Below are 144,179 nucleotides of genomic sequence, written 5' to 3' on the forward strand. Positions count from 1 at the left end.
AACCGAATAACATCGGTTCCTAAGATTCCTGAAGCGCTGGATGTATTCTGTCACAATTTCTCCACGCTTCTGACGTAATTGTGCTAGATCGGCAATGCCGGACTCGGAAGCTTCTGAATGGTACTGCATATGGAACTGCTCTTCCAACTGCTTCCAAGTCCGGATGGAGTCTGGTGGCAACGAGGTGTACCACCCGAAAGCCGATCCCGTGAGGGACTGTGAGAAGAGCCTCACGCGTAGTTGATCCGACACTGAGGCCGGTCCTAGTTGTGCCAAATATCGGCCTACGTGCTCGATGGAGCTGGAACCATCTGATCCACTGAATTTGGAGAAATCAGGGAGCCGATATTTAGGTGGTAGCGGGATCATCTCGTAGTCGTCGGGGTACGGCTTGGAATAGCCGATTGCCCTCCTTTTCGGCACCATGCCGAACTGATCTCTCGATATGGTGCGATCTGATCCCGTCTTTGGCTGCAGGAGTTGAACTCTGAAGATTCGCCGGAGTGGCGTACTTAGCCAGCCATGTTTGCTTTTCCAGCTCTGAGCCAACTGCAGGAGCTGAGCTCTGGAGGTTCGTCGGGGTGGCGTACTTAGTTAGCCACGTCTGCTTCTCAAGATCTGTTGCTGACGTCCCTCCTGTTTTCCCAGAAGTCCCTGATGTCGTGGCCTGGTTTGTGAGCGCCCAGTTACCGCAATCTGGCACATACGTGCACGTGTACCCGTGAGGGATCTCCTTAGGCGCCTCAAGCAAGAACTGGTAGTAACTAGGGTCACCACCGATCTTGTAGACGACGAATGCCGGTGAAGTCGGCACCTCTGGTGCTGCCAACGCAAATGGCAGCGGTGGACGGGACTGGAGTGGCAACTCTCCTTGATGCGTCCCGAGAGCTGGTCCTGACGGCGAGTACTGGTGCCTCATGATCTCCTGGATCACGCGAAGAGCGACACGCTCCAACGTGTTTACCAGGTTCTCAGAGTGGCGGTGTAGCGAGTGAGCCACTAAGTAGTTGATCTCCTGCCGCAGGGACCTGGTGCGTTCTTCCGACGGGGCGGAGAGGTCTATCCCATCGAGTGCACCATTAGGCGAGAACCCCTTCCACCTGATGCCATGTGAACGGGTTCTGTGGAAAGAGCCGATGAGGTCGGCTTCGAGGATGACTTTGATCTCGTCATACTTCTTCTTGAGCTCGTCGGTCAGATCCTCGTACGTGACTGGCGTGCCGTCCGCCATCTCAGATGTAGATGGCGATGTGGTTGATGTAGAAGCTTGTCCCACCGAGCGTGCCAGAATGTGTTGCTGTCAAAACCCACCGGCGGGCAGTGACGGGCAACACCGTAGAGCCAGGAACAACCTAGGGCTGCGGCTGGCCGAGGTCCCTCCGAGCGACGGCCCGCAAAGCCTTCTGGTCACACGTCCGATGCTGATTGCAAGGGCGTGCCACCTGACCTATACCTGGTCAGGAAGGTGATGGAGATGCCTCGCTTAGTTTCCTGCATGGCATACACGTAAACATTAAATACGAGCCTCGATCGGCTCTCAGGTTATCCTGTGAATCGGCTCAAGGAGCCGATCCACCCATGATTCGTACGAGGTGCACGAATATATGGTGGTCCTGCTTGATCAAGATAAAGTTAATGAGATCTACGACGATTTAGGGTTTTCACCGCATAATCGGATCATCCTACTCAGGATTGGGCCTCGCGGCCACGCACGGTGATCGTAAGCCGATCCTAGACAAGGCCTAAAAACCAACACGAGGTTGATCCCCGGAACATCCTGTCTAGGGCTAGCAAACGACACCCTACGTGCCGCTGGATCCTCCCGCCCTTTGTAAGGCCTAACTATTGCAGATATTAAACTAATCCTCGATGAACAAGGAGCAATCGTAACGGATCAGATCTACTACATAATGATCAAGCGGGGTGCCGCCCCTACACCTAAGATAGGTGTAAGGGCGGCTAGATATGCAAGGGTTGCACTACGATAGCATGTTACGCGAAGAACTATGCTAACCCTAACACATCTATGATAACTACGTTGCTCGCCATCAAAAAGGCTTCAGTACGAGCAACGCATGAACAACATAAAGCTTGTGCTGCCTAGATCGCAAGATGCGATCTAGGCAGCATGTTGCTTACCGGTAGAAACCCTCGAGACGAAGGAGTTGGCGATGCGCCGAGATTGATTTGGTTGGTTGAACGTTGGTTGTTGTTTTTTCCATAAACTCTAGATACATATTTATAGTCCAGGGGACTTTCTAACTTAGGCGTGCACCTAACCGTGCACGGGTAAAACTCTATCCAAGATACGATCTACTATAATTAAAGATACACGGGCAATCTAGCCCAAACTCTTCGTGCAAGGCCGCTTCAGAGGTCCTCCCCGCGTAATCTTCCAAGCCCATCTCCCTTACGGCCCACCTCCTGATTTGGCCAAAATCTGGTGATAACACCTCCCACTTCTCCTCACCGTCGGCTGAACGACTGGAGGAGGGACCGTGGGTGAAGGTTGCTGCAAGGAGGCTGGCGATGGTGTGGGCGAGCGCGGCGGAGAACCATCTGGTGAAGTAGGAGCCGATACAGGGGTAGCGCGTGAAGAAGCCCCCTGTATCTCTCCCGCCTTGGCCGGCGGCGAGGCGGTAGATGGCGATGTAGACGGTGGCGACGAAGAAGCCGGTGTAGCCGCAAGCTCGGAAGACATGCCCGTCAAAGGGGGCGGGGTCGTCGGAGTCCGGTGCTCGCAAACCCGCATCTCCTCCCCCACTGCGACACTCGGACGTGGCAGAGGCGAAGCAGGCTCGGGCATCAGCTCCAGCCGGTCCCCCTGAGTGGCGCCCTCCGAGACCGCCTGTCCCGGCATAGATGACGTCGAGGTGACCTGCTGCACCGGTGGCGCAGGGTCCCCAGCAGGCGGCAATGGCGACGCCGTGGCCGGCTGCGTCACCGCCTGGCGGGGCAGCGAAGCCAGGCTCTCCATGGCCGCCCCTGGCGCGCGCGGCGTGGAACCACCCACCGGCTGCAGCAGCGGCGCCGTGGCTGGCTGCGGCGCAGCCAAGGGGGTGAGCGGAGTCGGCTGCGCATGCAGCGAGGACACAGCGGCCCGCTGCGCCATCGAAGTCGGCGACACCACTGACCCCGTCTGAGTCGAAGAAGGAGACGGAGTCGGTGGTTGTTGCCCCCGCGGTGGAGCGGAGACCGGACGAGTACGACCCTGCATAAAAATCCGAACTCTGGAGGGTGAGGGCTCCCGTGGAGCTACAGGGGGTGAGGCGACCAAGTGAGGCGCCTCGACTCTGGCCCGCGCCACAATCTGCCGCCCTCTATCCGTCATCGGCGAGTGGTTGAAAGGAGTCAACGCCACCTGCGTAGACTGCACCGCCGACGTGCCAGACTGCGTCGGGGGATGTCCATCAACATCCATACGAGCAGCCTCAGGTGCCGCCTCGGCAGGTGCATCATCAGGCCTGTCCTCCTCTGAACCATGTGAACCATCATCATTCTCTCCCTCCTTCCAGAAAAAAGGTCGAAACCGAGGGTCAGGCTGGAACCCCTCCGCCTCACGAGCGAACCGAAAACGATAACCACTAAGCTGTAAAAGAGCAACCACCTCCAGGCAACCATTTTTCTTCTCCAGAACCGAAGGGTCACACATAGCCATAAGAACACGAATAATCCCCTGACTCTGAAAGGAGAACAAATCAACATCAAGAGTGGTGCCAATAAGAGAACCCATAGCCCAGATACCTAAGAAATGTCGCACAGAATCTGGTACTCCACTGACGTGCACCCAAACCGGCTGCATAACGAAAAGAGGCTGAACATCCTGATGCACCCAAGAAGAAACTAGAACCTGAGCATTAACCTTGGGTACACTCATCTGCATACCATCAATCCGAGATAAGTCATCAGCTGTAGGAATACCAATAAGAAAAGCATTAGCCCCATGGGGCACCGCCTCCCATCTCCACGCTGGGTTCCCTGGACACATGCGGGCCATCAGACTCTGAACATCAGCTGCAGATAAGATGAAAGCTGTGTTGGGTACACGTTTCCACATAGATAGGCAAACAAGAGCGCAGGTGGCAATTTGGCTCATAGAAGCAAATGCTCTCATTATATAAAATAATTAAAAAACAATTTTAAAAATGTTAAAAAATTCTGATATAAATTTGTTGGTGTACATCGTGACATTCTATGTTTGCACAAATTTTTGTGGAGAAACAACATTTTATATGGCGTGTACAAAAAAGACAAAAAAATATCATGTACGTAGTCGTGTTATAGCATAAAAAACTTGTCTTTTTTACAGGAGCCACAATTGTTTTTAGTTTTTTTTTGAAAACTTGTGTACCAACACAAAATGTCTAGATATACATGTAAAAATTTAGTTAGAATTTTTTGACACTTTGAAATATGGATTCACATAATGGAAGCATATGCTCCTATGAGCAAAGTGCATTTCTCCTTGCGGAGTCGGGTACGATGCATTTTTTTGATAAAGGGAATATATTAATATCGAGAGATACTAATTACACCCAGCCTCTGCAACAACGCACCACTCTAATGGCACTACGGATGCACACAGCCAAAAAAACGAAAAGAAAACTAAGAAACAAAAGTCCCGCTACAGTATCACAGACCTAATGATGTCTACTCACGCTTCTTTTCCTGTAGACAGTGTTGGGCCTCCAATAGCAGAGGTTTGTAGAACAGCAGCAAATTTTCCCTTAAGTGGATCACCCAAGGTTTATCGAACTCAGAGAGGAAGAGGTCAAAGATATCCCTCTCAAGCAACCCTGCAATCAAGATACAAGAAGTCTCTTGTGTCCCCAACACACCTAATACACTTGTCAGATGTATAGGTGCACTAGTTCGACGAAGAGATAGTGAAATACAGGTGGTATGAATGTATATGAGTGGTACTAGCAATCTGAATAAAATATGGCAGCGAGTAAACATGCAGTGGAACAGTAAATAAACAGTGACCTTCCCTGCAATGGCACCAGAAAATAGCTTGCTGGCGTGCAGTTGATGTGGGAGATAGGAATCTTTGTGGTGTAGCTTTTCTATTTGGAAACAAAGCCTAGGGATCATACTTTCACTAGTGGACACTCTCAACATTGATCACATAATAAAACCACTCTGCACTCTCTTGTTGGATGATGAACACCATTAATTGTGTAGGGCTACAAGAACACCTCAATACCGGAGTTAACAAGCTCCACAACATTCGATGTTCATATTTAAATAACCTTAGAGTGCATGATAGACCAACGCAATTATATCGAGTACTAACATAGCATGCACACTGTCACCAACAGACTATGAAAGGAGGAATAGATCACATCAATACTATCATAGTAATAGTTAACTTCATAATCTACAAGAGATCACAATCATAAACTACGCCAAATACTACATGATGTACACACTGTCACCATTACATCATAAAGGAGGAATAGAGTACTTTAATAACATCACTAGAGTAGCACATAGATTAATAGTGATACAAAGCACATTGCAATCATAAAGGGATATAAATAAGAACTTCACTATGCTATTCTGAATTACTCTCTGGCAAGATAACATCCAACTCAAATCATAACTCAGTGAATAAGTATTCTGTGAAATATAGCCTAAGAGACCCACACGGTGCACACACTGTCACCTTTACACACGTGGGACAAGGAGTCTCCGGAGATCACATAAGTAAAATCCACTTGAATAGCATAACGACATCTAGATTACAAAGCTCATCATATGGATCTCAATCATGTAAGACAGCTCATGAGATCATTGTATTGAAGTACATGGAGAGAGAGATGAACCACATAGCTACTGGTACAGCCCATAGCCTCGATGGGGAACTACTCCCTCCTCATGGGAGACAGCAGCGGTGATGAAGATGGCGGTGGTGTCGATGGAGATGCCTTCCGGGGGCACTTCCCCGTCCCGGCAGCGTGCCGGAACAGAGACTCCTGTCCCCCAGATCTTGGCTTCACGATGGCGGCGGCTCTGGAAGGTTTTTTGTACCGTGGCTTATTCCCCCGAAGTTTTTAGGTTAGAAAGGCTTAAATAGGCAAAGAATCAGAGTCGGAGGGGGTCTGGGGCCGCCAGACAACAGGGGGCGCCCCCCCTTGGGCCACGCCGCCCACACGTGTGGGCCCCCCCAGGGCTCGCCTCTGGTGCCTCTCCGGTGTTCTGGAAGCTTCGTGGAATTATAATATGCTGGGCGTTGATTTCGTCCAATTCCGAGAATATTTCCTGTGTAAGATTTCTGAAATCAAAAACAGCAGAAAACAGGAACTGGCACTTCGGTATCTCGTCAATAGGTTAGTTCCGGAAAACGCATAAAATCATCATAAAGTGTGAACAAAACATGTAGGTATTGTCATAAAACAAGCATGGAACATCAGAAATTATAGATACGTTGGAGACGTATCACCTAACAACAGCAATACATCCACCACCATGACAACACCTGAATTGCAGACTCTCCAAAAAACGACGCCTCCAAGAAGGGAACAGTGCTCCAACACCGTCGTCGCCCGATCAAAGATCTTAGGTTTTCACCCTGAAGAAAGTCCCCACTCTCAAAACAATGCCTCCACCAAGGTCACTGCCAGGCACAACCAGTTAAGGCCAGACCTTGGATTTTTCACCCTGAAAGGTAGGACTCTGCACTTCACATGTGTTGTCGCCGCCACTTTCATACCGCTGCTGTGAAGCCCGGACACCAAGCAAGCCCCTTAACAGCACGGAGACTTGAACCTCCCTTAGCTAGTCCTCCCCTCCGGCCTTCATGAAATTCTCTTCTTCCGACTTTCATCATGGATCCATAGTCACTTAATGTCAACACAGAAAAAGAGCTTCGCGTCGCTCCCTCCAGACCAAACGGTCGGAATAAACGCATGGGTGCGCACGACCGAATACCTCTGATCCAGCAAACTCCAGGCAAAGCACTGTTACATTCGCCGGCGGAGCCTTCCGGAACTCAACCCTCCGGCCAGATCACGAGTCCAGGCCTCCGGTAGGTCCTCCTCTTCACGCAAGAGAGGCCCTAGGACCGCCGCCTTTATTCAGGCCGGACCCCCACGTCGGCGACCATCCCGGGCTGGCCAACCCAACCCTCCACCGGCGACACCATCGCCGGCTTCCATGCACCTCCATCTCACCGCCGGCTGGCGATGATAGATCAAAAATGCACCACCACCAACCGCAGGCCGACCCTCTCCGGCGAAGAAGAGGCCACCTCCTCCGTCAAACCCAAGGCTGCTGCCCCGGGCGCCCTCGTGTCGCGGAAGATGCCCGAGATCACCTCCACGCACCAACGAGAGGCAAGGGTGGATGGCATGGCGCAGACCGAGGGTCTGGCCGCCGCCCACCACCAACCCCTGCCGGAGTGCTGCGGGAAGCCGACGAGAAGAGGGAGACCGCAGCGCCGCCCATCCCACCCGCGCCGACCGGTCCGCCAGGGGACAGCCGACGGGAGGAGGGCCGCCGCCGCCGTCGCCCATCCCACGCGCGTCTGCTCCGCCAAGCATCGATGAGGTGGGGATCTTGCCGCCGATCTGCACGCGGTGACGAGGAAGGGCCCCCGCCGCCACCACGCCCCGAGGGACTTTGCCCCCGGCGGCGCTACCGGCGCCGGCGGCGGAGGGCGGGGTGCGGGAGGGTTAGGGTTGGGGGCGGAGGGTTGGGTGCGGGAGGGTTAGGGTTGGGGGGCGGGGTACGATGCATATAGTATGTGCCGCCGTAGCACACACACCCCGTTTTGTTCCTAGCGTCGGAAGCTTAGCGCACCACGTGAGCTTTAACCAGTACGTATCAGTTCAGATGATCTCCTATCTCCAGCACCTATATATGTACACCACCGACGCAGGTATACATCGATGATCCGATCCATATGAATTTCCGGAGGCATACCTGGGCGATCCCTTTGGTGATGAAGAGGTGGAGCTCCTCAACGATCTTGGCGGGAGAAAACGAAGTCGCCACGTCCAACTTTACTACAACTTCGGCGGGTGCCTGCCGAGAAACCGCGGCGGCGCGACCATTTCATCCGGCAACGTCCTTCATGCCGGGCCAGCTATATGAGGGACACCAGCAGCTCCAGCGCAAAGGAGGGCCAGCGTGTGGAGCGTCCTCGTCGGCTTAAGCGAAGGCTGGTACATGGGAGGCAAAGGCGAGGGGGAAGTTGTTGTTCGGAGCGCCGGCCAAGGCGGCGTCCGGCATGGTCCGGCGCATCTACTCGTCGTCGTATATATAGGATAGAAGTGTCGGCATAATTTTTTCATCTGCGCCGAGAGCTCCCTACCGGCGAGTCGGAGGGATGATGCACGCCTCCATCTTCAGCTATGTCCGCCGCGTATGAATCCTTCATCGTCAATCCAGCCCAATCTCTGCATTGTCTCCTCCGGATCTGGCTGCTGATTGAGGTGGATTTATCCGTGTTTCTGGCTGAATCACCTCGCCTGGAAATTGATGGGAGAAGGTGCAGTGCACTGCGGGTTAGCCGACCGTACTTGACAAGTTCAGTTCGCATCGACGCAAGATTGATAGTTTTTCCAAGGAGCAACTTAGCTTCACCGCCTTATTTCTGACAAATGTACGTACATTAGCTTCATCCTTTTTTTCTCTGCAAGAAAAGCTGCCCAGATCATTGTTTGCTTAATCATGACCCTACATCTGGTGGCAGTACAAGCATCAAATATTTATCTCATCCCTCTATGTCATCTGTGGATGTAACCAGACATATTTTACTCCATTGAAAGTTACCGCTTTAGAGATATCATGAAGGATCCATAACCCCGATGGTGTCTTTTGTCCAGTGCCTGATACATTCTTATGAAGGCGACCCCAAAAACATGTGCAAGATCGCGCTTAAAAAAATGATGTCCAACATATTGCTTGGGCCTAGGTGCATGCTCCGAGTCAACATTGGTGCATTCATGTTCTCAAATAATTTGGTGATTCATGTCTCCACATGGTTGCTTTACTGCTATAAGGTACTTAATTATAGATTTAAAGTCATGTTTATATAGTATTTCCAAACATGAATGGCCGTTAATAGGATTTTTTTCAGTAAAATGAAAACATGAGATACTATGAAATGATAAAATCAATCTTGCTCTACTCAATGGACTAGAACTTTTGGATGCAATTAATCATATTCAACTAAATTGACATGCCACATTTTTGGAGGATTTTTCCGTGCTTATTTGATATCCACAATTTAATTTGGCACTACCTGTTTAAAAAAACCTCACTTTGCAACTAGATAAATTGCCCCATATTGAATTGCAATCGACCCAATGCCCTCTTTTCAATGTAATGAATCTAAGTGAATAATGTGACCGACAGACGATGAAAATTAATTGGCTTTTACTTATTATTGGTTTTTTTTTATTATGAGGATAAAGATATAAATTAATTTTCTCTCCTGGTGGGTTTTGGCCCCCAGTTTGGCCCATAAGCTTGGTACTCCCAGTCCAGTTGCTACCCGGCCGAAATTCTGGCCCAAACCCCGGCAGTGATACGGTGGCACGGTGCTAGTAAAAGAGATGGTGGAGTCAGCAATAAAAACAAGCTTCAGGCTTCGTGAGTGTCTGACTGATTTAGCAGCGCTCCGGTTGTGATGTTATTTGGCATAAGCTTCTCTAGCTATCTATTTTTAAAGGAACAGTGAGCTTTATCGATTTGGCAACAACGTTTATACAATTTTTTTGCAAGTAACACCGCTATAGACGCCTGTATTGAGTCACGCAGTGTACCGCTCACAATAGTACTTTTTTTTACCGGTGCTACGGCGGGCTTACGTCAGCCTGAACAACTTTATAGAAACAAAGAACCAGGGACCATTACAACTGTTTTAGAGGGGAGAGAGAAACAGGGGACTTAGAGAGATTCAAGGTGGGTCGAACTCATTACACCAATTATTTAGAGGGAGGGAGAGGGGGTGTTACAGCGGTGAGCCCAAAGTCTGATGTCCTCAAGACACCTACGGGAGACGAGAGAAATATCTTCAACGATATCATTGAAGGTCCGGGCGTTCCTTCTCTTCCAGATGTTCTAGGCGATGGCAGTGTTGACAGTGGTTTCCTCGTAGCTTCGGCACCTTGTCAGCTAGAGGTCGGTGAGGTTGGAGGGGCCCCTAGTATCAAATTCTGTAAAGAAAAAACCCCAGACTTCCCGAGCTTGGGGGAAAGTCAGCAGGAGGTGGTCTGTGTCTTCATCTTGGGGGCAGGAGAGGCAGGCAGCAGTGCTGCTGAGTTGGTGTCGAAAACGCCGCTCATTGGTGCGGAGACGCTTCTTCCACGCGAGCCAGCAGAAGATCTTGCACTTGAGGGGGGCAGCACTCCTCCAAACTTTTCCGGCGGCCTCCTCTATTCTCATGTGACTGAAAGAGTTGGTGTAGACACATTTGTTCGAGAGTTTTTTTGTTAGCGAGGCGGTCCCAACGGGCGTCCAAGGTATCATGTCGCAGGGCCACGGAACTCAGTTCGTTGGCAAGGGTACGAAGGTCGGTCTCCGCAGCCAGCGAGAGGCGCGGTCCAAGGGTGTCGTGGAAGTCGGGTGCAAGAGCAGCATGAACATTGATGTTAGGACGGGTGGAGTGAGAGAAAAGGTCCGGGAAGCGGTCCTGAAGAGGGGCAGCCCCAATCCAAAGGTCAGTCCAGAAGGCGGTCGAGGCCCCGCTGGCAACAGAGACTTTGGTGATGGCACGAAAGGTACCGAGACCGGCCACAATATCTTTCCAAACGGGGGTGTCAAGGCGATGGGGGTCACCAAGATATCTGGTGCCGTTCCAGCCGTACCTGCGTCGAAACCAGGAAGCCCAGGGAGCATTGGTGTCACAGTGGAGTTTAGAGAGGAATTTTATCAGGAGGGCAGAGTTTTGGGTGTGGATGCAGAGAACGCCCAGCCCCCCACGGTCCTTTGGGACACAGACGTCATCCCAGGCAACTTTGCAGTTCCCACCGTGGCAAGTTTCTTCACCAGTCCACAAGAAAGCACGCCGACGCTTGTCGATAGCCTCGATAACCCCAGTGGGGAGGAGACCAGCGGCCATGGCATGAGCAAGCATGGCAGTGAGAACATAATTCACAAGGACCAGGCGACCCCCAATGGGCATGCATCGGCCACGCCACCCCGAGAGGCGCATGTCGCTTTTCTGAATGATGGGGGCGAAATCAGAGGGTCTAAGTTTGTAGGTAGACAGGGGGAGCCCAAGGTAGGTCTGGGGAAAGGAGGAGACAGCACACCCGAAGGCATGGGCCATGCTGAGGGCCGTGGCATGGTCAGTCTTGATGTGAATGAAGATGCTTTTGTGGAAATTGATGACGAGACCGGTGGCCGCCGAGAAGCTATCCAGGACAGCCTTGAGATTTGCAACATGCTCAGGGATGGCCCGGATGATAATGAGGGTATCATCGGCATATTGAAGGATAGGGCAGGGGAGGTCGTCGACAAGAGGGTGTAGGAGGAGGCCGTTTCGCGAGGCGTGTAGAATCATCTGTTGAAGGACGTCAACAATGATATTGAACAAAAAGGGGGAGAGGGGTCGCCTTGCCGAAGCCCGCGACGGCACTGGATCCATTTACCGGGCACTCCGTTAAGGAGAACGGCCGTCTAACTTGTTTGGTTAAACATTTTGACCCACGCCCTCCAGAGCTCAGGGAACACCTTGGCAAGGAGGATGCGGTCTAAAGCTTCCTAGCTGATGGAATCAAAAGCTTTCCGGAAGTCAAGTTTAAAGACGGCGGCTGGGGCAGTCCGTTTGTGGCAACTTTGAACAATGCCAGCTGCATAGACGAAGTTTTCAGCGATGGAGCGTCCTGAGATGAACCCAGTTTGGTCAGGGTGGACAAGGTAAGGAATGAGATCGCGGAGCCTGAGGGTAAGGCATTTAGTGTGAACTTTGAGGCAGCAGTTCTGGATCGAGATGGGTCGGAAGTTTTCTGGTTTGTTGGCACCTTCTTTTTTGGGAAGAAGGACAATGTGCGCTTTGTTTATAGGCCTCAGGTCAGAGGAGAGGCTGTGGAAGCTAGAGAGGGAATCAAGTAGATTTTGTTTAACAAGGTCCCAATTCTTTTTGAAAAAGGCAGGCCCGAAGCCGTCCGGTCCAGGGCTGGAGTTGTCGTTCATGGTGAAGAGGGCAGCTCGAATTTCTTCGAGGGAGAAAGGGCGAACAAGGCTAGTTGCCTGAGAAGGCGAGAGAGAAGTGGAGGAAACAAGGGTAGACAGGTCAAGGTGGTCAGCAGCTGACATGAGTGCCAAGAAGGTCTTTGAAGAAGCTGTGGAGGATGGCAGCCTTAGCCTGATGGGGGAAGACCACATTACCATCCTGATCTTCAAGGTTTTTGATTTGATTCTTTTGAAGGCGGCCCGGAGCGCAGAGGTGGAAATACCGGGTGTTTTCGTCGCCAAGGACGCAGTTTTTGATCTTGGCCCGTTCCCGCCAGTACGTGGCCTTGTTGGAGTTTTTTTGGCTGAGGATGGTTTTGGCAAGGGAACGGAGGCGCCTTTCCAGAGCAGAGAGGTGATGATGCTCTTCCAGGCGGTCAAAGAGGGAGATGACAGCGCGACAATTAAGAAGGTAGATAGTAGGGAGCTTGCGATCCCTAGCCCAACTCGAGCAGCCGCACAGACACGCTTGTGCCTGAGGCATAAGCTGCTAACAGGGGAGAGGTGGAAGTGCGTGGGGCCAACACTGTTCCAGTTTGCGTTTGCCAGGTCAGCGAAGGAGGGGTGCGTGAGCCACGAGTTTTCCAAACGGAAAACTTTACTGCGGGGGGGGGGGGGGGGGGCGGGAGGAAGCGGTGAGGTGGAGAGGGACGTGATCAGAGGTGGGGCGAGCAGAGGAGGTAAGGGTGGAATCAGGCAGCGAAAGGCTCCAGTCCTGGTTGACTAGGACTCTGTCCAGGCGTGCCAAGATGGGGGGTCTTGTTGGTTGGACCAGGTGAATTGGCGGCCGAGGAGCGGGATTTCGATGAGGCTGAGGTTATTGATAAACCCGTTGAATAGACTTGCCTCCACCGCATTGAAATTGCCAGAGGACTTGTCGCACGGGTCCTGATAAGGTTGAAATCTCCCAGGATCCCAGCAGGCCCAGAGATCAGGGCAAAGTTTTGCTTAAGAGAGTCGAGGAAATCTTGTTTGAGATCATGGTGACAGGGGCCATAAACATTTACGATGGTTCGCCAGGAGAAGGTGGTGGTGATAGAGAAGTCGTCAACGGAGTGTCGAACAAGCCGAAGATGTCTGTCGTCCCAGGCAGTGAGGATGCCCCCAGAAGCTCCGACAGTACTCATGCGATCCACCTTAGTAACACTAATAAACTGATACATTTTCAAAATCTTCTCTGATGTTAGGCTTCCCGAGACACGCATAAGACGGGTGTAGGACAACAATACCAACGTTGAAGGTAAACAAGAACGTACGCTTCAGTAACACCTCAAATTATAAGGTCTATCAAACGCAAACAGCAACGCTTGAGAAACACCTGCATTTATCCTGGGAGATTTCTTCTAACACATCATATGATGGTCTGGTCGAGTAGAATTTAAGCATTACATCATGTGTTCATAATGTAGTAGTAAATGTCTTAGCAAACCAATTTAGTTGGCTGTGCTCCGGTGTCCCCCCCTGGCGAACGACGTTCACGTGGTAAACATGCGTTTGGTTCGTGACCAGAAAATATGGATGATCCCATCCCAAAAGCCGAATATTTCTGAGAAAGGCTGGACCATATGATCCGTGAATTTTATGACTAATCTCACTAGCCGCCTGAGAATCCATGGCCGTCGACGCGACTCCGACACCTGCCACCGTCGTATGTGTGGCTCCCCAGCTCAGCGGCGGCCACCATGTCACGGCGAGCGGTGAGCTTGCTTTTCCGCGTGGCTCCCCAGCTCGACATCGGCGGCCTCCAGGGCGCGGTAAGCGGCGGGCTTGATTTTCAACGTGGCTCCCTAGCTCGACGGCGGCGGACTCCATGGCGTGGCAAGCAACGAGCTTGCTACGTATGCGCCACACCCAGTCGAAGAAACGGCCTCGCTAAATATGTGCGGATAGTGACCTTGCTAGGCACGGGTAGGCGGCCGCCCGCTAGGTCCGGCCTCCACCACAAAGGGAAAAGGACCCGTTAATTACATATTATTAACCGGTGTGTTATGGGCATATTTATATTTTTCTATTAATCGTTAATTAAACGTATTTTATCCCATCTCATCCCGTACATGTTTGTCCTTGAACCAAACACACATGTTAAGTCAACCCACGAAGAGGCATCAGCAGATCCTAGCCATCTAAATAGAAGAAAGTTTAGGGGGGGGGGGGGACACCGGAGCAATAGCCTAGTCTGATAGTACTCTGAACTGTTCCACGTGCACATGCGAGCATTTCGATCGCTTGCCATTTTGGCCATGTACTGTGTACCTATGGCTGTGACGGCGTCAGGGTGTTATGTCAGCTTATAACTTTCCGTTTGCTACTTATACTAACTGGAGGCGGTGCTGCCTTCCCTTGCCGGTAGACCGATGACCGGACCAAAGTCTTTGACTTCTCGATAAGCCGTTTGAGAAATACCACCAAGTTTGCAGCCCGCAAGTAACTCGTGGGCTGGGATCTCTAGCTGATGACATACTGTAGCGCGAGCACCATCGATCGGTGCTGCCGGAACTTTTGCAGCTTGGGATGGCGAAGAAGAGAGTGAAGCCTAATCAAGCACTGGCTAATCGAACCAATGCACTCACGATGAGCCGAAAATTAGTTAGTATCATCACCTGGAGCATTATTTTGTGAACCACAATGCACTCACGATGAGCCACGGTTCGTGAGTGGTTGTGAGGTGAGGTGCATGCGAGATGCGTCCTTATTCGATCGCCTTGGTCGTCGAGTCGCAGGGCATGTAGACGAGTCGCCGGTGCAGTGTGTATGCGTGCTGACTAGCGCCGCACAGTCTCCTCAGCTCTTCTCGTGCAGCACTCGTAGTATAAAACAGTGGTCAATGTTTTCGACTCCGATAAAAACCTCTGCTAGCTCTCTACCCACCTCAGGTCAGACGAAATGCTAGATCGAGTCAAACACCGCATCTTATCTGATCTATTCATAATCACATAACTATAGACCACGCCTGACCGTATCTTATTATCAAGATTAAGAGCTCAATCCTCACACAAAGCACAAGGGTAGCTTTTCTTCTGAAGAATTTGAAAACAATATTATCCCGCAGAGCAATGATCTCACTCTACTTTGCTTCTACGCTTCCGTAGTACCGTTCCCCCTTCCTTCATGTACCACAACATGGAGAACCGAGTCATGGAGGGTACAGTAACAGTGGCATGTGCTTGCGTGCGAAGCCAATGGCTTGTGTGTCGATGCAGTAAAAGGTCGGCCGCAGCAAATCATGTCAAACTGTCGAACCGGACATATTTTAGCCGTTTGCTTACTTGCCCGACAAGACTGGACCCGACCACAGTTCTCTCTAGCCTCCTATGTAGGTGCACTCCCCAACACAAGTTGATGTTGATGATGACGGGGGATCCAGATTTGATTCTCTGTTTACCTTTTTAGGTCTCTCCTAGGTTGCCAAAAGCTCAGTTTCAAATAGGAAACTGCAAAATGTGTCTGTACTTTCTGCCGTTTCGTAAGTTCAAACTTCTTCAGACCAACAGATTGGGTTCGAAGAAACAGTGGACGAAAGCCTCACGAGAATAGGGATATTTGTTAATCCGTTTAGTTCACAATGAAAACAGAGAAAGCTTCCAGTTTATTTCTGCCTTAAAGGACAGACACGGGAATTTATCCAATTGGAAGTTATTTTTGAAGAAAATTACGACTACGTAAGGGACCAATATATTTAGCAGCATACTATCTTAGTTATACCAGATTATGTGGTTTAAAATCCGTGGTTGCAAAGATATATGTGTACCCTTCTCCTATTCATATAAACCACATTGATGTTTATGAAATTCATGTCTCAACCTTTGTTTTACATGTGAAATCATACACCAGAGAGAGGATCAACTGAAAACTTTGTCACAAGTTACTATAAAGACATTTTGGGTCCTCATGATGATACTCCTAGTTGGGTTTTCCTGGACAAAAATCGACGTTATCATATTCGTCTACTTACAACAAGAAGAAGAGGCAATACATAAGTATTATTCATAAAGGCAATACATGAGATATCTCTACACACCAAACCTGAACTTGATACATGAGATATCTCCACACACCACACCTGAATAGAAAATACTTCACAATGCAATACTTATGCAGGAAGTACTAGCTCCTCATAAGTGAGACAACAGAATATAAGTAGAAGCTACTGGATTCACGCCCGCTAAGAAAACCTCTTCTTCTTTAGATCCTGAAAAAACGGAAATAAGTAAGAAGGAGCAGTAGTAGTAGTAGGAAGACTTAAGTGACTTCGTTCATTTACGTTGAGATAGACGAGTAACTATATTTTTCTATTTTTTTCATAGAAAGAGTCTTGCACTAGGAGAATGTAAATCTGACCACTGAATTGACTATGGAAGGAGCAGCAGTAGTATGAAGACTTAAGTGACTTTGTTCATTTACGTTGACATAGACGAATAACTACCTTTTTCTATATTTTTTTCATAGCAAGAGTCTTGCACGAGGAGAATGTAAACTTGACCACTGAATTGACTACGGAAGGAGCGAGTGGGGCAACATTCCAAATGGAACCGACCAAAGCCCCATGAATTGATGTGTTCTCGGTAGAATTTTAGCAGAATTTTGGGGAAGTCATTAAGGATGATATTAGGATACCATCGCGGATTTTAGAAGCAAGGCCATTTCTTACTTGTTTGATTTTTTGAGTAATAACCCTCCTACGGAAGGGACCTGAGGCGACAATGATCCAACATTATAGGCCCGTCTGAATCCTAAATATGACGGCTTGTGGAAAGAGTGCATGAGGTGCTTGTTGAGAGTCTACTGGACCGGACATGTGATCCGGTTTTGCCATAGGATGACTCAGTGATGCCTCCCAATACCAAGTTGATGGGGCATAGTTTGTGTTTTAAGGGCATACTGCGTCGATGACATGTTATTCAGGCTTTGAGATTTTGAGATATGCTAGGTATTTGTTAAATAAAATTTAAAAAAAAATCGAATGCATCTCTTTCATGCAAAGGCCAGGGGGAGTGGGGGTCTTAACCCAAAAAGGGAATGAGTATCTTAAGTTATGCTTGCGCTCAAGTTAAAACCTACCTTCTTAGCCTACTCCCTATGCATGATAAGTTTGTATTAGTGATGCCTTCCCACATATCACATGATGGTTGTTTATCCATCTTACGATACTCACTATGTTTTCATGTACCCTAGATTATAGGTTGTCAAAGTCAATTCTTGTAAAGTTTGACTAAATATACCGTGAAAAAGGTCTACATTTACGATACATAAAACCAACAATATTAAAATCTTCATAAATTTTATTTTTATACTATACGCATTTGGTATTATAAATGAACATATTTTACCTATATACTTGGCTAAAATTTGTAAATTTTGACTCTAAGTAAAACCAAAACACGGGGTAATTATAAACAGAGGGAACATAGATGATATAATCCCTTTTATGGCCATGATTTCGAGTAGGTTGCGAAATGAAAACTTGTTTCGAGTGTGCTCTAATAGTATTATGGTTTAAAGATTAATTTTCATAAAAACGAGTTATAATGTTTTGGGACGATAAAAAGTAAAGTCCCTACAGGTGCTTTTGGTGCTAATGACAACAAGATTAGAGCAACAACCATGTGCTTGAGCGTTCTTTGTTGGAGATGTACAACACATTCATCTCTTTCCCGAAAAGTACTTTTAGCTCCCCAGCTCCAGTGCTCTCGCTATGTTAAGAAAAAATTAAAAATATTTCTATAAGTTATAAAAATTATGAAAATAATTCTGAAGATTGTCATTGATACATTCCACAATCATGCAAAATCCCAATCCGGGGATTCTTATTATTTTGAGCTAGACAAAAATGAAAAAATCTGATATGTTTTGGAGATTTGAAAATGACTACTCAGATCTACAATTTTGTTATTTTTGTGTAGCTCAAAATATTAAGTATTTGAAATTGATTTTTTTCACGTTTGTGGGATACATCATTGACTATGTGTGGATTTGTTTCCATAATTTTTTGAAACTCAAAAATATAATTTTTAATTTTTTTTAAAAAACGAGATCACTGATGCCCATGTGCACCAAATCTCTGTCCTTTCCCTCTCTTTCCCCCTCAAAATGAAATGAAGTAAGCAGTAGATCACTGCACATCTTTTTGGAATGAGACAAAAGACTTATCTCTTCATTGATATAGAAAAAGTAAGGTGTACAAACTGGCTAAAAAACGATGCAATAACAAGCCGCACACTAGTCAATGACCACAACGGCCAAGCAATCAAAGCCCGGAGTCGTACTATTTAACGGACAGAGATTTGGTGCACATGAGCACCAGTGATCTCGTTTTAAATAAAAAATCAAAAATCATATTTTTGACTTTTAAAAAAATTTGGAAAACAATCCGCACATAGTCAATGATGTATCCCACAAACCTGCAAAAAATCAATTTCAAATACTTAATATTTTGAGCTACACAAAAATGACAAAATTGTAGATCTGAGTAGTCATTTTCAAATCTTCAAAACATATCAGATTTTGTCATTTTTATCTAGCTCAAAATAAAAATAATTTCGGATTGGGATTTTGCATGATTGTGGAATGTATCAATGACAGTCTTCAGAATTATTTTCATGAATGTATAACTTGTAAAAATATTTTTAATTTTTTCTTAACATAGCGAGAGCACTGAAGCTCGAGAGCTAAAAACACTTTTCGCTATTTAACATCATATAATAATATATATGTTCAAGTATAGTACAATTACAGGGCCTCGTTTAGAAACTCTTTCCCTTCAAAGTAATGAGAAATTTCCGTGCTCAAACACACTACCGAATATCGATTTAAAGAGCTGCGGCCATAAGTGGAGTTTTAATTTTTCTGGGGACTTTTATGGTACCCCCAATAGGATATAGACTATTCATTTTCGTAGATCTAACTGTTTGTGTTGACTCGTACTACTCCCTAAAACTATAGTCGTATGATTCATACCACAGGGGTCATAATCGGCAAGTTGCAACAATACATCCGTAAAAAATGGAAGGCTCACAAATGACGGCAGCAAATCCCGTAAGGGAGATCGTCTAGATCTTTATCTGCTCAATTATCCAGACTGAGAGAGTAATATGAATTTACACTACCTTGATTGAGAACTGACAAGGCGCCTGGCTAGTTTCCTTGCAATGTGTTTTGCCATCTGGATCCTCCATCATGCACGTAAAAACTTCCATCCGCGTCCCTCAAACCGTCCCCCAAATCGATTTGGGTCGCGCTGGACAAAAAAAGCTTCCATCCGCGTCCCCTAAAGCCGTTTTTTGTTCGGCACGGCCGAGACGGTGTTCGGCGCCCCGAGCCCGTCCCCGCCCCACAGGGGACGCACTGGGCACGCCGGACACAATGAAAAGCGAGGCGAAGCGACACGGGACCGACCCGTCAGAGGCACAGGGAAAATGCGTCTCCCACTCCCGCCAAATCGCGCCCCTCCCATCACATCGCGCCTATCCCGCCGCGCATTTCTGGCCTCCCAACATATTTCCCGCCGCTGATTCATTTCTCCTATCCCGCCGATTCGTTTCTCCCTCCCGCCGTCCACCCGCCACCGCTACCCTCTCCCCATTCCATGGCGCCACCGACAGCCCCCAAAAAGATGGCCAAGAAGCCGCCGGGCAATGGGACGAAGAGGACGGTGAGGAAGAGGACGAGGAGGGTGCCGGTGAGGATGATCTCGTGGAGGTAGACGCGGACGGCGTGAGGACGAAGAAGAAGAAGGCGTCGGGTACACGAGGCCCCAAGTGGACGGTTTTGGAGGATCTATGTCTGTGCGATTCGTGGGCGACGGTGAGCCATGACTCCATCATCGGCGCCAACCAAAAATACGGGAAGTATTCGGCGAGGATCAAGGCCGAGTTCGATGAGCGCAAGCTCATCAACAGCGACTACAACAAAGTGACAATGAAGAGGAGCCAAAAGGCAATGTCGACCCGATGGGCCATCATCCAGGCGTCGGTGAAATCCTTCCATGGGTACCATCACGACTTAGTGACCAAAGGCGACAGCGGCGCCGACGTCGCCCAACTGGTACGACTCTTTCTTACATAATCTGTAGCGCCTACATTGTGTTCGATGAAATGATTCCGCTTCCTTTGGTTAGTTTGACAAGGCCATGGATTTGTACCGAAAGAACTCGGAAGGTCACAAGTCTTTCGCGCTGATGCATTGCTATGACAAGATCAAAATGAACCACAAATGGCAGTTGACGCGCATGTCGTTGTCCAAGGGGAAAGATTCCATTGATCAGGATGCGCCGCTGGCAACAAGGCTGCCAAGGCCGCCTTGGCCGACGCTGCGTCGTCAGAGAAGATGCAGGCGTCGATCACGAAATGCCTCGCCGACGTCTCCTCGACCTTTCTCTCCCGCGACAAAAAGGCCGACGAAAGGTGGGCGGAGCTGCTCAAGAGGCAAGAGGATAAGTTGGAGCTCAAGAAACGCAGGGACGACATGTCCCTGTTGAGAGCGTCGACAGAGGGAATGTCTCCGCGGACGCGGTTGGCGCACAACTTTTTCAAAGGCCAGATCCTTGACGACATCGAAGACAAAATGGCGGCGGCCGACGCGGCGGCCCATGCAGCGGCAGCAACCCCAACCCCGGAGCAAGAGCTGGCAGGCGCGTCTACCGCAGCATCTGCTGCTACACCTGCATCGGCCTCTGCTCGGCGTCGGCGACGGAGCAGACGGAGCATGCACATCACCGGGCAGATCGCGACGAGTTCATCGTGATCGAGGAGCTTCGTCGACTCAGGATGCGTCGGTGTCGCCCAACCCCTTCTTCTAATTTAGCATGCACCACCGGTCTGTAATATGATCGCGCGCCCAGTACTTTGATCGCCGCTACTCTGATCGCGACGATTCGGCGGGAACGATCTCTTTTGGTGCAAACTATTTGAATTTCTGATTGGGGGCGGCGTTTGGGGGACGCGGCTGGGGAGCGACGTTCCCCAAACGCGACACGAACAAAAAACGTCCCCCAAACGCTCAATCCGGCGCAGTTTGGGGGACGATTTGGGGGACGCGACTGGAGATGCTCTTATGACCATTGTTTCGTAGCGCAAAAATATGACATGGAGAAAGATCTATACCAAGATAGGCGCACAAAGACAGAAACAATGGTGAAGGACATGTACTCGTATTTTGAGATCTAGCTAACGGGATTTTAGGGAAAAATAATAGGAGAATTTTATAAAATGTCTTTAATACCCCTCTAAATCAATGGCTAGATTTTAAATCATACCACTCACCTCCCATGGGTAGTAAAAGGTACCGTAATAACTATGCAGAGATCGGGTGTATTGCTTAAAGTTTTTGTGTAATAAAACCCCCTTTATTGTAAACAAAAATATGTGGTGGCATATTGGTTGAGCGTCCCCTCCGTTGCTTATGTCAAAGGTTACCACCGGTCGCCTGTGAAAACAGACATGCACGCACAGATATCATGTCAAAGGTTGGGGCAGGAGCTGTTGGTAGGTGTTGACTTGCGATAACAAGCACTGTGTAGTATTAACTGGCAATCTAGAGTTCTAAACTTCAGTTTTTAAGTAGTTCTGAATTTCTACAGGTAAGGCACTATTCCTCTGCAGACGTTTGTAATTTTTCTGCTTTGTATTTCTTTGGGGACTTAGCATCACCATTCATGGTGTCTACCCACGGCTGCTAATCTTTTTGTAGAATCATGTCTAGTCAGGGTTACATAATTTCCTGGAAACATGAGGATTATCACCATTCATGGTGTCTCCTGCAGCACTACATTCCAGGCAGGGAGTTCATCTTCTTTCCAACGATCGAGTAGTCTGATCTTCTCAAGTAGTAATTTTCTTATGAACCGACAATTCTACCATCAGCCATGAGGAAATTACCTGAGAAGACAATCTTTGCAAGAAAAGTTTCAGATGGAAATCTTGGGGGAGGCAACTGGGCGTGATGCCGTTTGCTTGCATCATGCCATGTCTACTAAAAACACCCCAACTCTAATCATGCCAAGTTACTACCATCCAAATCCACCATCAATTTTAAACTGCTGGAATGTCAGATCCGCCAGCCTATGTTTAACCCGGAATTATTCCGCCCGTCCCTGAACCCTGCGTGATTACCCAACGAAAACAGTTGTGACAGTTCCCCAGTGTACCTGAAACCATTATACTAGCCCACGAACAGCTCAGTTCGTCAGCAATTTGCCGCGCAACCCATCCGTCCATGGATCCATCCATCTCGCATCGTGTGCTCTCACCCCCAACGGAATCCCACAACAGTATGCCCATGTTGCCGAGCTGCGTCACCGGTGATTTTAATACGTTGAAGTCGATGCAGAGCTTTGGTTGCCCGATCGTGCTGACACGTGTCGCGATCTGTGCTGTTGTAAAACACCGAGTTTGTCGAAAAATATGCTTTTGCTTTCCCTCGAGATGATATATCCGATGGAATTCGTGTGCATGGTTGGAAATGTCGACAAAGATTTTTCTTCGGTGCTAGCCGTCACATTTATAGTAGACTGCGATGATGACTTGGTGATAAAGATATATTCAGAGAATTTAGATTGAGCAAAACCGTATACTAATTTCCGGAATCTTTGCGAATCCCATGTACTACGTAGGTACACATATCTACACCAGCATGAAAACCTTTGTGGTAACTCACACGGGAAACGAAAGAATTACATAGCAGGAGGATCAGATCAAGCAGAAACAAACGAATCAAACTCTTCTCTTTTCAATCGATCATGCATGCGCGTATCCAGTAGTAGTAGTAGTACTTGATGAAGCATTCCTGCCGCGGTTAGACGACGAGTAGCTGCTGAGCTTCCTGCTGATGGTGTGGATGGCCGGGTTGGACCGAAGGTACCCGAAGAGGCTGTTCCGGTGGAACGGCAGCGGCGTCGTCGTCCGCCGCCGCATCTCCTCCGCTGCCGCCCGGCTCACCGTGTACGGCGCCATGTCGCTGGCCGACGCCGCCGAGCCCCTCCCCTTGATCCGCATGGACGCGTTGCCGCCGTCGCCGCCGGAACCGGAGCCGCCCTTGAGCATGCTGTACTTGAGGAGCGGGTCCTTGCCGCCGCTGGCGCGGCCCTCCGACGCGCTCCGGAACAGGAACAGGTCCTTGAGCCGCCACTTGCGGCTGCCGCTGCTGCCGCAGCCGCGCATCAGGGAGGCGGCTCCCCGGGGAGACGGGGGCGACGAGGGGAACTCGTCGTCGATGGACATGGAGTCTCCCCTGTACGGCGAGAGGGACCGCGTGGCTCGCCTGCTGCGAGACGAGACGCTCGAGGAGGAGGTGGCGAGCGCCGGCCTGCCGGACCTGCCCCTCGCCTGATTCTGATCAGCCGATTCCTCTGCATCACCGCGTACCGCCATCATCGTTCTTGATCTTCGCGGAGACCGGGGGGAGAGGGAGACGGAGGGGTAGTCGAACCCGTCGAAGTCTCGCGGGTTCACGCTCGAGTGCGGCCCGTTGAGCGGCCGGATCCTACCGCCCTCGAAGAGCTCGTCGGCGGCGGCGAGGATCGGCCTGGACTCATGCAGCTGCCCGCTGAACCCGAACGCGAAGTCGAACGTCGCGGCGTCGTGGTCGTCCACGGTGTAGCTGCTCGCCCTGGACGGGCTCGTCGGAGCGCTGGAGAAGAAGTAGTGGTAGCTCCCGGGGAGGAGGTCGGTGCCGCTCATGGCGGCCGCCGTTCTTGGGCTGCACGGCGCGCTTGGCGCCATCACAGGCACCACCACCTCCATGTCTCCCCTATCTCTTGCTCTCTCTACCTCCACCCTTCTCTTGTGCTAGTACTTACTTGTTTAAAAGTGCCTCGGGATTTTGTTTATGTAGGTAGCGAGGTTCGGGCTCGAGATGGAGATTGGAGAGAGAAGGAGATGGAGGAAGGTAGGAGGAAGCTCGATGGATCGACGGTAGGAGAGATTGTTGAAGAGAAGGAAGGGAAGACGTTAAAGCCGTCTGCGAGACATCGACCATGTGGTCTTATACGCAACTTGCATAGTTGTTTTATTTTGATTGACATTAACAGTTCGTTAGGGAATTAATATTATGGCTTTGGGGTTTGAAAATAACAAGATCCTTTTGTTGCCATGCATGCGCAGTCGCTACCAGGGGGAAAGAGACCGTGGGAAGCTGGGAGCTAGCTGGTCAGTGAATGCCTATACAGCGACTGGAACGATATTTTGATGATAACACAAACAAGTAAAAAACGTAAATTTGTCTGCGTGACGTTCTAAGTAACTTCATGTAGAACACATGGCTTTCTAGAAACTGTGCAGTAAAACCTTTTTTAATCTTTGCCCGCTAATTACTCTGAAAACAAATTTCACTCATTATGCCATAAGTAAGTGTCCAACAATAATAGGAGTACCCTATATAAAAGTTGACCATTTTGTGATCCATCTAGCGGCGGCTTTTCAATTTTGTGCCCATTTGAAACGTGTGCCTAATCTACTTAGTGGGCCCTGCTAGTCATGTTGATGTTGATCAAGCTCCAAGCTCCTCCATCTCGCCGCCGGAACGCGGTGATAGATCAAAAGATCCACCACCACCAACCGCAGGCCGATCCTCTCCGGCGAAGAAGAGGATCACCTCCACCGTCGAACCCAAGGATGTTGCCACAGGCGTCCTCGTACCGCGGGAGAAGCCCAAGATCATCGCCCCTCACCGGTGAGAGGCGTAGGGAAAGGCGATGCGCCTCCACCACCACCGCCGGCATGCCGCCGATGGGAGGCGGGGAGGCCACCGCCCGCAGCTGGCGTCCCTGGGAGGACCGCCGCCGCCCCTCCATCCTCGTCCGACCGCCGCCGCCCCGGGAGGCGGAAGGGCCACCGCCGCGTGAGAGACTCCTTGGCCGCCATTCCCGATGCGTCACGAGGGAAGGCCCCCACCGCCGCCACGCCCCGAGCTCTTTGCCCCGGCGGCGCTGCCGGCGGCGGTGGCGGGAGGGTTGGGAGGCGGGGTGCGTGAGGCTAGGGTTGGGGGGTGCGGGGCCGAGAGAGATTTTAATATGAGACCAACTTGAGCTCTTTGCCAGCTAATTACTCTGGAAACAAATTTCACTCATTATGCCCTAATTAAGTGTCCAACAATAATAGGAGTACCCTATATAAAAGTTGACCATTTTGTGATCCATCTTACGGCGGCTTTTCCATTTTGTGCCCATTTGAAACGTGTGCCTAATCTACTTAGTGGGCCCTGCTAGTCATGTTGATGTTGATGTGGCTGTGATTTTTTTAGATAATTGCACAACCATCAAATTTTTGTAATTTGTTGACGCTAGGTTTAAAACCCAATTATGTTGACTAAGAGATACGGAGTATTTTGGATGCGCGGCCCCCAAGTCAATTAGTATGTGGCATAAACCTGTCCACCATATCGTATGGCTCACTTTGCTCACATTTTGGTATATTTGCCCCCAAATTTTGCAAAAACTTCAAACATTTTAATAACGTACTCCCTCCAAAAAAAGTGCTGGACGCCTAATGCAAATCATGTTTTACAATTAATCTCTCATAAATTCACGAAAATAAGCACAACACGATGGTCCTCCACACCGCTTTCTTCGCATCTGTCCCCACGGCCCTAGATTCTGCGCGGCCGGCCTCTTCGATGGTGGCAGCTTCACCTCGAAGTGGTGACCACCAGTACATCCTCCGTCAGTGTCCCTGCACCGACGAGAGTCGCGCCGCCATCTTGATGTCGCACATCCTCGTCCATGGCGGTTGTGGGGGGTGGTGTTGCAGGAGATGACCGGGGGCGGACATGCAGAGGAGAGAAGGAGGAGCAAGGGGGCCGAGCGTGGCCATCCTCAACGCCAGGCGGCAGGTGATGCGGTGCTAGGGTTCGCGCACAGCGAGGCGATTGGGAGCGAGATGTTGCTATGTCGGTGGGGAATTCAATTGGTGGGACCGCGCCAAAGATGCGACGGAGAGCAGTGGTGGTATGGTTGGCTAGGGACGCCTAGTGAATTGTGTGCCGGCGCCTTCGCTCTGCTGTGCGCGGAGAGAGACAGGGAAACTGATTCGGGAAATATAGAGACAAAAAAACCTTTTTTTTTGGCATAATGGCTGCTTCCGGCATTTTTTTGGATCATACGGAGTATATATAATATAACAAATGGGTAATACTTAATCTCAGAAAACTAAGACATTTTGGACCATTTGCTTAATAGGTTGTTCATATTTTGTTAGATTTGGTGAAAATTTTGAACTTCATAGAATATTCCCAAAAAATTCCAGTAAATGTAAAAAAAGGAAAACCAATAACATTAGGTTTTTACATAATTTTACCAATAATTCAAAAAAGCATAATTTTACAGTTTGGCAAAAAGGGTAAATTTTTTAACTTTAAAAATGAAACACTAGCAATGAAAATAATGTGCGTAAATTATTATATGAAATTGCAAAACACTTTTTACTGGCCATTTATAAGTTTTGGTCATGTGTTAAATTAGGACAAATTTTGGTGGACATTTCAAACTTCTCAAAAATAAAACTGGAAAAGTGGCATCACGCGAGGCTAGCTAGAGTGACACGCTCAACATGCATCTCGCCACATAATCATGAATCAGGGGTCCTCATTGCTAGAATTGTTGTTAATCTATTATATGGACCTATCTGCAACATATTACACAAAAAATAGTGGTTTGTGAAAAAAAATTATGATGAGTAGTTTGTGCAACAACGTCATATATCAATAATTGGTTGTCTGTGCAATCCTCCAACTATTGCTAGTTAGAAACCACCAAACCTCCTAAAAGGATCCATGCATTTTCAGATGTAGGTGCATCACAAGCTATATGTTGCTAGCAATGTTTCAGTTACCGGCTAATAAATCTGTTGCTAGCTAGTTAATTTTTTTTTCGAGGAATCTAGCTAGTTAATTCAAGTTAGCCTGCAGGCAGCCCGGCCTAGGAGAAATAAATACTTGGCATGGGATCTACTAACCAAGTCCAGCAAACGTAGCATAGAGCGTATTTGGTTGAGAACAATGCAGAGAAATGCATAGAAAAGTTAGCCTAAAAGAAACGCTTAGATTGGCACTTTCTCCGCGGCTAGGTTCTAGTGAACGCGAATATGGGCCCTTCATGGACAAATACGAGGGTGTCTACATAACCTTGCCACTAATTTGCATCATTTTAATCTTTCCTGATGTACAAAACAGTGGGTCGGTTTGAAGTATGCATAACACAAAAAAGATGCGTATTCATTTGAAGCTTTTTTTTTGTTGAAATTTAGTTAATTTTTTCCCCGTTCGAGTGTTTCAGAATTCCTTCGAAAAGTAGCTTCAACTCACTTCCACGCACGACTTTTGTGTTCATAGTTTTATATTTTGGCATTCGTGTATAAGTACATCTACACCTTCCTAATACACTGCACGTACGTAGTTGTAGATCTACTCCTCGAATGAATTGTGAAATGGTCGATCTTGTGCGAAAATTTAACAAAACTCGCCCACAAAGGGCTCAAAAAGGAAAACACGAAACCGAGTTTGAAACACTCGATGAAACGACGAACCGATCACGGGAATGAAATCACAACGTCGAGGCACATCATTTTCATGTAGACCTTATCTCGAATCGATGAATAGTTAGGAAGATTAGAGGTGATTGTGATTGAACTAGTTTAGTTAACCGCAACGCTCCTCAACGGTGCCGCCTATCAATCGAACTATCTTTCGTTTCCCCAACCGAGCTTAAATGAAATTTCTATCATGTAAACATAGTGCCAAATCTAGCCCAAGTTACGTTTCTATTCATACGATAGTTAGCGCTCCAAATTACATGTGATAGAACGAAACGAGAAAAATCAATGCGAGCAACCAGTCATGCTCACAATAGTCAGCAAAATATGTCGAAATGGTGTACAAAAGAGAGAATACGTTGCTAAATGGCTATCATATGGGCCACCAAAATGGAGGAGTATGATTGCATGACCCTGATTCAGAACATAAGCATACGTACAAAGTAACGTACGAACATACATACACCGATCCCCTTGATGATAGGATTTTGGCCTCGATACTATCATGTGTGCTCCTATGTCTCAAATTGGCACTTAACATTGAAATGTATCACCGACCACTCAGGGGTTTTATTTGATTCATAGGATTGATATATAAATTGTATAGGATGATTTAGATTTTACAGAAATATTTTCACACTAGTTGTTTGATTTATAGGAACATGTCCTATAGGAATCTTGTATTGCAAATTCCATAGGATTAAAACATTAGGTCCTACCTCATGAAAAACAAATGCTTTGGCACAATCAAGCACAACTGATTTTTTCCATAGGATTTAACTAGTCATAATATTCCAATCTTATGTTTTTCCTGTTCTTATAATTTTTCTATCCTATAAATCGAAGGAGCTCTCAAATGGTTATATTGGTAGATCCAGGATTTCGTGTTCGAGGGTGCCACGCCTTAAGCACAATTTAGTTGCATGCATGCTTGGTACAACCACCACAAATACACATCATACATTTAAATCCTGAAAATGATTACAACATGTAGGGTTTATTGCTTTTTGAATATGAAACTAGTTCCGTTCGCACCAAAACGACCAAAACTTTGGTCTGCCAATATAAAATTGGAAGTTGATTGTTCTCCCATGTACTTAGCAAAGCAAACAAAATAATTGAATACGCCAAAGAGTTCGATTTTTCGTAGCAAAAAATTATTGCACGATTGCCATTACAAAAAGAAATGCTGTAATGGGGTGGATAATTCACCTTTCTGCTACGAGCAAGGCCGCTGCACCAAATGCGTCTAATCATCATTCAACGATTAATTAACGACGGCGAATAAGTAAGTGACCGCCGAGTCAGTACGTGAGCCGAGATGGATCAAGCAACGGCGATCACGTGGAGGAAAGTTTCCGGCCGAAAAGTACGTCAATTGCCGCCAATGGTGGACATTTCCCTTGACGTCGAGAGGTGATGGGGACGGCCGGCCGGGGGTAACGTTGGGTGGATTTTATGCCGACGGCGACGGGCGGGAGAGGCTGCTCTTGTCACGGTAGATCGCGGGATATGCATACAAAAGCCTCGGCGTTCTAGAATCCGTTGAAGAGTATGCCCTTTTGCCATTTGCCACCCAAACGGTGTTGATGAGGTTGGGCTTTGAAGCGACATGACAAGCTTGTAAGAAAATGAAGATATACATGCTAATAACAGCTGTTCTCTGAAAGCTGCAGATGCAAACTGATGCGTACGTATAGGGAGCATACGTCGGCTGAAAAAGTCACGCGTGTTTTGTTGCTGCTCGAGATTATCCACGTCTATTATTCATCGAGGTATACATGGGAAGTAGGGAAAGGAGAACGTCTTCTTGTTTGTTAAGACGTAGACTCGATCAGTTCGTTGTAGGATCAGGTAAAAATGGTTGGTGTGTGAATCAAGCAATTTTCATGTCAACGACCGGTGTTGCTTTTCAAGTAGGTAACCCACCTTCCACTTGCAAGATCAGAGACGAAGAACCACTTATAGGGCCTGTTTGGTTGGTTACAAAGCCTTTTCTTGTATTGGCGGAAATAACAACAGGCCGTTAGCTTGCTCACGGGAGAAAGATTTCATTTATTGTACAGTACAAATTTTAAATCAGCCAAAAATCTTTACTATTAAATTGAAATCGGACGTGATGGTTCGTGATGGTGCGTCCAAACTAAAAGTCTCCCTGGTACCGTGCGCATTGAAATCCTGCCTGGATTTTCGCTGAAAGAGAAAAGAGGTACTCCGTACATCAAGTCAGCGAATCCGTCTTTAACACGCAATGCAACTCATCTAGAAAAAAAAAGTGAATACAGCCGCTGCTTTTTTTTTTTTTTTTTTGAGAAACACAGTACAAACGTAGACGCCCACATACACGCGCATACACTCACCCCTATGAACGCACACACGCACACCCTACCCCTATGAGCACCTCCGAAAGACTGAGCTGGCGGATTGGATCTTGAAATTGACGAAGTCACCACAGGCGCCTCGCTAACTCGCCCGATGTAAATACTTAGTCGGTCAGGCTCCAATTAAGTAGGCGCGTACGAGATTTCAGACTCCTTATACAGCTCGGAGTCACGCAAGGAAGTATGTGCGTGAGTTACGTGCCAAAAACCAGAAACTACTAGCAACGTACGTATTCAGTGTTCGGCTCGGCCAAAGCTACCAAACTACTACTAGCTGTATATGCCTCACTGTCTAAAAACAAATTTAAAATTTAAAAAAATCTGGACACTTCAGCGTTCGCACATGAAGTTTTGAAAAAAAAAATCTGCGACATGCGAAAGAATGATAATTTTCGATGCTCCAATACTATTAACGATTTTTTCTCATTTTACAAAGGCCGTAAACATGTTTTTTTCCTCGAAACTTTGTGTGCAAAAATAGAATCGTCTCCCAAACTTAGCGAAACTTTGTTTTTTTTTCCTAAAATTATGTGGCTCATAGGGAGTAGAATGTATATATATATATATATATATATATAGGGAAACTCTATTAGACACCTGGGTGCAGAATAGCTTATTCTGCTCCTGGGTCGATTAGAGCGAACCAGGCAGACGGTCCGTGGCACCCGGCGCGGCCGCCCACGGTTCCATCCCAAACTGATGTAATTTTTTTTTTGTTTCTTTTACATCGACGGTTAATTTGCCCACCGCTACTCTTACCTTGAGCCACAGTAGCATCGTGCACAACCGGTGGTTCTGGAATTTGGGCGAGCGGCTGCACTGGCGATTGCTGCTGGCGATTGCTGCTGGCGACGAGCGGCTCCACCGGCGATTGCAGCCGGCGACGAGCCTGGGATTGCGGCGGGCGGCTGCAGCTGAGGACAGCCGCCAGCGGTTTCAGGGCAAGCGCGCGACCTCGCCGGCGCGCGTCCAGGCGACCTCGCCGGCGCGCGACCTCCGACCTTATGCTCCGGCAGCAGCTGCGATCCCCGACCTCCACCAGTTGCCGTAAGCAATCACCACCCCTTTTATCTAAGAGCCACAATCGTCCAAACCTCCAGATCCCGTCCATGTCCCGCGACTTTCAGACGATTCCCATGGTTAGGGATGCTTCTCGACGCCTGGCCTTTGAATCTGACCTCTTTGCCCATCTCTCTTCCTCCTTCCGTCTAATCTGTTGTGTCTCCCGTGGGTAATAGCTTGTGTATGGATTGGATCGGCGTCCTCCTGCGGCTGCCATAACGCTAGCAGATATCCACGAATTGGGCATCTAGCCCCTTGCAATTTTACGTCAGCTTTCAGTTTGGGTACTGGGCTACTGGCTAAATGATATTTTCATTGGGAAGTTCTTCTACTAACTCCTGATTCGCGTGGAGATACCAAATTTCAATTCCAAAAGATAATTATTGGTCTCCAACTAGTGTTGATTTTTTACTTCGTTTGTTCAAATGGAAATAGCGCTGACTTTTTAACTCAATTTGTTGATGTAGAGATCCAGGTGAGGCCAAGTCTTCTACAGATAAGGTAAGATAAGTAATTAATTTACCTCACTCTAGGTCTTTGTAGTTATTTTAGCTTTATAAGTCTTATCAATTAATTTATCCATGATTAGGAGCTTAGGTATTAATTAAATGCAGACTTCATTTTTAGCTTTATTAGTGTAATACATCCATGTACCCTGTATGTAAACTAATTCTATCTATATGCACACCAATTGGCAACAGATATAGGAGCTGAATACGGTTCACATTGAACTCATTTGTGCATTTACATTATTGCGTCCATAATTTCGATTTTTTTCCTGTTATCGGATTTGGATGCGATGTAGCCTGAAGTTTTATGGTATTTTGCACTGCAGGTATGATGGGTTTTTGGCAGATTCACGTTCCGTGATGTCACAGAGGTGAAGTAGAGAAGAGACACTGGGACGGTCTTCTGGCTGGTGCCTAGTGCATCAAGGTAATGATATTATAGGAAATTTCTATGATGTGCTTGTGATATCTGTGCTCTTACTTATATCGTGTGGTGGGTTGCTTTAGTGTATGGCACTGCAGCAGGTAGCATAGATGGTATGCAATGCTGCGGGTGGCCTCGTCTGCGACATCATCGACGTATGGGTATGGACTTATCAGTTCACTTGCTGAGGACTAGAACCTCATAATTTCATTGAATACTGAAAATTTTGCAGCTAGCTCTCTTCCTGCAAAACAAAAATAAGTTGCTACCTCTTGTATAAACGGGTATTTGGATCTTCTTGCAATACTAGCTTATGGTTGGCTTCTTAGGTGTTCCAGTTAAAATTAAGCATGGAATCTTTGCTTCTGGTAACTACAATTCTAAATGTATGCACAGATCGATCATGTTTGTTCTTCTTCTTATGTATACACGTATCACTCTGTGTTTTTCTAGTCCTATTTTGAGAATACTGCGAATCAATTTACTTTTCCCTTGCAAAGTCCCCTACTAATGCAAAATCAACCATAGGTGTAGCTGACTAATGCCCAAAACCCAGTATAACAGATATAACCAAAAAAGTGTTCTATCAATCATGTTCATGACTCCTGGATGCTCTATATATAGTTTGTATGTGGTAGATTTTTCTTTGTTTTAATTTTGTGTTTGTTTAATGTTTGGTAGGCAGGGTATATATAGTTACCCTAAATCCGAATTTGGGCTTACAGGCCTGACTAGCTTCTAAATCTTGTTATATATACTGGTGATGGTGTGACAATGGACATCCCTTTTCTCCTCACTAATTCAATTTTTGCCAAAGGAATTCTATGGTTGCAAATTATGTCCAGCTTCTTGATTGTTATGGTAATTCTCTTGCCCATTTTTCAGGACAGACGGCGATGTTCAAAATATTAAGTGGGATTGGGGGTGTGTCCTGCTCCTGGGTACACAATGAAATGTAGAGCTGCACTGCATGTTGTGGTCTTCAGCGTCGGGCTGCCTAGTACGGTGGAAATACAACATCAAAGCGTCGTCTAGTGGAGCTGATGTAACTAAATAATTTGCATCGACTCATGTAATTTATTACATGTTAACATATTAATTCCTTTACTTTTGATATGCGCGCAATGCCTGAAATATGTAGACACATGTGTGCATGGACACACTGGAGTTCTTGCTGAAGCCGTACGTGCAAAACTTGCATTGTGTAATCAGGCCATCCTTACTATTCTTACGGGCATTAAACTTTTACATCACCTCTGAAATATCTTAGCTTTATTAAGTTGTAATCATTCTTCTTTATCAGTGTATATTATCTACCATGACTTGGAGTTCCTATGTCGTGTTGTCAGAAACATGTTTCTTTTTGCCAAGATTGGCACCTGGAAATCTTTGGTGAAATAATGTATTCAGAATTTTATGGAATATGATGTATTAGAATTCTCTGAGCGACATAATATATCTTACGTTCAATTAGTGGACCATAATGTATCTTAAGTTATGGTGTGTTATCAGGCTAGCAGATTCTTAGAAGCATGTCAGTGTTGTTACTGCCAAACACTCCGTTAGTTCTTTCATCGATGGGTGGCTGAATGACTCGTCCGGGATGAGCTAGTGGGCTGCTTTTACGGTGTCTTCATATTTCTTACGTCAACAGTTAAAATCCTTGCATCGGTTATTGAGGTGGGCTGACTCTGCACGATGGGCTGCAAATTACCTTTGGCATAAGTTTCTTACGTCGTACACAGCGCGGGCAGACGCACGGCCGGAGAAACGTATCTCACATGGAAACAAAATTATGTCGCGTGCTATCGGTCGGGAGCACACGAGCGGGCGCGCTTGGTGACCAGCGCCTGGCGCGGTATTGGGAGCATGGTTCGGCCGGGGAGCAGAATAATATTCTGCCCCCAGGGAGTCAAATAGCGCGTCTCTATATATATATATACGCGGATTTGCTACCCGCATGGCTAGCTATGCACCCCCTCATGGCCATCCGATACAGTGAGCAGAAAAATGAAGGGATCAAGATTCTCATGGCTGGCAAAGGAATGGACTTAACGGCTGCTACTACCCCGTTTGGAGACGTTGGGATGCTCAAGTGATGCTAGCTGTAATTGCAGACGTTCAAAAGCAAAAACATTGTACTACACTTTTTTGTACACATGTAATTGCAACCTGAATGGTAAAATACACTTTTTTCTACACATGTAATTGCAGCATGCGTTGGTTTTTGAAGGTTGCGAATTCTTTTGGGAACTTATGCCATTATAGCTAAAAACAGATTAAAACAACCGGTCAAATTATAGCATCCTTTGTGAAGGGAGTATTTGAATGCTTGGAGCCTGGCTTTGACATGCCCCGTCTAAACTGCGTTTGAAAATTGAAACTACCATTCTCACAGGCGTTTGTTTTGGCATGCTGAACCTACATGCTCTATTCCCTTGTACCGATGATAGTACAGATGATACGCTGGCAGCTGAACTGGCCAACGAATGGGACATTGCAAATTGCAACTCAAATGGCAGTTAAGCATGTTGCAACTCAAATGACAATTTAGCTGTACGTTTTAACACTTCCTACTGAAGTAAAATGGCCATCGAATGGGACACTGCAAATTGCAACTCAAATGGCAGCTGAACTGACCATCGAAAAGGCAAAGCAGTGAACCATGCAAATGGACATTGCAAATTGCAACTCCAATGACAGTTGAAGTGACCAACGAGTAGGCAAAAACAAACCATGCATATGGACATTGCAAATTGCAACTCCAATGAGAGTTTAACTGTACGTTTTGCCCGACTTGCAGTTCCAGTTCTCTAGTACTCTATTCACACCTAGAATTTTTAACAGGTTTCAAAATTAAAACAAGATATAATTATCAAGCTGGTTTGTTGATAGCTATAGCAAAGAAAATGACATAGCAGAAAGCAAGAGATTGCAGTTTGTACTGCGATTGTAATTCCAGTTGGCGTTTGTTTTGACCTCCACAGACGGCGTGACCCCGGGTTACAATACTCGACGATTAAGGAGTTGTCGCGGAGGTACGACAACGCCTCCAGGTCGCTCTTGGACATGAATCATGCAGATGATCCAGCGCACTTGTTGGCCTTCTTCTCCTCGAAGACTGTCACCTCGCCGTGCCACGGACGGTCAGAGCCATGCTTGAGGACTGAGCTTTTCGGGGAAGCCATGACTGCAGATGATGCTGAAATATTCTTATGCTTCTGATGTAATTGCCTCTCTTCACAAAGACCCATCCTCCGCATCTTGGGTGGCCTGGATTACACGGCTGGATGGATGAGCAAAGTTGACATCTGCATCAGCACAATGGAAAGTGATGCCCAATGATCGCCCAACAGCATGAATGGCACGATCTGCAAATTTTGTTAAGAGCCTGTCAATGCATTATAAAGGCACGTGATATTTATTTTCATGGCACCGCACTGATCCATGGTGTTTTCGTAATCTGGGAAAAGGTGTATCAATGTGAGACAGAATCTAGCAGGAGATCAATTACCTTTCTGAGTTCTGCTAGCCTGAAATTTCTCTTAGGCCTGTCAAACAGGGCCAAGCAGTCTTCTGGAGTTTATCCTCCCTCGAACACCTTGGCCATTATTCATAAACAGTAGACTAAGGAACAAAAATAATCAAATTGTTTGGCCATTCAGAGATAGCAAAGGATGCGGCGATCAGCACAGACGGACTGGATCAGGTGGATTCCACTCTTCTTCGATGGAGATTTTGCCTTCACAATTGCCGTGGATATTCACCACCTCATAGAAGTAAAGCCACCAAGCATGATCTCTGCAATTGTTAGGGACAAAGCAAAACGAAATTTAGTGGATGGCACAAAGCAATTCTGCAACCACGATTCCCCTACCTGGAGGTGAATACTTTGCATATCATTGAACTTGACCTTGGTAAGTGAGTGAACAAGAGGAAGAAAACCAAAAACATACACATGGAGCATGATGCTCCACATTATTAACAGCTCTGACTATTCCTGAGTTTAGTAGAGATTTGTGCTGCTAGATTCAGATACATGAACAGATTCCTGACTGAAAAAAATTTACAAAGCCTCTACTACATCATGAATAGATCCAGAAACAGGTCGTGGACTCGTGGACCATCGAGGCACTCAACTACAGGAATCCAGTAGCAGGAGAGAGATATAAGAAATATACTGAACGTGGAGACCAGCAGCACGGACCTAGTCTCGCCCAAAAATACAGAATAGGAGCAGTCCCTCCCTCCTGTCCGTATGCCACATCTGGTGAGCAGCTCATAAACTCCGTCCTCGCAGCTCGCAGCTCGCAGCACGCCGCGGCTAGAGTAGGGCTCCTTCCTCCTCGTCGACATGGGAGACGCAGAGACAGGCGCCATGGGGGAGGGGCGGATCCATGTTGTCCTAGTGTAGCTAGCAGCTCCTTAATACAAACTTGATTTGTTTTCTTCACCATTCAATAAAACCTAGCAAAAAATTATAGGAGTACCCAAAATAAAAGAAACTAATCTGAGGGACAGAGAGGGGCGGCTGCATATTTGGATCCGAAATTATTGAAGCTAGAATACAGCAGACACCAATTCGATTTTTTCTGTCCAAAAAATAGAACGTCAGACAAATACGCTGTCCTTGGAAATTCCAACGGGAACACATTGCACTTCATCTGAATGGAGAACACACTCGCACAAGAAAACCCAACAGAATAATAACTTGGATCTAGATTGGGAACACGCCAGCTTTAGCAAATCAACATGGACCTGATTCCCCCAAAAAGTGAATCAAAACTAGATCAAAGAAAATTAATGAGAAGAAACAAAACCAGATCGAGAAATAGGCCAAGACCAAACCGATCAAACAGCTTCCCATGCCCACGGCTGGGGAAATCTTCATTGTGGATCATGTGTGGAAACGCCGCACTAGCACGCGAGGGCTGAGCTTCGGCTCTGGCTCCCTCTTCTTCTCTGGTTGGGCAGCGGCGGAGGTGCGGTGCGGTGCTGCTGGGGGGGAAAGATGCGGCGCACGGATGCGGCCTCGCGCTGTGGTGGATGGGGTGGGGAGAGGAAATGTGTACGGGTGGGGTTGAGGACGCGGTGAAGAGTGTGGCCTCTGCGTTTTTCTACTCTCGCAGTACTGTTGTGGTGTTATAGCCTGTAGGGTGGTGCTCTCGATGAAACGGCGTGAATGGGATCCGTTAGAAATCGGTGCTCTCGCAAAAGGATAACATGGTGTGTATAGCAAATCGGAGGGCTCTAAGGGTATGCATAGCTAGCACCCATGGTAGCACACTATTTTGGATATATATATATATATGGAAAATATTGTGCTACCAAGGGTGGTAGCTATGCACACGCATCCAACCATTAGATCATATATAGAGAGCACAAAAGGAGCACACGGTGTTAGACAATTTCGTTTCTCTCCGTTTCAAACTATTCCCTCCGTTAGCCGTTCCACGGGAATTTTCCAAATTTTGTCAACAACACCACGGTGCATACAAACCGTAGCATTTTTTTTGCCAAAACAACAACAAGTACACGGTCACGGTGTGTCCTTTTTTCGAGTTGACAACGTGTGGACCTCGCACCACATTGGTTTTAAAATCCCGTGGCCTGCACATCCATGACCGTGGCCGATGCAAATGTGTGGAATGATGTAAAAATTTCACATCTACAGACATATGCTTCTAGCAACGGGCCCGTGACAATGTGTCAAAAGGTGTAAAAAATGCTAAATGAGAACACGATGGGTGGTCACCACCGATGCCGATACAATGTGTGAATTCACGTTAAAAAAATTACGGTTGTTCATTTCCAGTGGATCACGGTTCAGAGCAACTACGGAAACAATTACATTTGGGCATTTAGTCTTGCAACTCAAACTTTTAGCAAGGCATTTGCATTGTTAGGACACAGCTATCGTTACGAATTAGCCACTCAACACATGGACCCTCACGTAGTTCCACACCTTGGCTCATCGTCGCCGTCTGCCGAAGAGAAGATTGAGCAGCCTCCTGCCGATACCACGGTCCAAAAGGTCGCAGAAACGAGCATCGACGACCTCCCCGATGGAGTGATTGCATCTATACTAGAAAAAGTTGCAGCTTCAGCTCGGTTGCCCGCCGACTTCCTATCCGCAACCATGACGTGAGTTTATTATTGTTAATTTATTTTATAACCAAGCACCCCCCACACACGGACGATCAATAAATACGTTGTTACAATCCGCTAAACGCAGGTCCAAGAGGTTCACAGAGACTGGAAAGAGCCGATCTGTCCTCCAAAAAGTCAGTGCGTGTTGCTTCGACGTCAGCGCGGAAAAGTGGTCGGATGGGCCAAAAACATTCTTGCAAACATGCGCTGAAGCAGGCAACCTTGATGCAGCATATATCCTAGGGATGGTATGTTTACATTTCGCCATGTCACCGTCTAGTTTTTCTTCACAAACGTTGCAGGATACATCTTTCTTTTAGCACTTTTTAAATAAGTAACCCCAATTTTTTGTAGATCACGTTCTACTGTGTCAAGTTGCGTGCGGATGGCGTTGCAAAGATATCATTAGCCGCAACCGGAGGGCACAAAGATGCGATCTACGCTATGGCAGTCATCATGTTCAACGGAAGCGGTGCAGGCGAGGAAAGCAGAGACATACATGGGGCCACCCATCTGTGTGCACATGCGGCATCCCTAGGACATGTGATCGCCCTAAGAGAGCTGGGGTTCTGCATACATGATGGATACGGTATCGAACGAGACACACAAGAGGGTCGCAGACTCGTAGCCCTTGCGAGGGCCCGTGAGATGGCCGAAGCCCTCGACGATCATGGTTCTCTCTTGGGCCCAACAGAACCAGGTAAGGGGGGACAACCTACCATAGCAAACAAGTTTATGGTAGAGTGGTTCAGAGCTGGAGATGAAACACAGATCGAGTCGGGCAACGGGGACGACGTGTTACACATGTGCTCGAACCGCCTTTGCGGTCGGCAAGAGACCAGAATCAGAGAGTTTCGACAGTGCTCCTTGTGCGCCATGGTTCAATATTGCTCTCGAGCATGTCAGGCGCGGCACTGGAGTCAACACGCAGCAACCTAAACGGTAGTTTGCCACAGGCCAAACCGCACCGTTTTTATCAATGTATCGATCCGTTTGTTCTCTGCATTACCTAGTTTCTGCCCTAGGGCTATCCAACAAGCTATGTAACACTGTAAAGTTTATGTAAGCTCATTTGTAAGGCAGACTAATCGCCTGTTACAAGGGATTTTTTCAATTGCCTTATAATTAACATAATACAGTGGTAGAGTTCATTTTGGCTAATAGTCTTTAAAAAATTCAACACCAAGGCCAAAAAAACAGAATGACATACAAACTGAACCACACTGATTATTTTTTGCATCCACCTAGTTTTTTAGATCGTGGGCCGTCATTTCTCTACTTGCATGGGGGATACAAAGTTTCCACTCCGCGAACGACGAACGTGCAAAAATTCTAACCCTATTCACCACATAAAATCCCCAAAAATCGCAGTCGAACTGGATTTTCCAAGCATCTACATGAAATGACAAACAACTCACCGCACGAGCAATTTTATTTCGCACATAAAATATAAGGTACAAAGTACAGCAGTTTGGCTGTAAGTTTTTTTACGCCGCTAAATTGTCCAAGCCCACACCATTAATTCGAAACAACGCCGGACCATCCTAAATGTGTGCAACCGTGTTAAAAAACACACATTACATACGGTACGGTCGGAGGTACCGTAGCCGATACAAAGTGTCAAAACGTGCAAAAAAAGAGTTTTTGCACACGGTATGGCACCATGAACCAGTGACCGTCCGGACTTTCAGAAAGCTCAAGCCAAACTGATAGTCAAGCCTTCCTTTTCAGGCCGATTTTTCTGGCATCATAACATTTTCCCACCGATTCCAGTTTTAATCTTCTATCTCTTCTTCCAAAAGCAGCATCCTCTTCCTCACAAGGTTAGTTTCTGCAAGGAGAAGCATCACCTCATGAGAAGTAGCAATCCATCGTGGAGTGGCCGAAGGGGCCGATCCACCAACAAAGAAGGGACTGCAAGTTGGGCCGCCGGGAGGATGGTGACGCAACAACTGCCTTATGCAAACTCACATCTTTTCACCGAGCTGAACGCCTGCTCCAAGGTATTCACCTGCAGGCAGATTGACCTAGCTCAATCAACTGGTTTCAGAGCTTTTTCTACCCCAATCCACGAGATCCAGTTCGACCGGCAGTTCACTACATGGCTTATCACCAAAGTTGACACCATTAACAGGTCAGTCTTGGTGTCCGCTGGCAAAAGGCTAAGTGTTTTCCAGGAAGATGCAGCCATGGTGCTCGGAATCCCTTCCGCCGGGAAAGAGGTATGGGACGCCAGCCTTGACAAGTCTGTCTCGATGCGTCAGAAAATAGAGGGTCTGATCGGCATAGACGAAAAAACAACTTCACCAAGGCAGGCAGCAATGAAGATGCTTCGTACTCTCGCCGGAAAAGACCTTTCATCAGCAGAAGAAGAAGTTTTTAAGGTTTCATTCTCAGTGTTTGTAGTCAGCATGCTTTGCGATAGCACCAATCCAGGAGATGTTGAGTCAGTGAACTTTTGGCCTGCATTATCAGACCCAGGTGGCATTCACCAATTTAATTGGGCATCGTATATTGTAGACTCAGTTTTCTCGGCCTGTGTTTGTGCAAGAAAGGCAACTAGGACGAACACGCCATACAACCCCCCGTCAGGGACTGCATTGTTTCTCCAGGTACGGATAATATCCCCCATTAACATTTTTGACACCACTCTCGATGATTTTTTGACCTTACTAACTAATCGCAATACTTTCTGCAGATTTTTTACCTCGACAACATGGACTATGGATCATTGTCATTGGATAAAAATAAACTGCCTCGTATGGATGCTTTCGCACCAAAAATCTTGTCCAAACAGATTTTGGCTGAGACAATTGGCTTACGAGGCCAGACGCCATGCAGAATGTTCGGCGCCGGCAAGGCAAGACTCCCCTGCTACAATTTTTTTTATATTTATAGGGAGACGCACCAATTACCGGGTATGCAAAAACTATTTTTTCTAACCTCCCATGCCGTTCGACCTAATTTGTTAAACAGCTTCGCCCAGCCGGACAAGTTGTCTACCGAAGAGAGGTTGTCAGACCAACAACCACCCGAAGTCCCAGGAGTGCAGCAATTTCCATTGCAAAAAGGCCACGGGAGTCCGGTGCACCCAAACATCCAATCCACCGCGAGCAAGCACCAAATATGGACGTTAGTTCCTCACACACAAGCACGCCAACTATCTACTTTTCAAATGTCCATATACTATACTTTATCCTTACTTCAGAAACTTACTTCTCCCGTATTTGTCATAGGCCAAGATGCAGGCAATTATAGCTGTAAAAGCTCACAACGCCAGGTGCATCAAGATACTCACATTGGCAAGGAGGTCCATAGAGGAAGAGACTGACAAGCTTGTACAAGCGATATCCACCTTGAACTTCGACAACCAAGGAAATGGCAACGAGCAGGCAACCGAGATCTCAAACTCCCCGGGAGAACCTTTCACCCCGTCGCCAACCACACCAGACACAACAGGTCCGTTACTAGGTACAACCCCATCACCATATTTTTTTGTACATTTCCACATGGGAGACTAATAATGGTTCGTATATCAACAGGCACAACACCAACCAATTCGAAACACCCCCTGAGCCAGCCTCCCCCGTTCTCGCTAGGACCTGAATTCGATGATTTTTCCCTTGACCAAACACCCGTTTTCGGCATACAAAAAAATGGGATAACTAGTTACTCGCCATTATCTCCACTTGGTCCTAGCCCACCGAAAAAGGTTAGCCGTAAATCAAGCCCTAAGTCCCCAATGGAAAAGACGAAAATTAAATCAGGAGAGTTTCTATTCAACAAGAGGACAACATCACAAATTAACCTCAATGATTTAGTGGCCGAGCTAGAATACACCCAGTCTCCGGTAAACCGAAAGGTCGTCCGCGAAGGAAGAATAATTTGTCCACCAAGAGACACGTCATGGCCTTCATGCAGCAAGAGAAAAGAGGCTGCAAATTCATTCCACAAATGGGCAATTGGATCCATTGGACAATTAAACAGGTTCCTACCAAACCTCATTTTTTAAACCCTACAAACATTTAACAGTTTTGCATTTTTTATTCAACCTGTCTGTTTCTTATATAATTATTCAACCAACATATTTTTTGTTCAACACAGTTTCTGGTTGAGGCATGGATCACCGAAATTCATCGAGATTTCATCCTCCCACCTTATCGAGCAATTCAAAATTGGTGGATCATTGGGACCCGAAACGTGCGACATATGTTTTCGTCGATTCCAGCAGGCTTCATCGAACGGTGCGACCCCTGACTGGCGCCACTACTTGGAGACAGATTTTGCGGTAACTAATCAGCAAGAATCCATCGTGTAATAGCCTAGTATTATTGAATTGCTCGGAAAATCACTCATACCTTTACTTTGTTTCCTCTGTTCCTGCTAACATAATGCAGATGCGTGCTATTGCCGGAGAAGATTACATTACCGCCAGGAGCACACAACAACAATGGATTGGTAAACATTTAAAGAACGACGTGTCCAAATGCATGCTGGTACTTCCTACCTTATCTTATTATTTGCTCACATGTCTGCCAGCTAATATAGCCCCCCGCGTTTTTTTACGAACAGAATTAAAAATAGGGAAAAAAATATCTAACAATATCCTTTTTTCCCTTACCAGATAATCACACTAGTAATGGTGGACAGCAAATGTGCAGCATATGCATGGGACATGAAGAGAAGGCAAATTACAGTTCACGCTGCTGGAAACCATGCAGGCCAATGGGATGCATATGAAAAAATAGCAGCTGCCCTTACCAAAGCATTAAGACGTTGCATAGAAACATTCTTCGATGGGTGGATTATTGACTGGGCTAATTGGACAAATATCTACACAAAAACTTCGCCACTAGCCGAAACAGCGACCAACGAGTAAGTACTTTTTCCTATGGTGTTATTCAACCATTATTCATCGTTAGCTTGCAATACAACAACATAGGCTCATGTTCCAATTAATCTGACACATATTCCTGCGCCAAAATAAAATACAGGAATGATTATGCAGTTCAAGCTCTCCAATTCTGCCGCACTTTCGATGGAGTAAAACAAGGTGGACGTCTCACCTCGGTAATATATCAGGAAGCAAACACAAAACCCCGCTACATAGTCTTACACTTTTTTCTATACTTGTGGACAATTTTATATTACACAACTAATGACAGTCTTAATTTCTTTACACAGCCGAAGGAGGATTGCCCGACGCAGGCAGATCTACTTTTTGACGTGTTGCACCTGAAAAATAATGCAGGAAGTCTGCCGCCACAATTTGTTCAATTCATCGACTAAAATAAGACTTCGAAACGTCAATTAGAATTTCTGGATACTCCCTCGCGGCTATCCAGCTTCTCCATTGTAAGCCCGTGACGCCTGTTAATAGCAGCCTAGCACATCGGTATTATGTCCGAAGTCTCCAACACAATGAACTGTAAAATTTTCTGGGCTGCTTTTTGGAAACCCAGTAGCGAACATTTATCCCCGTTTCATATAACATGAATCGTCCCGCGCCCTCGTTCGCAAATTTTGTAAACACAAAGAACTAACGAAAAATGGGTAAACCTACACCATCCCAAAGTTAAAAAAAATACTTTCAAACTTTGAATTTTTATAAAAATGGTAAACAAACACAATCACACCAACAGTTGAAAACGAGATACAAAATGCTAGGCGTTCTCTAAACGCTCAACCAGCCATGAGTACGATCAAAACTACAATAATTTGGACGAGATGTCCTCGAGCACTGAAATTTATAAAATTCGCACGGCTGCTACGATTTGACTACTCATGCTCTGAACGGAGCAACCATGACCGCGCCGCAGCCTATGTGTGGATTCAGTTTTTTTACATACACCTCCCGCGTCCTCCCCCGCGGACGACGTGATCAACAGTGCAGTACTGCCACCAAGCAACACCTTTGAACCGCACAGCGGCTACTGCTCATTCGAAATGACCCAACACCCCGTCCTCCGTTGCAATGTGTTATTTTCGAAGCAAACCATCGACGGCTCCACGGCAGCGGCTAGTACTTTGCAAGACAACTACATCACACAGCTCTACTATATATACAGCCGCACGATGAAACTGGGAGAAGCACGGTGCACACACCATGAGGAACAATCGCCAAGCATATCTCCTCGGCGTTAGCTCCGGCAAGGCTCTTCGGAGCCGCATGGCTAGGCGCCTGTCCTCCGTCAGTAGAAGCTTTCGTAGACGCCCCATGGCACCACCACCATCCCAAGCCACGCCTCCCGTTTCACCAGCTCCTACTGCCCCAGCCTACCCGGCCTCCCCACCCGTCTCTCCCACGTACACTCCTCTCTCACCGGCGTACCGCGCTACTCCGTCCAGCTTGCCGCCAAACGAGGCCGATCCAGCCGCTGCACCTGCAGCTATTTCTCGGGCGGGAGAGCGTCGCTCACCTGTATCACCCACCTCCCCGCTTCAGCTCTCACCCAACCAGTCCGCGCTCTCCCCATCTCTGTCCTCACCAGACTACACACCCAGCTCACCATACACACCATTGGCTCCAATCACCACCACTGTTGGTTCCCCTGGATCCTCCGCGGACTACTGCCCTAGCTCACCTGACTACACCCCGAGCTCACCGGCCACACCACGACCGGCCCTGATGCCGGCGACCGGGTGCCACCTGGAGATTACTGGGCCAGAAGCAGCCACTGACGTGGTATCAGACAGGAACTCCGTCGACATGGAAGTCGACGACAGGGACATCGACTACGAGCTCGCCGTGCGCGATTCCATCCGCACCGAAGGGGAGGATGCAGCCAGGAGGGAAGCGTTGGAGCAGAACAACAAGGTGAACCAAGAGCTTGATGAGTTCCTTGCAGCCGTGGAGGACGTCGAAGACATCGACGAGCCACCATCCTCTGGTCCGAACCGCAAGATTCCTCCACCACCCCCTGGCAAAGGCAAGGAGCCATTCATCGACATCTCGGACGGAGACGACGAGTGGTGACTGCCATGCACACCAGTTGCCAGCTAAAAAACGGCAGGGCTGAAGTTGACGGCAGCCCATTATCCACTATGTGTTTCCTTTTAATTTTCGGTCCATTGTGCCTGCTGAAGCCGAACTAGTTTTTTATTGTTTTTTAGTAATCCTGCTCCCCTCCGTTGTATCATCCCCATCCCAAGCCAACCGCAACATGTAACGTCATGCTTTCGCATTAGTATTTAAGTAACTATCATGCGTCGTTCAAAAAAATCTCTGCTTTTCTGTTACATGAAGTATATTTTCCCTATTCCTGACGAATTGGAGCGAATTGCTCATAATTAATGGAAGATATAATCATGGACAAACCAAGCTTTATATCAAAAATACTCCACGCAAACAAACTTAAATTTATAAGGCAAGGTACCTTGGCACCTTTGTCACAAGCAGGCACGAAAAAACGATGAACACCCGTGCACCGGCGCGACGTACAAAATAAAAAACTCAGAGCCACCAGCGGGAAATACTCTTGTTAAGGGGAAAACAACTTACACGTCCCTACGCCATGGCTATATATTGCATCGATGAGGAAAACACGAAACGCGTTTGCTTCACATGCAGGTCACTTTTTTCCCTCACTAGACGATATCACCCCTGGAGATTACATGCCATAACAAATTACCACACGCCAAAAAAATGGTATCCACACCCCGAGCAATTATCCCGACAATCTATGGATATAAGCGACAGACAAATCGCCCCATTATTTAATAGAAAATTACACAACAGAGTCTTTCCATACTGTATTTGTGTCAAAAAAAAATATCGTTTTTAGGTGAGCAAAAAAATGTTTGCGCGGGTGGACGTGGTTTCTCCGACCTGACGAGGGCCATTTCACATTACGCAGAGAGGCACCGTGGATCCAGTTAACACAAGGGGGGGGCCGCACCCGTGGTTGCTCGCCGGTGAATCGATAACGGGCGCATGCAGTGTCACTATCATGTCTAGTTTGCGGTACATCAAACCACTTCTTTTTTTTCCTGGTCAAAAAATAGACGCCGTGAAACTCTGCTTCACACAAAGAACTGTTTTAACAGGATTTTTTTTGTATACAGCAATATCCTCGGACTCATTGCCCTGCGTGCAAGGAGTGGACATGGTAGACACCGACTAGACACGTATTGATTTTCTGCTTTTCACGGTGAAACAAAAGACCTTCAGATCGGGCCACACCGCCATCGGCGAGGTTTTGATTCCCCTCTTGCACGAGGCGTTTGTCTTCGTTAGTCTTGTTTTCCAACTCTGGTTTCCCTGTATTTTTCAATCTTTTTCTTCACATTGCATTCTATCCCTACCAGGACACACAACATAATCTTTTTAACCCGCATGGTACATTTCAAAAACAAATAGCGGATATAACACCTACACAAGTTTTCTCTTAGACGCCCGAAAAAATGTTTGCATCATCAAAAAACTTTTGTTAAATTACATACAAGCTATGACCAGCATAGGACACCTCCCATAACTCTAGACGGCAGCCTCGGGATTCCAATGCAGTGTCACTCAACATGGGGCCGTATTAGTCGCGTATAATTATACTCCACGCCATTTTCCACATAGATGATCGGATGCCACGTAGATATTGTACGTATCTTAGGTGAAGACGGTTTCCGCCGGCCCCACGTCATTAGAATCGGTGTTGGACCCGAAAATTACGTCGATCAGGTGGAGTTGATGCCGGCGATAGGCGGTGGGTACGGGGAAAATATTCGAATCCTTGCGTGTGCGCCATTGCTGGTTGTCCTTAGGGTTTGAAAGGTTCTAATGTTTTGTTTTAATATTTAACTTGCTTTTATATTTAAATTTGCATTAGTCCTAATGTGCTAGCATATAATTAAAATCATAGCCATGTTACCTAACCATCTATATGCAAATTTGTCACTACTATTACAGTAGGATTCAGCAAAGGCCCTCATCATGTTAATGAAAGACATGCACATTTTTGTTTGCAATGATGGATTACAATTTTTTTGTTTATGTTTCAAACTTCTGCTAAACTTGAGCTGTGCTTTCATTGACAAATTAATGAAACATGAAACCACCATCATTCCAAATGAAACACAGAGCTAAGCATCACCAGCTACATAATAATTCAACATAGAACATAGATCCACACAGATTCAGTAATTAAGAGCATCACTATAATAGATTGTCTGACTACTCAGTTCAAAAGCAAACCAAACATTGTTCAACACAACTCACACCAGTAGTTCCAACATCATAAACCAAAAGCAAATGTACAGATCAACCACCATCCACAGGAACTAGGCATCATGCATCCTCATTAGCAAGCACCATGAGAAGCCCTTGATGCTCTGCCCTTATCTGCTTGGAGCTGCCAGTATGGGCTAGCTCCTCGCAGTGCTGCCTGAGGCTACCAAGAATGCCATCCCTGGGCTTCACCTTGTGCCATGGACAGAAGTACATCCCCCTCTTCTTGAAAGGGAGGTCCCCAGCATCCAGCTTCTTCAGCAGCTTGGTCCAGAAGGATGCAATGTTCCTGCTGTCCACGGACTCGCATGAATCCTGGGAGTCATACTGCACAACAACAAATTGTACAAGTTAAGATTACAGATACATAGCAAACATACTGAAATACATGCATTGCTACAGAACAGTGAGTATAGCTCACCTCCAGGGAGCCATCTGAATCCTCCAACTGCTCATATTGACCAGGGAAAGCTGGAGCAGGCACTTCTGGAGCAGGCACAGGAGCAGGCACAGGAGCAGGCACAGGAGCAGGCACTGGAGCAGGCACTGCTGGAGCAGGGACAGCCTCATCCTCCTTGCGCTTCCGCTTCCTGGACCCTTCACCACCCTTCATACAAATAACATAAGTCCCCACATTAATCCACAATAGGAAAATGTCATCCAAATACTATGCATACCAAACAGGTCATCTTAATTAGTCTTTAATTATTTTTATATTTACATTATGGTAGCACCTTTTCTCATCATGATTTCATTCTACTATACATTACAAGATCCTTTCAATCATAGCACAGTAATCCCATGATAAAATCCTCACATTAATCTCAAAAGGTTAATATTCTCACATTATGCTAGGTCATCAAAATTATCTGGATGCTTACATTTTAATTTTGCAATATAATCAGAACATACTATGCTCTAATGGGGATAATGCAGCTGCTCTGTTAATCAATGCATCACAACTGGAATAAGTAAACAAGCAAGTAACTATATCACATGTAGTCATTTTTTTTCATGATATCTATTGATACTTCATTATAATCTTACAGAATTACTGATAACTACTTGGAGGCTTTCCAACTTAGCCATTAGGTGATGTGCAACATCATTGGCGCATCATGAGCTAAACAAAACAGCAAGCTATTAACTATGAAATTACAAGCAGCAGCAATGCAACCATTGCAACTAGCAGGTTATCTTGACAAGACTTGCATGACCTAATTGATGAATCAGAACAACAATGAAACATCCTCCTAAAATAACTTAAGGCAGCTACATACACATCATAACTAGGATCCTCTTGGCCACAACTCATGCCTTTAATTTTCATGCCCTACATTCTTACTATGATACATCCTCATCATCATCAATGGCACACTCTCTTTTTGTTCTGTTCTCTGCACTAGCTAGCACTCCAATACTATAGTATTATCAAATCAGTAAGGATTAACTATAGTTTTATATCGACCCACGGATGCAGTGCAAACCGAGATTCTACAAATTTCAGGAACCTCCGCACACATGGAAATGAAATTAAAAGAGGGGGGAGTAAAAGAGCATGAACATGCGCTTACCTCCGCCTCCCGCACAACCACCTCTTCCTTCCCCTTCCCAGCATCCGCCGGCCCACGGACGGCGACGCCTTCCTCAGCCTCCGCCTTCTGGTCCACATCATCCGCCAGCACCGGCGTCGCTGCTCCCGCCACTCCTTCCGCGACAACCGCCGCTTCTGCCTCGGACTTCCACAGATCTGCCGCCGCGACCAAACCCTGCGCGCCGCCCTCCTTCAGATCCTCCACCTCCCGCTCCTTCACCAGCAGCTCAGCCTCCGAGGCCGTCGCCGACGCCTCGGCTTCCGCATTCTCCGCATGCAGCACCGCAAACGCGGCCGACGACGCCGACGCCGCCTTGCTCCCCTCCTTCTCCATCGCCGCCTTGCTACCCTTCCTCTCCACCGCCGGCGATGGATGTGGTCGAATGGGGCTAGGGTTTTCTGTCTCTCTCCTCTCCTCTGCTCTTTGCCAAATTTGGGGGCGGTTGGGGGGAAATGGAAGGGGACGGAGAAGGCGATGCGGCGGGGGACCTTACTATACTGGGAGGGGACACGCAAGGGACACGGAGGCTCACGGAACGGACAACCAAAATCACACGTCATCACCTCTACTTTGCCACGCCATCCCGTACAATGCGTATAATACAAAGTACAAACTTTATACAGGGACCACCGTATCCGAACCAACCGGTATCGCGCAATCCGGACCGGAGCACAGGCGCATGGAATATATTTCCACGGGGGTCAAACGCTGTACCACCGACTGTTCAGCTCTGAGTTTCACCGCAACCCGTGCCGCAACCTACTTGTCAAAAAAGATTTTTTTCACACTTTCGTTACGGGCACGGTCAGACAGAGAACTGCAACCACGCACGGGCCACTGATTTCCCAAATTTAAACCCAGCCGAGCAGGATGTGCTGTGTTGACACGGTCGCGGTGCCGACCAACTAGTATATAGCTACCAAATGTGGCCACCGTTTTGCTTCCATCACCTACACTTCTCACTAAGCCCTCCTGATTAGGATAGCTCCCAGGCTACACGGCGATGAACGGCACAGGCTGCAACTCCATCCACACGGCCAAAAAAATGCACTGCATGAATCAAGGCAACCGCAACAGCAAGTCGGCTACAAGCTTTGACGCTTTGCCCGATGAAATCGTGGTCACAGTAATCGCTGCTGTTGCAGCGTCAGCTGTTGCACCGGCAGATCTTGCATCCGCATTCTTGACGTACCAATTTTTCTACATCTCGCAGATAGAACTAAACCGAGCTGCAATTGAGTATGCCCAAAATCAGATCCCTAACATTTTCTAGTGATTGCACAGGTGCAAGCGATTCTGGACTCTTGGGAAGAGCAGGCACGTGAGGAACAAGGTGTCGCACCTTGGCTTGGCCGTCCGAGCTAGGAACTGGTCCCTTCACGCCGATCGTTTCCTGCAAAGTTGTGCCGAAGCTGGTAATATCGATGCCAGATACTTACTGGGAATGGTAGGTTATGTCCACCATTTTTCAGTAAAAATTACACATACATAGCTAGGTTAATATAAGTAACCCGAAACGCAAAGTACATCAACTCTAATGCCATTTTTCCACCTCATCCTGTCTAGATTCGTTTCTACTGCATAAGCGACAGAAACGCTGGAGCAGATCTATTGCTATCTGCTGCATTTGGTGGCCTAAAGGAAGCAATCTACTCACTAGCAGTGATTGTATTCAATGGAAGTGGAGGAACGAGGGAAAGCCGCGACATCGGAGCCGCCGTAGCTCTCTGCGCACGGGCGGCGAGCTTGGGTCACGTCGACGCCCTACGCGAGCTTGGTTTCTGTATACACGATGGGTACGGAGTTGCTAGGTCCGTACCTGACGGGCGTAGACTAATCGTCCTGGCGAAAGCAAGGGAGATGGCCGAAGCTGCAACTGGGTCAGCTTCTCTCAGTGGTTTCACCCCACTCAAGAAACAAGACGTAGCAAGCAGATTCATGGTGGAGTGGGCAGAGCGTAGGAGGGCTGAAAACAAGGAGGGAGCTGATAGAGACGCTCCACACGAGGGAGGCCCATCCGACGGGCAGCTACGCATGTGTGCAAATAAACTATGCGGGAGAGAAGAGACGAGGGGGAGGGAGTTCAGACGATGCTCTGTTTGCGCTTCAGTGCACTACTGCTCACGCGCATGCCAGGCCAGGGACTGGATCCAGTCACACAAGGCTAACTGCGCCCAAGAACAAGCGCTGTAATTCATGTTGTAAACGTTTCTACCAAGGATTTCCCGATTAAGTTTAAAGGCCAATTTAACCAAAAGGTAGTTTAACCAAACTGCAATTACTTTTTTTCAGTTCCTTTGTTAATTCCACGAGTTTGCTATAGGTACACAGCGGATTTTTTTTAATAACACGCAGATGTGGCAAAAACTATAGAGAGAAAGTACTTATTACCCCATTAGATTCTACATCAAACCACTCAAACAATTCTTCAACAGCATACACCTAGTAAACAACTTGGTAAAAAATTCGATTAAGGCACGACAAATAATATGATCATGCATGGATGAACAATAATAAATTATATTGGTCAGTAAGCTAGTCCAATTTAGTTTATTTTACCGCGGTGGAGGTCAACCGGATTTCACATAAAATTAAATAGACGAGGAAATGTATTTCCTAAATACTAGAAAATAAAAGAAACTACTAATTGCGTAATACGGTGAAACTAGACCAAAATCAAGTTAACATCTAAATTATGGTGGAGAGCTTCCTTTTTACTATACCGCATGCGCTTTTTTCAAAAACGACCGACGGTACCGACCATGTTAAAAAAAAAGGAACCTCGCGGCCAACAGATTTACTTCCGAACTATTTGGAGTCGCCCTTCTAATTGAATGGATAGAATTACTTTTCCAAGATAGACAATGCATACCTATTGCAATCGAGTGAAAAGCGGGGAAGGGACTGAACTAGCGGTGACTCGACACACAAACCACACCGCCACCTAGCTCAAATTCTCCCTCACTCGCCTATTCTTTCTCGCCGCCGGTACAACCCCGCCGGTTTGTTGCATAGATTAGGACACTCCAACTAACCACTCGCTCGCCGATGGGGCATGTGGTACCGTGACATTTACGCCGTAGGATCGTATCCCCGCCATCACATAAATGGCAACCGCGTCTTTACCGTTGCCGCCATTAGAGCATCCCCAAGCGTATCCCTGACGAGGCACCCTACAAATGTTTTTTCATCCAGATGGCGAAATTCGGCCAAGTCGCGCCCACGGTTCCTCGTTTTCGTCCGGATTTGGACCCTCATTCATCAAGCGAACCAACGCCATCCCCGGTACCCCGGGGATCTATCGGAAGTCCGGACGAGTGAAAAGCGGGGAAGGGCCCGAACTGGCGGTGACTCGTCCGCCTTCTCCACACGCCCGTTTTTAAAAAAAATTGTGAAATTGTGTGCTCCCCGGAAGGTGCATGATAATCACTCGGTGCATGTTAAACTCCGATTGCCATATCATCTACTGGGGGGAGGAAGTAAACATAACGGGGGTGCACATTTTTAATGTGTGCTCCATGGTCGATGGACTATGTAATATGTGCGCTGCACGTGCAGATTGTTTTTCCACCGTCCACATATATATGTTACTGATTGGATCCAAATTGTTTTACTTCTAATTATTTAAACGTTTATATTATTTTTGTTCGGGAGGTGGGCGCAGATTTTATTATCAATTCGTTGTACTGCATGACGAATATTGCCAAGAAAAAAAGGGTAAAACAACTATTACTTTTTCTCTCTTTCCGTGCAAAGCAAGGAGCAACAAATTAGTTCGGGATGCAGGTGCGGCTTAATAACAAATGCGGACACAAAACACGATCCAAAATACATAGATAATAATATATTTTCACAATACAAGGGTACTAGCTTGATAAAACAAACGTACAATAATTTAACTGGATACATCATAGCTGGGGGAACACCATTGGGGAATAACGAGATAGCTAAAACACCGGTAGCTAGAACTTGTCTGCCGCACTAGGGCTATAGGATAACAAGCACCCATATATGGAGAATAGAAAATCTAAGCTAGACTAAGACGGCGCTGTCCTGGGAAAAGGATATCAAAGTGCTCATCAATCCAAATTATTATTGCCGTACCCAAGACTATAGAATTGATTGCCATTAGCCAAGCCACGACTGCATATATCCACGGCAAAGCTAGATGAAGCCTGATGGCAAGCAACACAGCCGTGCCTGCTAGCAGGACCGAGAACTGCTTCACCAAAAACCAGCACTTCATGAAATCAGTTGTGCTGTTCTTCATTTGATCAACAGTAATCACCGCAGCTAAGGTGATTACCACCGAGAACAACCCCAGCGCGACCTGGACAGGCTTCTGACGATCCTGGTACATGCCGATAGCATGTGAAACAAAGGCTACGGCAGCCAACAGTGCCAGTACAGTATCTGCAAAAAAAAGAAGGGGGAAGATTAGACTGTGCATCACAAGAACGAGAGAAAACAGTGGACACCAACTACAAAACGACGGAAGATTTGCCAGATCAGTATGGTAGACGAACCCATCAAGTCGATTCGGCCAGATCACACCCCCCCGACAAATATCGTGTTTTTTCCTCTCTATCTATATTCAGGTTGTTGTTTCTTTGCCAGGTGACTGATGTTCACCGAGCGGCACCACCTTTCTCTTATATGGAGGGGAGAATGGAGTAGTCAAATCAATCCATCCAAAAACACAATTTCCTATCGGCTCGCCGTGACCGTGCGACATGTGTTAATTTGTGACGGTAGGGCTTGTAGGTTGTACGGCTAGCTAGCCTGTAGCATCCGTTGGGACTTTGTGATTTCAGGTAAAAATGATAGTTTTTTTCACGGGCGGTGGAAGACTCAGCTAGCCACACACACCATAACCACAAAGGTAGCTGCCATAAGCAAAAGCACTAGGAAAATAGAATTATTTCTACAGCACACAAAAGGAAACAATGAACTGCAAGGAGGAGGCCATAGAAGAAGATCCTGCAGATTTACCCGGTTCAGGGGCTATTGTACCTGTATCATCGGCTTCCTTCATTCGGGTGAGAAATGCTTCCATTTAATTTCATTCCGGTGAGAAATGCTTCCATTTAACATCGAGAAAATAATGAGCTCCTTTTTAACCTAAGCAGGAGCAAAGGAGATCATCTTTTGAACCATGCAGTGAAAACACACATCAACAATCTCAATACCCAAACACGGCTAAAACAATGATGCCTCTAAACATTAAGCAGATACTAGACGCATGGAAGAAGCGGAAGGGAAGTGTACTAGTTGTGAACAACACAGTTCTTTCCACTGTAAGTAACCAAACAATCATCCTAGCCATTTAGTTAAAAATAAACATATGGGATGCGTGAATTTTTTTGCCTGCTACATGGTACAGGTCAGGATAATTGGCCGTATACGGAGCAAGATTGCGGATGACAGAAAAGGATCATTCAAGATTGAAGATTGCACTGGTGAGATTAAGGCAGTGATATGGTTCACCTGCAGCAGACAAGAACTAGACTGCATTCAGTAAGTTAGCGCTACGAAATTAACTTACATCGAGCAGTATCCTAGAATCCCGTAGAATTAATTTTAAAATATTTTTATTTTTTGTAGAGATGATTCATACGCCAAGGTGGTAGGAAGGATCAAATTAGATGGATCAATTCCAGAAATTCTCTGTTATAGCTGCAAGATTGTTACAGACTTCAACGATATCACCCACCACCACCTGAGTGTAATAGCGACACACGTAGACCTGGTGCACAGACCGGTAAGCCACGACACACGTGCCATTTCTACTTTGGGAACTATCTAAAATGCGTTGAAACTTATTCATGAATAACTAGTACAGTACTGAATTATTTGCCACCATCGCATGGATTATTTAAAAAAAATTCCTGACGGCACGTGCACACAAGGTCTACAAAACTGTACATGAGCTATGGGCCGCTGACCGGATGAAAGAAAATAAGCAAGGATCTACAAAAAGGAAGATCAATCAAAATACAATATCTGAAGAGCCATTCAAAAGGAAAATCAACCGTCCGCCACAGGAAACAAAGGCAAGTGCCCAAACATAACCTGTGCTGTTGTAAAATGATGATATTTTTTGTTATTATGCGGAAGACCAATATAAAAAACAAAACAAAAACAGGTAGACATGGAAGCAATTTGTGCGCCCCCAATCCCCTCCGGAGGAATGAAGACAGCAGAGACCATAATGTGGTTTATTCGCGAAGAAACAACAAAGTAAGAACAGTAATACCTGAATATAACCTTATTTTTTAACTTCTACTTTTTTTCCCAATATATTGTTCCTTCCGGTATAACACTCTCTAGCGAAAATACGCAGGTTAGGTCCCGAGGGAGCACACATCAGCATGGTTTGCAACAAACTTAAGCTCGATGAAAAAACAATCAGGTTTCTGTTTTAAATTAAAACTTTTCTTAATTACAACATGCATTCGTTGATCGTATCAATTTTTTAATTTTTTAATTAGAACATGCATACCTGGCGTAACTGTTTTTCAGGTCATACATGGATGAACTAGTGCTGGCTGGGGAAATATACACAACAGTTGATTCAGACCACTTCGCCACCTCTTAGACAACAATATAGACCGCCGTATAGGGGTGCACCTGCCGATGGAAGCAGCAACTTCGAGAAGAGCAATGTATGTAACCACGACCACAAAAGGCTAAGTTAGGGTTGGGGTTCTCCTTCTAGATAACAGGTTTTCCCGACACGTGGTGGGCCAACCTGGAGATTGCAGCAGCAAATCCGAGGGAAGACATGGGGCCCACCATCTGATGGCAGTTATGGTCGGGATTTGTTGCCCCAACCTCCCCCCCCCCCCCCCCCCCCGCCCGCCGTTTATGTAATAATATAAAGACATTTTATCCTCCTTAAACTCTAAAACAAATGCTTTGAATGATCATTGCCGGTACAACCTTACGAAGATCGGGTTTTGTTTCTTGTCCAAATCGTTGCATAAAATAAATTGACAGTCCAAATCAACCTTTCTCACATTAATACATAGCTGATGGTCAATGGAACACAAAAAAAGATAGGCTTTTTGACAGGACAAAGTTAGATGAAGCTAAATAATGTGTGTTACCACGATCGAGTAAGGATAAGGTAGGTTTGTTGTTCTCCTTTTCTAGATGAAAATATACTCCGCCATATGCACGGCCACTTGCCGATGGGAGCATCAACGCCGATGCAATATTTTTGTGTTACGCGATCAAATATTGAACAGGGGGGTGTTTCTCCCCTATAATATCATCGAAAATAATGCCCCCCGCGAGCACTTGATATATAAACTTGTTTAACCTCCGTACAGGTGTTTATCCTTTCTGTGAAGAGGCTGTTTGGGTAGCTTGCTACAATGCGACACGACTAGGTCATAGATGGATGAACAAGTGCTGGCTCGGGGAATATGCACAAGGGTTGATTCTGACCACTTCGCCACCTCTTAGACAACAATATATTCCGCCGTATAGGGGGGCACCTGCTGATGGAAGCAGCAACTGCGAGAAGAGTAACGTACGTAACCACGACCACAAAAAATTAAGTTAGGGGGTGGGGGCCCACCTGCCGATGGTAGCAGCAACAACGAGGAAGACATGGGGGGCCCACCTGCTGATGGCAGTAAGGGTAGGGTTTTGCTCCCCCCCCCCCCCCCCCCCGTTCATGTGAAAATATAACGACATTTTATCCTCCTTTAAACTTGCAATAAATTGCTTCCCTGAACGTTGCCGGCAGAACCTTACGAAGATCGGGTTTTGTTGCCCCAGTTTATGTAATATTATAACGACATTTTTATCCTCCTTAAACTTGCCACAACCGAGTAAGGATAAGGATAAGGTAGGTTTGTTGTCCTCCTCCTATATGAAACTATACTCCGCCATATGCACGGCCACCTGCCGATGGCAGCGTCAACGCCGATGCAAGAATTTTGTTCTACGCGAAATGATCAGGTTGGGCTCTTTCTCCCCTGTACTATCATCGAAAATCATGCTCCCCGCGAGCACTTGATAGTATAAACAGTTTTTATCTCCGTACAGCTGCTCAACTTTTTTGTGAAGAGCCTGTTTTGGTAGCTTGTATTTCTGAAAAAGCATCGGCTTTTATCGTTATAAAACTGTTGAAATAAATATAGAAATGACATGTATCGACGGTGCATATGCAATCGACGGTCACCTAGACAGCTCAATCAATTTGACAATCTATCTTTACCTAATCAACCGGCTCCACTAGTACCGAAAAGTAATTTGCAGGAAAACTCAACAATGAGGAGTGTGTTGTAGAGTAAAACAGTAAATAAAGAAAGTACATATCTACGGACAGAAAAAATGGAAAAAGTTTTCGCCGAGTTTGTAATAAATTTTTCCGATGTACCAGCTATGAGTGATTTATTTCGTGGTACTGGAAATTTCCAAACAAATAATTTCAATCTGATGAAAATAAAAGAACAGTAAATCGCAGACCTCGTAAAAGTTTCTAAGTAGCAAAAACTAACAAATATTTACGTTCATAGTCCCACTGCTCTCTACGGTCAAACCTGACGCACGACATGCGAGTCTCCACTGCCATAATCGGTTCAAAGATGTGCGACGTTAAAAAAATTATAAATCGTAATTTCCAGCCCCACTCCTAACCACCACTTGCATGCTCGACGCATGGCAACCGGAAAAGATTTCGCCGTGCCGTCCTGTTCACCGTCCGTAGTGGATTACCATGCCGATGACGTAGTGATCGAGGCTGATACATACGGTTCAGTCATGTCAAGCTATCGCACGGCTCGCACAGTTGGTCAGCAGCAAGAATTGACTACACCGCAGACAGATTTGTAATCATTTCGTCATTGTTACAGTGGTCACCAACGCCCATACTAAGGTTGATCGTTGGAACTGGGCTAAAAATTTTAAGATAACTACACCGGCTCCTAGGCATCCCTTTTTTGCATTAGGAGAAGGTAAATCATTGATTTAAGCGTGCCACATGGTTGAGACAGTTCGGTTATATCTTAAATAGCAGTTTATATTTCAAACTCCATAGTCACACCTACTAGTCGTTGCATACAGTTAAAAAGGAAAACAACATAAAACAATAATTTCTTTTTTTTTTCGTGGCGAAGTACCAGCTTAACATTAGTTCTTAATAAAATGGCGGGAAGGCGATATTCAAAAAAGGGCAAACCAATTTTACTTTTGAAGTACCTAACCGTGCAAAACTACAATTTGCTTTCGGCACGGCTGCACGTCGCTCACTGGGAGAGATGTGATTGGTTCTACAGCACTCGCAGCTACCGAAGCCGACGCGGCCGGCCGCTCATCCGCACCGCGGTGAAACCGTGGGACGGGCGCGGGCACCGAGGCGCTGAATCGCCGGTCCTAGCCGTGCCGTGCCTTTTTTGTTGTTTCACCACGGTGCTTGTACGGGCCTACTTTTTTTCCCGCACGGCCTCGCGGTATTTTTGTCCCGCTAATCAGGAACCACCATTTCGGACGGGTGTGGCATCTGGTGCAAAACAAAACGCGGCAGAGTGCTTATGCAAGCCTGACGACCCTCCCAAATCCGTGGCCCACAACTCAATCCAACTGCTCGACGATAGAGAAAAAATAACCACATCCATCTGCCTCGTGTGGTGGGGCCCGAAACAGCAAATCTCAACGCAGATGGTTCCAAACCGATAGGATAAAAAGCCAGGGAGAGGGTCGTAGTAGACCACAAAGCAAAGCAAGAAGAAAAACACACCCGCCTCTCTCACCACCAACCTCCGGCCGCGCTGGTAGTTTCTCCGCGCAGTCAGCGATGGAGGAGAGCGCGGACTCGGCATTGAATGCGTCGGTGAGTCAAGGCTCCTACCCACAAAGACTCCATTATACTGCTGGATGATTCAGCTACTCTCCAAGGAATGAATGCTCGAACTGCATCTGAACGAATGAACATTAAAATCACTGATTCTTGCTCTACTCCCTTTGCATTTTCCAGCCGACGGCAGCTGCATTGATGGTGGATGGGCCAACCTTCGATCTGACCGACTTCGACGAGACAAGCGGGGCTATAACGCCGGCGACGGACATCCATCGCACGGTGAGTTCGTCCGACCAAAAAGACTATACTGGAGCCTTTCTTTGACCCACACGCGAAAACACCTGGATAAACTTACTACTTTCTCCTTCTAAGTAGTTCCGTTTGGTGATCAGCAATCTGCATGGCTAAAGCTGACTTCTCGATGTACATTTTCCAGCAGGCTCTTGTGTTTGACCGTGGAACAAGCCCTAGGCCTGGTGGATCCGCGTTCAACGCCAACTGGCAGATCCAGCTCGAAGGGAGCTCCCCTCTACCTTGCACTCCATAGGTGAATGATTGTGGACGATGAGAACGTGATAAACACCAATATTCTTAGACATATTAACAACGGCTCCTTGGCCGGTAATAACTAAATCACAGAATGTTTGTTCTCTGATTATTTCGGACTTTTTTAATTGCAGGACGTTTTCGCTGGAATTCGGCAGCTCCTTCAGAACGAGCAAGCATGCGGCCAGGTCGGCGTCTACGTGCCATGCAACTCCATGGACGGATCAGGTCCCCTGGGGGCAGAAGGGCTGGCCCAGGTAATCCTAGGAAAAAAACTAAATCTTTGTGTCCTGCGTACCAACACAAATTTTTAAGAAAGATCAAATAAATTTTACGGGTCTCATAGGTTAGTTTAACGGAAAAGAAGAAATATATCGTTTTCGTAGGGGGAAAAAGACCTCATGCATTAAAAAATAGAAAAAGGGCCATGAAAAGTACACACCGAGTAGCAACTTTTAACACTGCCAATCTGGCCCAGCCCACCGCCTTCCACCGTCGTCCAGCTAGGGCAATATATTACACCCCTCGCTCCCACCAGCCGCCGCACCAACCTCTGAAACCAGAGCAACCACAAACGCGGCCGCACACACCACCTCGGTAGAGAGAGGTAAACCAAGGGGACAAACCATTTTAGCCAAGTGGAGCGGCCGGTTTCGGAGACGACCGGTGGCAGCCTGACCTCGTCCGATATGGGGGGAGGAGAACCTGGACCGGAGCTGGGAGTGAAGAAAGTAGTGGAAGGGAGAAGGGCTTCCTTTTCATGGCGTCTTGCTATAGAGGTTTGCCCGCTACAAAATAATCTCACTTGTCAGTTCGCACTTACGGTAGATAGATCTAGTTCTGCAATGGTTTATATTCATAGTGTGGGACGCCCCCCCCCCCCCCTCCTTAATTTCGTTTTCGAGTTACGGGAACTAAATATCTTAGCATATCTCTGGTATGGATGAATGGATTGGCAGCAGGTGCGACAGAGCTGCCAAGGCTGCCTGAGAGCCTTGCTCCACAGGGACTATTCTCCGCAGGAGTACACCAGGTATCTTATATTCCTTTGCTTTCTCTGCAATTTTGGGCAGGAGGACACTTTAGCAAGCTGTATTATTGCTTGGCATCTCAATATTAGTTTGCTAATTTAATCGCCCCTTGTTTTTACCAGCCGCAGAGTTCCGTTGGCGAGGGGCAAGATGGGCAGGGTGACGCGGCTGCGGTTGCAATAGCGCTGATGTCCCAGAAACTTGACTCTTTCTTGTCCATCATGATGCAGCGAGATGCCGCTGCAGCTGAGCGCGAAGCTGCCTCACAGGCAAGGCTTGACAACGCCTTTGCTGCGATGCAGACCGCAACAGCAAAGTTGGATGGGCTGATCGCGTCAATGATGCAACGCGAAGCCGACCTCGATGTCAGGGACTACAATCGGGCCCTTGGTGAGTTTTTGACTTTTCAGCACAATGGTGCTGATTAGTTTTACCTGCAAAACTAACTTTTTGTTTAAAAATAAACTGAGTTTTTGTTTTACTGACTTTTTTGGTAAATCTCAACTTTTTGCACAGATCTACGCCTAGCTTGCGGCTCAGGTCCAGTGGAAGCAAAGTTCAACTGGATGTTTGGCCATGGTGTAACTCCAGGCAAGATTCGAGAGGCTCCAGGTCTCTCTCAGGAAATTCGTGCTGTGGTTTACTGACAATGCCTCAGTAACCGATCTATCAAAGTAAGCGAATAATAGATAGATTAATAGTTTCATGTTAGTATCTTTCTAGAAATGCCTCATCCAATTTTTAAATTTCTTTTGCATCCCACCAAAAAAGAATTTTCATGTTACTATCTTTCTAGAAATGCCAGGAAAAAAGTTGTTCATTGGTTGAACTTTTTATAATGTCGCTTTGGTGGCGGTACCAAGATTCATATGATCCATTTAGTGGCTTATCTGTTGTGAGCCCTTCAAAAAAAAAAAATAGTTCATAAATTTAGCAGTAACAGCACATGAAAATAAAATTCTTAATGTGACTACTTATGGTACTTGGGTAGTACTGCACCCACATGTAACATCATATAATGCTGGCTAGTAGTTTTTTTGTCATTTCGATTTTTGGGGGGTAAGGTCAACGATTAATGATGTTCCCACTAAGCAAATGGAGTCACAATTAATAGCTTACTTTTTTTCCTAATCAGGGTGTTCATCCAGTTCAACGATGCCCCTCGAGTATCAATATCTGGCGCCGAGATAAAGGATTTCCTACTCAACCACGAGGACATGAGCCAGGTGCTTGAGAGCGCTCTGATCAGGGTGCTTCGAAGGGACGAGAGCCACCGTGAGCCAAACTCTCAGGGATCGACACACTACGTTGGAAAGGAGTGGGCGGTAATAATTCCAAAACAAAACCAACCAAATTTTACAAATATAGAGTACTCACCATTTTCTAGTTCCAAATTATATTCTGTACATACTCCAAGCATATAATCAGTAACTACTTTGACGAAACCACATTCTTTCACCGTTTTTTTTGGGGGGCGGCAAACCTGTGCGTGCAAAAGAAGGTGGGTGTATTAATAATCTTCGGATCAAAGTAGTCTGATGGTGCTTGGTTTAGTTACTACTTTTGTACAAGAGGTTCCACTACAGGGGTAGACCTCTCCACATCCTCATATAGATGCCGATTACCAGCGAGTTTTGGGGTGCTGATCTTGGGGTAGTTTGCAAACAGCTGAACAACTTATAGTTTGTCTTTACATGTTTTATAATCATCCTGCTTACGTTTAACATATCTCAAATCAACGGTGTAGCTTCGAAAACATAACAACTCAAGGCTGTTGCTGCACCAAAAATTATGGCCACTGATCCTATGAACCCACCTATATAGCCGTTTTTGTCTTGTATACCCATGTCTATTTATTAATTCATTTGGTATGTGCAATTTTTTGGCGCATAACTTATGTTTGGATCTGTTCTAATATTTTCTTGGTTTTCATTTCCTAGCAGGCATGATATAAAATGATCTAACATGCTTCTTTTCATATTTATGCAGCGAAAGGTTGTTGCAGGAGGGTCAACTAGCGCATGCGAGGAACTGTTTTACCTCCGCCCAAAGATCCAGTACAACCTAGCTGCTTGCAAAAAGGTTATATTTTCAAACACACGTCCACTTGCCCCAAAAAACAAATATACATGTCCGTTATTTTTACTCGTTACCAAGCTAATTCTATTATTCACAATCTATTATACATGCCTAATATGCATTGCTCACGACGAACCGCAGGTCGTTGTTTCTCTGGACATGAAACAGGAAGGCTGGGCATCTCTGACAATAGACTTCCGCCGATGCATTACATATCTTATCCACCCAAACCTGTCGGGAGTAAGCCCGGTTGATGTGCTGCACCACCATATCGACCTGATGAAGATACTTACTCAGGCAGCACAGGAGCACATGACTAAGCACGCTGGCGCTGTGATACCCATGGTTGAATGGGAATATGAAGTTGCTCTGAAGACAGAACACCATATGAATGGGTGAGGCTACTTAACTCTGTCAAATTGCCACGCAAACTAAAACTACTTATAGGTTACGAGTTGCCCGTCTCACATGAATGATATACAAGGTTGTTCATACACTTAATCTGACTAAACTTCTTTTGATTGGCTCCAAAACTCAACAGGCCAGAATCTGGATTCACAACAGCTTTCTACAGCATCCCAAAAGACAACCAATTCATGGTAAGCGCCGGTTCTTCCTTTGCATTTCAGCCAGCAAATGCTTCATTGTTTAGGATACATCATCACCCTTTGACTGCTTCCACTACGTCATTTCCTTTTTTTTTCTTTGTTGACAAATCTGACCCATTACTATATGTCCGTCAACAGATTGTCAGCCCAGAAACAATTGGGCTTGCCAAGCACACTTTCCTCTACTCAATGGTCCGCATGTCATACCGCTCTACCAAGAGGAAGATCCCCCAGGGAAAGCGGAAGAAGGTGCTGAAGAGGGGAAGAGACGGGAAGTTCATTTCCAGCCTTGATCCAGAAGGGAGTGGCACTTCAGCCAGCGATGCAGCCTCGTCTGCTTGATTTCGAGTGGCACCACTAGAGTCACACGGGATATATATGCATTTTCGTGTGACTGGTCCACCAGGCTATCTTTAAATTCACGCAGGACTTTCGGGTGGCACCACTTTAGGCCACCAGGCTATCTTTAATTTCGTGCAGAACAAGTAAGACTTTTATTTGGATCCAATGCCTTCGTGGCTTAATCGAACTGGTGGCTACCACCGTTCTATTGTAATCGATAATATGACTATCTGCCCCTGTCATGGTGGTATAATCTAGGTTTGCTTAGCTATCACTCCTTTTATTGCTGTTATCATTACAAATAAGCTGGCTCATTGCTTGCATATTGCAAAGATAAGTGCCAGTGACAAGAGCAAGCCGACGCAACGGAGCAAGACAAGCTCGCTCCTGATCTGCTGAAGGACCTGGACCTCAGGTGCACCGGGTGAATCCAGGTTTCGCTTGCTACATGCGTCCATTTCTGTCAATGATTTCCTACTTGTTCCAACCCCAACCAGTTCGTCCTCCCACTTCCAGAACCTGCATTTCTACGGTAAGAACAAGAAACAGATTTAGTCTGGCATCCAAGAAAACCAAGGTCCACACGAAAAAAACAAGAACAAAAAACTGCACCGCCAGAACAAATGATCTAACCTTCGCCATGCCACATTTGATGAAAAGCCTGCCAGGGTTGTCAGTAGTGCGTGAACGCCAGAGGTCGGCGAGCTCACCACAATGGCAGCTGAACTTCGACATCCCCAAGTAACAATCGCCACCCCCGGAGCTCACTTTTGATGTAGCAGTCATGGCTACCAAAAATGGATTGTGCTCAAGAGATGTATGGAGATTTGAATGGATGGGATGGTCTCGAGTGCAAACTCAAACGGCCAGCACTCCACTTATATAGATGCTCCACTGCTTAAACTGCAACGCTGCACACTAGCCGTTTCACTGTTTCAAACATATGCACAACCAAAGCACGGCTACGGGTTACCACTGTCATGTTATCCATTTTCTAGCCGTTGATAGCAGTAGCGACAGCACATGACCGTTGGAAAATAAGAAGAATACCAGTGTGAATGGAAAAAATCTTGCCTCGTTAGTTTTAATTTTAGAATCACACATGTCGGGTGTTAGTTTAAGAATGGAAAGTGGATCCAAATGAAACTTGTTCCAACGGCAAACATATTAATTATAGTAAACTAATACCGTTCAGCAGCATGGTACATGAAATATTACAACAGGCGCCTCGTAAAAAAATAGTTCAACTCAAAACTACTTTTGGCACATATGTTGACTTCCTCCCACATGTGGATCTGTTGTGGCCAACCTCGCCACAGCTCTTGCACCGCCTCCTGACCGCGCCACCTTGCTCGTCCTCTACTTCTTCCGCACATTCCGATGTGCGGTGCCCCGACAAGCCGCAAGAACCACAATGCTCAATGACATAAACTCCAGTCTTCAGAAAACGGGTGGATCTCCGTGGAGCATCGTCGCCAGAGCTCTTCATGCTCCTCTTCAGGTTCGTAGGCCGTTTGCTTCCACCTGGAGATTCTATTGGTGATTTAAACCTCAACTCCTTCGGACGGCCCCTTGACCGCACACGTGGTGGAGCAGCTACGCCAGAGTCAAACTGCAACACATCTTCCCCTGCAAGTTCGGTAGATTGTACCGAGAACCCAACATTCACCGGGGCATCAACCTTCATAGCAGAAATCGCAGCTTTTGCATGGCTAACATAGTCCACCGTGACCTCGAACGCCTGTCTTGATGTGGTCCCCATTACGACCAACTCCATCACTGCAGCGTGCAGCATTCCATGCATTGACGTGCTGTCCGCACTTGCCGCTACAGCCTCGTCCAATCCAGGGATGGCGGATTCAACTCCTTCTCTAGCATCCGTGGTCCACCTCTTCATAATCAAGCTAGACGGAATCTCCACGGCACCTATGTGAACGAGGACCTGTGTGTGTAGATGAGATTTCCATGATTATTTTTCTATCATCCATAGTAAAAGGTGCGACGCAAAAAAAAAGAGTGCTTACAATAAAATGCTAGAGGATGTTACACTCACCTTCAGCACGTGTCGGCAAGGGATACCGCAATGCTCAAAGCTTTTGCACACGCAAAAGAATTCCGTCCGTTCTTCATTCGAATCAACAACATATTCCTGCCTACCAGCTGGATTGGAGGCGCTTGCTCGGGCGTAGACCATTACGAATCTGTTCGGACCACCATCCTCTCGGCATGTGAAAGCACTAGACCTGAAGAGTTCACGGTAAAAACGTTCGAACATCGTGCGAGTGTACACACGTGTTCCATGCTTCTCGATCGGCACTCCCGCCCGAAGTAGATAGCTCACCTGTTTTTTTAAGAAGCGGTGTCAGACACCCATCCGGAAGTTTATAGATGCTATACATTATTAGAAAGAAAAAAACCTGTTTCGTCGCGTGTTGCTCCCTGCCTTCCTCTGCAATCCGGTCCGTTATCAGCCGGTCGTATTGTGTCACAAACAGGTGCATCGGAGCTGACCGGGGGATATAAGTTTTTAGGACGTGATTAGCGCTCTCACTCCGCTGGGTACTTGTCATGCCAGCGCAGAAAGTGCTGGTAAAATATGGCTTTGCCCACATTTCTCTGTTGTCGTAAGCTCTGCATAGAAACTCGTTGTCTTGTAGTGAGTACCCAGTGATTAATTCTGACCATCTTGTCTCGAACTCCTCAACATCAACAATTATGTCAAGCAATTCATGCAAGTCTCTCTTGAACGGTGAGTTCTTGCTATATACCGGCCCAAGAGATTCCTTCGCCTTGCGCAAAACATGCCACTTGCACCACCTATGGCGTGTTAAGGGTAGCTCGGCATCTATTGCAACCCTCATTTGGTGACACTGGTCTGCAATATGGTGGGAACACCCCAAAAACATTTTAGAAGTAAGAGGTGATGAAAATGTATATATTCGCATTTCTGTTGGAATTGTATACTAGCAGCATTAAAACCTAAGAATTCATCAATTTCTTACCAGTCAGGATAGTCTTCGGAGCGTCAGCACCCATTGCAGCCACAAAATTACGGAACGTCCACTTGAATGCATCGATGGTTTCTTCGGTTAGCAGAACACCGGCAAAAACAACACTTTGAAAATGGTGGTTTACACCGACAAAAAGACCAAAAGGCAGGTTATATAAATTGGTCCTATAGGTGGTGTCGAAAGTAACCACGTCTCCAAATGAAGCATAGTCTTTTCTGCTTGTACCGTGGGCAAAAAGCAAAGATCTAACCCTCTTCTTTTCATCCAAATCCATTGCCACGATAAACCCTGGGTCTCTGGTTTTGATCATGTTAAAAACTTCAATCGTTTTCGACATGTCACCATCAATTGATTCCTGGGCTAGTTTAGCACACATAGCACGGACAGACTGACGGCTGAATGGAACATACGAATCAGTTTTGTGAACTGTGCCGACTATTGAACACACTCTGGATAGTTGCACATTGTTTGCACGGAGGTGGCGAACAAGGTCCCTTGTACCCCCGTCTATTCTACTGTGAGACGGCCACCTCCTTTTTTCGCCACACGAGACAGACATGGAATGGTTGTGCTCGGGTGCGAATTTTTTTACAAACCATGAGTCGTCGTCGCTCCTTAGCAACGACAGCATGCAACGGCAGTCGCACCTTGCCGACCTGGTCGCCTCAGATTTGTCCCTCCCCTGGACAAGGATATCATCATGGAGAATTCAGTTTATATCAATTTTAGCGACCCGTTTTTTGGATAATATACTAGTCATTGCTTTACCTCGCAAGAACAAACGATGTCCTTCCTGGTTCGGATGCTGGAGCCGTTGATCCTACTGCGCCCATACCTGATACCGAAACCAACCTCCCAGGAGTACATGTTGAAGAACTCGTATGCCTCTTCAATCGTCTGGAAAACTTGTCCTGCCCGTGGGAGAAAAATGCAACCATCTCCCCTACCACCTGATTCACGTAAAGCCTTCTCAACTGCTCCGTAATTCCAAGCGGCTGGAAGCCTAGGACCGCACGGCAACCTGAAAAATAAGAAAGTCTACCATTTTTGAGTGGAAAATTTATTGCTAGAATTTCCATAGGGGCAGGAAGACAGCAAAATTTGTGTGAGAGTAACCACCCGTCTGCCGGCGCAGCAGACGGCATCGCGAAGCCACAGATCTTTTGCTCGGAAGGAAAGTTTTGTATTAGCTGAACCAAAAAAGAGATAAGAACTATAATGTAACAACGTGTTTTGCTAGATGCTACGGTTAGTTGCACCACCATCTAGCAACGTCTAATGTTTAGCAAACACCACGGCCTTCCCTGTGGCAGAATTTTTTCGCTAAATCCACCCGCGCCGAAGACAATGTGTGAAAACAGGTAAAAAACTACACATTGCACACGGTGTGGTGCTAGCACCTGCCACAGGTTACCGTCACCGGTCGAATGTGTCAAAAGCAGTAAAAAGGTATAAAATCCCACACAACGGGTGATCACCACCGTTCCAGATACAATGTGTGAAAACAAGTAAAAAACGACACTTTACATACGGTATGGCGCTGGCACATGTCAAAGTCTACCGTCGCCGATACAATTTGTCAAAAGCACTAAAAAAAGCTGTAAATCCACAAGACGGGTGGTCAGCACCGTTGCCGATAGAATGTGTGGAATGATGTAAAAATGGTGTGGGAAAGTTGTGGCAGCATTTTTTCGTGCATGCGATCACGGAGCTCAAACGGCCGTTTAGTGAAAGTGCTCCTGGGTATTTGATCTGGACATGAGTTGAATCAGAACTCCTTATATCCAACGGCTGCCACCCTGTGCATAGCTACCACCCTTGGTAAATAATCCGCGTCGATATATATATATATATATATATATATATATATATATATATATATATATATATATATATATATATATATATATATATATATATATATATATATATATATATATATAGGACATATTCATGCTACACCCGGGTGTAGTTACTCCCACGTGTGTTTCACACAATCTAGGTAGTATCTATCATAACGAAGAGTATATACATGTAGTATGAAGTATATAAGAATATTTTGGTAGTATATATACTACTTTGTAGGTAGTATGTACACTTTTTTATGTACACTATTTATTTACGTATAAATATGCATGTATTTTGTATATATAGTGCAAACTATGGGTGTATTTTAATTTTTTTCACCAAAGTTGGTATGGAGTATCTTAGATATAGTGTACGAACATACTCAAACCAATAAAGTATGTTATATACTTCCGTATGGTAGTATATGAGACGTGGGTGTAGTTACACCCAGGAGTAGGAAGTATTTATCCTATATATATATATATATATATATATCCGCAAAATTTTATATCAGAATTTTTTACATTTTTAAATATATTTTTATGTATTTTTTATAATGGGTGCATCTGCTAAACCTATGAGACAAAACACAACCTCTAACGGTGACGCCGTTCCTACTCCTACCATAACCATGATTCCTCGGTTTTGGCTAGAGTTTCTGCTGCTCTATTTGAAAGATCTTGCTAGCGGCTATGTTCTTTGGTTGCGGTTCGTGTCCTCACGTCCTCACCACCTTTTCCCTCTCATTGGGCATCTCGTGGAGTGCATGTAGGTTTCGTTGTTGAATCGATGATGCATGTCATCGTCGATAATTCCTACACACCCGATGCCATCCGCCACTTCAACTCTCGCTTAGACCACAATCTTGTTGCGCCTTCTTTCGATCGACTCCTGGGGAGATCATGTCGAGTCACAGAAGGGGGAGGAGGAGGAGGAGGAGGAGGAGGAGGAGAGGAGGAGGAGAGGACAGCCTAGGCATACTGGAATTGAACCAGGAGTGGAGAAGGAGATAAAAGATAAAGTGTGTCAACAAAATAGAACAATGACTCTGCTGATGCTTATATACATCTTCACACGTAGCAACGCACGGGTATTATGCTAGTTTGGTATAAGAAAAACACTTGAAGGGTGTTTTTTTCGGGTCCAGGATCAGGCGAGCTCAAAAGTGGGCATGCACGTATACCAGCCCCTCTACATAACGTTGGCACTAATCTGCATCATCTTTACTATTAAATTGAAATAGGTCGTGATGGTTGGTGATGGTAAGTTCACCCTATGTCCCACGTGATTGCTATTTTTTAAGCGGAACGGATTGGTGCGTACCGAGTTTGGAGTCTAATTGAGATCTATTGTCCGGTCCGGAGTCTCCAAGGCTAAAAAAAAACCCTCCCATACTCAAACCGTGATGCAGAAGGATTGGACGAGGACGCCATGCATGCAGGAGGGAAAGCTCGAGGAGGCAACATTGATGCAGCGCATTGCCTTGGTCGGCAACAAGCACGAGCGCTTCCCTTTATCAGTTCAACTCTTCAAGGACCGCGTCGACCGGTGAGTAACGATTCTATCCGGCATGCCCCGCACAGCATAACATGTACGGGGCAGATACAAGAATCGGAATGTGGAGGTGTAAACGTACTTGGCAGCTGGCAGCACCGGCCTGCCTACAATCCTAAACGCTTACGCAAATACTCGTTAGTAATGTCAGCAAGGGATTTTACTCCTCCGGTGCTACTAAGTACATACTGACAATTTCGATAGTACGTCAATCGAAAATAAATCATTAGTCTGGTAAATATTAGAGTTTACAGCAATATATTTACCTAAATCTTCTGTACTAATAAAACGCTGAAGCGACCGTGATACGTCCAGCAACTTTAGCCCCTACAAAATCGGATATCAATCCGCAGTAGATGCTCCCTACGCACAGAGGAAACAAAGTGAAAATTAAGGGCTAGCCACAGGAGACTGATGGTGTCGAAGGTTTTAGTCTAATCATCTTAGCTATTTGTATTTTAGGCCTTTCATTTATCGTATTTCATGGAAGCATGTCCCCGTTTATCTTGGCTATTTTTATTTCGTTTTGTTTGGTCACCTCTCCGTCCATTACCGTTTGATAAAAATACTTACACAACTCGATCATTGCACTGTAGTACTTTCTTCGAGGTACAATAAACCATATACTAAGATGCACGCGAAACAAACTGTACTACTATTTTTTGCTGCGCCTATAAGTAAATTTATATATATATAAAATATGTTTCCGACGGTGCTGATAAAAAACATAAAAAGTATGTTTAAAACTAAATATTGATTCAGCCCACGGTGAAACGTCAAATCAGTGAAATCGAGAAGCATCTTGGTTCGTTCAACCGTGTGGACTGTGATTTTTTATGCCATAGTTTTAATTATCTATCGACCTTGGTGAGGGCTGCGCACATGAAAATGCTTCTGTAGGAAACGAGTGGAGCTGTAACACGAGTGAAGGCCAACAATTCCACGAGGCAGGGTGGCACGCGTTGCATACTGTCGGTCTGCGAGCTAGGCAGCGCACAAGAGGATTAAGAAATGTGAGGGGAAGTGGCTCCTGAAAAAATGTTAGAGTATGGGCTGCGCACATGAAAATGCTTCTGTAGGAATCGAGTGGAGCGGTAACATGGGTGAAGGCCAACAATTCCACGAGGCAGGGTGACACGCGTTGCATACTGTTGGTGTGCGAACTAGGCAGCACACAAGAGGATTAAGAAAGGTGAGGGGGAAGTGGCCCCTGAAAAAAATGTGTCAGTATGGCAACGCAGGCGAGCAAAAACAGGGATGCAACAATACATTGGTGAAAGGTGAAGGGTGGGGATGAGGGCACACAGATAATACACCGGGTGGTGCTATGTGAAATGTATATCGACCTTGGTGAGGGTTGTGCACATGAAAATGCTTCTGTAGGAAACGAGTGGAGCGGTAACACAGGTGAAAGCCAACAATTTCATGAGGCAGGGTGACATGCGTTGCAAGGAGCTAGGCAGCGCAAGGGGATTAAGAAAGCTGAGGGGAAGTGGCTCCTGAAAAAATGTGAGAGTATGGCAACACAGGCGAGCAAAAATAAGGATGCAACAGTGCATTGGTGAAAGGTAAAGGGTGGGGATGAGGGCACACAGATACACCAGGTGGTGCTATGTAAAATGTAGAAACATAGGAGCAGCAACCCGCGGGCATTCTGCTAGTTGAGTGCACGTGCGTTGCTACGGTCTTTTTTTCTTGCCACACATGTAAACATAGTAAACATCTGAAAAATAATTTGCTTCAAATTTAATTAGATCAAAAATATAAATCGGTATCATATGGATCGAAAGCAACAACACATCTAATTATGTATTTTTCACTAAGATGATTTTGGATTGTTGTATCCTATAGACAGTTTCATGTAATATATTTAATATAGCTGGCATTTACGGCATATAAAATCATATGACAACGATATTAAGCATAATAGTCAGCCTATTACGGTTTCGCTATGTCATGTTGCACGCTACAGGCATGATTCGTCCATCGGATTAGCCAACTTATCCGGAGCTAAGTCCCTCTGATTGCCTTCACATTCTCATCCAGATGTCTCCTAAAAAACTTGTCTCCGGGCTCCACCTCTTTGCATCTCCACAGAACAAAAAAAAACATGGTTAAAAAGGGGTTAGTAGATTTTATGAACTCAGCCTAATTTGACGGTGCTGCTATCTTTACCATAAAATTTGTTTGGGCAACTCACTATTAATTACAGTGTCATTGCGTTGTGGTATAATTGATGCCTCCATGGGAATCATAGCAGCACCAACAAAACCAATAGAACTGAAAATGCAATTGATACCTCCATGGGAATCATAGCAGGAGTGCAGGACCAACAAAACCAATAGAACTGAAAATGCAGTAAACTGCGTACTGTTTAAGCTTCATGCACTAGCCACTTGAACCAAAAGTCCGAACTGATGGAAAGGGCTAGGCAATCCACATATACACTTCACAACACCCCCACTCACGTGTGACGGGAGAAGAGAAAGTCAACACGTGAAAGAAGAAGATCACACCGAAACAGCGGTGGAAAGAGGGGGCAACAACAATTTTTAGGCTTAATTGCGAAAACCATGTGAAAGCTAGGATTTGAACTTGAGACCTGGGGGCTTAATTGCGAAAACCATGATTTGAACTCGAGACCTGGGGCTCTGATACCATGTTTAACCTTCATGCACTAGCCACTTGAACCAAAAGTCCGAACTGATGGAAAGGGCTAGGGAATCCACATATACACTTCACAACACGTACAACTTAAAAATGAGTACATCAGCAAGTTCCCTATTGAGCTTGCGCTTCCATATCCTTGGAAGAAGTAAGGTCAGCTGCTTAGAATCATCTCCATGGCGAGACTTTCATCGTGTTTAGGGAAGAGAAGTTTGACTGATATATAGTATCATGTTGGGTGGCAAAGATCTGAAGATTCATCTGCTTCGCACCTCTGGCATCAGTTTCCGTAAATGCATCTTGGAGGGTCTTCAAAAGTACGTCCGGTTGTTTTCAGAACTACTGAAATTATGTTCCTTTTTTCTCTGAATCGTCTTTCATTTGTATAGCACCAGTCGTGCAATTTGAAATATGACATCCAATATCAAGTTCTGGTGAGACAAAGCAAATCCAATCTAGTAACCATCTCTCATCAGTTTGATCGTGTCATTTTAATTCGTCCCGATCTACAAAAAAAATCGACAAAGAGTATATATTAATATCAGAGATACCAATTACATCCAGCCTCTGCAACAACGCACTGCCCTAGTGACATTACAGATGCACACAACCAAAAAAAAAAAAAAAAAAAATTACCAAAAAAGATAAGTCCCACTACAGTGATCTAATCCTTTAAACAACAACGCTAACACCACCATGACAGCACCAGAAGTTCAGCTTCTCCAAAAGCGACGCCTCCAAGAAGGTAACAGTGCACCAGCGCTGTCGTCGCCCGATCATAGATCTTAGGTTTTCACCCTAAAGAAAATCCTCACTCTCAAAACAATGCCTTCAACAAGAACATTGCCACGCACAACGAATTAAGGCCAGACCTTGGATTTTCACCCTGAAAGGTAAGATTTTAAACTTCTCCTGTGCAATCGCCCCCACTCGCATGCCGCTGCTCCAAAGACACCGATCATGAAGCCAATTCCTCCACGCCACCCAGACTCGAGCCACCATTGCAAGACCACAGATCTCGGCTTCCATGTCATTCTCCGGCCAGCACCACGGAACGAAAATGTGCTCCATGATAATAACCGCCAGCAGAGCTTCAAAACGCTCCATCTGAAATCAAACGGCCAGAGTAAAAACATGGGTGCGCTCGACCGAATTCCACCCAATCCGGCAACCTCCAGGCTTAAATCGCCCAATGGAGCGCCGACGGAGCCTTCCGAAACACGACACATCCGCCAGATCAATGAGGACAGGCACCGGCAGATCCGCAGAGAAGAAATCTAAGGACCACCTCCATTATTCGCAAGACTAGTAGGTCCCCACACCGCTGGTCGTCTCCAAAGCTGAGAAGGCGGAAGAGGAACAACGGGATCTAGTGTAGAGCACCGACCTAACCCCACGATTACCAGATCGGGCCGCAGCCTCCACCGGATCTCGCAGGTCAGGGCACCTACATGGGCACCACACCCCTCCTCCTCAACGCCTCCCGCCGGAGAACCTCAGGCGCCGGCCATGAAGAGCCCCGCCACCCTGCGCCCCGGATCGACCTCCCACCTCCTCCCGTGAGGAGCCACCGGGAAACGCCTCCCCTGCCCACGCCATCAGTCGAGGGGATGGGCGCCGCCACCGCCGCCAGGGAGGGCAGCAGCGGCGGCCAGGATGGCGGCGTACGGCGGCGGGCGGTGGTGGACTAGAGTTCCCCCGGAGTCGCTCGGGAGAGGAGCGACTCGGGAGGGGTCGGGATGGATAGAAAATGGTAGGTCGTTTTAAAATATGATGAACATAAAAAAGATACGTATTGATGTTATGAATCAATATCCATGAACGGTTTTTTTGTTTTGTGGAGTATTTGATTTGTAATTTTGTGTCCCGTTTGAATTTTTTTTTGCCGAATTAGTCAAATTCATCGTAACCGTTCGCGCGTTTCAAAATTGTTTCGACGGGTAGCTTCATCTCATTGTCGCGCATGACTTTTGTGTTCTTAGTTCTCCATTTTGACATTCGTACACGAGTAGATCTACATCTTCCAAGTATTCTATAAGTTGTTGTAGATCTACTCGTTTACGAAAGTCGAAACCGGAAATTTTGAACACGAAAGTAAGTTGAAATGGTGGGGTGAAGCTAGTCCGGAAAGGAATTTTGAAATGGTCGACCGTGTGCGAAAGTTTGACTAAGCTCATCCACGAATGGCTCAAAAAGAAACATGAAACTGAATTTGAAACACTAGACAAAACGACGAACCGATGACGGGAATGAAATCACAATGTTGAGGCGCAACTTTTCCATATAGACTTTATCACAAATCGATGCAAGTTAGATAAATTAGAGGTGATTATGATTGAACTAGTTTAGCTATAATCACAATCCTCCTCAACCCGCATACAATTCCAAACGAAGTTCTTCTTACTTCTCCATTCGAGCTCAAGTAAAATTGTTGGCTCCAAATATAGTGACAAAGTTAGCGCAAGACCTGTTTCTACTCATACCGTAGTTATTGGGCAAAATTGCATGAGAGGGAAAGAAATGCAAAAAACCATGCTAGCAACCAATCAGGCCCTTTGAAATATCTTTTCTCAGCTTTTTTGAGTACGTACTTGCAGAGCCGGTTAATGAAGGGCGGTACACTTAGCTATTTGCAATCAACCATGCAAGACAACTTCGCCATTTTGGGAAGAAGAAGATGATCGATGACTCGAGGGTCGAGGCGGTAGCAGTAGGTGCGTCCTGGCTGCTCGCCGAAGATGCAGCCACCAGTAGCTACCTCACCAGCACCATTCCGCCACGAGGCCGTGGACCTACCAAACCCACTGGTGAATCCTATAAAAATTGTGTACGATTTTCATTTTTAGAAATTTATTCTATGTGCACCATTTGATTAGTAGGATTGAATCTTTATGAATGCATAAATTTTTTCCTATAAAGTTGCACTGTATTATATCTTAAATAATGCCGCATACAACATTCCCCCCAAAAAAAAACAAAAAAATGCAAGCCTCGCATATGCTAATCATTTCGGGCCCAAATAACTGTTTGGCCCCCAATGGACTTCATAGATAAACACACTAGTAATTAGCAAGTCTTGGATATTTGCAGCTGGATCTTTATCTGAGTTTCTTTTTCTTTCTAAATGATCTGTGCAAGTTGAGGATTGTGCATTATTTTACATGGTTCCTGCCGGCCGGAGCAATTAATGAGTTATGGAATATATTTTCTTGATGTATTTCAATCCTAAAACAAAATATAATTGTGATCATGGCAACATTAACACATACTCTCAGTGTAGTCTGTTAGAATCCTAAAGAGCTCTAAGGGCATCTCCAACGGGGCGACGCATTTTGGACGTCTAAATTATCCGCGAACGTCCGTTTGCGTCGCCTGGCGGACGCGAAAAAGCTCGCGAGGTGCAAATTATCCGATTGTGTCGGGGGCACCCAGCGGTCGGACGCATTTTGAAGACCCCAATGTTTTTTTCTTCCAGAACTGCTTCTTCTTTTCCTTCTATTAAAAATCCAACCATCTGCAATTTTAGTGCCCATGAATCTTTGAAACAACATGAAGAACAAAGGTGAAAACAAGTTGTAGTAATCATGTCATGCTTTCTTGAATCGAACAAGTTCATACATATTTAACATACAAACTAGAGAACAAACGCGAAAGCAAACAAATTTTAAACTAATTCTTGGACTTCTTGTTAGAAGGCCCCGCCTCGCCATCCTCACGGACGCGCCTCCTGCTTGTTACCTCCTCCTCCGAAGAGGTACTGCCGATCGACGCGTCCGACGAGTTTGAGTTCTAGTCCGACGACTGGTCATTTGGGTCTTCCTCGTCGTCGGTGAACTGACGACGAGGCTCCGCCTGCACCTGCGCCCTCGCCTCCTTCCTTCCAGCAGTCGCGTCGTCCGCCGCCTCCAGTTGTGCCCGCTTGGCATCGGAGTCCTCCTTCTCCTCCTAGCCACCCTCCTCCTCGCCCTCCATCGGCGGCGAGCTAGGGTTGTTGGGCGTCGTAGCCCTATCCTACAATGCCGCCATCTCCTCGGCTTTTTCTCACTGTCCGTGTCCGATGGCAACGACAGGTTGCTCATGATGGCTAGCCGGTGTTGGAGAAGAAGCAAAATGACAGCCGGTTAGACGTGAATTACAGCAGGCGCATGGTTATATTCAGCGGAGATTAATGTCGGCGCGTATAACGAAGAGGCATGTGGTTGCTCTTCCGTGGAAGTTCGGGGCTCCATTTCGGGTTGGCGGGTCGATCGACGATTTTGCCACTCCGGCGGTTGACCTCCCTGGAAGTTGCTTTGCTTTAATTTCATTCCGCTAGTGCCGCATATTTACGCCGCGTTTGCGTCTCCGTGGATGCCCCGGACACAATGCATCGCCCCGCTGAAGCAAGGTGTAGACGCATTTCCGATCACGCAAACGATCACTCTTGCTCGGCACTAGCGGAGATGACGCTGAATCTTGGTTGCTGCCGGCAGCGGAGGACAACATGATGGGCCAGCGATGGCCGGCGGCTCGGCGATGAAAGGATGCAGTGGAGGCTGGAGGATCTGGCGGATCAGCGCCTTGCATTCTCTCCTTCGTCGGGGCCGTCTCGGCTAAGCCCACGCGAGGTGCAAGGATGGTTCGACCTTGGCGCCCACGATGCTCCGTGCTGCCACCGCGAGAGAACACGACTGGTGCCGACTTGCCGGGATGACTTCCTCACACTCAGATATGTGGATGTGACTGGTGGCCAATCCCCTTCCCATCCCACTACGACGCTCGTGTTTTTATTTAGGGAAATCCTAAGACCTTTGGTCGGGCGACGACGGTGCTGGTGCACTGTTTCCTTCTTGGAGGCGTCGCTTTTGGAGAGTCTGTACTTCAGGTGTTGTCACAGTGGTGGTTGTATTGTTGTTGCTAGGTCTAGAAGGCTGTAGCGGGACTTTTATTTCTTAGTTTTCTTTACTCTTTTTTGGCTGTGTGCATCCGTACTGCCATTAGGGTGGGACGTTGACCTGACGTCGGGAGAAAGGGTCTCTCCGACCCCTGGAAAAGCCCTAAGGCTGTCCGAGGAGGATAGAGCGGAGGTGGGCTGGGTCACCCCTCCCTCTGTTTCGTCTGATCAGGAATATAGGAGGAACAGCGAGCGCAGGAGCAAGAGCAACCATGATCGCCCCTCTAGAAGACTGATGCTGGAAGCGGCGGAGGCTGAAGCCACGGTGGAGACACCTGCGCCTCCGCCTTCGCTGGACCTGCACCATGCTCCCGCCATCTCTAGGGGCGGCTCACCTCCCTCGGGCCAACTGCTGCTGCTGGATGCCCCAATCCCAGCCCTGGGGGCTGCTGTTGCTCGCGCGCCGCGCTCCAAGGCCCCTCCGGTGGAGGCACAACGCAAGAGTGTGAGAGCAAAAGGGACTTCTGATGGCCCGGTCCTGGAACATGCCATCCGCGCCACTGCTGAGAAGAACTCCATGTCCAAGAGCTCCATCGAGGATTCCGCTGCACCGTCCTCCGCCACGCCTGCTCCAGGTAATTCCAACCTTCCCTCTTCCTTTGTCGCTTTCCAAGATTCGTCGGTTCAGCATCTTGTTAAGGTGGCTAGAGATAGCTGCATCCTGTTTAAATCCTCGGAGGGGTCGCCTGCCCACGCGGTGACTCTTCTCCAAGCTCGTGAGCGTGCTCAGGCCAAACTGCTGTCAGCTAGGCGAAAGATTGAAGAGGAAAAGGCTAAAGACAAGGAAGAAGCAGTGCGGACAAGTCCTGACCAAAGGGAGGAAGGTACTTGCCCAGAAGCTGGTTCCGAGGGGGAACCATGCTCGGGCCCTGGCAAAACAAAGAAGCTTGCTCCCAAGAAGCGAAGGATCGCGCGTAGACCTACCCCGGTTGGGCACCGGCCGTTAACCCGCCGAGCACGGGCGCTTAGCATGGTTTCCCAATGAGGGCCCTCTTCTGGAATATCAGGGGGTTCGGCCGCAGAGGGAGGTGAACCCTGCTCAAAGATTACCTCAGACTTCACCGTATTGATCTGGTCCTTCTACAAGAAACTATTAAACAAGACTTCACGGACGTCGAGCTTGCCAGCCTTGAGGTAGGAGAGAAATTCTTCTGGTCTTGGCTCCCAGCGAATGGCCACTCGGGAGGCATGCTGTTGGGAGTTAGGGACAGTATGTTTGAAGTGGGGAGAATGGACAAGGGTCAATTCTTCCTTAGCCTATCTATTCTGCATCGTGCTACCAAGAAAAAGCTTGAAGTCATAGGTATCTACGGCCCTGCAGACCATGCTCGTTCTAGAGGGTTCCTGGCCGAGATTACGGCCAAAATCGCCAACTGTGACTTGCCGGTCCTCATGGGTGGGGACTTCAACCTTATCAGAGCGGCGGAAGATAAGAACAACGATAATGTCAACTGGACCCTTATTGATCTCTTCAACGACAGTATTGCTTCTTGGGCCCTAAGAGAAATCCCGCGCACTGGGGCGCGTTTCACTTGGTCTAACCGTCAGATTAATCCTGTCCGCTCTGCTCTGGACCGAGTCTTTGTCTCTGCATCCTTTGAAGCCATTTTCCCTCTTTGCTCTCTTGCTGCCGAGACCTGCCTTGGCTCTGATCACACGCCTCTCGTTTTTGACACCGGGGAGGGCTTCCCCGTTCGTTCTAATCGATTCTTCTTCGAGTCCAGCTGGTTTGAGCGCCTCGATTTTGTCCCACTTGTCCAGTTTACATGGGCCAGGCTGCTGTCCAAGGTGGGCGGCCGAGACATCATCGACTGGTGGTCGTTCATGTCGTCGGGCCTAAGACAGTACTTGAGGGGATGGAATCAGAACCTTGGTAGGGACACCAAGGCCACAAAGAACGCGCTCCTCACTCAGATTGCTCAGCTTGATGTGCTGGCTGACTCCTCTGGTTTGGACGAAGACACGCCTGGGCATCTAGATATCACCTCGAGGAGCAACTGCTGCATATATATAAGATTGAAGAGGAACACTGGAGGCAGCGAGGCAGGGTCAGGTGGGCTCGGCAGGGAGATGCAAACACAACCTATTTTCACGCAGTTGCCAACGGCAGAAGAAGGAAATGCAATATTTCAGCGTTAGTCACGGACAGCGGGACGGTCACGGACCCGAAGCTCATCCAACAGCTTGTTTATGACTTCTACAGAAGCCTGCTTGGCTCGTCTGCCGCAAGGATGTGCGGGTTGGCGCCAGATACCTGGGATAGGTATAGTCGGGTCTCAGAGGAGGAGAATGTGAATCTGGCTCTCACATTTTCTGAGACTGAGCTTGATGCTATCGTTAAGGACATGAAGACAGATACCGCCCCGGGCCCGGACGGTTTCCCTGTTGTCTTCTTCAAGAGATTCTGGCCGCAGGTCAAGCTGGGTATTTTGCACATCCTCAATGACTTTGTGTTGGGGCGCATTGACATTTCTAGGCTCAACTTTGGAATTCTTTCGCTTATTCCGAAAGTGCCCGGCGCGGATCAAATCACACAATACAGACCAATTGCATTGATCAATGTAATCTTTAAGATCGTTTCCAAGGCTTACGCATCTAGATTGGATCCGATTGCGCATAGGATCCTCTCTCCCAATCAAATGGTCTTTGTCAAAGGAAGAAATATCCTCGACGGTCCGTTGACGCTGCTAGAAATCATTCACGATTTGCGACAGAGAAAGCATAATGGGGTGCTGCTCAAGTTGGACTTTGAAAAGGCATACGACAGAGTGAACTGGGACTTCTTGGGGGAAGTTCTTCGTTGCAAAGGTTTTGATGAAGGATACATCCATAGGATTTTACAACTTGTCTCAGGGGGACAAACTGCTATCTCTATCAACGGTGAAGTGGGGCTGTTTTTCAGAAATAAGAGAGGGGTTCGCCAGGGAGACCCCCTTTCACTGCTGCTTTTCAACTTCATTGGTGAGGCCCTGTCTGGTATTCTTTCTGCGGCTTCCAAGGCCGGACACATTCACGGTCTGGTTCCACACCTGTTGCCCGGGGGCGTCTCCCATCTTCAGTATGCAGACGACACGCTTACCCTCATTCAAGGTTCGGATGAGGATATTGCCAACCTTAAATTTCTGCTGATGTGCTTTGAGGATATGTCGGGGCTCAAGATCAATTATCACAAAAGCGAGGTGTTTGTGCTGGGTCAGCGGTTCGAAGAGCGGACTTCAATTGCTAACAAGCTTAACTGCAAACTTGGCTCCTTCCCCTTCATTTATCTGGGCCTCCCTATCTCTGACAGAAAGCTATCCCTAGAGCAGTGGCTCTTTCTTGTGCGGAAACTCGCCATTAAAATCGAACCTTGGTTGGGAAGGCTGATGTCGTCAGGGGGACGACTTATCCTTTCTAATGCATGCCTAGACAATCTCCCGATGTTTGCGATGGGCCTGTTCCTCCTCCATGATGGGATTCATGCGAGGTTTGACTCTCATCGTTCTAAGTTCTTTCGGGAAGGAGCGGGACCGAAGAGGAAGTACCACCTGGTGAACTGGCCAACTGTATGTAGACCCAAGGAATATGGAGGGCTAGGGTTACTCAATACCAAAAAGATGAATGTGGCACTGATGTTAAAGTGGATTTGGAGACTGTACCAGGAAGAGGACACGATCTGGGCTCGCATCATCCGTGCTAAGTATGTGGACGCCTCCAACTTGTTTGCGGGATCAGGTCATGGAGGCTCCCCCTTCTGGAAAAGTCTTCACAAAATCAAGAACCTTTTTAAGGTTGGAGCAAAGCACAAGGTGCGGAACGGCAATAGAACCAGCTTCTGGAAGGACTGGTGGTGGGGAAGGGGCCCCCTACTGGAGTCCTTTCCTTTGTTATTTGCCATCTGTGACAATCAAGATATTTCGGTCGCTGATGCGTTGTTTCAAGACAATCTGCAAGTCCGTTTTCGCCGTTCTCTTGATCCGGAGGGTGTGCGGCAGTGGGAAGATCTTCAAAGAAGTTTGGCTGTGGTGATTCTCACCACGGGTCAAGACAAGATCTCTTGGCACCTGGAACAAAACGGATCATTCTCAGTGAGATCCATGTATGCTATGCTGTCGAAGGGCACGACGGTGGCTCATTTCAAAGACCTGTGGGAAGCCTCGGTTCCGCTAAAAATCAAAATCTTCTCCTGGCAGTTAGCCCTGGATAAGCTGCCCTCGGCACTGCAGATCCTTACTCGACATGGTCCGCCAAACGGCCTTTGTGCCCTGTGTGGTGCGCCGGAGGATGTTAGCCATATCTTCTTCTCCTGTTCTTTGGCGATCTTCGCGTGGTCAGTCACGCGCCAGCTGCTCGGGTGCAACTGGCGCCCCGCTAACTTTGCCCAGTTCCATGATATCTTGTCTAGCTTCTCGGGTTACCCCAGAAAGTTGTTGTGGATCCTTTTTCTTGCCCATTCTTGGGCGCTGTGGAATGTGCGCAATAAACTTGCTATTGAAAAGAAAATTATTGCTAACCCAGCTGACATCGTTTACAAAATCATCATTTTTTTGCAGCTGTGGAGCCTAAAATGCAAGTCAAGAGAAAAGGAGGGCTTAAATTGGATGGTGCGCGAGCTAAGGGAGCTGTACGCGTCTCTCAGGCCAGCGATGTCATGATGGACTAGCCCGTGCCATGGTGGGGTGCCTGGGACGGCCTGGAATGCATGAAGACCTCTTCTTTTTATGATGTGGCTTTGTCTGTCTCCGTGAATCTTGTTTAGAAACTCTATGCTTATGTGTGCGTTGGCGAAGCTGTAATGCCCAGCAGTCTGTATCTAAACCTTGCTACCTTGTTGGCTTTATTAATTTAAAGTCGGGCAAATCTTTGCCTATTATCTAAAAAAAAACGTTGTTGCAGAGGCTGGGTGTAATTGGTATCTTTTGATATTAATATATTTCCTTTACCGAAAAAAACGACGCTCATGTTAGGAGGTACAGGTGGTCAATGCCCCTGCATGACAGTCCAAGGAGGGCACACCACATGTTCCTATTTTCTCCCCACTGGGTTAGTTTACCTCATCGGTTGCTATGTGCTGAAATCGATTGATTGTATACATATATCAATCCTTCAGCATTTCGATTTAGATATGCTGACATAATCAATTTGTTTTGTTATTTCTGACCTAGGAACCATGAAGTGACACACTCAGATGTGTGGAAATAAGAGCTAATTAGTGCATTTTCCTTATGATCTGCTACATCAATGCATTACCGCAAGATCTAAGTCTCAGAAAAACTGTTAGACAAGAATCGTTTAATCAGAGTTGTTCTCCAGTGACTAGAGTCGTGAGTTTGGTAACCATTATTCTGAAACCTCAAAGACATCCATGCGTCTGGACAGACCATAGCTGTTCAAAGCCATCACATTATCTTTCAAATTTGTTCCTGAAATTTCATCTTAAGACTAAATGTGGGCAGGATGACTAGTGACAAGGGAACAAGTGAATGTTTGTGCATCGTGAACTTTAGTTGATTCTGTCTAAATAAGTTACTGCTAGCTTTGAGCTGCCAATTTTTTTGCACCAGAGATTATGTTGATTGCTGTTTCAGAACGTCTGTAATGCCATATACAGCAATTTGGATTGGCAGTGCAGCATAGGCAAGGGGGAGGTTTGACAGCGCCTCTTCTGCTCACGGGAGAGATGGTGCTAACTAAATTCTGCAAGGTCTGATTGATTTTATTTTATTTTTGTATATGGGAGCAACAATTTTTACTGCAAAAAAAAAAATTAATCCAAAAGATGAATCTTACCCCTTAGCCACGTTTGATTGTTTTGCGTATACTAACTGAAATGCTGCCAAATATTTACTGGACTTAGGAATTGTAAATTTCATGCTTGGCCAAGATTCATTGAGATACTGCAATAATTGTTATCTGCAATAATTGTAACTCAAGAATCATGCTTGGTACAAATTTCTACATCATTCCCTGCAATAATTTTTATCTGGTGTACTGCAAACATGATAAATCATACATAACACAAAAACTCTATGATTGAATTCACAGAAATTTTGGAGGGAAAAACCTTTGGAAAATTTGTCTGTAGGAGGAAGTATGTTTTTCTCTCAACTCTTTGGTTTCCTTTGTTTTGAGGTTTCTCCATGTTAGCTTGTGAATGAGATCACGAAGTGTTCAAACTCATAGGTCATAGGTGCGTGATGTGCACATATCTCTTCCCTATTTACTAGGGGAGTAACTGGCGCACACCCCGAGGGGACGCGGGAGCCCGGGGTGTGCGCCAGTTACTCCCCTAGTTTAGTTTTTTCCTTTTCCTTTTTTCCTTGGATCGAGTTGTACGGCGTGGTGTGTCCGTTCTTGGACTTGTACATAAACTCTTCTTTATCTATCAATGCATCGAAACGCAAAACTTTTGCGTTTTCGCGAAAAAATGATGTGCACATATTTCTTCCCTATTCATGTTACTTTCAGTTCATTTTATTGGACTTTGGAATGCCTGGCGGATTGTAGTTTTCTCTCTTACTTTCAGATTGCATTGTACGTACATAAAAGGAGGTGAAAATCCGTTTAAAAAAAGGAGGTGCAAAGCACATGTATATATTTTGTACACCTTTCCTTATTTCCAGTCCAGTTTTAAGTGGATTTATGAATGATTAAGTTTGATTTTTGTACACCTTTCCTTATTTCCAGTCCAGTACGTGCACTTAGCAAAGCAAAAAAAAAAAAAATCCTTGAATATGCAAAAGAGTTCGATTTTTCTGTGAGCATAAAATATACTGCAATGGGGTGGATAATTCTGCTTTCTGCTACAAGCAAGGCCGCTGCACCAAATGCATCTAATCATGAATTAATGATTAATTAACAACGACAAACTAAGTAGTGATGGCCGATTTAGCACGTGAGCCGAGATGGATCATGTGGAGGATTACGCGAGGAAAGGGGCCAAAAAGCACGTCAATTGCCGCCAATTAATGGTGGACATTTCTTATGAGTTATGATCAGTTTTTTTCTTAACTGATATTTTGAATATTTCAGCCGAAACCGGTTTCACCCGTTACCACCGAGAAATATAATGCCGGCCAAACGAAATTTTCCGGTATTTAAATTATTGCTCAAATTTATTTATTTTTGATAAATTTTGAACTAAAAAGTAAATTGGTTTGACAAATCTTGGCTGTTATTTGGCTAGTATTTACAATATTCCGAAAGTACCGAAAATACCGTCATATTGTTTTGCATGCCGAGAAAAAAAATCTTGGTTATGACATCGACCAGAGTCCAGAGGTGGTGGGGATGGTCGGGGTTGGGTGGATTTTATGCCGACAATGACCGGCCAGAGGCTGCTCTTGTCACGGTAGATCGCTCTAGATATATAGAAAAGGATTTGATTGTTCTCAGCTAGTTCGTGCTAGTTTGTGCTCAGTAAAATCCTACACCATTTGATTGCATCATGATTCATGCAGATGAGTTACAAGTTAGGTAGGGATGCTACTAAGAAAAATATATTGACCGTTAAATTTGCTTCATACTACTACTCATCATGAGTTATAATATGAGTTGTAATTGTAATTTAATTACTGAGAAAGAAGTTAGTTCTCAATTTTATTAGAAATAGTCGCACTCGTATAGAAAAGTTCCGGTGTTCTAGAATCCGTTGAAAAGTTGGCCCTTTGGCCATTTGCCACGCCACACAATGACAAAAGGTGCTGATCGGGTCGGGTTTGTAGCGACACGAGGAGTTTGTAAGAAGAAATGTATGCCAACGGGTAACAGCTGTTCTGTGAAAGCTGCAGATGTATACGTCGGCTGGGCACCCTGGAAAAGTCACGCGTGTCTTGTTGCTGCTTGAGATTATCATGGTATCCATGGCCAGAAGCAGGGAAAGGAGAAGATCCGTGTATGTGGATCTCTAACTAGCCATGACGTAGACTTGATCGGTTCGTTGTGGTAAGCTGAGAATAAAATAAGGCATAGGGCGACCTAAACTGACGATCTAAGAGCATCTCTAGTCGCGTCCCCCAAAGCGTTCCCCAAAGGGATTTGGGGCGCGCCGGACAGAAAATGCGTTCCAGCCGCGTCCCCCAAAGCCCTTTTTTGTCCGGCGCGCCCCTATACGGTGTCCGGCGCCCCGAGCCCGTCCCCGTCCCACAGGGGACGCTCCGGGGACGCCGGACACAACGAAAAGCGAGGCGGGGAGTGGCGGGGCCGACCCGTCAGCGGCACAATTAATTTAAACCTAACCGTCGCCTACCTCGCGACGGAAGTTATTGGCGCGCAGCGACGGTGCAGTTCCCGCAGAGGGCGCATCGACTCGTCCCGTCGCGCCTAGCTCTGCGTGCCGGCGTTAATGAGCGCCACCGCTCCTCCGCCTCCCTCCGGCCTATAAAAAGGGGCGCCTCTCATCGTCCCTCTCACACACAAACCCTAGCGCCTCTCTCCCAAACCCTAGCCGCCACCATCTCTCAACAAGACTCGACGCTATATCTGGTAGAGGCGGAGGCCGACCTCGCGGCCGCGGCCGTGGTCGTGGTCGTGGTCGTGGCCGCGGCATAGCTGAACGCTCGCCGTCGCCTCCCACGCCGTCGTCTTCATCGTCGGAGATGGACGTGGAGCCGGACGTCCTGTTCGAGTTCGTCCACGTCCTCAAGGGCGACCCGCGCGGCATCCAGAGGCTGCCGGACTCCTTCGCCGAGTACGTCGGCGGCGTACGCCCGCGCAAGATGCATTTGCGGAGCATTCGTGCGGCTACTGCCGGTGGATCGTCAAGGCGATCTACGACGCGCGCGGCAAGATGTACCTCAACATCGGCTGGGAGAAGTTCGCGCGCCACCACAGCCTCGAAGCCGGCTTCATCCTCGTGTTCTCCTACTTCGGCAACAGGGACATGAGCGTCAAGGTCTTCGACGAGAGGCGCTGCCTCCGGGACTACCACGTCGACAGGGACTCCCACGACGACAGCACCGACGAGGAGGACGACTGAATGAGTGTTGTTTCTTCGCAGCGAATACGTGCACGGAGGTTTCTGCCTGTTCGCCTCATCGGTAGAACCAACAAGGGCACCATCCTCCCGCTGGATTTTCCAGTTTAGGTGACTGGGTGTGCCCTCGAGTGTTCTTTCTTAGCAGCGAACACAGGAAACCTTCGATGCACGGCCTAGTTAGGTTTAGTTTCTTTGCAAAATTTTATATTTGTGTCCACGACGGTTCAAACTATGTATTAGTTTGTGGAAAATCACGTTCCCAATTATGTTTTCGTGTAAACCACGTTCCAAATTATGTATTAGTTTGTGGAAATTGAAATAAAAAGCCAAAAAAAAGTATTTTAAATGTTTGGGGGAGGCGTTTGGGGGACGCGGCTGGGGAGCGACGTCCCCCAAAGGCGGCACGAACAAAACACGTCCCCCAAACGCTCAATCCGGCGCGGTTTGGGGGACGCTTTGGGAGACGCGGCTGGAGATGCTCTAAATAATTTGATTTTGTTTGTTTGGATTGGTCCGCGTACAAATTTTTGGTAGCTGTTCGGTCTGTCAGATCAGCGTGCGCAACGGCGTAATATGTTTCGTCCGCGCTAACCATTTAGCCCGATGAGCAGAGACACAAAAATAGACCGAATTCAAATGAAGTTAAAAGCACGCGAAAAAATTGATAAATATTTCATTCATTCAAACATAGTTTACATATAAAATAATTAAAAAAACTCGAATTCCGAGTGTTGCTGTTTTCTTCATCGTCGGAGACGAGGTCGACGAACGACGGAGGCGCCCACATCCCCTTGTGCGCCCAAGCAGGGACCTCCGGTGGCATGTACCACAGTGGCTGCGGCACTTACTGCAGCAGAGTGGATGGTGGCACGTACTGCGGAGGAGGCGGCACCATCATTGTGTCCCACGCATGCGGCGGCAGTGGTGGTGGAGGTGGCACAAAGGCGAAGTGGTCCGCCATCATGGCGCTAAGCTGAACGACCTCATCATGGCTAGGCTAGGCTAGGACCACTTGGCCTTCTCCTCTGCCTTGGACAGCTCCATGGCGGCGGCCACGGCTGCATCCTCGTCGTAGTTGTCGGAGATGACGGCCTCTAGCTTCTCAGTGGCGGGAGGCGCCTCGTCCTCCATGTCATGGTTGTCGTCTTCCTCCTCCTCGTCCTCGTTGGCCACTGCAGTGAGGTCACCGTATTCCACACCGGGCTAGAGATTCATCGCATCACTGATCGCCCTCCACGCCAGGTGCTCCCACGGCAAGAAGGCACACCAGAAGTCCTCGTACAGGTAGGTGCGGTTGTACTGCAACGCCGGCCCATCCGTTGACGCTGGCGACACAAGGATCCTGCCCTTGTTGAGGTGACATTCGTGCGGTAGGAAGACGTTGTGGTGCCAGAAGAAGTCGACCTGCGCCCACAGTCCTAGCACTTGTGCAAGGGAACGTATAGCTTCTTGCGGCCCTGTTGTTGTGGAAGCTGCTGGAGTGTCGGTGACGCCGCGGCTTCAGGCCCACCGACAAAATCTACCGCCCATGGAGGCGGCGGCAGATTTCGGGCCCGCGTAGGGTTTCGGGGAGGCGGAGACTCCTAGCAGCGGCAGCAACCGGAAGACGACCCCTTCTCGTGATCATTGGCGGTCTTCTTTAGCTATTTCGGCATCATCATCGGCGGCGCTTGGCTTCTAGCAATGGTGTTGGTGCCTGGCTTCTGGTAATGGCAATGAGCAGTCGCAATGGGATGACTGATGGGCATAAGGCCAGTTTAATTAGACCTGATCATCAATTTACATGCAACGTCCTAGTGCCGTCAGCATTAATGTCGATGCACAGCCTAAGGGCATGTACAATGCCAGCCTCTTAGACTAGTCACAATGCATAGTATCATATAGAAGTATCATGCGTATGATACTACTACATATTACTATCTCCACAATGCATGGTATCATATACTAGTATCATAGTCTCCATATATTAATTGTTTTGTAGAATCTCAATGCAAATATGTGTACAAGATTTACTTGATATTATTTTTTCTAGTAGTATGTGCTATGATATGGTATCTACCTATGATACTAGTACACTCTCTCTCATCCTTAATTGCACTGCCACATCAGCATTTTGCATGCATGGAATGCATGATACTACCTATGATACTCCCATTGTGGGTAGTCTTAGATAGGCGCTTATGTACCCAAAAAAAATCATTAATATCAATTATAAATGTAAGCGCCTTTCTAATGCAATGCTCAGCGCTTATTGGGTCGCTAGCGATAGACTCATGCGTGGGAAATCTGGCCTTAGCGCTCGGCGTAAGTTCTGGAGTTGACACAACCCGAAATCCCAGGATTGATCAGGAAAGAGGCATAACTGCTGGGATTAGATTCCTTAGCGCCTCTTTAAGAGGCCACGTTGTACATGCTCTAAGGCGGCGGCGACAGTGTTCAAAACTTCCGCCTTCGGGTGCTTCTATGCAGGCATGTGGGAGTACACACGCGTTGTTTCCGGTCTGTCCGTGCATACGTATCGCTTCCTAAATTTGGTGGACAAATAGATCGCATTAGATGGATCGTTCCGGCTAGATCGCGCCATTGAAATGTGCGCGACAGTTCTGCAAGTCCACGCGGAATGTTCAAACGACCCATAATCAGTTAGATCATCTCGCTGAAAGATGCCCTAAGGCATTGTGTCTCAATTAAGCAATTTTCATGTCACCGGACGGTGTTCCTTTTTAACGAGTAAGTAACCCAACATCCACTTGCAAGATCTGCAAAACCGTTACTCTGAACTTCTGGCATTACAAGAGAGTCGGTTTCTTCTTGGAGGTGCCGTTCTTGGAGAACCTTTTTGGAAGCGCTGGTGTGGCCATTGGTGGTGGTAGTTCATGTTGCTTGGCTGATCAGTTCGGCGGACATTTTATTTTTTCTTTCTCTTTTTTTTGGCTGTGTGCATCTTTGATGTCTATTTTGACATTATGTTGTTGCAGAGGCTGGGTGTAATTGATATTTCTTGATATTAATATATACCCTTTATCGAAAAAAAACAAGAGAGTCGGTTAATGAAGGGGCTGAGAATGAACTTTTGTAGCCCGGGTTACATGTAAACCATATTTTGAACCTATGGAAAAATTATTTTAGATATGTTAAAATATTTTAAAAAATACTGTGATGTAAACAATATCGTACTCAACAAGTGTGTAAATTTTCAGAATCAAATATGTTATATTTTGAACTTAGAAAAAATAGCAAATCTTGATTTCAGTATTGGTGAACAGCTTGCTAGCACTGCACTAGTCAGCCACGAAGCCGTACACCCTACCCAGCAAACAGCCCAACTAATCCTGAGGTGTGTCTGCGTCGCACGGAAAAGTATGGCGTGAAAACAGGACGAAACGACACGACGCGGCGAGCCATTTCATCCTTCTCCATTCCAGGCTCCGTCCACGTACCCGATCTGATTACCCACCTCACAGGCTTCTTCTATTTCCTTTGGCTTCTCCCCGCGTCGATCAACAGCCTGAATTTTCCGAGGCGATGCGACGGGCGTTTGTGTCTCGCCAACTGTAGCACGCCTATGACTTTCTGGGAATGCAAGCAATCACGCACGCACGCATCATTCAATTTGCAACCGTGAAGGGGATGCAGAAATAGCTGACCCTGAAACTAAAAACCCAAGAAATTGGATGGGGGGGCATGCGACTCTTTGGTGCACGTTTTCCGCGAAGATACATACGCTGCAGCTGGCTACTCCATCCATCCGTTACATAATTTTTATTCTAATTTAGATACATCTCGACCCATTTTATGTATTGACATGTTCATATCTGCGACAGCTATTATGAATCATCGGGGGAGTAGTTAGGATGAAAGCATGAAGCAAGCCTGTCACAAGGTACCATTTTAGTCGTCTTCAGGCTCGTTTAACACTGTCGATTTCGTCTTGAATAATGTCAGATGAAAAAAAAACTGTCCATTTCGTCTTGAATAATGTCAGATAATGAGCATATGAACTTCGTAGAAACAAATCTTTCTGGGCCCATAAACTGCCCTGAACCCCAATGGACTTTGGAGATGCACTCATTAGTCCTTAGCCTGAGGTCCACGCCATTTAAAGCCAGGCCTATATCTTAGTTTTTTTTTTCTCCACAAAATGATTCATGTTTACACGGCAAACTAAGGTTGCACATTATTTTACATGCATGGTTCATGCCGGCCGGAACAATTAGTTGTGCATTATTTTATATGGTTCCTGCTAGAACAACTAGTGTTTTTAATGTATGTCAAACATAAAACAAAATATAATTGTGCCAACATTAACACATACTCACATAATGTAGTGCACTTTAACACTAGACACGCCACTGCAGACTACTTCATATCTATATGAAAAAACATATAAGCATAGCATCGACTAACTAGAGTATGGTCAAAAAAAAAAAACAAGTTAACCAATTGTTGGAGCAACATGCAGCCTTTCTAGAGGCCCGGACCGTAGTAGAGGAGCTCCTATATATCTGATGCAAATACTATGCTTTGTGATTTCACCACTACTTCAAATGCTGACTTTATGATGCAAATGCCAAGCTTTCTGATTTTCAGCATCTTCAAGTATAAAATTTATTAAACAAGCTATACTATAATAATGTACTCCTATATATATACACCACGCAATATGCTGGTTGGTGATTAGTGTAAGCAATGATGATTGAATATAAAGCACAGAACATGCACACATTGTTAAATTGTTACATGTCACACACCTTTCACCACGAAAACGATCAAAGAGTGGTGTCATTGGTTATATTCGAAAATTTTCTATAAATATACTTACCTAATTAAACACCAGAAACTGCTACCGAGATATATGCTATAGAGATTAGAGATATTTACCATCAATACATATACACCATATAGATTTTATTTACAAAAGTAGTTCAAGAAGATACTTTTCTTATAAATACATACTAAATTACCATAACAAATTGTATGTTCATTGATATTCATTACAAATAGCATAACAAAAACATTTTGCAATATTGCTAGCTGGTCGCCCACCTCACAGGCCTCTTGTGTTGAAACTGCACCAAGGTGAAGTGATTCCTCAAAATCGACCACTTCAGCTTGGTGCAGTTTCAGCAACACAATTACACACACATAGAGAACTTGCAACCGGCCTGAAGCAGTAAAAGTTCATCGTCAGATGTCCTACCACATACGAATCACGGTGCGGTCCGATGGCAACCCGAGAGACAACGCTTCCGATCTCTGTAATCCCCGCCCGCCGCCAACATCAGCGCAGCTCGCACGGGACTCCCTTCATATCCTTGCTCTGGTCGATCGACGACCTGGCTGCTCAGGCCATCGTCTAAATATCTGTTTTACATGTGTCTAGGATTTTGTTATCAAGAATTGACATGAGGCGTGTTGATCATCAATGTTGTTGCTTGATAGTTACTACTCCCGCAGATTTGTCTGAAAACTGCAGATGCAACTGATGCTTACGTGTAGGGAGCATGTAAGGCGAAGCATACGTCGGCTGGGCACACCTGGAAAAGTCATGCATATCTTGTTGCTGCATGAGATTATCCACGTCTACTATTAATCGAGGTATGCACGAGAAGTAGGGAAAGAAGAACATATTCTTGTCTGTGTATAGCTACCGGTCATGATGTAGACTCGATCGGTTCGTTGTGGTAGGTTCAGGGGAAAACGGCTGGTGTAGTATGAATCAAATAATTTAAATATCAGCAAGCTAGCGGTATTCCTTTTCAAGTAGGTAGCCAAACTTCCACTTATCTGCAAAACTGTTCCCTCAAAAAAAAAAAAGATCTGCAAAACTGTAACCAACTACTTGAACCGCCTTCTCTGAACTTTGTGGAGTACCAGAGTCGGTTAATGAAGGGGCTGTACAGCTACCTACTTGCAAGCAACCATGACGACTTTGCCGTTTCAAAAGAAAACACGATATGGGGGAACCGACCTGTGGTGGTTGGTTAGGAGAGCAGTGATACCTCGGTCTATCAGCTTTGATGTTGAACCGCCGCACCCCAGACCTAACCGCCGCCGCCGCCACCGATAGCGCCGCCGGGGCAAAGGCCCACGGGGCGTGGCGGCGGCGGGGGCTCCTCCTCGTCGACGCCTGGTGACGGCGGCCGGATCTCCCTCCTCGATGCATGGCGGGCGCGCGGATGAGTCGGGCGGCGGCGGCCTGCGCTGCGCCCCCTTCCCGTCAGCTCCCCTGGCGGCCGGCGTGTGGGATGGGCGGCGGCGGCCAGCGCTGCGGCCTCCCTCCTCCCGTCGGCTCCGCAGCACTCCGGCAGGGGTTGGTGGTGGGTGGCGGCCAGGCTCATGGCCTGCGCCAATGCCCCCCCCGCCTCTTGCCGGTGAATGGAGGCGATCTCGGGTTTCACCCGCGACGCGAGGTCGTCCGGGGCAGCAGCCTTGGGTACGACGGTGGAGATGGCCCTCTTCTTCGCTGGAGAGGGTCGGCCTGCGACTGGTGGTGGTGGATCTATCGATCTATCACCGTGTTCCGTCGGTGAGATGGAGATGCTTGGAAGCCGGCGACGGAGTCGCCGGTGGAGGGTGATACGTCTCCGACGTATCGATAATTTCTTATGTTCCATGCCACATTATTGATGATATCTACATGTTTTATGCACACTTTATGTCATATTCGTGCATTTTCTGGAACTAACCTATTAACAAGATGCCGAAGTGCCAGTTGCTGTTTTCTGCTGTTTTTGGTTTCAGAAATCCTAGTAAGGAAATATTCTCGGAATTGGACGAAATCAACGCCCAGGGTCCTATTTTGCCACGAAGCTTCCAGAAGACCGAAGAGTCAACGAAGTGGGGCCACGAGGTGGCCAGGAGGGCAGGCGGCGCGGCCCCACCCTTGGCCGCGCCGACCTGTATCATGGGCCCCTCGCGACGCCCCCTGACCTACCCTTCCGCCTACAAATAGCCTTCGTCGCGAAACCCCCAGTACCGAGAGCCACGATACGGAAAACCTTCCAGAGACGCCGCCGCCGCCAATCCCATCTCGGGGGATTCAGGAGATCGCCTCCGGCACCCTGCCGGAGAGGGGAATCATCTCCCGGAGGACTCTACACCGCCATGGTCGCCTCCGGAGTGATGTGTGAGTAGTCTACCCCTGGACTATGGGTCCATAGCAGTAGCTAGATGGTTATCTTCTCCTCATTGTGCTTAATTGTCGGGTCTTGTGAGCTGCCGAACATGATCAAGATCATCTATCTGTAATTCTATATGTTGTGTTTGTTGGGATCCGATGAATAGAGAATACCATGTTATGTTGATTATCAATTTATATCTATGTGTTGTTTATGATCTTGCATGCTCTCCGTTATTAGTAGAGGCTCTGGCCAAGTTTTTACTCTTAACTCCAAGAGGGGGTATTTATGTTCGATAGTGGGTTCATGTCTCCGTGAATCTGGGGAAGTGACAGAAATCTCTAAGATTATGGATGTGTTGTTGCCACTAGGGATAAAACATTGATGCTATGTTCGAGGATGTAGTTATTGATTACATTATGCGCAATACTTAATGCAATTGTCTGTTGTTAGCAACTTAATACTGGAAGGGGTTCGGATGATAACCTGAAGGTGGACTTTTTAGGCATAGATGCATGCTGGATAGCGGTCTATGTACTTTGTCGTAATGCCCAATTAAATCTCACTATACTCATCATAATATGTATGTGCATGGTCATGCCCTCTTTATTTGTCAATTGCCCAACTGTAATTTGTTCACCCAACATGCTGTTTATCTTATGGGAGAGACACCTCTAGTGAACTGTGGACCCCGGTCCAATTCTCTTTACTGAAATACAATCTACTGCAATACTTGTTCTACTGTTTTCTGCAAACAATCATCATCCATACTATACATCTAATCCTTTGTTACAGCAAGCCAGTGAGATTGACAACCTCGTTGTTTCGTTGGGGCAAAGTACTTGGTTTGTGTTGTGCAGGTTCCACGTTGGCGCCGGAATCCCTGGTGTTGCGCCGCACTACATCTCGCCGCCATCAACCTTCAACGTGCTTCTTGACTCCTACTGGTTCGATAAACCTTGGTTTCTAACTGAGGGAAACTTACTGCTGTACGCATCACACCTTCCACTTGGGGTTCCTAACGGTCGCGTGCTGTACGCGTGTCAAGCTAAATTTCTGGCGCCGTTGCCGGGGAGATCAAGACACGCTGCAAGGGGAGTCTCCACATCCCAATCTCTTTACTTTGTTTTTGTCTTGCTTAGTTTTATTTACTACTTTGTTTGCTGCACTAAATCAAAATACAAAAAAATTAGTTGCTAGTTTTACTTTATTTACTATCTTGTTTGCTATATCAAAAACACAAAAAAATTAGTTACTTGCATTTACTTTATCTAGTTTGCTTTATTTACTACTGCTAAAATGGGTACTCCTGAAAATACTAAGTTGTGTGACTTCACAACCACAAATAATAATGATTTCTTATGCACACCTATTGCTCCACCTGCTACTACAGCAAAATTCTTTGAAATTAAACCTGCTTTACTGAATCTTGTTATGCGAGAGCAATTTTCTGGTGTTAGTTCTGATGATGCTGCTGCCCATCTCAATAATTTTGTTGAACTTTGTGAAATGCAAAAGTATAAAGATGTAGATGGTGACATTATAAAATTAAAATTGTTCCCTTTCTCATTAAGAGGAAGAGCTAAAGACTGGTTGTTATCTCTGCCTAAGAATAGTATTGATTCATGGACTAAATGCAAGGATGCTTTTATTGGTAGATATTATCCCCCTGCTAAAATTATATCTTTGAGGAGTAGCATAATGAATTTTAAACAATTGGATACTGAGCATGTTGCACAAGCATGGGAAAGAATGAAATCTTTGGTTAAAAATTGCCCAATCCATGGACTGACTACTTGGATGATCATCCAAACCTTTTATGCAGGACTGATTTTTTCTTCGCGGAACCTATTGGATTCAGCTGCTGGAGGTACCTTTATGTCCATCACTCTTGGTGAAGCAACAAAGCTTCTTGATAATATGATGATCAACTACTCTGAATGGCACACGGAAAGAGCTCCACAAGGTAAGAAGGTAAATTCTGTCGAAGAAACCTCTTCCTTGAGTGATAAGATTGATGCTATTATGTCTATGCTTGTGAATGATATGACTAATGTTGATCCTAATAATATTCCGTTAGCTTCATTGGTTGCTCAAGAAGAACATGTTGATGTAAACTTCATTAAAAATAATAATTTCAACAACAATGCTTACCGGAACAATTCTAGTAACAACTATAGGCCATATCCTTATAATAATGGCAACGGCTATGGTAATTCTTATGGAAATTCTTACAACAATAATAGGAACACACCCCCTGGACTTGAAGCCATGCTTAAAGAATTTATTAGTACACAAACTGCTTTTAACAAATCTGTTGAAGAAAAGCTTGGGAAAATTGATATACTTGCTTCTAAAGTCGATAGTCTTGCTGCTGATGTTGATCTTTTGAAATCGAAAGTTATGCCTAATGAAAATCATCATAATAAAATTGTTACTACAGCAAATGCCATCCAAGTTAGAATTAATAAGAATATAAGATTGATGGCCGAATTGCGTGCTAGGTGGGAAAGAGAAGAAAATAAAAAAGAAGATAATATAGCTAAAGTCTGGACTATTACCACCACTAGTAATGCTAATGCTACACATGTTGCTGCACCTCCTACAATTACTAATAAAAGAATTGGTGTTAGCAATGTTTCCACTTCTAATGCAAAGCGCGAAAAACTGCCTGAAACTGCTAAAACTGCTGAAATCGCCACGTGATAAAACTGCTGAAATTTTTTCCAACATTGGGGATGATGATCCCATTGCTTTAGATTATAATGGTTTGAATTTTGATGATTGCCACATCTCTGAAGTTATAAAGTTCTTACAAAAACTTGCTAAAAGTCCTAATGCTAGTGCTATAAATTTGGCTTTCACGAAACATATTACAAATGCTCTCATAAAAGCTAGAGAGGAGAAATTAGAACGCGAAGCTTCTATTCCTAGGAAGCTAGAGGATGGTTGGGAGCCCATCATTAATATGAAGGTCAATGACTTTGATTGTAATGCTTTATGTGATCTTGGTGCAAGTATTTCTGTTATGCCTAAGAAAATTTATAATATGCTTGACTTGCCACCATTGAAAAATTGTTATTTGGATGTTAATCTTGCTGATCATTCTACAAAGAAACCTTTGGGGAGAGTTGATAATGTTTGCATTACCGTTAACAATAACCTTGTCCCCGTTGATTTTGTTGTCTTGGATATTGAATGCAATGCATCTTGTCCCATTATATTGAGAAGACCTTTTCTTCGAACTGTTGGTGCTATCATTGATATGAAGGAAGGTAATATTAAATATCAATTTCCTCTCAAGAAAGGTATGGAACACTTCCCTAGAAAGAGAATGAAGTTACCTTTTGATTCTATTATTAGAACAAATTATGATGTTGACACTTCGTCTCTTGACAATACTTGATGCACACTTTCTGCGCCTAGCTGAAAGGCGTTAAAGAAAAGCGCTTATGGGAGACAACCCATGTTTTTACTATAGTACTTTGTTTTTATTTTGTGTCTTGGAAGTTGTTTACTACTGTAGCAACCTCTCCTTATCTTGGTTTTGTGTTTTATTGTGCCAAGTAAAGTCGTTGATAGTAAGGTTCATACTAGATTTGGATTACTGCGCAGATACAGATTTCTTTGCTGTCACGAATCTGGGCAAAATTCTCTGTAGGTAACTCAGAAAATTATGCCAATTTACGTGAGTGATCCTCAGATATGTACGCAACTTTCATTAATTTGAGCATTTTCAATTGAGCAAGTCTGGTGCTTCAATAAAATTCGTCATTACGAACTGTTCTATTTTTGACAGATTCTGCCTTTTATTTCGCATTGCCTGTTTTGTTATGTTCGATGGATATTTCGATTCCATTGACTTTCAGTAGCTTTGTGCAATGTCCAGAAGTGTTAAGAATGATTATGTCACCTCTGAACATGTATATTTTGATTGTGCACTAACCCTCTAATGAGTTGTTTTGAGTCTGGTGTGGAGGAAGTTTTCAAGGATCAAGAGAGGGAGATGATACAACATGATCAAGGAGAGTGAAAGCTCTAAGCTTGGGGATGCCCCGGTGGTTCACCCCTGCATATATCAAGAAGACTCAAGCGTCTAAGCTTGGGGATGCCCAAGGCATCCCCTTCTTCATCGACAACATTATCAGGTTCCTCCCCTGAAACTATATTTTTATTCCGTCACATCTTATGTGCTTTGCTTGGAGCGTCGGTTTGTTTTTTGTTTTGTTTGAATAAAATGGATCCTAGCATTCTTTGTGTGGGAGAAAGACACACTCCGCTGTAGCATATGGACAAATATGTCCTTAGGCTCTACTCATAATATTCATGGCGAAGTTTCTTCTTCGTTAATTTGTTATATGGTTGGAATTGGAAAATGATACATGTAGTAATGTGATACGCGTACAGCACGCGTCCGTTGGGAACCCCAAGAGGAAGGTGTGATGCGTACAGCGGCAAGTTTTCCCTCAGTATGAAACCAAGGTTTAATCGAACCAGTAGGAGCCAAGAAGCACGTTGAAGGTTGATGGCGGCGAGATGTAGTGCGGCGCAACACCAGGGATTCCGGCGCCAATGTGGAACCTGCACAACACAAACCAAGTACTTTGCCCCAACGAAACAGCGAGGTTGTCAATCTCACCGGCTTGCTGTAACAAAGGATTAGATGTATAGTGTGGATGATGATTGTTTGCAGAAAACAAGAGAACAAAGATTGCAAGAGATTGTATTTCAGTATAGAGAATTGGACCGGGGTCCACAGTTCACTAGAGGTGTCTCTCCCATAAGATAAACAGCATGTTGGGTGAACAAATTACAGTTGGGCAATTGACAAATAAAGAGGGCATGACCATGCACATACATATTATGATGAGTATTGTGAGATTTAATTGGGCATTACGACAAAGTACATAGACCGCTATCCAGCATGCATCTATGCCTAAAAAGTCCACCTTCAGGTTATCATCCGAACCCCCTCCAGTATTAAGTTGCTAACAACAGACAATTGCATTAAGTATTGCGCGTAATGTAATCAGTAACTACATCCTCGAACATAGCACCAATGTTTTATCCCTAGTGGCAACAAAGACATCCATAATCTTAGAGATTTGTCACTTCCCTGCATTCACGGAGACATGAACCCACTATCGAGCATAAATACTCCCTCTTGGAGTTACAAGCATCTACTTGGCCAGAGCATCTACTAGTAACGGAGAGCATGCAAGATCATAAACAACACATAGACATAACTTTGATAATCAACATAACAAGTATTCTCTATTCATCGGATCCCAACAAACGCAACATATAGAATTACAGATAGATGATCTTGATCATGTTCGGCAGCTCACAAGACCCGACAATTAAGCACAATGGGGAGAAGACAACCATCTAGCTACTGCTATGGACCCATAGTCCAGGGGTAGACTACTCACACATCACTCCGGAGGCGACCATGGCGGCGTAGAGTCCTCCGGGAGATGATTTCCCTCTCCGGTAGGGTGCCGGAGGCGATCTCCTGAATCCCCCGAGATGGGATTGGCGGCGGCGGCGTCTCAGTAAGGTTTTCCGTATCGTGGCTCTCGGTACTGGGGGTTTCGCGATGGAGGCTATTTGTAGGCGGAAGGGCAGGTCAGGGGGCCACACGAGGGGCCCACACTATAGGTCGGCGCGGCCAAGACCTGGGCCGCGCCGCCCTATAGTCTGGCCACCTCGTGGCCCCACTTCGTCTCCTCTTCGGTCTTCTGGAAGCTTCGTGGCAAAATAGGACCCTGGGCGTTGATTTCGTCCAATTCCGAGAATATTTCTTTACTAGGATTTCTGAAACCAAAAACAGAAAAACAAAGAATCGGCACTTCGGCATCTTGTTAATAGGTTAGTTCCAGAAAATGCACGAATATGACATAAAGTGTGCATAAAACATGTAGATAACATCAATAATGTGGCATGGAACATAAGAAATTATCGATACGTCGGAGACGTATCAGCATCCCCAAGCTTAGTTCCTGCTCGTCCCGAGCAGGTAAACGATAAACAAAGATAATTTCTGGAGTGACATGCCATCATAACCTTGATCATACTATTTGTAAAGCATATGTAGTGAATGCAGCGATCAAAACAATGTATATGACATGAGTAAACAAGTGAATCATATAGCAAAGACTTTTCATGAATAGTACGTCAAGACAAGCATCAATAAGTCTTGCATAAGAGTTAACTCATAAAGCAATAATTCATAGTAAAGGTATTGAAGCAACACAAAGGAAGATGAAGTTTCAGCGGTTGCTTTCAACTTGTAACATGTATATCTCATGGATATTGTCAACATAGAGTAATATAATAAGTGCAATATGCAAGTATGTAGGAATCAATGCACAGTTCACACAAGTGTTTGCTTCTTTGAGGTGGAGAGAAATAGGTGAACTGACTCAACATAAAAGTAAAAGAATGGTCCTTCAAAAAGGAAAAGCATCGATTGCTATATTTGTGCTAGAGCTTTGATTTTGAAAACAAGAAACAATTTTGTCAACGGTAGTAATAAAGCATATGTATCATGTAAATTATATCTTACAAGTTGCAAGCCTCATGCATAGTATACTAATAGTGCCCGCACCTTGTCCTAATTAGCTTGGACTACCGGGATCATCGCAATGCACATGTTTTAACCAAGTGTCACAAAGGGGTACATCTATGCCGCTTGTACAAAGGTCTAAGGAGAAAGCTCGCATCGGATTTCTCGCTATTGATTATTCTCAACTTAGACATCCATACCGGGACAACATAGACAACAGATAATGGACTCCTCTTTTATGCATAAGCATGTAGCAACAATTAATTTTCTCATTTGAGATTGAGGATATATGTCCAAAACTGAAACTTCCACCATGGATCATGGCTTTAGTTAGCGGCCCAATGTTCTTCTCTAACAATATGCATGCTCTAACCATAAGGTGGTAGATCTCCCTTACTTCAGACAAGACGAACATGCATAGCAACTCACATGATATTCAACAAAGAGTAGTTGATGGCGTCCCCAGTGAACATGGTTATCGCACAACGAGCAACTTAATAAGAGATAAAGTGCATAAGTACATATTCCATACCAGAATAGTTTTTAAGCTATTTGTCCCATGAGCTATATATTGTAAAGGTGGAGAATAGAAATTTAAAGGTAACACTCAAGCAATTTACTTTGGAATGGCGGAGAAATACCATGTAGTAGGTAGGTATGGTGGACACAAATGGCATAGTGGTTGGCTCAAGTATTTTGGATGCATGAGAAGTATTCCCTCTCGATACAAGGTTTAGGCTAGCAAGGTTATTTGAAACAAACACAAGGATGAACCGGTGCAGCAAAACTCACATAAAAGACATATTGAAAACATTATAAGACTCTACACCGTCTTCCTTGTTGTTCAAACTCAATACTAGAAATTATCTAGACCTTAGAGAGACCAAATATGCAAACCAAATTTTAGCATGCTCTATGTATTTCTTCATTAATAGGTGCAAAGTATATGATGCAAGAGCTTAAACATGAGCACAACAATTGCCAAGTATCACATTATCCAAGACATTTTAGCAATTACTACATGTATCATTTTCCAATTCCAACCATATAACAATTTAACGAAGAAGAAACTTCGCCATGAATATTATGAGTAAAGCCTAAGGACATACTTGTCCATATGCTACAGCGGAGCGTGTCTCTCTCCCACACAAGGAATGTTAGGATCCATTTTATTCAAACAAAACAAAAACAAAAACAAACCGACGCTCCAAGCAAAGCACATAAGATGTGATGGAATAAAAATATAGTTTCAGGGGAGGAACCTGATAATGTTGTCGATGAAGAAGGGGATGCCTTGGGCATCCCCAAGCTTAGATGCTTGAGTCTTCTTAGAATATGCAGGGGTGAACCACCGGGGCATCCCCAAGCTTAGAGCTTTCACTCTCCTTGATCATGTTGCATGATACTCCTCTCTTGATCCTTGAAAACTTCCTCCACACCAAACTTAGAACAACTCATTAGAGGGTTAGTGCACAATAAAAATTAACATATTCAGAGGTGACACAATCATTCTTAACACTTCTGGACATTGCATAATGCTACTGGATATTAATGGATCAAAGAAATTCATCCAACATAGCAAAAGAGGCAATGCGAAATAAAAGGCAGAATCTGTCAAAACAGAACAGTTCGTATTGACGAATTTTAAAATGGCACCAAACTTGCTCAAATGAAAATGCTCAAATTGAATGAAAGTTGCGTACATATCTGAGGATCATGCACGTAAATTGGATTAATTTTCTGAGTTACCTACAGGGAGGTAGACCCAGATTCGTGACAGCAAAGAAATCTGGAACTGCGCAGTAATCCAAATCTAGTACTTACTTTTCTATCAACGGCTTAACTTGGCACAACAAAACACTAAACTAAGATAAGGAGAGGTTGCTACAGTAGTAAACAACTTCGAAGACACAAAATAAAAACAAAGTACTGTAGGTAAAAACATGGGTTGTCTCCCATAAGCGCTTTTCTTTAACGCCTTTCAGCTAGGCGCAGAAAGTGTGTATCAAGTATTATCGAGAGACGAAGTGTCAACATCATAATTTGTTCTAATAATAGAATCAAAAGGTAACTTCATTCTCTTTCTAGGGAAGTGTTCCATACCTTTCTTGAGAGGAAATTGATATTTTATATTACCTTCCTTCATATCAATGATAGCACCAACAGTTCGAAGAAAAGGTCTTCCCAATATAATGGGACAAGATGCATTGCATTCAATATCCAAGACAACAAAATCAATGGGGACAAGGTTATTGTTAACGGTAATGCGAACATTATCAACTTTCCCCAAAGGTTTCTTTGTAGAATGATCAGCAAGATTAACATCCAAATAACAATTTTTCAAATGGTGGCAAGTCAAGCATATCATAAATTTTCTTAGGCATAACAGAAATACTTGCACCAAGATCACATAAAGCATTACAATCAAAATATTTAACCTTCATCTTAATGATGGGCTCCCAACCATCCTCTAGCTTTTTAGGAATAGAGGCTTCGCGCTCTAGTTTCTCTTCTCTAGCTTTTATGAGAGCATTTGTAATATGATGCGTGAAAGCCAAATTTATAGTACTAGCATTAGGACTTTTAGCAAGTTTTTGTAAGAACTTTATAACTTCAGAGATGTGGCAATCATCAAAATTCAAACCATTATAATCTAAAGCAATGGGATCATCATCCCCAATATTGGAAAAAATTTCAGCAGCTTTATCACAGTTTCAATGATTTTAGCTTTAGCAGTTTCTCGCGCTTTGCATTAGAAGTGGAAACATTGCTAACACCAATTCTTTTATTATTATTAGTAGGAGGTGCAGCAACATGTGTAGCATTAGCATTACAAGTGGTGGTAATAGTCCAAACTTTAGCTACATTCTTCTCTTTAGCTAGTTTTTCATTTTCTTCTCTATCCCACCTAGCACGCAGTTCAGCCATTAATCTTATATTCTCATTAATTCTAACTTGGATGGCATTTGCTGTAGTAACAATTTTATTATGATGATTCTCATTAGGCATAACTTTCGATTTCAAAAGATCAACATCAAGACAAGACTATCGACTTTAGAAGCAAGTATATCAATTTTCCCAAGCTTTTCTTCAACCGATTTGTTAAAAGCAGTTTGTGTACTAATAAATTCTTTAAGCATGGCTTCAAGTCGAGGGGGTATGTTCCTATTATTGTTGTAAGAATTCCCATAAGAATTACCATAGCCGTTGCCATTATTATAAGGATATGGCCTATAGTTGTTACTAGAATTGTTCTGGTAAGCATTGTTGTTGAAATTATTATTTTTAATGAAGTTTACATCAACATGTTCTTCTTGTGCAACCAATGAAGCTAACGGAACATTATTAGGATCAATATTAGTCCTATCATTCACAAGCATAGACATAATAGCATCAATCTTATCACTCAAGGAAGAGGTTTCTTCGACAGAATTTACCTTCTTACCTTGTGGAGCTCTTTCCGTGTGCCATTCAGAGTAGTTGATCATCATATTATCAAGAAGCTTTGTTGCTTCACTAAGAGTGATGGACATAAAGGTACCTCCAGCAGCTGAATCCAATAAATTCCGTGAAGAAAAATTTAGTCCTGCATAGAAGGTTTGGATGATCATCCAAGTAGTCAGTCCATGGGTTGGGCAATTTTTAATCAGAGATTTCATTCTTTCCCAAGCTTGAGCAACATGTTCAGTATCCAATTGTTTAAAATTCATTATGCTACTCCTCAAAGATATAATTTTAGCAGGGGGATAATATCTACCAATAAAAGCATCCTTGCATTTAGTCCATGAATCAATACTATTCTTAGGCAGAGATAGCAACCAATCTTTAGCTCTTCCTCTTAATGAGAAAGGGAACAATTTTAATTTTATAATGTCACCATCTACATCTTTATATTTTTGCATTTCACATAGTTCAACAAAATTATTAAGATGGGCAGCAGCATCATCAGAACTAACACTGTAAAATTGCTCTCGCATAACAAGATTCAAGAAAGGTGTTTAATTTCAAAGAATTCTGCTGTAGTAGCAGGTGGAGCAATAGGTGTGCATAAGAAATCATTATTATTTGTGGTTGTGAAATCACACAACTTAGTATTTTCAGGGTTGGCCATTTTAGCAACAGTAAATAAAGCAAACTAGATAAAGTAAATGCAAGTAACTAATTTTTTTTGTGTATTTTTGATATAGCAAACAAGATAGCAAATAAAGTAAAACTAGCAACTAATTTTTTTGTATTTTGATTTAGTGCAGCAAATAAAGTAATAAATAAAACTAAGCAAGACAAAAACAAAGTAAAGAGATTGAGAAGTGGAGACTCCCCTTGCAGCGTGTCTTGATCTCCCCGGCAACGGCGCCAGAAAAAGTGCTTGATACGCGTACAGCACGCGTCCGTTGGGAACCCCAAGAGGAAGGTGTGATGCGTACAGCGGCAAGTTTTCCCTCAGTATGAAACCAAGGTTTAATCGAACCAGTAGGAGCCAAGAAGCACGTTGAAGGTTGATGGCGGGGAGATGTAGTGCGGCGCAACACCAGGGATTCCGGCGCCAACGTGGAACCTGCACAACACAAACCAAGTACTTTGCCCCAACGAAACAGCGAGGTTGTCAATCTCACCGGCTTGCTGTAACAAAGGATTAGATGTATAGTGTGGATGATGATTGTTTGCAGAAAACAAGAGAACAAGATTGCAAGAGATTGTATTTCAGTATAGAGAATTGGACCGGGGTCCACAGTTCACTAGAGGTGTCTCTCCCATAAGATAAACAGCATGTTGGGTGAACAAATTACAGTTGGGCAATTGACAAATAAAGAGGGCATGACCATGCACATACATATTATGATGAGTATTGTGAGATTTAATTGGGCATTACGACAAAGTACATAGACCGCTATCCAGCATGCATCTATGCCTAAAAAGTCCACCTTCAGGTTATCATCCGAACCCTCCGTATTAAGTTGCTAACAACAGACAATTGCATTAAGTATTGCGCGTAATGTAATCAGTAACTACATCCTCGAACATAGCACCAATGTTTTATCCCTAGTGGCAACAGCACATCCATAATCTTAGAGATTTCTGTCACTTCCCCAGATTCACGGAGACATGAACCCACTATCGAGCATAAATACTCCCTCTTGGAGTTACAAGCATCTACTTGGCCAGAGCATCTACTAGTAACGGAGAGCATGCAAGATCATAAACAACACATAGACATAACTTTGATAATCAACATAACAAGTATTCTCTATTCATCGGATCCCAACAAACGCAACATATAGAATTACAGATAGATGATCTTGATCATGTTCGGCAGCTCACAAGACCCGACAATTAAGCACAATGGGGAGAAGACAACCATCTAGCTACTGCTATGGACCCATAGTCCAGGGGTAGACTACTCACACATCACTCCGGAGGCGACCATGGCGGCGTAGAGTCCTCCGGGAGATGATTCCCCTCTCCGGTAGGGTGCCGGAGGCGATCTCCTGAATCCCCCGAGATGGGATTGGCGGCGGCGGCGTCTCAGTAAGGTTTTCCGTATCGTGGCTCTCGGTACTAGGGGTTTCGCGACGGAGGCTATTTGTAGGCGGAAGGGCAGGTCAGGGGGCCACACGAGGGGCCCACACTATAGGTCGGCGCGGCCAAGACCTGGGCCGCGCCGCCCTATAGTCTGGCCACCTCGTGGCCCCACTTCGTCTCCCCTTCGGTCTTCTGGAAGCTTCGTGGCAAAATAGGACCCTGGGCGTTGATTTCGTCCAATTCCGAGAATATTTCTTTACTAGGATTTCTGAAACCAAAAACAGCAGAAAACAGCACCTGGCACTTCGGCATCTTGTTAATAGGTTAGTTCCAGAAAATGCACGAATATGACATAAAGTGTGCATAAAACATGTAGATAACATCAATAATGTGGCATGGAACATAAGAAATTATCGATACGTCGGAGACGTATCATAATGTGCTAAAATGTCTTGGATAATGTGATACTTGGCAATTGTTGTGCTCATGTTTAAGCTCTTGCATCATATACTTTGCACCCATTAATGAAGAAATACATAGAGCATGCTAAAATTTGGTTTGCATATTTGGTCTCTCTAAAGTCTAGATAATTTCTAGTATTGAGTTTGAACAACAAGGAAGACGGTGTAGAGTCTTATAATGTTTACAATATGTCTTTTATGTGAGTTTTGCTGCACTGCTTCATCCTTGTGTTTGTTTCAAATAGCCTTGCTAGCCTAAACCTTGTATCGAGAGGGAATACTTCTCATGCATCCAAAATCCTTGAGCCAACCACTATGCCATTTGTGTCCACCAAACCTACCTACTACATGGTATTTATCCGCCATTCCAAAGTAAATTGCTTGAGTGCTACCTTTAAATTTCTATCCTCTACCTTTACAATATATAGCTCATGGGACAAATTGAAGGAGATATGCCCTAGAGGCAATAATAAAGTGGTTATTATTTATATCTTTATGTTTATGATAAATGTTTATATATCATGCTAGAATTGTATTAACCGAAACATTAGTACATGTGTGATATGTAGACAAACAAGAAGTCCCTAGTATGCCTCTTAAACTAGCTTGTTGATTAATGGATGATTAGTTTCATAATCATGAACATTGGATGTTATTAATAACAAGGTTATGTCATTGTGTGAATGATATAATGGACACACCCAATTAAGCGTAGCATAAGATCTCGTCATTAAGTTATTTGCTATAAGCTTTTGATACATAGTTACCTAGTCCTTATGACCATGAGATCATGTAAATCACTTATACCGGAAAGGTACTTTGATTACACCAAACACCACTGCGTAAATGGGTGGCTATAAAGGTGGGATTAAGTATCCGGAAAGTATGAGTTGAGGCATATGGATCAACAGTGGGATTTGTCCATCCCGATGACGGATAGATATACTCTGGGCCCTCTCGGTGGAATGTCGTCTAATGTCTTGCAAGCATATGAATGAGTTCATAAGAGACCACATACCACGGTACGAGTAAAGAGTACTTGTCAGGAGACGAGGTTGAACAAGGTATAGAGTGATACCGAAGATCAAACCTCGGACAAGTAAAATATCGCGAGACAAAGGGAATTGGTAATGTATGTGAATGGTTCATTCGATCACTAAAGTCATCGTTGAATATGTGGGAGCCATTATGGATCTCCAGATCCCGCTATTGGTTATTGGTCGGAGTGAGTACTCAACCATGTCCGCATAGTTCTCGAACCGTAGGGTGACACACTTAAAGTTGGATGTTGAAATGGTAGCACTTGAATTATGGAATGGAGTTCGAATATTTGTTCAGAGTCCCGGATGAGATCCCGGACATCACGAGGAGTTCCGGAATGGTCCGGAGAATAAGATTCATATATAGGATGTCATTTTATGTGAAATAAAATGTCGCGGAAGGTTCTATGGAAGGTTCTAGAAGGTTCTAGAAAAGTCCGGAAGAAACCACCAAGGAAGGTGGAGTCCACATGGGACTCCACCACCATGGCCGGCCAGCCCTAGATGGGGTGGAGTCCCAAGTGGACTCCACCATAGGGGGCCGGCCACCCCCCACATGGGAGGTGGGAATCCCACCTTTGGTTAGGAGTCCTAGTTGGGCTAGGTTTCCCCCTCCTATGGAAGGTTTTGGTTTCGGGTCTTATTCGAAGACTTGGACACCAACACTTGGGATCCACCTATATAATGAGGGGCCAAGGGAGGGGGCCGACCACCCCAAGACCATAAGCTGGCCGCCCCCCTTGAGTGGCCGGCCACCCCCTCCCAAACCCTAGCTTTGCTCCTCCACTCCATATTGCCCGCGTAGCTTAGCGAAGCTCCGCCGGACTTCTACACCGCCACCGACACCACGCCGTCGTGCTGTCGGATTCAAGAGGAGCTACTACTTCCACTGCCCGCTGGAACGGGGAGGTGGACGTCGTCTTCATCAACAACCGAACGTGTGACCGAGTACGGAGGTGCTGCCCGTTCGTGGCGCCGGAACCGATCGTGATCAAGATCTTCTACGCGCTTTTGCAAGCGGCAAGTGATCGTCTACCGCAGCAACAAGAGCCTCCTCTTGTAGGCTTTGGAATCTCTTCAAGGGTGATACTCGATACCCCCTCGTTGCTACCGTCTTCTAGATTGCATCTTGGCTTGGATTGCGTGTTCGCGGTAGGAAAATTTTTGTTTTCTATGCAACGTTATCCAACAGTGGTATCAGAGCCGTGTCTATGCATAGATGGTTGCACGAGTAGAACACAATGGTTTGTGGGCGTTGATGCTCTTGTTATCTTTAGTTTGAGTACTTTGCATCTTTATGGCATAGTGGGATGAAGCGGCTCGGACTAACTTTACATGACCGCGTTCATGAGACTTGTTCCTCGTTCGACATGCAACTTGTATTGCATAAGAGGCTTTGCGGGTGTCTGTCTCTCCTACTATAGTGAAGATTCAATTTACTCTTCTATTGAAAACATTAGTATCAACGTTGTGGTTCATGTTCGTAGGTAGATTAGATCTCTCTCGAAAACCCTAAACCACGTAAAATATGCAAACCAAATTAGAGACGTCTAACTTGTTTTTGCAGGGTTTGGTGATGTGATATGACCATAATGTGATGATGAATATGTATGAGATGATCATTATTGTATTGTGGCAACCGGCAGGAGCCTTATGGTTGTCTTTAAATTTCATGTTGAGTAGTATCTCAAAGTAGTTGTAATAGTTGCTACATGGAGGACAATCATGAAGACGGCGCCATTGACCTTGGTGCTACGCCGACGATGATGGAGATCATGCCCGAAGATGATGAAGATCATGTCCGTGCTTTGGAGATGAAGATCAAAGGCGCAAAGACAAAAGGGCCATATCATATCACATATGAACTGCATGTGATGTTAATCCTTTTTATGCATCTTATTTTGCTTAGATCGCGACGGTAGCATTATAAGATGATCCCTCACTAAAATCTCAAGATAATAAAGTGTTCATCCTTAGTAGCACCGTTGCCAAGACTTGTCGTTTGAAGCATCTCGTGATGATCGGGTGTGATAGAATCAACAAGTGCATACAACGGGTGCAAGACAGTTTTGCACATGCGGATACTAAGGTGGCCTTGACGAGCCTAGCATGTACAGACATGGTCTCGGAACACGTGATACCGAAAGGTAGAGCATGAATCATATGGTTGATATGATGAACACTTTGAGTGTTCGCCATTGAAATCACACCTTGTCTCGTGATGATCGGACATAGGTGCGGTGGATTTGGTTCGTGTGATCACTAAGACAATGCGAGGGATATTGTTTTGAGTGGGAGTTCACCTAGGGTTTTAATTATGTTGAATTAAAATTTGAACTCAATTTGTCATAAACTTAGTCTAAACTATTGCAAATATATGTTGTAGAGATGGCGTCCCCAATCAATTTTAATCAGTTCCTAGAGAAAGAGAAACTTAAGAGCAACGGTAGCAACTTCACCGACCGGTTCCGTCATGTGAGGATCTTCCTCTCTCGGCGGAAATCTGCAATTTGTGCTTGATGCACCGCTAGGTGACCCTCTGCAGAAGATGAATCCGATGAAGTAAAAGCTGTTTACGCAACTCGGAAAACTCGGTACTCTCAAGTTCAGTGTGCCATCCCGTGCGATCTGGAATCCGATCTTCAAAAACGTTTTGAGCACCATGATCCTCATGAGTTGATGAATGAGCTGAAAGCTATATTTGAGACTCATGCGGCCGTGGAATGCTATGAAGCATCGAAACATTTCTTCAGCTGTATGATGGAAGAAGGCAGCTCCGTTAGTGAGCACATGCTCGCCATGACCGGGCATGCGAAGAAACTTCGGTGACTTGGGAATAGTGATTCCTAACAGATCGGGATTAATCGTGTCCTTCAATCACTGCCACCAAGTTACAAGAACTTTGTGATGAACTACAATATGCAGAACATGAACAAGGAGTTACCTGAACTCTTTGGCATGCTAAAAGCTGCTGAGATTGAGATCAAGAAAGAGCACCAAGTGTTGATGGTCAACAAGACCACCGGTTTCAAGAAACAGGGCAAGTCTAAGGGAAAATTCAAGAAGGGTGGCAAGAAAGCTGCCACGCCTCCTATGAAACCTAAGAACGGCCCTAAGCCTGATGCTGAGTGCTATTATCGCAAGGAGAAGGGACACCTTTGGAAGCGTAATTGCTCCAAGTATCCGGCTGATCCGAAGAGCGGCCTTGTCAAGAAGAAGAAAGAAGGTATATCTGATATACACGTTATAGATGTTTATCTCAATCGGTTCTCGTTCTAGTACAGGGTATTTGATCTTGGTTCGGTTGCTCATATCTCAGAATCGAAACAGAACTAAAGAATAAACGAAGACTACTGAAAGATGAAGTGACGATGCGCGTTGGAAATGGATCCAAAGTCGATGTGATCGCTGTCGGCACACTTCCTCTACATCTACCTTCGGGATTAGTTTTAAGCCTAAATAATTGTTATTTTGTACCCGCGTTGAGCATGAACATTATATCTGGATCTTGTTTAATGCAAGACGGTTATTCATTCAAGTCTGAGAATAATGGTTGTTCTATTTTTATGAATAATATCTTTTATGGTCGAGCACCACAAAAGAATGGCTTATTTACGTTAGATCTCGATAGTAGTGATACGCATATACATAACATAGATGCTAAGCGAATTAAACTTAATGATAATTCTACTTATATGTGGCACTCGTCGTCTTGGTCATATTGGAGTGAAACGCATGAAGAAACTCCATACCGATGGATTACTTGAATCACTTGACTTTGAGTCACTTGATAGATGCGAAGCATGTCTAATGGGAAAAATGACAAAGACTCCATTTTCTGGTATGATGGAGCGAGCTATCGACTTATTGGAAATCATACATACCGATGTATGTGGACCAATGAGCGTAGCATCGCGCGGTGGTTATCGTTATGTTCTAACCTTCACAGATGATCTCGAGTAGATATGGGTATATCTATTTCATGAAACATAAATCCGAAACTTTCGAGAAGTTTAAGGAATTTCAAAGTGAAGTAGAAAATCAATGTAACAAGAAGATCAAATTTCTACGATCTGATCGTGGAGGTGAATATCTGAGTTATGAGTTTGGCATGCATTTAAAGAAATGCGGAATACTTTCACAATTGACACCGCCCGGAACACCTCAACGAAACGGTGTCCGAACGTCGTAATCGAACTCTTTTAGATATGGTTCGTAGTATGATGTCTCTTACTGATTTGCCGTTATCATTTTGGAGTTATGCATTAGAGACAGCCGCATTCACTTTAAATAGAACACCATCAAAATCCGTAGAAACGACACCGTATGAATTATGGTTTAATAAGAAACCTAAGCTGTCGTTCCTGAAAGTTTGGGGTTGCGAAGCCTATGTAAAGAAGTTACAACCGGACAAGCTAGAACTCAAAGCGGAGAAATGCGTCTTCATAGGATACCCTAAGGAAACTATAGGGTACACTTTCTATCACAGATCCGAAGGCAAAATCTTTGTTGCTAAGAACGGAACCTTTCTTGAGAAAGAATTTCTCACTAAAGAAGTGACTGGAAGAAAAGTAGAACTCGATGAGATTGATGAATCTATACTCGTTGATCAGAGTAGCGCAAAGACCGAAATTGTACTGGCCGCCTACACCGGCAATAGAGGAAGCTAATGATAATGATCATGAAACTTCGAACGAGGAAACTACTGAACCTCGCAGATCGACAAGGGAACGTGCCACTCCTGATTGGTATGATCCTTGTCTAAATGTCATGATTGTGGATAACAATGATGAGGACCCTGCGACATATGAAGAAGCGATGATGAGCCCAGATTCCAACAAATGGCAAGAAGCCATGAAATCCGAAATGGGATCCATGTATGATAACAAAGTATGGACTTTGGTAGACTTACCTGATAGCCGAAAGGCTGTCGAGACTAAATGGATCTTCAAGAGAAAAACAGATGCTGATGGTAATATTACTGTCTATAAAGCTCGACTTGTCGCAAAGGGTTTCCGACAAATTCAAGGAGTTGACTACGATGAGACTTTCTCACCTGTAGCGAAGCTAAAATCTGTGAGGATTTTGTTAGCAATAGCTGCATTTTTCGATTATGAGATTTGGCAGATGGATGTCAAAACGGCGTTTCTTAATGGAGACATTGAGGAAGAGTTGTATATGGTACAACCCAAAGGTTTTGTCGATCCTAAAAATGCTGACAAAGTATGCAAACTTCAGCGTTCAATCTATGGACTGAAGCAAGCATCAAGAAGTTGGAACCGACGCTTTGATAAGGTGATCAAAGACTTCGGGTTTATACAGTGTCATGGAGAGGCCTGTATTTACAAGAAAGTGAGTGGGGGCTCTGTAGCATTCCTGATATTATATGTAGATGACATATTATTGATCGGGAATGATATAGAACTATTAAGCAAAGTTGTTAAGGGTTATTTGAATAATAGTTTTTCAATGAAAGACCTTGGTGAAGCATCGTATATATTAGGCATCAAGATTTATAGAGATAGATCAAGACGCCTAATAGGGCTATCACAGAGTACATATCTGGACAAGATTCTAAAGAAGTTTAGAATGGACGAAAGTAAGAAAGGGTTCTTACCTATGTTACCAGGCAAGGTATTGAGTAAAACTCAAGGACCGGCTACAGCAGAAGAAAGAGAAAGGATGAGTAACATCCCCTATGCCTCGGCAGTAGGATCTATCATGTATGCCATGCTATGTACTAGACCGGATATAGCACATGCTGTTAGTTTGACTAGCAGATATCAAAGTGATCCAGGAATGGAACACTGGACAGCGGTCAAGAATATCCTAAAGTACTTGAAAAGAACTAAGGATATGTTTCTTTGTTATGGAGGTGACCAAGAGCTCGTTGTAAACGGTTACACCGATGCAAGTTGGAACACTGATCCTGATGACTCTAAGTCACAATCTGGGTACGTATTTATATTGAATGGTGCTGCAGTAAGCTGGGCAAGCTCGAAGCAGTGCACGGTGGCGAAGTCTTCAACAGAATCGGAGTACATAGCGGCTTCAGAGGCTTCATCAGAAGCGGTATGGATGAAGAGGTTCATTGTAGAGCTCGGTGTGGTTCCTAGTGCATTGGACCCATTAATCATTTATTGTGATAACATGGGTGCCATCGCCAATGCACAAGAGCCAAGGTCACACAAGAGGCTGAAACATATCAAGCTGCGTTACCACTCGATTCGCGAGTACATCGAAGATGGAGAAGTAAAGATTTGCAAAGTACACACTGATCTGAATGTAGCAGATCCGTTGACTAAAGCTCTCCCTAGGGCAAAGCATGACCAACACCAGAATGCCATGGGTGTTAGGTATATTACAATGTAATCTAGATTATTGACTCTAGTGCAAGTGGGAGACTGAAGGAGATATGCCCTAGAGGCAATAATAAAGTGGTTATTATTTATATCTTTATGTTTATGATAAATGTTTATATATCATGCTAGAATTGTATTAACCGAAACATTAGTACATGTGTGATATGTAGACAAACAAGAAGTCCCTAGTATGCCTCTTAAACTAGCTTGTTGATTAATGGATGATTAGTTTCATAATCATGAACATTGGATGTTATTAATAACAAGGTTATGTCATTGTGTGAATGATATAATGGACACACCCAATTAAGCGTAGCATAAGATCTCGTCATTAAGTTATTTGCTATAAGCTTTTGATACATAGTTACCTAGTCCTTATGACCATGAGATCATGTAAATCACTTATACCGGAAAGGTACTTTGATTACACCAAACACCACTGCGTAAATGGGTGGCTATAAAGGTGGGATTAAGTATCCGGAAAGTATGAGTTGAGGCATATGGATCAACAGTGGGATTTGTCCATCCCGATGACGGATAGATATACTCTGGGCCCTCTCGGTGGAATGTCGTCTAATGTCTTGCAAGCATATGAATGAGTTCATAAGAGACCACATACCACGGTACGAGTAAAGAGTACTTGTCGAGACGAGGTTGAACAAGGTATAGAGTGATACCGAAGATCAAACCTCGGACAAGTAAAATATCGCGAGACAAAGGGAATTGGTAATGTATGTGAATGGTTCATTCGATCACTAAAGTCATCGTTGAATATGTGGGAGCCATTATGGATCTCCAGAGATCCCGCTATTGGTTATTGGTCGGAGTGAGTACTCAACCATGTCCGCATAGTTCTCGAACCGTAGGGTGACACACTTAAAGTTGGATGTTGAAATGGTAGCACTTGAATTATGGAATGGAGTTCGAATATTTGTTCGGAGTCCCGGATGAGATCCCGGACATCACGAGGAGTTCCGGAATGGTCCGGAGAATAAGATTCATATATAGGATGTCATTTTATGTGAAATAAAATGTCGCGGAAGGTTCTATGGAAGGTTCTAGAAGGTTCTAGAAAAGTCCGGAAGAAACCACCAAGGAAGGTGGAGTCCACATGGGACTCCACCACCATGGCCGGCCAGCCCTAGATGGGGTGGAGTCCCAAGTGGACTCCACCATAGCGGGCCGGCCACCCCCCACATGGGAGGTGGGAATCCCACCTTTGGTTGGGAGTCCTAGTTGGGCTAGGTTTCCCCCTCCTATGGAAGGTTTTGGTTTCGGGTCTTATTCGAAGACTTGGACACCAACACTTGGGATCCACCTATATAATGAGGGGCCAAGGGAGGGGGCCGACCACCCCAAGACCATAAGCTGGCCGCCCCCCTTGAGTGGCCGGCCACCCCCTCCCAAACCCTAGCTTTGCTCCTCCACTCCATATTGCCCGCGTAGCTTAGCGAAGCTCCGCCGGACTTCTACACCGCCACCGACACCACGCCGTCGTGCTGTCGGATTCAAGAGGAGCTACTACTTCCGCTGCCCGCTGGAACGGGGAGGTGGACGTCGTCTTCATCAACAACCGAACGTGTGACCGAGTACGGAGGTGCTGCCCGTTCGTGGCGCCGGAACCGATCGTGATCAAGATCTTCTACGCGCTTTTGCAAGCGGCAAGTGATCGTCTACCGCAGCAACAAGAGCCTCCTCTTGTAGGCTTTGGAATCTCTTCAAGGGTGAGACTCGATACCCCCTCGTTGCTACCGTCTTCTAGATTGCATCTTGGCTTGGATTGCGTGTTCGCGGTAGGAAATTTTTTGTTTTCTATGCAACGTTATCCAACACAAATAGCTTAAAAACTATTGTGGTATTGAATATGTACTTATGCACTTTATCTCTTATTAAGTTGCTTGTTGTGCGATAACCATGTTCCTGGGGACGCCATCAACTACTCTTTGTTGAATATCATGTGAGTTGCTAGGCATGTTCGTCTTGTCTGAAGTAAGGGAGATTTACCACCTTATGGTTAGAGCGTGCATATTGTTAGAGAAGAACATTGGGCCGCTAACTAAAGCCATGATCCATGGTGGAAGTTTCAGTTTTGGACATATATCCTCAATCTCATATGAGAAAATTAATTGTTGCTACATGCTTATGCATAAAAGAGGAGTCCATTATCTATTGTCTATGTTGTCCCGGTATGGATGTCTAAGTTGAGAATAATCAATAGCGAGAAATCCAATGCGAGCTTTCTCCTTAGACCTTTGTACATGCGGCATAGAGGTACCCCTTTGTGACACTTGGTTAAAACATGTGCATTGCGATAATCCCGGTAATCCAAGCTAATTAGGACAAGGTGCGGGCACTATTAGTATACTATGCATGAGACTTGCAACTTGTAAGATATAATTTACATAACACATATGCTTTATTACTACCGTTGACAAAATTGTTTCTTCTTTTCAAAATCAAAGCTCTAGCACAAATATAGCAATCGATGCTTTCCTCTTTGAAGGACCATTCTTTTACTTTTATTGTTGAGTCAGTTCACCTATTTTTCTCCACCTCAAGAAGCAAACACTTGTGTCAACTGTGCATTGATTCCTACATACTTGCATATTGCACTTGTTATATTACTTTGCATTGACAATATCCATGAGATATACATGTTATAAGTTGAAAGCAACCGCTGAAACTTCATCTTCCTTTGTGTTGCTTCAATGTCTTTACTTTGAATTATTGCTTTATGAGTTAACTCTTATGCAAGACTTATTGATGTTTGTCTTGAAGTACTATTCATGAAAAGTCTTTGCTATATGATTCAGTTGTTTACTCATGTCATTTACATTGTTTTGATCGCTGCATTCATTACATATGCTTACAATAGTATGATCAAGGTTATGATGGCATGTCACTCCAGAAATTATCTTTGTTTATCGTTTACCTGCTCGGGACGAGCAGGAACTAAGCTTGGGGATGCTGATACGTCTCCGACGTATCGATAATTTCTTATGTTCCATGCCACATTATTGATGATATCTACATGTTTTATGCACACTTTATGTCATATTCGTGCATTTTCTGGAACTAACCTATTAACAAGATGCCGAAGTGCCGATTCGTTTTCTGCTATTTTTGGTTTCAGAAATCCTAGTAAGGAAATATTCTTGGAATTGGACGAAATCAACGCCCAGGGTCCTATTTTGCCACGAAGCTTCCAGAAGACCGAAGAGTCAACGAAGTGGGGCCACGAGGTGGCCAGGAGGGCAGGCGGCGCGGCCCCACCCTTGGCCGCGCCGACCTGTCTCCTGGGCCCCTCGCGACGCCCCCTGACCTACCCTTCCGCCTACAAATAGCCTTCATCGCGAAACCCCCAGTACCGAGAGCCACGATACGGAAAACCTTCCAGACACGCCACCGCCGCCAATCCCATCTCGGGGGATTCAGGAGATCGCCTCCGGCACCCTGCCGGAGAGGGGAATCATCTCCCGGTGGACTCTACACCGCCATGGTCGCCTCCGGAGTGATGTGTGAGTAGTCTACCCCTGGACTATGGGTCCATAGCAGTAGCTAGATGGTTGTCTTCTCCTCATTGTGCTTAACTGTCGGGTCTTATGAGCTGCCGAACATGATCAAGATCATCTATCTGTAATTCTATATGTTGTGTTTGTTGGGATCCGATGAATAGAGAATACCATGTTATGTTGATTATCAATTTATATCTATGTGTTGTTTATGATCTTGCATGCTCTCCGTTATTAGTAGAGGCTCTGGCCAAGTTTTTACTCTTAACTCCAAGAGGGGGTATTTATGCTCGATAGTGGGTTCATGTCTCCGTGAATCTGGGGAAGTGACAGAAATCTCTAAGATTATGGATGTGCTGTTGCCACTAGGGATAAAATATTGATGCTATGTCCGAGGATGTAGTTATTGATTACATTACGCGCAATACTTAATGCAATTGTCTGTTGTTAGCAACTTAATACTGGAAGGGGTTCGAATGATAACCTGAAGGTGGACTTTTTAGGCATAGATGCATGCTGGATAGCGGTGTATGTACTTTGTCGTAATGCCCAATTAAATCTCACTATACTCATCATAATATGTATGTGCATGGTCATGCCCTCTTTATTTGTCAATTGCCCAACTGTAATTTGTTCACCCAACATGCTGTTTATCTTATGGGAGAGACACCTCTAGTGAATTGTGGACCCCGGTCCAATTCTCTTTACTGAAATACAATCTACTGCAATACTTGTTCTACTGTTTTCTGCAAACAATCATCATCCACACTATACATCTAATCCTTTGTTACAGCAAGCCGGTGAGATTGACAACCTCGCTGTTTCGTTGGGGCAAAGTACTTGGTTTGTGTTGTGCAGGTTCCACGTTGGCGCCGGAATCCCTGGTGTTGCGCCGCACTACATCTCGCCGCCATCAACCTTCAACGTGCTTCTTGACTCCTACTGGTTCGATAAACCTTGGTTTCTAACTGAGGGAAACTTACTGCTGTACGCATCACACCTTCCACTTGGGGTTCCCAACGGTCGCGTGCTGTACGCGTGTCAGAGGGTTGGCATGGCTAGCCCGGGATGGTCGCCGACGTGGGGGTCCGACCTGAATAAAGGTGGTGGTCCTAGGGTCTCTCTTGCGTGAAGAGGAAGACCTACTGGAGGCCTGGACTCGTGATCTAGCCGGAGTGTTGAGTTCCGGAAGGTTCCGCCGGCGAATGTAACAGTGCTTTTTGCCTGGAGTTTGCTGGATCGGTGGTATTCGTTCGTGCGCACCCATGCTTTTATTCCGACCGATTGGTTCTGGAGGGAGCGGCGTGAAGCTCTTTTTCTGTATCGACATCAAGTGACTATGGATCCATGATGAAAGTCGGAAGAAGGGAAGTTCATGAAGGCCGGAGGGGAGGACTAGCTAAGGGAGGCTCAAATCTCCGCGCTGTTGAGGGATTTGCTTGGTGTTCCGGGCTTCACAACAGTGGTATGAAAGTGGGGGCGACAACACAGATGAAGTTCAGATTCCTACCTTTCATGGTGAAAACCCAAGGTCTGGCCTTAACTGGTTGTGCCTGACAATGACCTTGTTGTAGGTATTGTTTTGAGAGCGGGGATTATCTTCAGGGTGAAAACCTAAGATCTTTGATCGGGCGACGATGGTGTTAGTGCACTGTTCCCTTCTTGGAGGCGTCGTTTTTGGACAGTCTGTATTTCAGGTGTTGTCTTGGCGGTGGATGTATTGCTGTTGTTAGGCCCGAGATACTGTAGCGGGACTTTTGTTTCTTAGTTTTCTTTTCCTTTTTTTGGCTGTGTGCATCCGTAGTGCCATTATGGTGGTGCGTTGTTGCAGAGGCTGGGTGTAATTGGTATCGTTTTGATATTAATATATTTCCTTTATCGAAAAAATCAGCTTTGATGTTTTATAAAAACGAAATATTTTTTCAGTAAAATGTAAGGATGTTTCGGTCGATATCGAGATGTATGCAGTGCCTTTGTTAGTGTTTCAGACTCAGTCTCTTCGAAATACTCATAGTTATGTTATGTGTGTGCGCACGTTCTAAAGTATAAGCGTATTTAGAGTGGGTTTGTCCAACGGCGAGCTTGCTAGCTCAGCTGCACCAGTCGGCCACAAGGCCGTCCATCTACCCAGCAACAACGAGCAACCAAACCTTGTGTGGTGTGCATGCGTCGCACGGAAAAGTATGGCGCGAAAACGGGACGAAACGAGACGACGCGGCAAGTCATTTCGTCCTTCTCCATTCCATGCTCTGTCCATCCGTGCGCCACATCCGCCCGATCTGATCACCCACCTCAGCTGGCCTCTTCTGTTTCCGTTTGGCTTCTCCCCGTGTCGATCAACAGCCTGAATTTTCTGACGCAGACTTGAGGCGATGCGAGGGGCGTTCCTGTCTCGCGAACTGTTGCAGGCACTGAGGCACGCCTATGACTTTCTGAGGATGCATTCAAGCACGCATCATTCAATTTGCAACCGTAAAGATATCCAGGATGGCGTGAAAGGCACATCATGTCGGTGCAGAAATGTCTGACCTTTTTTTTTGACAAGAGAAATGTCTGACCTGAAATCCGATGGAATTGGATGGGAGCGGCAGCGGGCAGCCGGCATGGAGACGTCCAGGGGACACGGACCATACGGTGTAGCTAGCTAGCTAGGAGGAAGCAAGCTCCGTAACGAGATGTCAATTTTGTCTTCAGACATGCTGTTTTGACACTAACGATTTTTCAGTTAAGCTGAGAAGAAAAACTGTACATTTTCAGTCTGTAGAGGATGTGGTGGAGTCATCAGGGCCCAAAACTCTTGGAGGCCCGATGGCCTTTACAGATGCAAGAACATTTAGTTGAGCGTTATTTTAGATAGTTCACTGGTTCTTCCTGGAACAACTGCTAGTATTTTTGGATGGATTTAATCCTATAATTAAATAAAATTGTGGTCATGGCAATATTAAAACTTAATCCTGCAACTGAACATAATTGCATCAGATAGGAGCTCTTCTATAGTAGTAGTACGGTCTGGACCTCCAGAACGGCTAAATCTTGCTCCAACAGCAGTCATAATTAATGCTTAGGTTCACTTCTATATTCTTGTTACTAAGTACTACTCCTTTTTTTTTGATAAATAAGACCCACACATATTTCATTTCAAGACAAATTTTGACTGAAAAAATTTGAGTAACAAAATCTTGATTATATTGTAGTACATGATTAGTATCGATGGATTTTTATCAAAACCACTTTCTGGTGATGCTAGTTTTATACCAATATTTTTTTGTACTCCCTCCATATCGGTTTATTGGGTTTCTAGTAAATTAAGGAAAATATATAAAAAAATAGGCTCAAATCAGCATTAACTAGGGCAAGTTAATAGCCATTGAGGGCCTTCTCCTCTTGAAATTGCTCCCAGGGATGCATATTCAAATAAGGAGTTCGATATGCATTCGAATCGGAAACCGACCAATATCCGCTCTGATCTGAATCCAAGAAAAAATATATGATATAAGCAAAATTTTATCCAATCCAATCCGTTTACACCTCTATTAGGAGCCCATTAAATCTATACGAAGAGAGTATTTAGAGTAATTCTTGATCAAATAAAAAATACGGAAAACGAGGGATTCTTATTCATTGGAATGTATGGAGTAGTACATGATATGCTTGTATTCTTTTTCGGATAGACTAGGACAAAGCCCGTGCTTCACTACGGTACAAATTAAATTATATACAGACCGGTAAATGGTATGAAGCATTAGATCCACCTTTTTGTTTATTGTTTATTTAGTAAAAACCACAAAACATTTGTCTCAAATGAGTAATAATGTGCTCCAGAGGTTTTGTTTTAGCTTTTCATAAGCTTGCCAAGGTCTGAAGTAGTTCTATTTGCCCGAGAGTTTCCTTGTAGTCGTAAAGCTTTTTTTTCTTCTTATTAATACCACCTTTTTCGGATCAAACTGAGAATAAAAGAGCAAATGGTACCAAATTTAGAGTTTTGATGTAAAGTTACAATATCAAACTTAAGAACCTAAAGACAGAAAATAACATACTCCATCTTATATAGATCGGAGGGAGTGTATCGTCTAATCTAGTAAACTAGATGATGCCCTGCGCATTGCTGCAGAACATTTGTATACACTAATTTGTTTAACATTTAACAATTTCAGGAGAAAAAAATGGATGGCATATAAAATCCATTACACCTCTAATTGTCCTAATATGAAATAAAGTCATGTTTGGTACCACGATCATAGATCCATACAGAAAGAACTCTCAACATATCTCCCTGCCTATAAAAAGACCATTTTCAATGTCCAGGAAATTCATGATATGAGCCATTTTTCATCAATTGCCTTTACTTCTATCATGTTTTTTCAGGTGATAATGGATGAATCAATTTTTTTTCATGTAATTATATATCCTTACTTCTGAAAGAGTGAAAATATGTTTTTAATAAATTACGATAGTGTACCACATGATTCTTCTTCCACTCCAAAAAAACAGAGGTAAGTAGTTACAACCTACTGTAGTAAATATATTATTGGAATCTACAAAGCAAATAATGGTAACAAACTATCAAGATGTTTATTATCAATGAACCGCTGGGAATATTTTTTGCACTCTTCAAGTCTCCATATTGCACTAATTCAATGAAAGATCGTAGGCAATCCATATTGGCAGAAGCTATAAAATAATAGTAATACTCATACCAGTTTGTCCGGATAAAAATCATAACAACTACAACTATGGCTTCAAGAGAAAACTAACCATATGTGAGGCATGGGTTAGGGGTCAACCCGACTAAGCGATGTTTAGCACATAAGCCTAGAAAGCATGTTGCCAATCCAGGCAAGGCATCGGTTTGTTACTGGAAGAAGACTGGTGGTGAAACTTAAAACGGACTGCACCACCGATCTACGAAAAAAAAAGTGAAAGGAAAAAAGTGTAAGTAGGAAATCAATAAATCAATGCAGTGGAAGGCCGAAGGATACCTGAATTTTCCGTGCAAAGTAATAGTATATAATATAGAGGGTATATCTGATGCCATGCCGCGACTAAAAATCTTTGGTACCTGCAATACAAAAATCGATGATCTACTTCACATAAGACGTGAACGGAAAGCACTTTGACAAATGTAATAAACTATCAGCCGAGAGAAAGAAACCATGTGAATGTCAGCCGCCTCTATGGAGTTGTGCCGCGACAATTGGATGGATCGCTTGCGAGCTCAGCTGTGTTCTTGGCAAGATAAAAACGACAAATTTTAGGTAAGCCATACTACAAAAGAAATCCGTAGAGTGAGAAAAAATGGAAATTCAAGAATAGAGAGTCGTGTGGGAGACTGCCTGAACAAAGAAGCCAACACCATAACCCCTGCCAATGTTGGTGTATGGTTACAGATCCTGCTTGCTGTTGTTGGTGGCCTCTACCAGATCTGAACGGGGGGTCAATAAGACTGTGGTCATGTCCTCATGTAAATTTAGCTGTGGCAGGATGCAGGGGTCGTGATGGAGCAGCTTAAAAGGATGACGAAGAACCAAGCAGTAAGAAATGGATCGATGTAGTGGTCAGCTGATGCGTTACTGGAAGAGGAAGGGATTAGTGGGATTTTAATCATGGGAGTTTAAATGCTACAATAATGGGGTGAGTCGGGATTGGCTAATCAGTGCGTGGCTTGGAAGGAGAGACGATGGTACATGGTGGGTATATATACAGTCAGATGAATCAACAAATTTAAGACTAATAATGCATGCATGCATATGGTGAACCTGACGATGTGGAGAATTGGAGATGTCAGAAAACTTAGATAGTGGGCTGATGTGGCAAAATGATGAGGTGGATAGGCTTGTGGCTTAATAATTCTATAAACATAATTTCTTTATGATGCGGTGGATGACATGGAGAATGATGGTTTAAGGCTTGCATGACTTGACAAGTTAGGATTGGTCAAGGATGATTGATGAGGTGGATAGGTTGCATGTGAAGAGAAATGAGATCACCTATTAAGAATAGAAAGATTGCTACTGCATGTCCGCATTGAGAAATCAAATATAAATGCTTGGCTATTTAAAGGCTTAAAGCGGCTTCAACTAAACTACACAGACAATACAGCAAGACGCGGATCAACGTTTCAACTTTCAAGTGTTGGAGTCTCTAACCTGCTTGCTTTTTTCCTACATGGAACTCTAGCTGTACATGACTGTCAGCCTAGAGAAGAGTACCGTCCTGGAGAAAAAACATCATGAGAAAAGGAACAAGAAAGTTCAAGGTCTGAATGTCTGAAAATGCAGCTGAAGCTAAACAGTTTCTTTTTTGCTAAACTTTAGCAATTGCCAAGCAAGCGGGTCCGTTAGTTGCAAGATTGATTGCTGAAACGCCTAGCTTAGGTGCATGGTTTGTACTGCCAAACTCTGGCATCAAAAGTACATGATACATCATACTATAAGACGAGGGAATTGAATCTTCGTAAGTGACACATAACCATATTCCAGGCCTGCAGCTAGTACGAACGACCAACAACAGAATCAGGCCATCGGCTCTTCGGTAGAAGAGGCAAGGCATCGTGGAATTTTGTCTTAGGAGCATAGCTAGGACAGTTGCAATGCCGTGGTGGTTGCCAGTGGTCACCACCAGTGGCAGTTCTCCGACAAACTCCAGCCGGCTGCTCCCCCAGCAAGGCCGGCCCAAGGCTGCGAGCACCATAGCATGACAGGCCACCTAGACCAATGCTGTTTTCATCATCATGGCACCACTGAGCGCCTTTCAACGCCTTGTTGACATCCAAAAAAGCTGCGTACATAAACTGGCAAGATTGTGTACAACAAGGCGGGGTGGAACTAATTAAGCCATAGGCAAGCTGAATCAATTGTGTACGATTGTACTGCTGGGAACCTGGCCAAGCAGCGCAGCTACGGGTGCTTGTATGAAGGCCCAGGCCTAGCAATCGTCAACGAACATCATGGCTCGTCTGAAGAGATCGGGGAAAGGAATCGTACGCCAAGAAAGAGGACGTGCCGAGCGTGCGGAACCTTGAATTCCGGCAGGACATAACCTTTTGGGCCTCTTCCGCGCTGGAGGCTGCCGCCTAGGCTGCCCCAATCGTCCCTGCAGTCTGGCGGTCGTTGTGAACACACCTCATCGATCTTGCGTTGCGCTGCAACACCATGGCCTCCCCTCGCGCTAGGAATAGCTCCTGCAACTCCGCCTCCTATTACCTGCTTTGCGAGGATGATCGATCGATCTAGGAGGGCGTGTGCATATATAAGGGCATAGAGTTCCGTTCCGTGGACGCGGCTTGATTGGATTAGATTACACAACCGTAGCGACACCCGAGGCAGAGTCCTGCACGGATTGGCCGGAAGCGTGCTATTGCCGTATGGATTCATACCTTCCAGCTCGAGACCCGGGCTACCTTTTGGTACGGACGAAAGCGCAAAGCAGCACGGACGAACGGATGAAAGCGCATTTTTGACGGACCAAACCACGGAAACATTATTTTCTTTATTATTAGGTATATGTAGATAGATATTCAATACGTACTGTTTGTCCCAAAATCTTGTATACAATTGTGATGCTTGCTTGGAGAGACGTTATACTGGTAGTTTGCGGAGCGCCACCGAAGGTTGCCGATAAGTTTCCATGCTCGTTTGGTAGCTTCTGTCATCTTACTACCTCTGTTTTAAAGAATAAGGTGTATGCGTATTTTAAGACAAACTTTGATCATAAAAAATAAATATTATAATTTTAATTATATTATATGTAATTAGTAACGTTGGATTCGTATTGAGAAATATTTTCTAATGATGCCAATTTCATACAAACAATGTTTATATATTTAAAGAAATTCTTGGTCAAATAAAAAGCACGAAAAACGAGGACACCTTATTCTTTGAAACGGAGGGAGTAATATTTAGCCCGTAAGACTTGTGCACAAAGCGACTCATGTTCCTAGACTAAACGTCAAGCTTGTTTTACTAGAAGGGCGAGATTGAAGCAATGGATATCACGGAACCCCATTCCTCCTTCGCTCTCTGGAATACACATCTTCTCCAGGCTAGGCAGTGCATCCTTTCGCGATTTTCATCATCACTCCACCAATACTGCGACATCGCGTCTACGATTCTTTCAAATATGTTTTTGAAATCTTGAAAACAAACATCTCATATGTTGGTATAGCATGCTATCGATTTGTGAAGCACTTCCTTTCCACATGTAAATCCAAGCTAATAATCATCATCATGTAAATCCATCACACTTATTAGATGCATGTGTGCGTTATAGTTATACAGAGGTTGGGTGTTTAATTAAATTTTTTAAGTAATAAAACTTTCTTTATAAAAAAAATGCAGCCGCAACCTCTTCGACTCCGAGAGAAATAGAAACGTTTTACTGCATCCGAGTGCAGTCCGGGAAGAAATCCTATTCGGAACAGAGAAGGCAACAGATTCCGTGTTAGCATATAATTGATTGAGCACGTGTTGCTTATATAAGTCAAGGAGCATAGCTCCCCGGTACTGGATGTTCTCGTCGCCAACGATGGACTTGAAGAAAAGAAAGAGAAGTAAGAGGCTGCAGCTGAAGACTATCCCTAACGAGCTTGTATTTTATGTCTACTTATGCAAAAAACAAGAGGTAAATATGGTTTAAATATGGACTCGTCAATTAGCCCATTTATTTCAACACTAATTTACTCTTAATTTAAGTCGATTGGAGTGTCGGTGGTTTGGTAAAGTAGCACCACAGGGGCCGACACCAAATGGGGTGGGGGGCATGGTGGCGATGACTGCGCAGATCCTAGGAATATGAATGTGAGCCTTGTTAGCGGCGATGGATTGGAAAAGCCACAAGTGCAGCCAGGCAGCATCAAACCTACTTGAATCGGATAATGAGCGTACTCGATGAGCTAGAGATGCTCGTGTCGCCATTCCTGATGCATCACCAGCCATTGTTTGTTGCCAAGTTGGTTTTAGTTGTTGTGAAGTTGCGTACCACCGTTGTGTACCGTTGTAGCAAAGTTGCCTACCGTGGTGGAAAAGTTGCCTACCGCCATTGCAAAGTTGACTACCAACTACCCCAATAGTGAATTTGACTAGTGTTTATGCAAATTTTCCTAACATTGCCCCGAAGTTGCATACCGTTGAACTGAAGTTGCCTGTTGCTGAATGGAATTTACCTATGGATGCACTATAGTTGTATAGGGATGCACCAAAGTTGCCTACCGATGAACCACAGTTCCATACCCTACATTGAAAATGCTTACCACTGCATCCAAATCGCCCAAATATAGGGATGCACCAAAGTTGCCTACCGATGAACCACAATTCCATACCCTGCATTGAAAATGCCTACCGTTGCATCCAACTCATCCAACGATGCACCAAAGTTGTTTATCGTTGCTCTAAAGTTGCGCAGAGGTGCACCAAAGTTATCTACCGCTGAACCGAAGTTGCCTAATGCTGCTCTCCAAGTTACCTAATGTTGCACCGAAGTAGCCTAATGATGCTCCTTAGTTTCCTAACGCTTCTATTTTTTTTTGAACTGAACTATTTTTCTAACTGACTTCAAAATTTTATCCTAATGATGCATCAAAGTTTCCTACGGTTGCGCCGAAATTTTCTACCGATGAACCGGAGTTACATACCCTTGCACCAAAATTTCCTACCCACCAAAGTTGCAATTTCTATGCACGGAGTAGCAACTCTGGTATATGACAAGGCAATTTTGGTGCGAACAGAGCAACTTCGGTGCATGGTGGTGCAATTGTGGTGCAAAAATTTGTAGCCAGTAGATCATGGACACGACTCAATTTTTTCCCTCTTGTCATATGTCCTTTTTTTCTACCATCTCTTCCCCAACAATCAATCCATCTCGGAAGAAAAAACGAGGAACAAAGCTAGTTAAACCCTGCATGCCTGCCCCTTGCATGCCTCATGCTAGAGCAACTTTGGTGCCTTACGATATAATTGTTGGTATCCTCCAGAGCAAATTTTGACCCTAACAAGAGAAACTCTAGTGCGTGATAGAGCAACTTTGGTGCCCCTCAAAGGAACTTCCATGCCTAACGACCACAACTTTGGTGTTGGAGGGCCATTTTTGGTTTCGATGTTGCAATTCCAGTGATCGACAATCAACTTTTAGCGCATGTCAGGGCAACTTTGGTGCATGAAAGTACAAGTTTGGTGGCCGAAAGCGCAAGTTTGGTGCCCAACAGAGAAAATTTGGTGTTGGCAACGCAACTTTGGTGTGCTTGGGTTTTCGAGCGCCTCTCCGAACTTTCCTGAGGATCGCTCTTGACATCCCGTGAAATCGGTCATCATCGATGCGGATGGCGATGTCCACTTCACAGCATCCTTAGGCAATTTCATAGCATCGACACACAACTTCAAATTTTGGTAACTATACTGCAGCTAGGGAAAACTACAACTAAGGTAATTTTTTGGTCAACAATTATTATATAATTTTAGGCAACAAACTAGCATTTTTAGCAACTATTATTTAATTTTTGGCAACTATTATATAATTATAGGTAACAGATTGACACACATATGCGGCTTTTAGGCAACAAACTAGGACTAGGCAGGAAGCTAGCATTTTTAGCAACTATTATATGATTTTAGGCAATAAAATACCATTCATGTGGCAAATACCAATTTCTCTTTTACATGGGACCCACCACTCCATCTCTCTCTCCCCCTTTATTTTCTTCTTGCTGATGATGATACGCACCCCTCCCGATTTCATCTTACCAACGCTGCCCCCGCTGCCAGTTTTGGCCGCCATGGGTTCCAGCCCGAGCTCGAGGCCGGGAGAGGGACGCGTCACATCGGGAGGTCGCTCTGGAACACGGTTGGCCGGACGATGCGCATGGCCAGCGGTGACAGTTCTCCTGACCGGAGCAGAAAATGGAGCGGTGGCCAATTTGGGAATGAGAGGAAGAGCATGGTGTTATCGATAGAGATATGAGGCAATTTATTTTCTTTCCTTTTTCTATCGGGGCAGCTGAAACTTTCCTAAATCTGCGGTGTGCCAGAAATTACCATCGGGCATGTGGCCGCCCTCTAGACGCGTCCCTATATGAAATCGCATGGGTTTGCTTATCACTACGGGAAAACAATTCGTTGCCGTGCGACAGATCGCACGGCAAAGGCCCTTATTTTCCCGGCAAAGATTTTGCCGTGCGTCGACGCATGGCAACGCCTCCGACGGCAACGAAGACATTGCCGTGCGCCTGACCAAACTGCACGGCAAAGGCCTTTGCCGTGCGCGCGCAACGTTGCCGTGCGGCCGCCCCTTTGCCGTGCGCGGGATCTTTGCCGTGCGCGCGCCCCTTTGCCGTGCGGCCGATCGCTGCCGTGCGCCATCCTCTTTGCCGTGCGCCACCTCGTTGCCGTGCGCCTGCCTCTGCCGGCCGTGCTCCCTTTGCCGTGCGGCAACACCCCAGCCCGCACGGCAAAGCCTCCTCCAGGCACACCCAGCAGCGTGCCAGGAGCACAGGTGAGCTCCACGTGGCGCATTTGCCGTGTGTATGCACACGGCAAAGTGACCAAAAGTCCTTTGCCGTGTGCATACACACGGCAAAGGCCCCTGGATTTTTTATTTTTTTCTGTTTTTCACTAATCCCTGCATTTCAAAATTGCATTTCACATATATATATAACATATACAACATATATATTCACCATAGCATCACCAAACACATCAACAACACCACAAATACATCAACACACATAGTTTATGCATAACAAGTGCAATATCCACAAATACATCAACACACATCAAGTACAAGTACAATCCATAACAAGTGCAATGTCCACAAATCCATCAACACACATCAAGACCATGCCATCAACCTTATCCTCCTCCGCTTCCGCCGGCCTCATCGTCATTTCCTTGTGACATATAATCTACAAGGTTGATGGAATGAACATTTGCATTTGCATATTGAACACTTGAACAAGTACAAGTAGCGGGTTGGGCACAAGAGGACTCACCTCGGTTCATGCTCCGGATGATGTTCATGTTGTTCACGGTGAGAGGTGTCCTCGGGCTCTGAGTGGGCGGTGGCGGCATCCACGGCATGAAGTAAGGTGGAGGAGCAGGAATACTCCCCGGTGGAGAAGACAGAGCCGTCTGGCTCATCAGCCAGCTCATCTGTGCCTGATGCTGCTGCATCATCTGTTGTTGCTGTTGCATCTGCATCATCATCTGTGCCTGCTGCTGCTGATACTCCAGAACCTGCCGCTCCAAGTTCCGTGCGTGCTCCTGGGCCGCCTGCTCCTTTTCTGCCATCTCCGCCTACGATGTGTCCGCGATGTCATTAACATTTCAATGGAAAGCATGTGCATGTAAAGGAAAGGTAGAGGCCGGAGGAAGAACATACCCGTAACCGCTCGACAGCTAGATCCGAAGCCCGTGGCCGGGGCTCTACCTCAGGCTGGCCGTGCTTACGACCACGACGGATCTGGCGGAGAGAGGGAACCGTCGCTGGGTCGACAACCCCGTCACCAAACCATAGGCGGCCATGCTTCAAGCCTTCTCCCGCAAGCACCGCAACCTCAGGGTCAAAGTCCTCGGCCTCTGGGTTGGTGTCCTCGCCGTACTTCTGCTTGAACTTGGAGACATAGGATGTGCACTGGGTCTCGGATTGCAGGTTAACCCACACGGACCCCGTCTCAGGATGAGGCGTCTTCCTTTGCTTCATCTTCTTCAGCACGACAAAGACGTTAGGCTTCGCTCCTGTCCTCACTTCCTGCAAAAGAGAACATGTAATAAAGTGAAGTGGCACACCCTTGCAGAGTTAGCAAATATATAACATGAATTCAAATAATGAAGGAACCATTAATTTGCTCACCTCCTTCTGCAGGTGAAGAGAGATGGGGAGGCTTCCTTGGATATGTGATCCACCTCGCATCTCTGCCCGCTTCTTCTTGCCATCCTCGTGCTTCTTGAGGTACTGGGGGCATGTCCACCACATGACCATCGCAAGGAAGCACCTGTCGTCTGCGCCGACGTACTGAGGAGGGTTCTACATGCACAAGATAAACCCATTATGGTAAAATAAACTACATGACGATAAAGAAATCAATAACACACAAATGCAAATACCTGCATGTACTGCCACGGCTGCATGAGCGTGTCGCGAGCGTCCTCCTTAGTCATGTGGACGAAGCGGTCGGCATGCCAGTCGCGGACGCACTGAACACGTGCCTCGTAGTGCATGCCAGTCACCCTCTTCCTTGCAAGCTGGTGAAGGACATCATCGCACGCATTTTCCTTGCCCTCGGCCTTCTTGAAGTATTTATGCAACCATGCACATAGGTAAAACAAGGGGCATTAGTGCAATTATTGTCAACCAAGGAGAGTGTATGAATAGTAAGAAGTCAAAAGTCACGTACCCAAAATTTGCCAACAACGCAGTCCGCCAAGGTGCCGCGGCCAAGAGCATCTTCCGCGAGGCTGTAGTGCCACCACCTCCAAGCTACGTCGCAGCCACCACTAGGGAGATTGACTATCCCAGGGAAATACCTTCTAAGTAGGCCCCCAAGGATGTTCGAGTACCCACGTGGCGGCTTCTGCGACTGGTCTTCATACGTGAACGAGCTGCACCATGAAATGACAACATCAATATGTATGTGATAATAATTTTGATAATGACAAAATTGCGATAACGAAATGCCAAAAATTAACATGTACCTCCTTCCATAGGGCACTAGAACAACATGGCTGTAGCGCCAGTGCTTCAGCGCGGGGAGCTGTGTTATCCCGCGCCGATATGGCCTCCTATCACGTGGTCTCAGCCTCTCCAAAGCTGGAACGTACTCGTAATCCGGCGGCGCATCCCAAACTAGGTTTGGATCAGGATCGAACGGTAAGTTCCCCAACCCCTCATCCTCCGAGAGGTCCTCCTCGTACCCCTCCTCCTCCTGGTCCTCCCCACCCCCTCCTCCTCCTGGTCCTCCCCAACCCCCTCCTCCTCCTCCTCCTGGTCCTCCCCACCCCCGTGGTGCTCCTGGTCCTCCACCTCATCATCATCATCATCATCGGCTGCGGGAGGGGGGCTAGGACTAGGAGTGAGTACCCGCGTCGCATTCTTCCTACGCGGTCGCACGTGCACTGGGGGAGCGATGGGAGGGGGGCTAGGAGGGGGGTAGTAGCTCGGCCCCGCCTCGAAGACCCTACACCTACCAAGTCCTTGAGCTTCTTTGTAAGACCGCCACCCCTTCTTTTTTTTGGCGGCATGCTTCAATCACCTGCAAACACAAATGAAGAGAGTGGTTTATTAGTACGCAATATTGTAAAGAGATAAATATTAGTGAAAGCAACAGAAATATAAGTAGATGAACATTAATGAAAGCAACAATAATGCAAATAGATGAACATTAATTAGTGGAAGCAACAAATAGCTAGCATAGAGTTCTCTCAAACATAGCACAGAGTTCTTACAAATAACCTAGCTAGACAATCACGGTTACACAGAGTTATTACAAATAGGCTAGCCTCACAATTACTACTACATAGATCAGTAGCCTGTGTCGCCATCCGTGATTGGACCGCGTGTCTCCTCATCGTCATCAGGCTCGGCGAACCAATAATCATCAATGAAACCTGGAGGTGGTCCATCTGCATCGAGGTCAATCCCTGCTTTGAACGCCTCGAGCAAACTCAGTTCTTCCGGGGCACAAACATCCTCAGCTTCATCTTCTGCATTGTCTCCATCCATGCCCGCGTCTTCTTGTTCATCGTCTACGACCATGTCATCGATAGTCGGCAAGCCGATTGTGAAATGGCCGCGGAGCCCTTCTTCCTGATAAAACTCGACACTCCTTGCTGAGGGGTCTACGCGGCGGTAATCGTCCTTGTTTGGCGGGGGCGGCCTATTGCGTGAAGGCACCGTCATCACAACATCCCATCCATGTAGACGTTTTGTCGGGTTTTTGCACGCGTACGGGAGATAGAATACTTGAAAGGCCTGGGTAGCCAAGATGTACACATCCTCTCCCTTATAAACGGAGTTCCTTTCAACTTCAACCAACCCAATTTCAGGATCCCGTCTCACCCGACGTGGGTCAAACCAATGGCATTTGAAGACGACGGGATTTAGCCCTTTGTGAAACCCATAATTCAGCTTGTATATACCCTCGACTCTTCCCTAGTAATGGAGCCCATCATCACCTTGACATACCACCCCGCTATTTATTGTCTTCGCGTTGGGCCGGCTTGTTGTGTATTGATGGGTCTGGAAGCGATACCCGTTCACGTCATAGGAGTTGAACGCTTCTACGGAATGGTCAAAGCCCCTAGCAATTTTTCTTAGCTCTGACTTCATCTCTTTGTCAGTTCTTGCCTACAAGTTTAGCACGAGAAGTTTAGAACGAGAAATGACCGATAAATGTCAGAAGTGCTAGCTAATTTGGATAGAATAGTACCGAATTACAAAACCAGCTACTGAAACCGAAACCGCCGCCCTTATCGAAAATTTTCTTGGATTCTTCTGGGGTAGGCTCCCTGTGGGTATTCTTCCAATGTATAGCCTTGAATTTCCTATACCGATGAAAAGAGGAAGAGTTAGCCACGAACATACGAGTGAATGTTTGCGGATAATTAAATGGTTCGCACGTACTCGATGTACGGCTTCACTTCGACCATGGTGTTTAAGACATATGAGTGGATCAAGGTCCGCTCATGTAGGTCCGTTCTGTACGGCTTCGAGCCACTTGACTTGCCACCAAGCCCCACGAAGATGCTAAGCTTGGGTACTTCTTCATTGTTGGCGGCATTGTAACGGAGGACCGGGTTGTGCTTTGTGGGAATGTTGGGATCATAGTGCTTAGTGGTGAAGTTTGCCACCTCCACGTTCAGGACTGCCTCGGCTATGGATGCTTCGATCTTGCATTTATTGCCAGTCATTTGACGAAGCTTTTGTGTTTCTCTCTCGGGACCAAACTGCCAACGGCCCCAATTCGGGCCCCCCTTTAAGCACTCCTCCGCGAGGTGCAGAATCATGTGTTGCATCGGATTAAAGAACCCTGGAGGAAAGATCTTCTCTAGATCGCAAAGCAACACGGGTTTCTTTGCCTTTTCTCCATGGTAAGTCCAAATCTTGTAGGACGGTGTGAACCCAAACTTGATCAGGTGCATACTCATAGTGTCCTTGTCCTGTGCCTTTTGGTTAGCGCACTTACTACAAGGGCACCAAACTCTTATAGGTCTGCTAGGGATGGCAAACGCCCTATCCACAAACTGCTCGGTCTTTTCTCCGCATTCATCAGTATAGTTCCACTGACTGATTCTGCCATCGTACATCCAGCCACGATTATCCATCCTCTAATCAGCAACAAAACAGACGAACATAGCATTTATATATCAAATAGGAAACAAATGCATCATATCTTTATTCTTTTTACGCGTGCATCAACCTGAAACTCTACTAGGTGGGCTCCTAGCAGCCGCCGGATCCGTAGATTGAGTACGTTCTCCTAGCTCTACCCGATCCGAGACAGAATTTCGGCAGCACCTCCCCGCTGCTCTCCCGATACACGTCTCAGCAAAAAGCCGAGAGGGGTGTGCATCCGGAGAACAACGGGGAGGCGCTACCGAAATCCTGTCTCGGATCGGGGTAGAGCAGGGAGAACGTACCCAACTACGCATCCGCCGGCTGTCCCGATAAATGCCGTAAGAGTTACGGTTCATAATATGCGAGACCACTAATGCATATTTATCCGCGTAACCCTTACGGTCGGGAAGAGACACCTAGGTATCGCGACAGACTTGGTGATCTAGACACAAAGAAAAACCTAGGTACATGTAAAGGTGGGAGGGAGATTTATACCCTAGACGCGTGAGAGAATCGCCGAAGAAGTTCCGGGACGCCGCCCCCCCCCCCCCCCCCCCGTCAAACACCCCCACGACACTGCCCCCTGTGTCCACCTCGAAGCATCACCTGCATACCGAGAAATAAAATAGTCATGCAAGTGAACACGACTTTTTTACAATAGTGGTATAACAATATTACTTCACCATAAAGAATTAAAGTGCGGAAAATTAATTTATTTGACCACTTTTACTTAAAATTTCCTTGCAGCACATTTCTATACTAAATTAACTAGGGGCCTTTTTCTTTCCGTAAGAGGTATAGGCTATAAAACAACCTAAATACTAAAACATGAAAACACTATTATAAATAAACTAGTTCTAATTATTGTGCCCTAAATCCCATTTCTAAATAACCTAAATACTACAACAATTAGCATGGATATTTTAGCTACTCTAAATACTACAAGAAATAGCATGCATACTACAACACTAGCTACCGGGGGTGTTTTACCTGCGGGCTTGGTGGCCGGAGGAGGGGAGGCAGCTAGCAGCCGGCCGGAATGGTTGAGGATGGGAGCAGGGGCGGTGGCGAGAAGGGAGGGGTAGGGGCAGGGCGTGGTGCAGGGGCGGCGGCCCCTAGCTCCCGAGCTCGGCCGCGCTGGCCATGGTGGCGAGCAGTAGTGGCGGTGCGCGCGGGCGACCGTGGGGGCACAGCAGCAGCGGGGGGAGCGGGGCGGGGGAGTAGCAGCGGCGGGGGAGAGGCGGCGGCGTGCGTGCGTGCAGGGCGTGCGTGGCTGGTGGCCGTGCCGGTGTGGCAGGTGGCGGCGTGGGGGAGAGGCGGCGGCGTCGTGCGAGGTGCGAGCTCTGCGATTTGTGTGAGATTTGTGTGGTGGTGGTCGACCAGGTGGGCTACCTTATCGGCAACTATGCCGTGCGAGCTTCTTTGCCGTGCGGCACAGGTGCTTTGCCGTGCGGCTTGGCCTTTGCCGTGCGCAAAGGCATCTTTGCCGTGCGTTGCAATCTTTGCCGTGCGCAAAGCTACCTTTGCCGTGCGGCAGCATTCTTTGCCGTGAGCTTACGCACGGCAAAGCTTTTTCTCCATTTTAATTATCAATAACATTAAGTTTTATTTGTAAATTATATTAAACTTGTTTTTCAAAATGTGTATTATTTAATACTATATTTTTCATGTTTTTCAAGAAATGTCTGATTCAATCCGGTTCACCACGCGCGGAGAAATCTAGGGGACCCGTCGGGGCACACAAACCGTTGTGGGGGGGGGGGGGGGGAATGACCGCCGGAGCACCGGAATCACTAACATTAACCGTAACCCTAAATCATAACCCTAACCCTAAACCCTAACCCTAAATCCAAACCCATTAACCTAGCCACATTAATCATAACCCTAAACCAAACCCTAAATCATAACCCTAACCCTAAACCCTAACCCTAAATCCTAACACACTAATCTTGGTTCTCCATGTGTATATGTCCTAACCAAACCTAAAAGAATGAAAAGGTACATTGGTGCACCCTCGCGCGGAGAAATCTAGGGGGGTAGACCCGCCGGGGCACACGTTCCGCTATTTTGGGGGGAGGAGGGGGGGAACGACCGCCGGAACACCGGAAACCCACCAAATCTTGCATGTGGGCCTATGCTATGTGTGAAAGTGTGGTGCAAGGTGTAATGGTGAAAAAGTAGCTCCCCTAAACCCTAGACCCTATCCCTAACCCTACGCCGAACCCTAACCAGTAGATCAGGCACATCGTCGATCGTGTGATAATGGCTCGAGCTGCGGGTGTATGTGCCAAAGGGTCCCAATCTTGGTTCTCCATGTGTATATGTCCTAAATAAACCTAAAAGAATGAAAAAGTACATTGGTGCACCCTCGCACGGAGAAATCTAGGGGGGTAGACCCACCGGGGCACGCATACCGCTGTTTTGGGGGGAGGAGGGGGAGAACGACCGCCGGAGCACCGGAAGCCCACCAAATCTTGCATGTGGGCCTATGCTATGTGTCAAAGTGTGGTGCAAGGTGTAATGGTGCAAAATTAGCTCCCCTAAACCCTAGATCCTAGCCCTAACCCTACGCCGAACCCTAACCAGTAGATCAGGCACACCGTCGATCGTGTGATAATGGCTCGAGCTGCGGGTGTATGTGCCAAAGGGTCCCAATCTTGGTTATCCATGTGTATATGTCCTAAACAAACCTAAAAGAATGAAAAAGTACATTGGTGCACCCTCGCGCGGAGAAATCTAGGGGGGTAGACCCGCCGGGGCACGCATACCGCTGTTTTGGGGGAGGAGGGGGAGAACGACCGCCGGAGCACCGGAACCCCACCAAATCTTGCATGTGGGCCTATGCTATGTGTCAAAGTGTGGTGCAAGGTGTAATGGTGCAAAAGTAGCTCCCCTAAACCCTAGACCCTAGCCCTAACCCTACGCCGAACCCTAACTAGTATATCAGGCACACCGTCGATCGTGTGATAATGGCTCGAGCTGCGGGTGTATGTGCCAAAGGGTCCCAATCTTGGTTCTCCATGTGTATATGTCCTAAACAAACCTAAAAGAATGAAAAAATTACATTGGTGCACCCACGCCCGGAGAAATCAAAGGGGTAGACCCGCCGGGGCACGCATACCGCTGTTTTGGGGGGAGGAGGGGGAGAACGACCGCCGGAGCACCGGAACCCCACCAAATCTTGCATGTGGGCCTATGCTATGTGTCAAAGTGTGGTGCAAGGTGTAATGGTGCAAAAGTAGCTCCCCTAAACCCTAGACCCTAGCCCTAACCCTACGCCGAACCCTAACCAGTAGATCAGGCACACCGTCGATCGTGTGATAATGGCTCGAGCTGCGGGTGTATGTGCCAAAGGGTCCCAATCTTGGTTCTCCATGTGTATATGTCCAAAACAAACCTAAAAGAATGAAAAAAGTACATTGGTGCACCCTCGCGCGGAGAAATCTAAGGGGGTAGACCCGCCGGGGCACACGTTCCGCTGTTTTGGGGGGAGGAGGGGGAGAACGGCCGCCGGAGCACCGGAACCCCACCAAATATTGCATGTGGGCCTATGCTATGTGTCAAAGTGTGGTGCAAGGTGTAATGGCGCAAATGTAGCTCCCCTAAACCCTAGACCCTAGCCCTAACCCTACGCCGAACCCTAACCAGTAGATCAGGCACACCGTCGATCGTGTGATAATGGCTCGAGCTGCGGGTGTATGTGCCAAAGGGTCCCAATCTTGGTTCTCCATGTGTATATGTCCTAAACAAACCTAAAGGAATGAAAAAGTACGTTGGTGCACCCTCGCTCGGAGAAATCTAGGGGGGTAGACCCGCCGGGGCACGCATACCGCTGTTTTGGGGGGAGGAGGGGGAGAACGACCGCCGGAGCACCGGAACCCCACCAAATCTTGCATGTGGGCCTATTTTATGTGTCAAAGTGTGGTGCAAGGTGTAATGGTGCAAAAGTAGCTCCCCTAAACCTAGACCCTAGCCCTAACCCTACGCCGAACCCTAACCAGTAGATCACGCACACAGTCGATCGTGTGATAATGGCTCGAGCTGCGGGTGTATGTGCCAAAGGGTCCCAATCTTGGTTCTCCATGTGTATATGTCCTAAACAAACCTAAAAGAATGAAAAATTACATTGGTGCACCCTCGCGCGGAGAAATCTAGGGGGGTAGACCCGCCGGGGCACACGTTCCGCTGTTTTGGGGGGAGGAGGGGGAGAACGACCGCCGGAGCACCGGAACCCCACCAAATATTGCATGTGGGCCTATGCTATGTGTCAAAGTGTGGTGCAAGGTGTAATGGCGCAAAAGTAGCTCCCCTAAACCCTAGACCCTAGCCCGAACCCTACGCCGAACCCTAACCAGTAGATCACGCACACCGTCGATCGTGTGATAATGGCTCGAGCTACGGGTGTATGTGCCAAAGGGTCCCAATCTTGGTTCTACATGTGTATATGTCCTAAACAAACCTAAAAGAATGAAAAAGTACATTGGTGCACCCTCGCGCGGAGAAATCTAGGGGGTAGACCCGCCGGGGCACGCATACCGCTGTTTTGGGGGGAGGAGGGGGAGAACGACCACCGGAGCACCGGAACCCCACCAAATCTAGCATGTGGGCCTATTATATGTGTCAAAGTGTGGTGCAAGGTGTAATGGTGCAAAAGTAGCTCCCCTAAACCCTAGACCCTAGCCCTAACCCTACGCCGAACCCTAACCAGTAGATCACGCACACCGTCGATCGTGTGATAATGGCTCGAGCTGCGGGTGTATGTGCCAAAGGGTCCCAATCTTGGTTCTCCATGTGTATATGTCCTAAACAAACTTAAAAGAATGAAAAAGTACATCGGTGCACCCTCGCGCGGAGAAATCTAGGGGGGTAGACCCGCCGGGGCACACGTTCCGCTGTTTTGGGGGGAGGAGGGGGAGAACGACCGCCGGAGCACCGGAACCCCACCAAATCTTGCATGTGGGCCTATGCTATGTGTCAAAGTGTGGTTCAAGGTGTAATGGTGCAAAAGTAGCTCCCCTAAACCTAGACCCTAGCCCTAACCCTACGCCGAACCCTAACCAGTAGATCACGCACACAGTCGATCGTGTGATAATGGCTCGAGCTGCGGGTGTATGTGCCAAAGGGTCCCAATCTTGGTTCTCCATGTGTATATGTCCTAAACAAACCTAAAAGAATGAAAAATTACATTGGTGCACCCTCGCGCGGAGAAATCTAGGGGGGGTAGACCCGCCGGGGCACACGTTCCGCTGTTTTGGGGGGAGGAGGGGGAGAACGACCGCCGGAGCACCGGAACCCCACCAAATATTGCATGTGGGCCTATGCTATGTGTCAAAGTGTGGTGCAAGGTGTAATGGCGCAAAAGTAGCTCCCCTAAACCCTAGACCCTAGCCCTAACCCTACGCCGAACCCTAACCAGTAGATCACGCACACCGTCGATCGTGTGATAATGGCTCGAGCTACGGGTGTATGTGCCAAAGGGTCCCAATCTTGGTTCTACATGTGTATATGTCCTAAACAAACCTAAAAGAATGAAAAAGTACATTGGTGCACCCTCGCGCGGAGAAATCTAGGGGGTAGACCCGCCGGGGCACGCATACCGCTGTTTTGGGGGGAGGAGGGGGAGAACGACCGCCGGAGCACCGGAACCCCACCAAATCTTGCATGTGGGCCTATTATATGTGTCAAAGTGTGGTGCAAGGTGTAATGGTGCAAAAGTAGCTCCCCTAAACCCTAGACCCTAGCCCTAACCCTACGCCGAACCCTAACCAGTAGATCACGCACACCGTCGATCGTGTGATAATGGCTCGAGCTGCGGGTGTATGTGCCAAAGGGTCCCAATCTTGGTTCTCCATGTGTATATGTCCTAAACAAACTTAAAAGAATGAAAAAGTACATCGGTGCACCCTCGCGCGGAGAAATCTAGGGGGGTAGACCCGCCGGGGCACACGTTCCGCTGTTTTGGGGGGAGGAGGGGGAGAACGACCGCCGGAGCACCGGAACCCCACCAAATCTTGCATGTGGGCCTATGCTATGTGTCAAAGTGTGGTTCAAGGTGTAATGGTGCAAAAGTATCTCCCCTAAACCCTAGACCCTAGCCCTAACCCTACGCCGAGCCCTAACCAGTAGATCAGGCACACCGTCGATCGTGTGATAATGGCTCGAGCTGCGGGTGTATGTGCCAAAGGGTCCCAATCTTGGTTCTCCATGTGTATATGTTGTAAATAAACCTAAAAGAATGAAAAAGTACATTGTTGCACCCTCGCGCAGAGAAATCTAGGGGGGTAGACCTGCCGGGGCACCCGTTTTACTGTTTTGGGGGGAGGAGGGGGAGAACGACCGCCGGAACACCGGAACGCCACCAAATCTTGCATGTGGGCCTATGCTATGTGTAAAAGTGTGATGCAAGGTGTAATTGTGCAAAAGTAGCTCCCCTAAACCCTAGACCCTAGCCCTAACCCTACGCCGAACCCTAACCAGTAGATCACGCACACCGTCGATCGTGTGATAATGGCTCGAGCTGCGGGTGTATGTGCCAAAGGGTCCCAATCTTGGTTCTCCATGTGTATATGTCCTAAAAAAACCTAAAAGAATGAAAATGTACATTGTTGCACCCTCGCGCGGAGAAATCTAGGGGGGTAGACCCGCCGGGGCACACGTTTCGCTGTTTTGGGGGGAGGAGTGGGAGAACGACCGCCGGAACACCGGAACCCCACCAAATCTTGCATGTGGGCCTATGGTATGTGTAAAAGTGTGATTCAAGGTGTAATTGTGCAAAAGTAGCTCCCCTAAACCCTAGACCCTAGCCCTAACCCTACGCCGAACCCTAACCAGTAGATCAGGCACACCGTCGATCGTGTGATAATGGCTCGAGCTGCGGGTGTATGTGCCAAAGGGTCCCAATCTTGGTTCTCCATGTGTATATGTCCTAAACAAACCTAAAAGAATGAAAAAGTACATTGGTGCACCCTCGCGCGGAGAAATCTAGGGGGTAGACCCGCCGGGGCACACGTTCCGCTGTTTTGGGGGGAGGAGGGGGAGAACGACCGCCGGAGCACCGGAACCCCACCAAATCTTGCATGTGGGCCTATGCTATGTGTCAAAGTGTGGTGCAAGGTGTAATGGTGCAAAAGTAGCTCCCCTAAACCCTAGACCCTAGCCCTAACCCTACACCGAACCCTAACCAGTAGATCAGGCACACCGTCGATCGTGTGATAATGGCTCGAGCTGCGGGTGTATGTGCCAAAGGGTCCCAATCTTGGTTCTCCATGTGTATATGTCCTAAACAAACCTAAAAGAATGAAAAAGTACATTCTTGCACCCTCGCGCGGAGAAATCTAGGGGGTAGACCCGTCGGGGCACCTGTTTCGCTGTTATGGGGGGAGGAGGGGGAGAACGACCGCCGGAACTCCGGAACCCCACCAAATCTTGCATGTGGGCCTATGCTATGTGTCAAAGTGTGATGCAAGGTGTAATTGTGCAAAAGTAGCTCCCCTAAACCCTAGACCCTAGCCCTAACCCTACGCCGAACCCTAACCAGTAGATCACGCACACCGTCGATCGTGTGATAATGGCTCGAGCTGCGGGTGTATGTGCCAAAGGGTCCCAATCTTGGTTCTCCATGTGTATATGTCCTAAACAAACCTAAAAGAATGAAAATGTACATTGTTGCACCCTCGCGCGGAGAAATCTAGGGGGTAAGACCCGTCGGGGCACACGTTTCGCTGTTTTGGGGGGAGGAGGGGGAGAACGACCGCCGGAACACCGGAACCCCACCAAATCTTGCATGTGGGCCTATGGTATGTGTCAAAGTGTGATGCAAGGTGTAATTCTGCAAAAGTAGCTCCCCTAAACCCTAGACCCTAGCCCTAACCCTACGCCGAACCCTAACCAGTAGATCACGCACACCGTCGATCGTGTGATAATGGCTCGAGCTGCGGGTGTATGTGCCAAAGGGTCCCAATCTTGGTTCTCCATGTGTATATGTCCTAAACAAACCTAAAAGAATGAAAAAGTACATTTGTGCACCCTCGCGCGGAGAAATCTAGGGGGGTAGACCCGCCAGGGCACACGTTCCGCTGTTTTGGGGGGAGGAGGGGGAGAACGACCGCCGGAGCACCGGAACCCCACCAAATCTTGCATGTGGGCCTATGCTATGTGTGAAAGTGTGGTGCAAGGTGTAATGGTGCAAAAGTAGCTCCTCGGTGTGACCTTCCTCACCGTCGGGCGATAACACTTAGGAGATTTTCCGAACCGCGGGTTGCTCCGAAACCGTGATATATGTGGGGGATGAACATGGAGAGTAATTTTGTATTGCACATTGTCTAATAAATAGTCATCTAAAAGAAAAACTAATTAACAAATAAATATAAGTATTAGATGAAATAAAATAGAAAGAAAACAAGAAAAATTATATTGGCGCAAGGCAAAGAAGGGAACGCACGGCAAAGGTGCCTTTGCCGTGCAACTAACCTGTCCGCACGGCAAAGGGGCGAGCCACGGCAATGCCCAGGGCCTTTGCCGTGCATTGTTTCTTTGCCGTGCGGCATGTAGGGACTTTGCCGTCTTCCTTTCTTTGCCGTGAGCTTTCCTTGTACTTTGCCGTGATGAGATTCTTTGCCGTGCGCCGCTTCTGTCTTTGCCGTGCTTGCCTTCATTGCAGTGCGCTGCTCTCAGATTTTGCCGTGCGGAGTGTCGTTGCCGTGCGTGCTGCTTTCTGCGCACGGCAATGATTTCTTTGCCGTGCGGCGGCTCACGGCATTGATAGGTTGCACGGCAGCGCCTGATTTTCCCGTAGTGTATGCAATTATGCATCTATATGCAATTACATGTAAAAAAAATATTGTTTTACAATTGCACATACAAATAAAATATGGTTTTGTAATTGCAAACTGTGCATCAGTATATAATTGCATGTAAAGAGATAAGATGGACTTCCGAATCAAACATACTGAAAAATAGAAGAAAAAATAACTACAAAATAGAGCAGAGCAAGGGCTATATCACTTCTCCTAAAAATGAGCCCGTTAACAAAATGCGTACACGGACACGGATATATACGGCCGATCCAACAAGATAAAGGTATGAAGTTACAAATCTTGACAAGAAAACGAGAAAACATACAGCCGAAACATCAATCGAGGACTTGCTTAGCTCTCGACTGACTAACCGAGAACTAGCAAAATCATTGTAAAAAACCTGTAGTAGGGTGGAAGATTTTTACAAGCCAAGTGAAAAGTGGTAGGTTTTCATATTTTTGGCATAGATGTGGCAGTTTAATGCCATCAACTCGATGATTAAAGCTCGGATCGGGACAACTTTCTTCTGTCAGCTGGCCGCTCGCCACTCCGAGAGAAAGACACACGTTTTACAGGATATGGATGTTGTCCGGGAAGAAATCCTATTCGGAACAGAGAAGGCAACTGATTCCGAGTTAGAGTATGATTCGCTCATGAATCATCCATCTGCTCGTGCCGATCGAGCAAGCATAGTCAATATAAGTCGAGGAGCATAGCTCCCCGGTGCTGCATGTTCTCGGCGCCAACGATGGGCTTGAAGAAAAGAAAGAGGAGTAAGAGGCAGCAGCAGCAGCAGCAGCAGAAGACTATCCCTGACGAGCTTGTCTTCGAGATCCTAATCCGGCTGCCCGTTAAATCGCTGCTGAGGTTCAAGGCCGTCAGCAAGGCCTGGCAGGCCACAATCTCCGACCCGTTCTTCATCCGTGCGCATCTCGGCTGCTCCAAACAGCGACAGCGGCAAGACCCGTCCTCGTTCCTCATCACCCCCCAGGTTTTACTCGAACCTGACTGCACCGCTGAGGATTATGGTGTCAAGGCCATGTCAACAGACATCCACTTCTACCGGTGGAATCTAAGAGAGTTCGACTGCAGCAGCAGCACCACCACGCTCACCTGCAGGAGGCGCTTCCCGGACGGCGAGTTCGGGGCGGTGTCGCATCTGGCGCATTGCGACGGTCTGGTGCTGCTCCCCACCAGCACCAAGGCCTACGTCTTCAACCCGGCGACAGGGGATGCCGTTGCTCTGCCGGCGAGCCAGCGTAACATGCTGCGGAATGTCATGCCTCTTCCTGCTGGCCTCGGCCTTGATACTTCCACCGGCAGATATAAGGTAACACGCTTCTTTTTCCGCTCCAGCAAGATCAAACACGGAGGGATTGTCCCAATGGGGATGGAAGTTTTCACCATTAATGGTGGTGGCGAAGACGACAATGGCTCTTCGTGGAGAGAAACCCTTGTGGATCCACCCTACCCTGTTGTTAGCGCGCAGACGGGCACGCAGTGCCAGGGACATCTCTTATTTTTCATCGATAAGAGGAATCAGGAACATCCGCCAAATGGCCTCCTCCGTTTTAACCTCCAAGACGAAACTTTTGGTGTCACTCCGTTCCCTTCCAGCATGGAAGCTACGGTTGATGACGAAGATATTTGCGTGAAAGAGTTAGATGGGGAGCTATGCTGTACTTATCTTTCCAAGTCTTCACAGCAACTACTGATCTGGATGACAAGAGATGCTCTGGATCCACAATGGGCTTGCCGCTACGTAATCAAGCTCCCATATAAGTGCCATCCGATGGCCTCCCTTGGCAGCATGGCCTCGCTTGGCAGTGGTGGGATTCTTCTACGACGAGGCAATTTTATCTTCCGTTATGACTTCGAAGTTAACGGAATAATAGAAGATGAAATGTTTGATATGAGTAAGGACCTATTTTACCTTGGGCCGGGCAAAGACACCTTGGGGCATGCGTGGGAATATGTGTCCTGGTTTGACACAATTTGTTACAGCGAAAGTCTGATTCCAATTACTCGAGCATACAGGCCTGAAGTGTG

The 144,179-nt window shown here is 46.0% G+C and overlaps 7 protein-coding genes and 2 long non-coding RNA genes across 11 annotated transcripts; 5 read left to right on the top strand and 4 right to left on the bottom strand.

Moving 5' to 3' along the window:
- Positions 1 to 22,699: 22,699 nt before the first annotated feature.
- On the bottom strand, positions 22,700 to 24,137 carry LOC127332646 (uncharacterized). Its single transcript, XM_051358958.2, has one exon. The coding sequence runs from the start codon at positions 23,919 to 23,921 to the stop codon at positions 22,917 to 22,919; it is 1,005 nt and encodes a 334-aa protein (XP_051214918.1). The 5' UTR covers positions 23,922 to 24,137; the 3' UTR covers positions 22,700 to 22,916.
- A 6,672-nt stretch (positions 24,138 to 30,809) lies between these two features.
- On the top strand, positions 30,810 to 33,415 carry LOC127332647 (uncharacterized). The gene is made up of 5 exons (XR_007870593.2): positions 30,810 to 31,132; positions 31,615 to 31,648; positions 31,983 to 32,083; positions 32,164 to 32,241; positions 32,966 to 33,415. It is a non-coding gene; the product is annotated as an uncharacterized lncRNA (long non-coding RNA).
- A 1,385-nt stretch (positions 33,416 to 34,800) lies between these two features.
- Positions 34,801 to 36,282, bottom strand: LOC127330019 (uncharacterized). 2 transcript variants are annotated; one of them, XR_007869091.1, is made up of 2 exons: positions 35,595 to 36,282; positions 34,801 to 35,391 (listed from the first exon to the last, which is right to left on the bottom strand). It is a non-coding gene; the product is annotated as an uncharacterized lncRNA (long non-coding RNA). The 2 variants fall into 2 exon arrangements; XR_007869092.1 differs by having other exon boundaries at positions 34,801 to 35,471.
- An 8,023-nt stretch (positions 36,283 to 44,305) lies between these two features.
- On the top strand, positions 44,306 to 45,429 carry LOC127330021 (uncharacterized). Its single transcript, XM_051356387.2, has one exon. It carries the CDS (start codon positions 44,337 to 44,339, stop codon positions 45,204 to 45,206), a length of 870 nt encoding a protein of 289 aa, XP_051212347.1. The 5' UTR covers positions 44,306 to 44,336; the 3' UTR covers positions 45,207 to 45,429.
- Positions 45,430 to 47,404: 1,975 nt separating this feature from the next.
- On the bottom strand, positions 47,405 to 49,503 carry LOC127332648 (uncharacterized). Its single transcript, XM_051358959.2, has 3 exons — positions 49,025 to 49,503; positions 47,872 to 48,057; positions 47,405 to 47,777 (listed from the first exon to the last, which is right to left on the bottom strand). The coding sequence occupies exons 1-3, from the start codon at positions 49,376 to 49,378 to the stop codon at positions 47,511 to 47,513; spliced, it is 807 nt and encodes a 268-aa protein (XP_051214919.1). The 5' UTR covers positions 49,379 to 49,503; the 3' UTR covers positions 47,405 to 47,510.
- Positions 49,504 to 50,048: 545 nt separating this feature from the next.
- On the top strand, positions 50,049 to 51,238 carry LOC127328586 (F-box protein At5g50450-like). Its single transcript, XM_051355178.2, has 3 exons — positions 50,049 to 50,233; positions 50,330 to 50,492; positions 50,612 to 51,238. The coding sequence occupies exons 1-3, from the start codon at positions 50,049 to 50,051 to the stop codon at positions 51,236 to 51,238; spliced, it is 975 nt and encodes a 324-aa protein (XP_051211138.1).
- Positions 51,239 to 53,991: 2,753 nt separating this feature from the next.
- On the top strand, positions 53,992 to 55,847 carry LOC127328587 (replication protein A 32 kDa subunit B-like). Its single transcript, XM_051355179.1, has 5 exons — positions 53,992 to 54,084; positions 54,277 to 54,342; positions 54,429 to 54,562; positions 54,650 to 54,806; positions 55,764 to 55,847. Exons 1-5 carry the CDS (start codon positions 53,992 to 53,994, stop codon positions 55,845 to 55,847), a joined length of 534 nt encoding a protein of 177 aa, XP_051211139.1.
- A 4,093-nt stretch (positions 55,848 to 59,940) lies between these two features.
- Positions 59,941 to 63,740, top strand: LOC127332649 (uncharacterized). 2 transcript variants are annotated; one of them, XM_051358960.2, is made up of 9 exons: positions 59,941 to 60,181; positions 60,362 to 60,435; positions 60,556 to 60,823; positions 60,950 to 61,107; positions 61,569 to 61,758; positions 62,423 to 62,515; positions 62,654 to 62,907; positions 63,054 to 63,111; positions 63,259 to 63,740. In XM_051358960.2, exons 5-9 carry the CDS (start codon positions 61,651 to 61,653, stop codon positions 63,460 to 63,462), a joined length of 717 nt encoding a protein of 238 aa, XP_051214920.1. In that variant the 5' UTR covers positions 59,941 to 60,181; positions 60,362 to 60,435; positions 60,556 to 60,823; positions 60,950 to 61,107; positions 61,569 to 61,650; the 3' UTR covers positions 63,463 to 63,740. The 2 variants fall into 2 exon arrangements, with proteins under 2 accessions (XP_051214920.1, XP_051214922.1); XM_051358962.2 differs by having other exon boundaries at positions 60,365 to 60,435.
- Positions 63,741 to 64,595: 855 nt separating this feature from the next.
- LOC127332650 (protein FAR1-RELATED SEQUENCE 5-like) lies at positions 64,596 to 68,272 on the bottom strand. The gene is made up of 5 exons (XM_051358963.2): positions 67,242 to 68,272; positions 66,465 to 67,155; positions 65,880 to 66,337; positions 65,516 to 65,803; positions 64,596 to 65,404 (listed from the first exon to the last, which is right to left on the bottom strand). Exons 1-5 carry the CDS (start codon positions 67,338 to 67,340, stop codon positions 64,706 to 64,708), a joined length of 2,235 nt encoding a protein of 744 aa, XP_051214923.1. The 5' UTR covers positions 67,341 to 68,272; the 3' UTR covers positions 64,596 to 64,705.
- Between the last annotated feature and the right edge of the window lie 75,907 nt (positions 68,273 to 144,179).

Source organism: Lolium perenne, chromosome 2 (genome assembly GCF_019359855.2).
Source record: "Lolium perenne isolate Kyuss_39 chromosome 2, Kyuss_2.0, whole genome shotgun sequence".
Lineage (NCBI taxonomy): Eukaryota > Viridiplantae > Streptophyta > Magnoliopsida > Poales > Poaceae > Lolium > Lolium perenne.

Coding starts and splice junctions, on each gene's coding strand:
- LOC127332646 (XM_051358958.2), bottom strand. CDS start 23,921: ATGGAGGTGGTGGTGCCTGTGATGGCGCCAAGCGCGCCGTGCAGCCCA.
- LOC127330021 (XM_051356387.2), top strand. CDS start 44,337: ATGAGGAACAATCGCCAAGCATATCTCCTCGGCGTTAGCTCCGGCAAG.
- LOC127332648 (XM_051358959.2), bottom strand. CDS start 49,378: ATGGAGAAGGAGGGGAGCAAGGCGGCGTCGGCGTCGTCGGCCGCGTTT. Junction 48,058..49,024: donor TGGTTGTGCGGGAGGCGGAG/GTAAGCGCATGT, acceptor ATTTGTATGAAG/GGTGGTGAAGGGTCCAGGAA. Junction 47,778..47,871: donor ATTCAGATGGCTCCCTGGAG/GTGAGCTATACT, acceptor GTTGTTGTGCAG/TATGACTCCCAGGATTCATG.
- LOC127328586 (XM_051355178.2), top strand. CDS start 50,049: ATGAACGGCACAGGCTGCAACTCCATCCACACGGCCAAAAAAATGCAC. Junction 50,234..50,329: donor CTTGCATCCGCATTCTTGAC/GTACCAATTTTT, acceptor GTGATTGCACAG/GTGCAAGCGATTCTGGACTC. Junction 50,493..50,611: donor CCAGATACTTACTGGGAATG/GTAGGTTATGTC, acceptor CATCCTGTCTAG/ATTCGTTTCTACTGCATAAG.
- LOC127328587 (XM_051355179.1), top strand. CDS start 53,992: ATGAACTGCAAGGAGGAGGCCATAGAAGAAGATCCTGCAGATTTACCC. Junction 54,085..54,276: donor CATCGGCTTCCTTCATTCGG/GTGAGAAATGCT, acceptor AACATTAAGCAG/ATACTAGACGCATGGAAGAA. Junction 54,563..54,649: donor CAAGAACTAGACTGCATTCA/GTAAGTTAGCGC, acceptor TATTTTTTGTAG/AGATGATTCATACGCCAAGG.
- LOC127332649 (XM_051358960.2), top strand. CDS start 61,651: ATGAGCCAGGTGCTTGAGAGCGCTCTGATCAGGGTGCTTCGAAGGGAC. Junction 62,908..63,053: donor ACAGAACACCATATGAATGG/GTGAGGCTACTT, acceptor AAAACTCAACAG/GCCAGAATCTGGATTCACAA. Junction 63,112..63,258: donor CAAAAGACAACCAATTCATG/GTAAGCGCCGGT, acceptor GTCCGTCAACAG/ATTGTCAGCCCAGAAACAAT.
- LOC127332650 (XM_051358963.2), bottom strand. CDS start 67,340: ATGTACTCCTGGGAGGTTGGTTTCGGTATCAGGTATGGGCGCAGTAGG. Junction 65,804..65,879: donor AGCAACACGCGACGAAACAG/GTTTTTTTCTTT, acceptor TTAAAAAAACAG/GTGAGCTATCTACTTCGGGC. Junction 65,405..65,515: donor CTTGCCGACACGTGCTGAAG/GTGAGTGTAACA, acceptor CTACACACACAG/GTCCTCGTTCACATAGGTGC.